Source organism: Chionomys nivalis, chromosome 15, assembly GCF_950005125.1.
Source record: "Chionomys nivalis chromosome 15, mChiNiv1.1, whole genome shotgun sequence".
Taxonomy (NCBI): Eukaryota; Metazoa; Chordata; class Mammalia; order Rodentia; family Cricetidae; genus Chionomys; species Chionomys nivalis.
Window position 1 is genome coordinate 26,369,126 of NC_080100.1, and position 120,014 is coordinate 26,489,139.

Consider the following 120,014-nt stretch of genomic DNA (forward strand, 5'->3'; position numbering starts at 1 on the left):
TCCAGCCCCCAGGATGTGATTTTTTAATTGTTGAAAGTTGCCCTGAAGCCGGGCGGTGGTGGCGCATGCCTTTAATCCCAGCACTCGGGAGGCAGAGGCAGGCAGATCTCTGTGAGTTCGAGACCAGCCTGGTCTACAAGAGCTAGTTCCAGGACAGGCTCCAAAATCACAGAGAAACCCTGTCTCGAAAAACCAAAAAAAAAAAAAAAAAAAGAAAAGAAAGTTGCCCTGAGGGTGCTGAGATGTTACCATGTCCATGCTGAGATGACCTGCAGCATCCAAGTTCAATAACTCACACGACGCACATCTATGGTCTGCTGAGAAAAGTTCCTTCTGAACTACTCAGATTGTTAAAGTGATTCTTTCCTCGGAAACTACAACCAATCCTACCTAGATGTCACTGTCACCAGCTCAGTTTTTGAGAATCGGCCACACATAACACTTGCTGTTCAAGATCTGGGGAGACGCCATGACTGGACTCGGAGATGCTCAGGTGAAGACCTTTCTCAGATTCAGTCTGGAGACCACGTCTTAATACCCCCAAATCAACAGCTTCATTTCTTATGTAATAAAATTTGTCATTGAAATTCTTCTTTGTTTGTTAACTGTGCAACCGCACATTGCAGAGGGGTGGCGGAGTGTATGCCCAAGTACTAAGAATTTTTTTTAACTTGAAATTAATAAAAGGCAAAAGTACTACAGAAGTTCTTGCACTTTTATTATAATTGTGGCAATAGTGATTTTCATATTTTAATAAAAACACCAGGTTAATAATGGGCATGCATCCTTCCGAGCTCTTTCGACAGCTACTCCATTTAATCCTGAAGTCACACTAAAAGCAGGCGTTAGTGCAACCCCAAACAATTCACAGACAAGGACCCAACACACAAACACATTAGGTACCTTGCCGAGAGTTGTCACATCAAATAAATGTAAGACTAGAATTAAATGTCCAACAGCTGCATGTTTGCCGCTATATACCTAACCTATACCTCTCTCTCTCTCTCTCCCTCCCTCCCTCCCTCCCTCCCTCCCTCCCTCCCTCCCTCTCTCTCTCCCTCCTTCTCTCCCTCCTTCCCTCCCTCCCTCTTCTTAATTTCAAGCTTAAGTATTTTGGAGTCTGAGGAAATTCTTTGGGTGACAAATTAAATAAATAAAGACTGAGTCAACCGGCTCACAGTTTTTAGAGTTCAACTAACAGCTTTACAAAATCTGACAAGGCCCAGTTGAGTGTGTGAGAAATTTTCTCTTCCACATGACTTCAAAAGTAATCTAATTCACAAGCTCTTTATCATATGCTGAGCCCTAGAACAATGTCAGGTGTTAGATACGGTCATTCTGCCCTGGTGACAAAAACGAGAGCTAGACATTTTTTAAAAATGTAATGTCTTTTTAAAGGGCAATGTATGGTATATGTCAAATTGACAAGCTGACAGTGAATACATTTTTTAAAAGTTCTTCTATAAGTATTTGAACAGTCAGCATTCCAAGTACTAAGGATATTTTTAAAATTTGAAATTAATAAAAGGCAAAAATCTACAAAAGCTTTTTGTAATTTTATTATAATTATGGCAATATTGATTTTCAGATTTTAATAAAATGAAAGAAGCATTTTACTAGATGTCTACTTTAATTAAATATTTTGATTAAATTTTTAAAAGATTATGAATTAGATACCAGGTAAATATTTCCTTAACAACTTCAATTAGAGCTTCATTTTGTTTAATGTTTACACTTTCTTTCCATGGCTGCTTTTCTTCCAAAAATAATAAAGGAAGTACCATAAATCCCTTTGACTATAAATTGTAGGAAGACTCCAAAACAAACCACGCAAACATGACAGATACAAGCAACTTTGACAAGTCCATTCTCCCGGGCTGCAGACACACAGCTTCTCTCATTCATTGCTCGCCATGCATGCACTGTGCGGCCCAAAGCTGCTTCCACTTCCTTTCAATGTGCTCGTTTTCTCCATTTGCATCATGTGTTCGTAATTACCCATCGATCTTCAATAACTATCTCCAGTTATTTTCTGCCTGAGCGTCTGTAGTCATTTTCATCCTCGGTTCATTTTCAGTGAATTCTGTCAGAATAAAAAGAAGCCCTGCAAGAATTTACTTCTGAATTGTGCTCCCCACTCTCTGAAATTCAAACTGGAGTCCCAGCCTCAGAACTTGACTATATGTAAAGAGAGACAAGGCTTTCCCAGGAGGGATCAAGGTGACATGTGTTAAGGTCAGCTCTAACTCAATGTCACTAAGATTCTCACAACAGGGAAGAGCCTCTGGGGGCACAGAAGCTACAGGCACACAGGAACATGTGGCAAGGAACAAAGAGCCTGGCCCACAAAGAGCACAGCAAGGAAATGTGTCTGAATCTAAACCTGCCAATACTTTGATTTAAGACTTGCAGCTTCTATAACGGTAAGAAAGTACATTTATTTTTATTTAAGCCATACCAGGTGTGGTATTTTGTTACTGCAGGACAAGCCGACCATGGAACCATGGAGAACCTTGCTCTGCTCTCCCACAGAGCTAATTCCATTGAGGCACAGCCTCGAGAATTCAGGTTTGTTTCTGCTGGCTCATTTTATGCCTTACTTTTCATGTCACGTTTCTTCTCTTTTCTAGTCAACCATACCAAAGATAAACACAAGGCTTTATAACAATAGCAAAGTAGATCAGTTGAGAAACACATGATTAATTGGTTTGACAATTGGTTTGCTTTTAACAAGAAGATGGCAGGAAGTGGGCTGGCCAAAACCAAGGATATAGGAAGAAACCTTATGGAAACAGGTTTTTGTGTTGCTCCCAACTTTGGTCCGAGAAGCTTCTTTTTACCCTGGGCAGTGGTTGATTCAGAGATTCATAACTGGTAACAGCATCTAGTCTAAGTACCAATGAGTGCTCAGCTGTGAATGATTGTCTGTGTCAGCCTTGCTCTATGGAGGGATCAGGCCACATGGTGGGAGAGGGGGTGGACAGAAGGGAAGAGCTGACAAATGGGGAAGGGAATTGTGAAGCTCTGATGGCTGGACGCAACGTGGCGATGGATGCAGCACTTGTGGTACCTCAACAAGATCAAACCCGTCCAAATCCCAGCACAGATGGGAGAGTAGCCCTGGAATCCCCACCCTTGGTGGAGTAAATTTTGGCAGCCAATAGTTGACGAGAGAGGGTCACTGTCCTTTAGGACTTGGTCATGGGGAGGTGGCCACGCCCCAGTGAGTAGCCCCACATTCCTTGCACTCACTGGACTCAAGGGGATATTGAGAACAACAACAAAGAGAGAACATGAAGTTAGAAAGAAATGGAATGGGGATGTTACCGGGGCAGCTGTGGATGGATGCGATCAAGATGGATGCGAAAATTTCAAAAAAATGAATGAAATATTTTAAAGGCAAAAAAATAAATAGAGTTAGGAGGAAACTTCTGTAGCTTGTGGGTGTGTTTCAGGCATTAACTGTGGTGGTGATTCCGTGGGTATTTGTCTTCAGAGTCATCATATTGTGGACAGTTCTCTTATATGTCAATCTTTATCTCAGTAAAGTTGCTTTGTTTTGCTTTGCTTTGCTTTGCTGTGGGTACTTTTCCTCGATGCTCACTTTATAATTTCACACATTTATATGATGTATTTAGAGCACATATACTCCCCACAACACCCTCCAGTTCCTCCCAACTCCTTCTCAGCTCCCTCACAACTTACCTCCAACTCCTCCCAGACCCCACCACCACAACTTCCTCCAAACTTCATGGCTTTTTCTTTTTCTCCTTTTTAAACAACCCACTGAGTTCAGTTAGTGCTTCCCATATGTGCATGGGTGTAGGACCACCCATGAAACCACAGGCAACCTACCATAAGCCAGTTTTCTTCAAAAACGGAGTTTAGTTTTTCAAAATTGAGTCTAACTAAGTAGCCCAGGTTAGCCTCAAACTTGAGAGGCTCCTGCCTTGGCCTCCGAGTACTGGCATGACAGGAGTATACCACCACACCCAGCACACAATACAGTCAAAAGGGTCTTTGTAGAAACATTTGTGGAACTCTGTAGGCTGCTTCCTCACCCTCCGCCGATGTCTCCCACCCTGAAACAAAATGGCTCCTTTCTCGCGAGGCCAGCAACTCAGTCATGCCTTCATAGCTGTCATAGTTCGCTTTCTATTGCTGTGATAAGGGCCGTGACCAAAAGCTACTCAAAAGGAAAGGGTTTGTTTATCTTACACTCCCACATCCTAGTCCATTATTGAGAGAATTCTGGGCAGGAACGGAGTTGGTCAGTGTTCAGGAACTGAAGCAGAGACGACGGAGGAATGCTACTTACTGACTTCCTGTTCTTATACAACCCAGGGACTCCTGCACAGAGGTGGCACTATCCGCTGTAGGCTCAGCCCTCCCATATTAATCACTAATGCAGAAGAGGCCCCATAGTTTTGTCTACACAGTCCAGTCTGCTGGGGACATTTCTCAGCTGAGGCTCTTTCTTCCCAGATGACGTGAAAGTCTCAAACTGACAAAAAATAAAATAAAATAAAATAAAACAGCCAGCTCAATAACCCAGACATCTGCCAGCCAGAGAAGGACACCAGCCTTAACTGCTGACACTTTTCTGTGAAATCCTCATAAAAGCTGCGTGGAATTGCTTAAACATTAGATAAGTACGATTCAGATTTATTTGTTCCTGAAACAATGTGCCAATCCCTGCAGTTGAAAATTAAACTATAATATATTTCCCCTTCTGCCTCACAAAGCAATGGTCTGTTTCCCCGGGGGATAATCAGAGGCCAAAGGGTGGGTAATTTGTCATAAGGGAGAAATGGGAGCATTGCCAAGAGTAACAAAGGAGCGATGATATGGTAGGTCTTGCTGCACTGGTTTAATTCAGGTAAAGCCGATAACTTCACTCCTGATTCTCAACGCAGGAGGTCAAGTTCAGTCTTCTCTCTCAGACGGCCAGTCAGATCCCAGAAGACATGCAGGAAGTAACTGGTACCACACCAATCATCTTTTATGACCAAGAACTGTATTCTTAGGAACTCCAAGACTAGTGTGTCACAGTCTGGCAGATTTAAGAATCTGTGATGTTTCATAGAGTCACACTAATTAGTGGAGGCCATACTAAAAGAAGTCAGGACAAGTTTCACACGAAAATAAATAGGCATTAAGGAAACCAAGCCATGTGTTTTCTAGGAGGAAATCATTTGTGGATTATATTTCACAAGCGGTATGTGTGTGTGTGCATGTGTGTGTGTGTATGTGTGTATGTGTGTGTGTGCACATGTGTACCCATGCATGTGTGTATGTACATATGTGCATGTGGGGGGTATAGAACTTTCTGTGCTCACTCTTACAATCATGTAGGACCTGAGTCTGTGTAGTGACTTGTTGGAGAGAGCAAATAGGAAGGAGATAATGGTGCGGATAAACAGGGGCGAGGCTCGTTCTAGTCTCATGTCTGTTGCTGTGATCAGACAAGGAAGAAGAACTTGCTCTGCTTACGACTCCGGGTTATAGACCAGTTGTTTCCAACCTGTGCACGGCGATCCCTTTGAAGGACACATATCAGACACTGTGTAGCAGATATTTATGTTAGAATTAACCCCAACAGCAAAACTACAGTTATGAAGTGGTAACAAAATTTTATGGTTGAGGATCACCATAACACAAGGAACTGTATTAAAGGTATCACAGTGTTAGGAAGGTTGATAACCCCTAGTCCAACATGTCTAGGAATTTAAGACAGGGACTTGAAACAGCTGTTTCAATTCAAGAGAAAAAAAAAAACAGCCAAGAGAAAAAAAACAAACAAAAAACAAAAAGGGTCAATGCCTGCATGTCTGCTTATGTTCCATCCACTCTCTACTCTCAAAACAGTCTCAGACCGAAAGCCCAAGGAATGGTGTCGCCCATAGTGGACTTAACCTTTCCACCTTAACCAATGTAATCAAGACACTCCCCCACAGACACGCCCACAGTCAGACCTAGACAGTCCTGAGCCTCTTCCCAACTGTCTCTAGGTTGTGTCACCTTTTCAATAAAACTATCACCGAGGTCACCCAACTTCTGCAACTGCTAAATTCGTTTTACAGCTTCAAACTTACACACATAGAAAGGGTGACTGGGGCCGTATAAACAAAATGAATCATATGAAAGTTACAGTAACATATGACACTTTGTACCTTCCTTCTTTCTACATTTTTATTCATTTGTTTTGTGTTTCTATTTTGTATGTGTCATATCACACATGTGGCAGTCGGAGGACAATGCTGGGGATCCCAGGGACCAAACTCAGGTTATTAGGTATATCAGTTGCATTCCTAGCTCTGTAATGAAATACCCTGGCAAAAAGCAAATTAGGAAAGAGCGAGTTTATCTTAGCTTCTGGTTCCAAAAGGGATATAGACCCCCACAGAAGAGAAGGCACAGCAGCAGGAGACCTGTGGTGAAACCAGCCTGGCAGATAAGGAACAGAGGATCACATTTCATGGGCACCTAGGAAGTAGGATGGCAGAACAGGAAGTAGGGTGATAGAACAGGAAGTAGGGCCAGGCTATAAAACCACAAAGCCTGTCCTTTGGTGAGAGTAGTTTATCCATCAAGGTTCTACCTGCTGGAAGAGTTCATAACCATCCCAAAGAGCCCCCACCAGCTAGGGACAAAATGCTCAAGCATAGGAGCCTGTGGAGGACAGTTTATATTCAAACCATAGCAGGGTTGGCGGCGGGTACTTCACCCTCCTGCTGGCCCACTTCATGTCTTTCAAGCGGACCACTGAAGTATTAACTGGTATCCTGAGAGACACTGCTTTGTGACAATATAAGCTGAAGCAAAGCATGGACAACACTTGTCCAAAGCTCTGAAAATTGTCCTCCTGGTCTGCTAATTGCATTTCTCAGAATCTATCTCAAGGAGCTAATCTTCTATAGGAGAGAACTCTATCAACCAAAGATGGCATTCCTGTAAAAAGAATCACAGAAGCTCCAATCATAGGGTCCTACCAACAGGACTCAACATGAGCTGAACAGATGTGTCAAAGTGGTCAGGGAAAGCCCACAAGGCCTCAACTCTACATGAAGAACTACAGGACACAAAGGGATGCTGAAAGTGGGAAAAACAGACTTCATCAGGGAAGAGCACATCAGTTGGTTACCCAATAGCAAAGGGTCAGCGCTGAAAACACACATACAGGAAACGTTGTACAGACTAAGCAGGTTATATTAAGAATATGTAACAGTAATCGATGAGAAAAGAGGTCAGAAATTTGAAAGTGAGAAAAGAGGAGTATGTGGGAGGGTTTGGAGGAAGAAAAGGGAAGGAGAGATTATATAATTATAATTTCAAAATTAAAAGAAATATAAAAATAGTAATTATAGTTGGTGAATTACTAGGTAATTTTAGCATTAACCTAAGGAGTCATTTATATAGGCTAAGATAAAACTAGAAAAACAAAAAAAAAGGGACCTAGTGAGGGAAAAGGAAAACACTGGAGGGCAGTGGGGGAGGAGGACAATTAAGAACAAAGTTTGGTGACACATATGAATTAAAATGCCACTCTGAAACCCATTGCTTTATATGCTAACCCAAAAATAAATTTTGAAAAATACAAAAACCAAAAAGCAAGTAAATGACTCACAGAATTCCCAAAGCAACTGGAGAGTAGCACTTTATATAAAAAAGTGTCTGGCAACATTCTATTTAAGCTGGGTGGCACAGATAGAGATATTTCTACCACTACTTTATCAAGCAACATACACATGCTAATGTGTAAATGCTATAGTTTATAGTACTCAATTACTGATACATCCCAGATGAGAAAAGCTTCACAAAACATTATCGAGATGAAGATGCTCATGTCAGAAAGATAATTTTTTTAATCGATAGAGTATACAGGTCATGTAGAAGGACTAACTTGACTAACAGGTATTATTCTCAAGATTCCAACCCAGGGGATTCCAGGCAAAATCCCTCTGAACTGGGAGTCAAGGTCAGTGGGGAAGCACTTGCCAGCATTGAAATCATGCTCAAAACTATATTAATTTCAAAAGGTTAAAAGTTCTCTTATTGAGAGCTTAAATGAGAAAAACAATTATCATTTATAATAATTTGTTATCCTTATAAACATAGTTCCAATATTTGTGAATGAAAGAAGCAGAAAGGAAACTATAGTTTCTTTTTATCATTTTCAAAGAGTCAACTTCCTGCAGTTAGGTAACTACTTTATTCATCAGGAAGTGTCTTACAAACTTAAGCCTTCCAACAAATAAGTAAACTCTATCAATAAATCTGAATAAGCCTTGAAAGGAGCAGTGAGATTATTGATTAGTAATGTCTCCAATGTGCACAGGAGGAATACAAAACTTAGATGATCGATTCCGCCCTCCATATCATCCCTGAGTTGATGCTAATTCGTCATGTCCATTCTTACTCTACCCCTCATAAAATAAGAATTAATGGCGAGGGAGTATAGAGATGAAGAGATGACTGAGTGGTTAAGGTTCTTTATTGCTCTTCTTATACTGTGTCCCAGAGTTTGGTTCCCTGCACGCACAGAGAAGCTGATAATCACCTCATAATCCCAGTTCCAGAGGACCCAGCACCCCTTCCGTCCCTTGCAGGCTCCCACACATATCTGGTGCAAATAAACTCACAAAGGTTCACACGTATACACATAAGTAAAAATTAAATACTTTGCTTTTAATTTTAAAAAAGAGTAAGTGGAAATTTTATTGCTGTATTTACATCTAGATGGAGATACAGGTGGCAAGCCTATTTTCTCTGAGAACCTAAATCTTAGTGGTCTGTGCACAGACTCATGGTATGTGTTAAAGTCATGAATAAGCAAACATGATCAGTTTAGTGATGATGAAAACAGGGAGGAGCTAGGGATACAGCTCCACTGGTCAAGTGTGTGCCTACCATGTACAAAGTCTTGGTTTTCATTCCCAGCATCACAGAGAGTTTATTTTATGTTACTGCTATTGGAGGTGGCTATGGCGATGACATTTGCTGACAGAGCAAGGAACCTAGAAGGTATGCCCCATAGAAACTAACAGCACAAGACTTTCAGGAAGTTAATCTATATAAAATTCACACAGCTAAGGATGGTTGAGGCTTGATGTCCCATTTCTTCCTGTAACAGCAATTAGGAAACCACTTTCTGGCCCCTTTCCTCCCACTGCCATCGGGAAGAATGTTTTCCTAAGGCTCAGTTTATATTCTGTGAAATTAAGGCTATACTGTTACTCACTCCATTTGTATATTCAATTAAGAAAAAGTTGAATGCTAAATGCAGTCCCAGAATATAGCCTGCACATGTGCAGTGAATCTCCATATTAACACTGGCAAAAGCATGAGTCCTTGTCACCAGACATGGGCCCGACTTATGCTGCAAAGTTGATTTTGGCTGTGTGCTTGTGAACAGAATAAACCCAAGAGTCACAAGGAAATCCAACTGTTTAATTGTTACAGAAATCGGTATCAACCCTGCCAGCAGTTTTGGAAGACGTAGCTTTCTGCACGTAAGACAATAAGTTAAAATACAAGGCCATCCCATCAAATTGAGGGCTTCGTGCCTCCTGTTTCCGGCAACAGCTTCTTGGGGACATAGAGATAATGGGTAGATAGCATGACTATGCCATTGCTGTCCACAAAAGTTTCACCTTTATTGGTTTAATGACATGCTGCGCTTTCCGTTTGCTTTGTCGTTGTTGTGTAATTTTTTTATGGATGGGTCCGAGGCGTTTAGGAGCAGGACAGCATCATCCAGTGACCAGTTGCACATACTCCCTGTCATAGCACTACGGAACTCCGTGACCTGAGGACAATTACTTAGGTCTTCTTTGTCACAATAGCCTCACTTGTGAAACAAGGGGAATGATTCAATAAGTACTTCACACATTTCCTGGTGCATGACTAGCGTTCCTTAAAGGTTAGTTGTGAAGACCATTCAGGAAGAGTTCTTGGTTAGCTGACTCGTGGTTCACTCCAGAGATGCTCGACTACTGAAGGATGACAGGAGCATCCCTGATGCAGAACATTTTCACCAGGGGAGAGCAGCATTGCAGGCAAGCTTCCATAGTGTCTGTTTTAATTGATTTTTATTGAGCTCTACATTTTTCTCTGCTCCCCTCCCTGCCTCTTCCCTCCCCTTCAACCCTCTCCCAAGGTCCCCATGCTCCCAGTTTACTCAGGAGATCTTGTCTATTTCTACGTCCCATGTAGATTAAATTTATATATGTCTCTCTTAGAGAGTCCTCATTGTTGTCTAGGTTCTCTGGGGTTATGATAAGTAGGCTAGTTTTCTTTGCTTTATGTTTTAAAACGACTTATGAGTGAGTACATGTGATAATTGTCTTTCTGGGTCTGAGTTACTCACTCAAAATGATGTTTTCTAGCTCCATTTGCCTGCAAAATTCAAGATGTCGTTATTTTTTCTGCTGTGTAGTACTCCATTGTGTAAATGTACCACATTTTCCTTATTCATTCCTCAATCAAGGGGCATTTAGGTTGTTTCCAGGTTCTGGTTCTGACAAACAAGGCTGCTATGAACATAGTTGAGCACATGTCCTTGTGGCACGATTGAGCATCCTTTGGATATATACTCAAAAGTTGTACTACTGGGTCTTGAGGAAGGTTGTTTCCTAATTTTCTGAGAAATCACCACACTTATATCCAAAGGGGTTGTACCAGCTTGCACTCCCACCAGCAGTGCAGAAGTGTTCCCTTTACCCCACAACCTCTCCAGCATAAGTTGTCAGCATTAGTGTTTTTGATCTTGGCCATTCTTTTAGGTGTCAGATGGAATCTCAGAGTTGTTTTGATTTGCATTTCTCTGATGACTAAGGATGTTGAGCATTTCCTTAAGTGTCTTTCAGCCATTTTAGATTCTTCTGTTGAGGGTTCTCTGTTTAGGTCTATACTCCATTTTTTTTGCATTAATTATCATTTTGATGACCAAATTCTTGAGTTCTTTGTATATTTTGGAAATCTGACCTCTGTCTGATGTGGGGTTAGTTACGATCTTTTCCCATTCTGTAGGCTAAGTTTTGAATTGTTGACAGTGTCCTTTGCTTTACAGAAGCTTTTCAGTTTCAGGAGGTCCCATTTATTCATTGTTTCTCTCAGTGTCTGTGCTGCTGGGGTTACATTTAGGAAGTGGTCTGCTATGCCAATGTGTTCAAGTGTACTTCCCACTTTCTCTTATAAGAGGTTCAGTGTGGCTGGCTTTATGTTGAGGTCTTTGATCCATTTGGACTTGAGTCTTATGTATGGTGATAGATATTCCATAGTGTTTTTAACTTGAATAGCTTCGCAAAGGCAATGATTTGCCAAGGATCCTAGAAGCAAACACCCCCACCACAACCTCCTGACAGCTCATTTGGGATTAGCTGCAAAGAACACATGCTTTCTGTTAATAAAAACATTCTTGAAGCCACTGAATCAGAAATCTTTCTCTCAAGGTGAATGTGTGGGTAAATGTACAAAAGAGCAAGCTGTAACTTGTAACTTATAACTCTTTTCATAAAAAACCATGTTAGAAAAGTAAGGTAACAGACTAGAGGAGCTAGCTCTCGGCCTTAGGCAGAGAAGCCCATTTTTGCAGCAAAGGTTAACTAGCGTAAAAACCCAAGGCTAGTCAAGGTTCTGAGAATAAGTATGCATCACCCCTTTCAAGAAAGATCAAGCAAGAGCAGAAAAACGGAAAAGCGAGATGATGCGGAGGAAGGCCTTGAACCATTGTCTCCTGGGTATAACACAGTCTATCTGCTACATCCCCAGTCTCATGGGCTGCACTTGACCGTCAAAGACAATGTGGGTTAACTGGATGTGGGTTAACATCCAGTTGTGTGTGTAAGAGGAAGCTGGAACGGGGCCTGGTTATTCCTGTCAGACACTGTCTCATCCACCTCACATCCTCCAGGAAGTTCTCATAAAGCCATGCAGTAATGCAGATATGAAAGTGGAAAGCCGTGGGCCATGATGAGCTACACATGACACTGGTGGTGGTGACCAGCTGGAGAGTTCCTGTATATCTTCTTTTTCCTTTTCTTTTTTTGAGATTATAATTTAATTCCAATATTTTTCCCTTCCCTTTTCTCCCTCCAAATCCTCCTTATACCTTTCACTGTTCTCCTTCAAATAATTGACTCTTTTGTCACTAATTGATATTGAATGCATATAATATATATGTATGTATATGATATATATACAATATATATATTCCTAAATATAACCTGTTCAGTCCACATAGTGTTACTTGGCACTGGACTACCAATTGGTGTGTCCTTCCCAGAGGAACACCACCTCTCCTGCTCCCAGTGTTTGTCAGTTGCTTATGGCTATGTAGGGTTAAGGCTTCATGGCTTTTCCCCATCCAGTTAGATGTCTATGATGTCATCCTTGTTCAGCTCATGTTTGCGCACATAATTCCATGTATAAATATATAGTTTTATTGAAGCTTTCTCATGTAGGCTGACGGTGCTCCCTCCAAGAGTCAAAAATCCCATAACAACAACTCAAACACCAGACAAGTTCTCTTTTGAGCTGTTAGCCAGGGCTGTCCAAGAGTCTCCCAAACCATAAAACCTTTTGCTGTTTAACTTGGTTACTCCCCCAGAAGTGGAGTAAGGTAAGTCCCCATTACTGTGTATCTTTTACAGGGTTATAAACAGAGATTTTGGAGAGAAATATAAACTGAAACGCAATGCAAAGCCCCTCCATCCTCTAGAAAAGAACCCTGAATTAATAATGTGTTACACTTCGTCCGGACCTTCAAATACAGGCAGCAACCTAAGGTTGCCACCGGCCTAAACCACAACAGAGGTGTGGCAGGAGTATTTGAAGGAAAACCAGAGGGGAATGAAGGAAGAGAAAGCCCGTGCTTTGAGAAGTGCAACTGCCGGAGCAGAAGACGGCCTGAAGCAATCACTCGGTGTGGTTTGTTGACACAGAAAGATAGTGGGGGAGTCAGTCATAGCACTGACATGTGTCATGGCTCCAGGCAATAGACTCAGCAAGGAGTTCACACTTAGAAAATGAAGACAATTGGGGGAGCACGCACTTGCAATGCACCACTAAAGAGGGGCAGCCACCATTAGGGCCACAGCCATACCCAGTGTCCAATCAGTGTCATTTTTGTAACGCACTGAACCCCCTGGAAGTCAACTGTGTCTAAAGAGACTGCATTGCCTGTGAGCCTGTTTTGAGTCACGAAAGGCAGACAAAAACAAACACAGCCAGTGCAGGCGTCCTGTTATTTTTAACTACATTAAAGTTAGCACTTGGGGAGTGCATTGAGAACTTATTAAAGAGTCAGGACCAGAGGCATCAGTGATGGCTCAGCGGGTAAGAACTCTTGCTTCTCCTCCAGTGGAGCAGCGTTTGGTTCCCAGCATCCATGTCAGGTGGCTCACAAAGACCTACTACTCCAGTTCTAGGGGTTAGCTAAAGCTTCTAACCTCCTCCAGTATTAGTGCATGCTCATAGTCGCCACACACACACACACACAGACATGTAGTTAAAAAATAATAAAATAACCATGCTTCTGTGAGTGTATAGATAACACAAATTGGACTTGTTTCTCTGTTGTCTCTTGTTTTATTTTTATTTTTACTCTTTGGGGCAGTCACAGACTGGACATGGAAGGACTAGGAAGTCATTATGATCGATGTGCATGATGTGAAATTCCCAGAGAATCAATAAAAATGTTATGTTGGAATAATAATAATAATATAAATTTAAAAGGAGGTTGGGGCACACCTGATTCCCCTTCCTGCCCAGAAGTCATTCCTTTCCTTTCTCCAATCCTGATGACTGAATTTGGCTTGTCCCACAGTCCCTTTCATCCAGAGACATCCAAACCTGTTCCTTCACAAGTTGGTTGAAGTGCACATGTGTGGCAGTGCACATGTGTGGCAGTCTTTGGGTTTAAATGGCTTTTCACTTTAAGTTATTTATTTGACAGAGTAGTCAGACAATTAACCAGAACAGGACAATCACACAATCAGTTCTTGAACTACTTCAACCCTTCAGGGAGGGTTTAATGACAGTTCCAAAGAACTGAAGCTTCAGTGCAGAGAGGTAGGGACGAGACAGAAACGGCGAGGGAAACAAAGAACAAAGATTAGAATAAAGATCTCGTCATTGAAATATACAAACAATAACAAAAATTACCCACATGATTATAGCAAGTCTTCCCTTTTGCAATGTGAGTTCCTGGCAGAATGTGAGGGAAACTGGACTCCACTGCCCCAGTTTCCCAAACCAAGGAAATAAAATGTTTCCCAAACTTCCAATTTCTCCCTTTCCAAGTACTAACCCGGCCTGTCCCTGCTTAGCTTCCTAAGCATAGATGTGTTGGAGGTCATTATGGCTGAAGACCAAACTTTTAATTTTTAATCTCTGAAGACTAACTTTATGTCCTAAGAATGGCTGGAGAAATGGCTTAGGGGACAAAACCACTTGCTGCTCTTGCAGAAGTCCCAGCATCCACATAGCAGCTCACAGCCTTTTTTCTGTAACACCAGGCTCAAGGGATTCAACAGTCTCTTCTGGTCTCCACAGGCAGCAAGTACACAAGCAAACATGCAAGCAAAACACTCAACACAGTGAAAATAAATAAATCTTAAAGAGGAAGAGCAGGCAACTCCTTAGAGTTACAGTACACCAGAAGTAGCATTGTACTTTTTAAAATAGTGGACCAAAGAAGGTGTAGATAAGCTTCATGGCATTTTGCTTTAGCTTTGAGAACTGGATTCTTATTTTCCATCATCTTAAAGATACTGGGAAGACAATTTAAAGGATTAGTAAGCAAATGCTTCAGTTGATAACAAATCTAGTAAGAGATACTGATTTTCTCAACATCGTACCTCAGGACACTTAATAATTGCTTTTTAGGTTTCTTAAAAAAAAAAAAAAAAAAAACAAGTTCTCATAATAAAGTCCAGATTGGCCTTGAACTCACAATTCTACTTTAGTTTCCCAAATTTTACAAATACAGGTCTGTACTGCAATGCCCAGCTTAATATACTCTCCATTGTGAAAAATTAATACCACCAATCTTTTTAAATCAAATTTTTCTTTGCAATTTCATAATTATATATAATGCATTCTTATTATTCTCTTCCCATACCCTCTTTTAGCTCCTATCTCTGTGTCTGTCCTCTTCCCCTCGTTACCAATCCCTTCCCAACCAATCCCTGTCCAAGATTTGTGAGTTTGGGCTTGCTTGGTGAACCATCTAGTTTAGCCAAAACCATCTGTGTAGACTGAAACTATCTGCCGTAGCCCAAACTACATGAATCTTAACTTTTTCATTTCAGAGACTTCGGGGGGGGGGGGAAGTATATTAACAGACTATGGGAAACGTCCTCTCTTCTCTTCATGTGTTTCCTGACAACCAGCTAACACGAGTAACTATCATGCAATGTGGTGAGGAACAGGGGTGCAGGGTACAGTTTCTGTCTTGTTATTCTTCTGCCGTTGATTTGTGTCCTGTGCTGACATCATTCTAGAGATTGCTATCCGAAGGACGCACAGACAACAGAAATGACTATACAGTGGTAACAGCACATGGAGAAAAAAATGAACCACCACCACTGATTATTCCATCAGCTAAGAATGCCTTCCCTTCTGATGTTCATGATGAAAAGGTTTACACACAGTTAATGCCATAATACTATGCCTACATTTCCTTATGCGAATAAACACAATTCTGGGTACTTTTATAGACTTAAATTAGCTAAAATCGGGTATGCTCTTTGTTTCTCTTATTTTTCATTTGTTACTGAGACTAGCTAAAGTATCAGATAAATTCTTAGCAGATTTTTTTTATTCATGAAGTGATACTTAAGATTCAACCCACCTAATTACTGTATAAGATGCTATGCATGCATGCAGGATAGAGGCTTTTCTAATAATTTGAATTGCTTGGAAAACTATATTGTGTAGTTTTTAGAGAGTAGGGTGAAGCGGTTTTAATTGGCCTTGGTGTTTTCCGATCTTAAATTCTGTTTCCTAGAAGAAAAGTAGATAATTAAGAAATGATTGCTCCTCATCAAATAAGCCGAACAAACTATAAACCAAAGAATAAGGAAAGACAAATAGACATTTTCTGAGTTAACAACGAGGCAAAGCCTGGAAAATCTGCTTATTTACTTATCAAACCTCGTCTCATCCTGCAAGTGAAGGCATCTACCAGAAAGCCAACAGGAAGGCGGAAGCTGCTCAGTCTACCCCTGTTTCAGAGCTCAGAAGTCCTCCTGAGGAAGAATGCTTTCCCAGTTAAACAATCGCTGGACCTCAACTAAAGTCTCAGGTGTACCTGCGGCCACCACTGTCTCTCCAAAGTCCCAAGGGCTCTCCCACCTAAGCCAGGAGAAGTTACAGTTTGGTGTCGCTCGCCTTCCTCCCCGCCCCCGCTTTGGTGCCCTACTGAGGGCAGCTAGGGCACTGCCAACTCCTTTTATGGTGAGAGGATGGATTCTTCGTCGTCTCCCCGCCCAAGCCTGGTACCTACCCACCCGTCCACCCACGCGTCTGCCAAGTCTCACCAGGAGCGTTCGGGCGTACACACCCACATACAGCCACACACCCACATATCCGCTCTGTCGCTCCCGGGTAGAGTCCTACAGCAATTGATAGCCCAAGACCCAGAAGCTCGGTCCGCGGGTGGAAGGTGAGAGAATTAATGCCCTCCATCCCGCAGAGCGACGTAGACCAGACGCTGGTCCCAACAGCATCCCCACTAAACGCTCAGCTTAGGGGTGGCAAAAGCGCGTGCAGGGACTTCCCTGGGGCTCGGCCCGGGTGCTCTCAGTATCTCTGAGAGAGGGAAAGCACTGGAGCCACCTCCGCAGCACGGTGGCACCCCCTCGGGTCCCTGCAGACCTCCCCAGGCTTTCCGCTCCGCCCTCTATCACCAGACTCCCGGGCGGTGCCATAGGAAGACTCGCTCCGCCCTTTCCGTGTCAGCCAATGGGCGCCCGGGCCGCGCGCTGACTGTCTCCGCCCTTCGCCAGAGAAACTTGCGGGGAGGAGAAAAGTTTGTACAGAGTCACGAAAGGCGAGAGCCAAGCTCGAAACCCGGCAGCGGGAGAGGAAGATGAGCAGCCCCAGATCAGAGCCCCAGGCCCAAGGGACCCAGCGCCGCCACCAGAGCACAAGGAGCGGCCTCAACGGCAGCCGCCTTCTCCGGTAGCTGTCCCTTCACGCCGCGGCTGGGGAGGAGGGAACCCGGACCTACGTTCCCTTCCACCTGCGCGCGTGGCGGCACACCTGGACGCTGACCTCCCGCACCACACCTGCGGGCTCTGCAAAGCTGAGACTCGCCCTGGGAGAGGTAAATCAAACAAGAAAGCCAAGACCCGTCTTCAACTGAGCCTCGCTTGCTTTCTAAGCTTTTTGAAAGCCCTGACCTCAGTTCCGGAAAGTTGGTAGACCAGGTTCGGAGGAGGGCAAAGGCTTGACAAGTTCCGCACTGAGCGGGAAGAAACTGATGGCTGAGGTTAGAGGAAGGTCCAGATCGTCTGCGGCCTGAGCCTTGGGAAGCACCAGCTCCTAAACCCACCCTACAGGTAAGTTGGGATGAACGTTTTTGCATGGATGACACAGGAGCCATGCTCTTTTGGGGAACCAAAGAATAGAATGTGCTTCCCAAATCGTCCATAACTTGTTACAATGAGAATTTTATCGACTCCGTCAGCAATAGCACTAGCAAGTCACTTTTCTCTTGAGAAGGGTCTTACTCATCTTGGCGATGGAATGAGTTGGGAGTGGGGGCGGTAGGCGGGAAAGGCAGTTATCAGTTTATAAATATTAATGTCAGCAGAGTGGTGCTCTTGGCAGTACGCATTCAGAGCTTGGGGATTTGAGTAGCCACAGTTAGTAAGTGGCTACAGATCAGAAAGTCGGATCCGGTTGCTCTCCTTTGTCTCATCGACACAGCATTTTTAGCCATGGGTCGAACACCTTGCAAGTGGTAAACGGCTCACCTCTCCCTTTCCTGTCTTTCACCATCTCCAGATCGAACCGTGAGCTCCAAAGCTGTGAACAGTATACTGACCACCAGCATGTCCACTCCTGGGGTCAATGCGTCTTTCTCCTCCGCTTCGGAGAGGCTGAACAGCCCAGTGACCATTCCGGCAGTGATGTTCATCTTCGGGGTCGTGGGCAACCTGGTGGCCATCATAGTGCTGTGCAAGTCGCGCAAGGAGCAGAAGGAGACGACCTTCTACACTCTCGTATGTGGGCTGGCTGTCACTGACCTACTAGGCACGTTGCTGGTAAGCCCAGTGACCATCGCCACATACATGAAGGGCCAATGGCCCGGGGACCAGGCATTGTGTGACTACAGCACCTTCATCCTACTCTTCTTTGGCCTGTCGGGTCTCAGCATCATCTGTGCCATGAGCATTGAGCGCTACCTGGCCATCAACCACGCCTACTTCTACAGCCACTATGTGGACAAGCGGCTGGCCGGCCTCACACTCTTCGCGGTCTATGCATCCAACGTGCTGTTCTGCGCACTGCCTAACATGGGCCTGGGCAGGTCTGAGCGACAGTACCCTGGCACCTGGTGCTTCATCGACTGGACCAGCAACGTGACGGCCTATGCCGCCTTCTCTTACATGTACGCGGGCTTCAGCTCCTTCCTCATCCTAGCCACCGTGCTCTGTAATGTGCTCGTGTGCGGCGCGCTGCTCCGCATGCACCGCCAGTTCATGCGCCGCACCTCGCTGGGCACCGAGCAGCACCACGCGACCGCCGCCGCAGCAGTGGCTTCGGCGGCCGGTCGGGGCCACGCGGGTGCCTCCCCAGCCCTGCAGCGCCTCAGCGACTTTCGCCGCCGCAGGAGCTTCCGGCGCATCGCGGGCGCGGAGATCCAGATGGTCATCTTACTCATCGCCACCTCCCTGGTGGTGCTCATCTGTTCCATTCCGCTGGTGGTGAGTGTCTGGGGCTGGGGTCCACTCGGTCCTTCTCCTGCGTCCACTTCTCTCCCCTCGCTCCCCGCTTTCTTCCTGAGTCCTTGGCGGGGACAAGTTTCCTCCAGGTCTGGACTGGGACCTGCTCATGGCTTCCCTAGTAGACCCAGGCTTTTCTTCTAAGTCCTGAACCTAAGGACTTGGCGGGTGATTTCCCCCGAGGTCCCCTGAGATTCTTTCCCCGAAAGCATGGGTTCTGAGGTCCCCTGGACAGCCCCCTGCGCTCCCCTCACAGCCTGTTGTTTTGCTTTGTGTCTTCCCAGAACACTCACTTGCAGGCTCAGTCAGATGGAGGTGGGTACAACTCACTGTAGGGTTACTTACTCTAGCGCTCCACTCTGTGGCCCCCAGAACATTGCAACCCAGGGGTGATAAGCCCTGTTGAATTCATCCCTTAGGGGAATTGTGGGTTTGGGTGTTTTGATTTCTGTGGGCCTTTTGGTCTTTCCTAGATTATGCAGCATTTTAAAGTCAGAATAGATGAGATGCTTTTTAGTTTAAAAGCCAGACGGAAGAGAAAGAGTGACTTGTTTAGAATAGTCTTGCAGACACGTTCAAGCTGCTCGCTGCTCCCCACTCCCCTCCCTCAGTGCCTCCGCACCCATCCACCCCCGCCCCTACAGACACACACAAAACCATGTCATGCTTGAGAAGACACTGGAACAGGGTAACGTCCAAATTCAAGTTCCTTATTCTTTTTGCAAGCCAGCCAAGAGAACACGGTGCAGTTGGGACGTATGGACAAGTTGATGTGATCGGGCTGGCGTTGTATTTTAATTCTCAATGACCAGGAGAGGTCCGGTTTCTCCTTTCTACAAATGGTTTCCTTTAGGCCACCAGACTCCTGTCCCCACTACTGTCATACTATAGTCACTTCTAATTTGGGCTTTTGTGGAGAAAGTGTCCGTTGGTGCTTTGGTGCATTTCATCTTTGAAGCAACACACTCTTTGAAATTGCCTTCTGTAGCACTTACAATATAAACAGAGAGAGGTAGATGCCTCTTAAGGTCTCTGCTTTTACCTGTCCTTGGTAGAATGCACTAGAAACAGGTCAGTGGTAGAACATGATTCTTCGTCTAGAATTTATCTTGTTTTAAGCTCTGTCTCTCCAAATACTGCATTCCTGGAAATTCTAAACCACCTATTCAAAAAGAAATTACTATCTATGTTTACTGGAACCAAGTGGAAATAAATTTAATGGGCTATTATTCTTTTCTTTCGCTCATTAATACTACTAGGGATCTCTGATATAAAGTATTTTTATCTCTCACCAAAGTGACTGTAAATGGGAGAAACTTTGTGGTGGCTGAGAGCCAGCATACAGTAGCTTCTTGCCAATCTGTATAAACAGAAGTCAATATGACTGGCCAGCAGGCCTGCAAGCCATCCCAGAACCTAATGTAATTTACAGAGTTAAGTCACACTTCAGCCACATAAATATATTTTACTGTCTGCAGTGTCAACCCAAAATAAAGTGAGAGCTGGAAGGGAAGAACCCTGCTTCTGCCTCCAGCCTCTCTGCCTCCTACTTCACGGGACGGTAAATGACCAAGTGAGCGGTTGTAATTCACAGGACGTCCACTTCATGGAACTGAGGAATGGAGCTAGGCCATTAGTAACCACACACATACTTTCTAAAGGTTTTGGTTACAAGTGAGCATGTCACGCTACTGATTCACATGAAGCTACCCATAAAGTGTTCTCTGTCATCCGCAGAGGCATACAGAACTAATTACACGGGCTGACACGGCCCTCAGGTTCAGGGCCATCTATGACAAAGCGTGAGGACCTGGAGCTATATTTATGGCTGGCAGGTTAATTACATTTTAGTGAATGAAAAATACCGTCCAGTCTAAAGGAAGTCAGAACTAGGTATGGATGTTAAGTCATCTCTATTTCAAAGCTGGGACTGACTCAGCTAAGCTCAGCTAAGGGCTGCTGCTGTCGGTCAAGAGCCCGAATGCTTTTGTGAGAAAGAACTAATCAGGAAATAAGAGCAGCTTCCGATTCTAGCCTTGTGTTTGAGCTACAAAAAAAAAAAAAAAAAAAAAATCTTTTTCAGAGGCCAGTTTAAATTAAAATCTGTGGCAAGTGATGGGAAGCCATAGAACCCACATACTCACCCACGATTCAGTAATTATTGGAATAATCAAAAGAAACTTTCAGTTACCATCTTTCTTGGCTTATTGTACAGCTCCGCCCCCAGGTTTCAGAGAAGAAATGAGATTCAAGCTCTGGGAGCTCCCTGCCGGCGAAAGCGGCTGGGCATACTTTCAGCCCGAAACGGAAGATGAAGCACCTGCTTTTAACATTATTGAATAAAATTGAGTGCTAATTCCATTGGAGGAAATGAAGCCCTCTGGGTCATTTTCAGTGCTTTCAAGAGGCTACCTGGCCGAGCAAGCACAGCTTGCTTGGACTTTGAGAGAGCTACAAACAATACAGACGGAAGGCAAAGCAGGCAAGAGTCTGCCTTTTGGACCCGTGGGAAGAGGCCAGATTAGCTCTTACAACATCCATTTAATATGAAAAGCAAATTTTAATTTGTTGTACAATATGGAGCCTTGATGGATGTGCCAAACCTGCGAAGTTCTCCGTAGGTCACAATCAGTGAGCAGAGGAAGCGCGGGCACACTCCTGTGCAGCACAAACAACATTTGGTCGGAATATGGGTTTTGTCATTTTGTCCTTTCTGCTATTTATAACTTGTCGTGGGGTTGGGTTTGTTTTGTTTTTGCAAAGCAGGAGAAGCTAAAGAAACGAAAGTACATGCTTAAGATAAATATCTTGCATTCTGTAGGAACATGCCATCAAAACTAGATCGATTTCTGGTACTTCATTTTGCAGTTCTAATACTAATGTTGAGATAACAGTTCTAATCAGATCCTTTGCCTCGGGGCTAAAGAGCTAGGGTGTCGGGTTTGGAAGGACATTTCCCTCCACACAAAGGCAAGCCACGGGCATATTTATTGCTTATTTGTTCCTTTTCATTCTTCTTCCTCTGAGTTACCAGTACTATGGCAAATTAATCATCTGTCTTGGTCAGGTAAATTTACGTCCTTAGGGAAACAGTTTCCTGTGTTTCTTTCTCTGCTTACTGTAAACAAGTTGTTGCAATAAAGGCATCCACAACAGCTTATAAAAGCAGATAAAACTGTAAGCAGGAACTGGAAGGGGGCCCACTAAATGATCATATGAACAAAAAGCACATGCACAGGTAAAATTGATTAATTTAGATGCCACTATAGTGAAATCAAAGACATTTGATCTCCTTCCTAATAAATGCAGCTAATTTTTTAAAAGAACTTCCTAGAAGCAATTTTTGAGTCACAGCTTGAAATGGCAGGCCTTTTAGAAGTGCTGGGATGACTGCAGAATAGCACATAAAAACAATTTCCCAAATCCCAACAGCTCATTGCAATCTTCTCAGTGAAGCTTCCTCCCACTCAGCACCTCAGGTTCCCCAGGCACCGATGAAGAACAGCAACTAACTGAGTGGCTGGGAGTGCCTCCTTCTTCAGTTCTTCTGATCAGCTTTACTGACATCTCAAGCTTTGGTTTTATTAAACATTTATAACATGACATTTTTCTCCCCTAGAGCTAAAGTGTTGAAGCTGTGAATTAGGAGGAAAAGAAGAACTTTTACAATGTAGATATGAGCCACGAGGGATGAAGTAACTTGCACACAGTGAATGGCCAGTGAGTGAGCTAGAAGGAACACAAAATACAGACTCTTATACCGCCACTCAGTCAAGAACATTTATTTCCCCCCTGTCTTTAAAGGGGGGGGGGAGTAAGAACTTCTAGTAGCTGCTGCGTCAATTCTGAACTCTTCACAAGGCCATGAGATAACAGGGTTCACAGAGACAATTCCATTCATGTGCTTGGAACAGAACAAGTAGCCTGCATGCTCAGATCCAGTTACAGAGCTTGCCATTTACTGGATCGCATCTCAATTCAGACAACTAATTATTGCGCTGGTCTAGTCAAGAGTCCAACATTCTCAGAAACAGACTATTAAGTGGGAAGTACATGTTTTAATAGCAGCCACGGACTATATCCCAAAGCTACCTTTTACCTGAGCTATCAGGTAGCCCAGAGTGGCCATGTTTCCACATCTATAGTCAAAGGAAAGTAGTAAATGACAAAACAAATGTTAAATCCCAGGCCCTATACTAAGCACTTTAAGAATTTACGTACAGCCCGAACCAGTGGTGCTCGCCTTTCATCCCAGCACTAGGTAAGCAGAGGCAGGCAGAGTGGGTTCAAGATCAGCCAGTTTCAGGCCATCCTGGGCTACAAAAAGGGGCCCTAACCTTCATGCACAAATGGTAAAGGCCACAGCCAAAATATGGAGTCGTTCGTTTGGTAGCAAATCATGGGCATTCACCACGCTATCCTATGCCCTCCCATTAGCTTTCCTGCCGTCACCTTCTAGTTTTTAGCGCGGCCTCTCCCAGATCTGTTTTGGTGCTCCTAAGCTGAGTGTCTGGTCCATCTTCAGCAGTTCAGAATCCTGGAGTCACCGCCAATAGCAGGCACAAGTTACAGCCAACCAAGTCTGCAGTCGCTTATCGTCAAAAGGCAAGAAAGTTAGGGGCCTTGTTTGTATCCAGTAAGGTTTCCAGAATTTTCCCTCGCTCTGACTCAGACGTTCTGTTTTATCAGCAACACATGCTGCCATAACTGCAGACTGCCAAAACTTATTTATTTATATAACATCTAGGGCTTGCTGGAGAAGGAGCATAGAAAAGTGCTGCCGTGGGTATTCCTGTCAAGCCTGTCGCTGCTCTTTAGGGACAGGAAAGCAAGAGGTCTTTCTGTGTTTTGCTTTATGTTGGGTTTTTTATTTGGTTTTGTTTTGGGTTTTGTTGGTGGTGGTGGTGGTTGGTGTTTTAACACAGGGTTTCTCTGTGTAGCTCTGTCTGTCCTGGGACTCATTCTGTAGGGCTAGTGGTGGCTTCTAAAGTGAAACCAGAGCTGCTGTGTTTTTTCAAGTGCTTTTAAATGCCTCAGGTTTTGTTTTTGCTCCTTTTTCCTTACTCTACTCAAAACTAAACTGAGACTAGGAGGCAAAGTCAAGCCCATCCATTTGGGTTCTCTGCAAATAATTGGATTGGCTTCTGAGAATTTTTATATGAATTTAGAATTGGGGTGTATGTACTGAATTTATTCTGAAGCTTTGGGAACTAAGCCTGAGGCTTATGCATGCTAGCCAAGTGCTCTCACCCTGCACCTCCCCTAGCCCAGAACATTGTGCTTTATACTTCGCTCTTCTCCATATGCTGCCCCTGAATGGCACTAAGTGATGAGATCCAGGGACCTGTGATAATGTAAGCACCCCGCAGTCCCCATAGAACTCTAAATAGAACTTTAAAAAATTACAGCTTCTTTCATTCCCTTCTGCGGTAGTCAGATTCAATTATGGCTGCAGATAAAATGAAATACAAAGGTGCTTTCTCCCTTGCTCTTTGTTAGTTTTGATAATAAAAACACCATTAATTTTTCACAACATTGACTTTTTTAAATATCACAGAAATCTGGAAACAAAATGTGAATTGCTTTAAGTAACTACAGCTTTTTTGTTTGTTTGTTTGTTTGTTTTAACTGTTCAGAAATTTCCTCTTTTCAGGGGTAACTGTGTTCCCTTTGAGGTTGTGGAGAGCCAACCAACAGAAAATACATGTTAATGTTAATATATAATATATATAATAAATGATAATACATGATATATAATATATTATGCATATATACATGAAATTCAAAGTCCAAACTTGACAAAACTATTCTGAAAGCTTCTTGTAAAGTACCTGTGCAAAATGCATCCGAGAGATGCTAGGTACTAGCCGCTCCAAAGTAGAGCAACACTGCCCTCTAGAGGTTGAAGTGTCAGGTTCCCATAAACCCTGCCACAGACCGGGCTTGCTGTTAACAGGCATCACTCCCTTCATCTTTGAAACATAAAGTACAGTGTGAGTAAAATACAGACCGCAATATTTTCTAGTGATGACATCACTACTAAGAATAAATTTTAAACGTAAATCCAGCCTGGGAGAACGAATAACGGCACGTGAAATCCATCTGGAGACTAGAGCCCAGAACAGACCCGATTATCAATAGGATAGGAGAGAACTTGAAAAGTCCAGTACTTTTCAAGTCTCTAGTTTATGCCTGTTTATCCCAGCACTTGGGAAGTTGAGGCAAGGATAGCCAGAATGGCAAAAATTACCCTGCCTCAACCACACACGCATGCACGCACGCACACACGCACCCGTGCACGCACAACCTTCCAGGACCAGGTAACAAGCATCAGTTGGAAAAGGAGGAACTCGCCCAGCTACCATGGATCACTAAGGACTTTAGTAAAGTGTCTGGAAGAAGGAAACCAAGACACATTTTTTGCGTGCTTGTTTTTGAGGCTTTCGAAGCAGAGGGGTAGGTTCTCAATAGAGTAGTCGAAGAGTCTCTGAATTCAGCTGAATCCTATCTGGGAGATTCACAAAACTATAGCTCATGGGGAGCTATGGGAGGCTTTTTTTAGCAGCCAAACTGCATAAAGGACATATACTTCAGAAATAATCTGGGGCAGTATGGAGGAGGGATTGCAGGGGAAAATGTTATTTGGTTGGTTACTGCAATGTTATCTTCCATGAGAAATGCTGTTGAGGAAATGGATTAGAAAAAAGTCTGGATTCAAAACACAGCAACACCAGATTATTATGGAGAGCAGGGAGTGCCACAGAGGAAAACTACGCTCTGGCCCATTCTGGCTAACAGGAGACACTGATATTGGTTCAAAAATATGAAGTATTTTCTCTTAATGTAAAGGCATGGGCGCGTCGGTAATTTTGTAATGATTACATGGTTAATTGACTTACAAAGTCTCTTTTAAAATATATAGTAACTGACTTGTGTAAACTGCCGTTGGAAAATAGCCATTACCACGTAATAGCAGCTACATCACGTCACTGCAAAGGTAAATGCAGCACTTAAAAGTGTTTTGCCAAATTGCTTAATTATAAAATCTCAACGTGGGCCTCTCGTTTGTGCAGGTGCGAGTGTTTATCAACCAGTTATATCAGCCAAGTGTGGTGAAAGACATCAGCAGAAACCCCGACTTGCAAGCCATCAGAATCGCTTCCGTGAACCCCATTCTGGACCCCTGGATCTACATCCTTCTGCGGAAGACTGTACTCAGTAAAGCCATCGAGAAGATCAAGTGCCTCTTCTGCCGCATAGGTGGGTCCGGCAGAGATGGGTCAACGCAGCACTGCTCAGAGAGTCGGAGGACATCTTCGGCCATGTCCAGCCACTCCCGCTCCTTCCTCTCCCGGGAGCTGAGGGAGATCAGCAGCACATCTCAGACTCTCCTGTACCTACCAGACCTAAGCGAAAGCAACCTAGGAGGCAGGAATTTGCTTCCGGGAGTGCATGGCGTGGGCCTGACCCAAGCAGACACCACCTCGCTGAGAACTTTGCGAATATCAGAGACCTCAGACTCCTCCCAGGGCCAGGACTCAGAGAGCGTCTTGTTGGTGGATGAGGTTGGTGGGAGTGGCAGGGAGGAGCCTGCCTCTAAAGGAAACTCTCTGCAAGTCACGTTCCCCAGTGAAACGCTGAACTTATCTGAAAAATGTATATAGTAGCTACAGGGGTTGGGGGAGCACTGTTTGCGGAACTTTACAAAGTCCTGTGCAATAGACTTACACGTGTTTAGCTGTGCTCGGAAGGGCTGTCTCTGTCCGCGACTCCTAACACAGAACATTCGAGTTTGAGTGCTCTTCGTTCAGTGCGGCCAGCGAGCCCCTTGAGTGCCAAGGCCTGATGCACACTGGCCCTCACTCTGATGTGACTCAAGATCGCAGCGGCTGCAGCTGGCCACCTTTTTCTGCTGGATAGAAAGATGGCAGAAGCTATGCTACTTTCAGAACATCAGAACTTTGGATTTGGCACCTACCGGAGGTCCGGATACTGGAAGGGCTCTACCCCAAACTCAAAGGACTATTTTACAGCCGATTTAAGTGTCTCACTAAAGCATGAAATGTGAATTTTTATTGTTAGAAATATAATTTAAGGTATTTATGTTCTTCTCTGTGAGAAGGTTTATTGTTAATACAAGGTATAAAAAAATTATGATACGCCCTCTCCTGCCAGTATAACCAGCTAATATTGTCAATGTTATTTTTTTTTCCATAAACAAGTCAGGCCAAAGTATTGAAAACAGAATGAAACTATTATCTATAAAATAGATATAAATTTTTAAAAGAGTTTAGCATAATCAAAGGAAAAGATTATTTAAGATGTGAAAATTAAACAACCTAAAATATATTTTCCAAGATATATATAAGAAAAATTAGAAATATAATATTACATTTATTTATCCAGAAAACTGTGATTTCAGGAGTACCTAACATTGCTGGTAAATATTTTCAACCTTTGCCCCACTAATTGGTATTTTTAAAGATGTAACATACTTTTTTAAAGTCTCTGGCTGCCCATAACTGAAGTGTGTAGTATAAAAAGTCTAAGTGGCTTGTTCTGTCCTGAAAGTGTTTGTAGTTTTACTTGCCAACAGAATGTCTGACAGCGTCCTTTCCAATCTAAAGAGGAAGATGGCGCTCTGGCGTGGTTTCCACTCTGTTGTGTGTGTCGACAGAAACTGACAGTTTTGTGTGACACCCAGGAATGCTGTGCCTCTGCTCAGAGGCGCTTTCTCCGAGAAATACTAAGCATGTTTTGTTAATGTGTTCTTGTGAATTGCTTGGTTGTGACCGACTTCTGAGCCTGACACTGAGGAGGGTATAAAGAGCAGCTGAACCGACTGAAATTATTCCGGAGATTACAATAAATAATTGTATTGATCTGCATTCCACAGCCTCAATTTGGGAAACGGTGTATGGGTTTTTTTGCTGCTGTTTTGTTTTGGGGTGTCTTCTATATCCTTTTAAAATGAAAGGGTTCTTGTTGTTTGTTTTTGTTTTGTCTGAAGCTTGAAGACACTTTTATTAGATTTTGAAGAAAAACTCCAAGGCAGCAAGTTGTCAATCTTACCAGCTGCCTAGAGGAGGACAGAAGAGAGAAGGGGCCACAGCATCTCAGCTGAGTGGGCATGGAGGTCAGCCACAAGGCAGGCAGCAGTCACACAGTAGAAAGTAGCGCTTTCGAAAGGGAGCCCAGTGCACCAGAAAATGCACACTCGGGCTCTGGCTAGCCTCTGAAAGAACGAGACAGAGAAGACGAAAAAGGAAAAGTCACGTCTCTCTGCGTGAGGATTTCAACAGGTGGGCAGACCCGGCAGAAGCTCGTGGCAGCCAAGAGTCAATTTCACACAGGGAGGGAATGCACAGAAGTGCGCTGTCTCTAAGTGCAGACTGGAGACGTGCCGTGTCAAACACCTGGCCAAGAGACACACCCTCAGGAGGTAGAGTCCACCTTAAACTTGGCTAAAGAAACAGGAAGATTAATTACCCCCTTAATGAGATGAACATTTTAAAACAGTGCTATTATTAAGATGTCAAGCATAATATAAAGCCTATATCTGCTTAGTGGAGAATGAATGGTACTGAGTGATCCAAGTGACAGACAATTAGTACTAAATGTCACCAGTGTATGTTGCTGGTGGGAGAAGCAATGTTATACTTAACTAGCTGCATGCTCAGTATCCAAATAGTTATCAATAACTATTGACATCAACACTTCCTATTAGCATTTTCTCTGTATCAGCATATGGGCATTCCCGAGACAGCAGCCTGAACAAGTCATCAACAGAACCTACAGAATTTTTTTTTCTTCCTTACCCTGCTTTTTCTTTTTCCTTCCTCCCCTCCCCCTCTCTTTCTTTTTTCTTTCTTGCCTGTCTGTCTGTCCATCTGTCTTTTTTGACAGAATCTTGCTGTATGGCTCAGGCTGGCCTGTCACTCCTATAGCGTTCCGAGATTACAGAAGTGCACCAGCACACCCAGCAGAGGGCTCTGATTCAGTAAGACATATTTCCTCTGCTTTCCTGGGTGACAATGACGCTGCCTGTTTTAGGATTACTTTAGCAACAGTCTCTAGGCCTGAGGTCATGGTTTCCTATTTGCAACTACTAAAGATATTTTAGATAGTGTCAGAAAAGCGAGACACCATCTTTGCAGGCCTGTTGCAGGCCTGGTATTCAGATAAGGATGGCAAGAAAGGAGCATGCAGACTTAACTTCTGAAATGCTTTCTATCGTCATCTGAATGAATGCCCAACAAACAATGGTTTCAGAAAATGTGTTGGGAATAAGAATTTTGTTTCACTTCCATGACCATGATCCACAGAGATCACCCATCCCTAGATTTAAATATAAATTAACGTGTGTGTGTGTGTGTGTGTGTGTGTGTGTGTGTCTGTGTGTGTGTGTAAAACTTCGTGTCCCTGGGGCAAGCACAACCTCACTCATGAATTATTAGCATTAGTAATATGTAAGACACATCCCACCCATGTTTACTTCAGGTTCAGTACCAAGAACACTGACTTGGCTTAATCTTGTTTACTGAAATATTTACATACTACGACATTTATTCTTCAAAATACATATCCTTTAAAATGTTTTAGTAAATTCAACTAAAAAATACATCCATCACTGATTTCCAATTCCCAAACATTTGCATCATCCCAAGAAGAAATCACACACCATATGCAATCGGTCCACACTGTTCTCAGCCCTAGCCCGAGAACCAATATATGCCTATTGATTTCTCTATTGCGAACTTTCTATACAAAGGAAATAATGCAGTAACTGGCATTTTTGTTGGCCATCTTTATGTCAGAAGAACATTTTCATGATTTGTTGATATGGCAACATTAATCAATACTTTATTCCTTTTTATATCTGAATAATACCCCATGAAATGGACATACCACTTTTTAAAATCCACACACTAATTGGCCAGTGTTGCACTGATCTCACATTCTGGCTATTTTAAATAATGCTAAGAACTTTTTGTGTATGTTTTTAAGACTTCTGGGGTCATAACTGAAATTGCTGGGACATACAGTAATTCTAAGTTCAGTATTTTGAGGCAATGTTGAACTCTTTTCCACATGACTAAAACACTTTACATTCCCACCAACAATGTACAAGTCCTTGATTTTTTCAATAACCTTGCAAAACTTATTACTGTATTTTTATTATAGCCATCTAATGGGTGTGAAGTAGTTTAACTGCATGTCCTTAATGAATAATGATATTTTCAAAGTACATACATAGTTACTGACTAGTTTTATATTTTAGAGAAATGTCCATTGGAGATTTTTTTCCATTTTTAGTGGTTTATATAATAATCTGCCAAAGCTGCCACAGACTAGATGGCTTAACCAACAGAAATTTATTTCCTCGGAGTTCTATTGGTTGGAAGTTCAAGATAAAAGGTGCTGGCAGGGCTGGTTTCTCGTGAGACTTCTCTTGTTGGTTTATAGACAACGACTTTCTCTGTGTGTTCTCACATGGCCTTTGTCTGTATTTCCACATTGTGTACACATCTCCACTCACACATACAAGCCCATTATAAAGACACCAGGCACACCAGAGAGGACCTCCTGTAAAAGCTTTATCTCCGAATGGAATTTGAAAGTCAACAAATGAACTTGACAGATGGACAATTTAATTTATTGCTGAATCTAGTATATACTTTAAAGAACAGCCAAAGAAGGCCGCCATTTTCCTGTCATCGGTTCCATGTGGTTTATAAGATTTTACAGTTCAATGGTACTTGTCAGTTCTTCTGGTCCTTGCTGTAGAGCACTTGTAGATTGTCTGACTGCTATAGATCCTATCTCGTCCCAGTACGACACGATAAACAAGCAGGTAAATGTAACCAACTAGGTCAAGTTCAAGGAAGAAATGTAATTGCTAGAGCTGCTGAAAGGCAACCGACCCGGAGTCATGGAATCAGTTATTTTCCCAAATGACAAACACTCCTCTCTAGAGGTTTCCTCTTGGAGACAAAACATGAAGGACCACGGTAAAACCCAGGCACACTGATATTTACTGCTAGCTATACTTTTTAGTCTTGAATATGAAGTTAGAAAAATCCATGCTATACAAGACATTTTCTATAAACTACCTAAACTAGTTTCAGAGCAAAAACAAACGATACTTTCTCCACCCTCCCACTGCCTCAAGCCTCCTGACTCCACATCCACACCGGAGCCTGATTCTGAAGTTAGGATCTCATGATTGCCTTGCAGGTGCATGGAAAAAGGACCTAGATAGCAAAGCTTTAAAACACGAGACACCAATTAATCTCATTGCACATGAAGTTGCCATGGGCCACAGTTGGTGCTTTAGAGCCAAACTAGAACCACATGGGGTAAAGGAAGAGGGGAAGAGAACTGGATCCCCAGTGCTCAGATCGGCGTCAGCATCTCTGCCATCCATCCATTCAATACCTTGCCTTGTCATTCTCCCCAGTCCCCACCATGGATGAAGGGGACAGAAGAGAACACCAAACTTACCAATGCCTTAGACAACACTCACTCACAATCTCAACAGGTAAATCATTACTTCTCTTTCCAGAGAAGAATAAACCAGGACTTATTACAAAGAAAAAATAAACAGAACCCCATGAATGAGGAGAGCACGCCGAAACTGGTCTGCAGCAGGTCAGGAACACAGTGAGCAGCGGGGAAGAACTCTAGGCCATCCCTAAGACCTTTTTATAAGGCGGATTGTTTGATATGTAGCATTACTAAAAGGAAAATTGTAAATCCATCATACAGTTGGGGTATTTTTCTAATATATACATGGGAAAAAAAAACAAAAATCAAGATGCTTACTGGCTCCAGGAAAAACAAAGAGGGGAATGGAAAGATAAATACTATAGTCTAACTCAACTCTATGTAGCAATCATATATACAGTCACTAAATACTGATTTTAGAATGAACCAAATCATAATAAATTACAAGGGAGACAGTAAATATATATACCATAAGCTAGATTTACCTGCAGCAAAAAAAAGTAGACATTAAAATATAAGCCAAAACCCTGCATGAATACAAAAATCCTTACTGTAATATTACCAAATTGAATTGAGCAGTACTTAAAATGGATAAGCCATCATGACTAAGAGAAGTCTAGCCCAGAAATAATTGATTTGGGCTGGAGAGATGGCTTAGCCTTTAAAGGCTAGGATCCCAACCAAAATTTTAAGAAATTTAATTGATTTAACATTTGTACAATAACTGTAACTTATCATAAAAAGAGATAATTTAGTTTTATTTTATTCACTTATTTATTTACATACATACTTGCTTATTTTTTGAGGCAGCTCTTGCTGTGTGGCTCCAGCTGGCCTGGATGTCACAATCTTGCCCCTGCTGCCAAGTGCTGAGATGACAGGCATATGTCAGGTAGGAAAGGACAGTTTCTCAATGAACAGCATTAACAATCAGACATCAAATGAGCCTCAGCTTCTACCATAGATTACATATAAAATGAACTTAGCAGGAACAAACCTAGTACCAAAAGCTAAAACTCAAAATAACTAAAAGAAAATATAGAAATTCTTTGTGACTTAGAAGGGCTGAGAAAAACCCTGTATACACACTGCCCTTCACCCCAGAACTGTGTTTGAAGAGAACCCCAGGAGAGAAAGCACTCACATTACCAACTCATCAAGACTTCTATCCAGTGTTAGTTACAAGACTGAGTAATGGAACCAAAGTTTAAAATGGCGAAATCTGAACAAACACTTCCCCCCAAAAGATAATGTCAAGGAAACCCATGAAAAACAGCATCAGAGACTGGGATGCAGACCAGCTGGGAGTGTTTACCCACCCTGGCTTCAGTCCCAGCACCAGGTAAAGCAGGTGTGGTCGCATGCCTACAATCCCGACATTTGGGAGGAGGCAAGAGGGAGAGCAGTCGTTCAAGTTCATCCTTAACGACACAGCAGTCAACTACAGAGCAAGTGCTAAGCCAGTTTAGTCCAGATACATGAAACACTGTTACAAAAAAAAGAAAGAAAGAAAGAGAGAAGAGAAGAGAAGAGAAGAGAAGAGAAGAGAAGAGAAGAGAAGAGAAGAGAAGAGAAGAGAAGAGAAGAGAAGAGAAGAGAAGAGAAGGAAAGGAGAGAGGGAGGAAGATGGCTGGACAGATGGAAGGAAGAAAGGGAGGGAGGGAGGGAGGGAGGGAGGGAGGGAGGGAGGGAGGGAGGAAGGAAGGAAGGAAGGAAGGAAGGAAGGAAGGAAGGAAGGAAGGAAGGAAGGAAGGAAGGAAGGAAGGAAGGATGGAAGGAAGGAGAGCAGCCCCACATCACCAGGGAAATACATACTTAGAACAAAAACATCCACTAAGCTGGAGAGACTGGTAAAAATGGACAATACCAATATTGACAAATGAGTGGGAAAACATTTCTTCAGCAACTGCTAGAAAATATGAAATAAGGGAAATTTGGGGAAACAGTTTGGGAGATCCTTAAGGGCTTCATACAATATGCTCCACACACAGCAAGAATCAGCCTTTATCCTACGCATTTACCCAAAAGAAAGTAATGTATGTGTCCATAAACGGAATGTGTCACTTGTACAAAGCAGCTTTATTCATAAAGCAAAACTTGAAACAACCTAAATGTTCATCATCACCAGCAGTTAAACAAACTGTGGTATATTCCTACAAGAGAATACAAAAGGAACAGAACAGAACAGAAAATATTGCTGACACATAAAAATCAGGGATCAATCTGAGCATGGAAGAACAAAATACACTGTTCTAATCAAAATATGTCAGACATGAGAGTACATACTGTATGATCTATTCATTTATAATTTCACAAAAGAAAAATCTAATTTATAGTCATAGAGAGCAGATAGGTCACTGAATAGAGCAAGGTAGGGGGGGAGAGGTGAACTAGACACTTCTGATTTGTACAGACCTTTTGGGTGGGCACAAACTACTCACAGTGGCGGGAGAAGGTAGGCAGATATTCACACACTTGTCAAGAACTTTTCAAACTGCAAACTTAAAGCGGCTGCCTTTTCCTCTGTCTGAATGATCGTCATGTAAGAAAACCGACGGAAGTGGGTGAGGATATAACTCACCCCGCGTTCCTTCCTTCAGCTTTGTGGTTTACTACTATTCCCAGGCAGCAGACTTTTAAATAGTACAAGCAAAATTTCCTGGTGCCTTGTAACAGACATTATTCATTTTCAATAAAATCTCCACAACTTAAAAAAATTAGGACTTTGACATTTTGCTTCTGCTAAATTTCATACTTAATTTGAAATAAATTGAAATCTTTATTAGGGCTTAAGGGAGTCCTAAATGATCTGTGCTCCCTCATGGCCTAACTACCCAAGAGACAAGTCGGGGACACGGAGATGACACCAAATGACAGCATATAATGACCAAGTAATACTGAACCCAGACCTAGAGAGGCCTCGCTGAGCTATGGGCAGCTCTGAAGCAAAGGCTTCCCCTTTCCTGCAAGATTCACAATGTAGCTGAAAGGAGGCATGACCAACGCAGAGAAAAGGGAGAAAGGGACCAGCGTGTCCAGCCCTGTTTCCCACGCTCCTTCCTCTCCTTGAAAGGTGGGAGGAGATCAGGATTTCCCAAGAAACTGCCCATTTATCAGCTTTCCACGGCTCTCCAAGTACAACACAGGTAGCTCACACATAACACTCAAGAAGGCATTCGCTGCAGGGTCACCATGGCTCTTGCATTCATAGTGGCCCAACTCAACTGCATGTGGCTAAGATATGTGACTTCAAATATGATCTCCTTCACTTCATTTTAACTTCCATGGGTCGAGAGGCCATTCACAAACTGTCATGCTTTCTTACTGGTTGAAAAGAGAGTTTCTGTATGCTAAAATGGCACCAGAGACTCCTTTGTTGAGTTAGTCATCTCAGAAAATCACATTCTAACACACACACTGAAGACAATGATGATGACGGCTCTTGTGTTCACTCCTAACTCATCCAGACACAGGCTATGTCGTGAAACCACAGCCTAGAGTGTCTATCACCAAGCGGGTTTTGAAGGGTTTCCCACAGAAGGAAATTAAAGAGCTGATTAATAATTCCCTTACTGCTGGGAAAGGGGAATCAGCCTGTGAGTCACTGCGTGAAGCATAGTCTGCAAACTGACAGGGCTGCGCGGTCCTGCTACAATCGTGGAAGTATCGGTTTTCTAAGACAATCCCTTCTAACTCATTAGTTTTAGCCAAACAACAAGAGCAATCTAGAATACTTGCGTGCGTACGCTGTCACCATCCTGTGTTGTTCATGAGCCCCAGCTGTAGTAGATAGGAGTTCTGAAATGCCTCCCGCATAACTTAATTTAAAATACAACACTTTATCATCCAGGCGCCTGCATTCTAGAGATTAACAGGAGTCTCAAGTTTTCAGGTATGGTCTCTATTCTCATTCTCTAACAAGTATCTATACCGTACAATTTTGAAACTAGAACCATACAAATCATATTCGACATAATTTTAACACTAATACTGTTGCTTAAGATAATTAAACACAATTATATCATTATCATGAGTGTTATTTTTCTCCAGGTTCATAAGAATACATTATTCTAATTAACAAGCTCAGTGAACTTTTACATACCATTACTCACATCCCAGCAAAATAACCAATGCAGTTTTCTCTTCCTGCATGGAAGTGTTAGCTAAAGTACCTTTGATGGTCTGGAAAAATGAGCCTTTCTCCATAACTAAGTCTTCCTTTTTCTCCTCATCTTGTCTATTTTGCATCTTAGATCTGAGTAATAAAGAGACTAGCATGACCCACTAACACCAAAACAGTTGAGACAACAGGTTTAGCGGTCTGGAAGCAGCACGCAGGCCATGTAGAGTCTTGCCTATTTTGAAGTTGAGGCACAGACTCCATGCCAAGAGCAATCTATAACTGGCAACTGCCTTCAGTATCACAAGCCGTGACTTCATTCAGATAAAAGGTTATGAAAAAAATCTTTCCTCAACCTAGATGTCCTTCAATGGAAGAATGGATGAAGAAAGTATGGAATATATACATATTAGAGTACTACTCAGCAGTAAAAAACAATGACTTCTTGAATTTTGCATACAAATGGACGGAAATAGAAAACACTATCCTGAGTGAGGTAAGCCAGACCCAAAAAGACGAACATGGGATGTACTCATATTTGGTTTCTAGCCATAAATAAAGGACATTGAGACTATAATTCGTGATTCTAGAGAAGCTAAATAAGAAGGTGAACCCAAAGAAAAACATATAAGCATCCCCCTGAATATTAACCTTCATCAGGCGATGAAAGAAGACAGAGACAGAGACCAACATTGGAGCACTGGACTGAAGTCTCACGATCCAAAGGAGGAGCAGAAGGAGAGTGAGCACGAGCAAGGAACTCAGGACTGTGAGGGGTGCACCCACACACTGAGGCAATGGGGATGTTCTATCGGGAACTCACCAAGGCCAGCTGGCCGGGGTCTGAAAAAGCATGGGACAAAACCAGTCTCGCTGAACATAATGGACAATGAGGACTACTGAGAACTGAAGAACAATGGCAATGGGTTCTTGATCCTATTGCACGTAATGGCTTTGTGGGAGCCCAGGTAGTTTGGATGCTCACCTTAATAGACCTGGATGGAGGTGGGTGGTCCTTGGACCTCCCACAGGGCAGAGGAACCTGCTTGCTCTTTGGGCTGAGGAGGAAGGAAGACCTGATTGGGGGAGGGGGAGGGAATGGGAGGTGGTGGCGGGGAAGAGGCAGAAATCTTTAATAATTAAATAAATTAATTAATTAAAAAATAAATAAATAAAAATAAAACATAAAATAAAAAAAAGAAAAGAAAAAAAAGTCTTTCCTAAAATCAGAAGGAAGTGAGAGGAAGTATTCCCAAACTAAGACAAGTTCTTCCTAGAAATGGCTAGAATTGACTAAGCAGTGCTCGTGGGGAACCATACAAATGTTTCATGCATATTTTTACATAGAGAAAAATAAAATCTACCTAATTCTCAAAATCGAAGAGGAAAATCTCCAAGACACAAGGGAAAGGCTATTTTTTCACAAATTACACAATAAGCAGATATCCAGATGTAACGTAGCGACTGTGACGTACTCGCCTCTCTAGCCATCTGTCCTCTGAGAATATCCCCTGCTATTTAACAAAGTATTTTTCTTCACTCATTCTAAAGCTGACCTCTCCATTCAGGGCTTATTTCTGGATGACAGAGTTTAGGGGGATGTAACACTATTTAAAGCAACTGCTGATTTCTCCAACCGGAAAGAAAAAAAAAATGAACATTTCCCTAAAATACCTTCTAAAACATATCATCCTCACAAAAATGCTGCCCATAATTACATGTTCCAACTTTTTGTTAAGATTTCATAACACAACAGAAATAACTTTCATCTCTAATGGAGAAAAATTACATCATTTATATCTTCGTGAGTATCAGGAAGAACAGCACCTGACAGTGTGTATGTTTTGTTTGTACTACAATATACATAATAGAAACAGTCACCCATGGTAATAATAGTATTGGTTTGTAACTGTGAATGAGGATTTTTAATAAGCTTTTTTCTTTGGTTGATTTATTTTCCACTGTTTTTGCTTTGTTCTGAGGCAAGGTCTTACTACGTGTCTCCCCGGCTGGCCGTGAGTTCATGAGTCCTCTTGCCTTGCCTTCGACAAGACTGGGATGAGAGACATTTGCTTCCTTACCATACCTGCTCCACACATGGGATTACACTACCAATCACATTCCAGTTCCCTGCTTGTCAGTCATATACTGTCACCCTAATAATATCAATGCCTTTTTACTTTAAAGACTGCTATTTTATACCGATGTGAAACTGTAACTATTTTTTCATTTCATTGAATACTTCCACAAAAGCGTCTTTGGAAAGACATTTACAAACTGTCCACTGCAAAGTTACAAGCGAGAAATATCCGTCAGCTGTGGCAGCCCCAGCCTGTATTCCCAGTAGTCCCGGACGCCAAGGCAGGAAGAGTCTTGAGGCTAGCCTGGGTTAAAAAGGAAGACCTGTCTTACTATTTGTTTGCTGGGCTCTGCATACTTGTAAAAATCAGAAAAGAAATAGGAGGATTTTGATCAGCAACAGAATACTAGTCTAGCATGCTAGGGGCCTAGCTACATCCTCCCCTGTAAAAGGAAAAAAAGGAAAGAAACTCTGTTTTGACCAGGATAATGTAATCGTAGAATTTACTGACAATCTCCAAATGCCATTCACCTTTACAAATGAATGACTTGTGACAAAGATGACTTGACCTTGACAATGAAATGAAACGTCACTCTGACATCAGTATTCACAGTTAGCAAGTACTGAAGAAAACAGTTACCACCTTTTAACTTTAAAGTCAAAACATAAGCACAAATTAGAACAAAAATTCAAGGAAATGTTCAGGATACAGACATTTGCATGCATTTTTAGGCAAACTTCCAAATATATCAAATACAACCAAACGATAACTTTGAATCAAGATGAATGTCAGAAATATTCAAGCTTGCACTAGTGCAGCTAGAAAAATGGAAAGGAGACAAATGGCGGATTTCTAGGAGGGAGAGAAGTCACACGCTTCCTTTATCATAAAACCAAAGTCTGCAAGTCTACATTGTAATAACACTGCCTGTAAGTTAATCTCTATTCAAGAACACAATTTCCAAATTGTATCTTCAAATGTCCTCTCCCAACAGTCCAATCAAATGTTCAACAGTCAAAACACATTTCACTTAAGATGCTAACCTTAAGTATAATTTGCTTGTCCAATCACTAAAGAATTCCACTACTTGATTTTTATATGCCTCATCTGAAAAACTCAAGTTTTGCCCTCCCCCTCCAAGGTGGATATCGAATGTCATCTAAGCATTAAGTAGCAACCAAAACCAACCAAACAAAAAAAAAAAACCTAGATTCAAACATCTTTTCACCACGTATACTTCATCGGGCTTTGATAAAGACAGCACCATCTGGGGTGGAGGTGCCCTCTTCCTTCTCATTGACTATTTCCACAGTTCCAGAAGCTGACACGATAACCATGGTTTTATTTGCAGACACCAACTTCTGTTTCTCTGCAACAGCTGCACAAACAGCAACGATCTCGTCGCTTTCAAAGTCATAGTCAGGGATTGACTCTGGGGAGATGTCTGTTCCTTCGGGTGGAATTTCTTTTTTTTCAATCCTCTGAGCTACTTTCTGCTGTTCCTGGAGCTTTCTTGCCCAAGAAAGGTCCTCCTTCCATATTTCTGGGTTCATTGGGTATATGTGGAGGGCTACTTGAAAACTTCGAATTGCCTGGGGGAAAAAGATTTTTTTCATTTGTCTTATTTCTAAAAATCACCATGTTAACTACAATTATATACATACAGGTGAGTACGGGTATATATGCATCCATACATGTCTACTCTAGCATACTACTATAGTTAATTTTAACACAAAAGACAGGCCATCTGCCCAGATGATTATGGTGGAGAAAAATACAGATGTGAGGGGGAAAGACTGAGAAAACACCAATGGGCTAAAATTAGTAGGGGCACTGGTACTAGGGCTTGAGCACCTTAACAGAATCGTTTATCTCTCAGAGGTGGATCACACAGTTCAACATGGACAACTGGTATAACAACACACATGAAAGATAAAAATCACAGGATTTGTCCCAATAGGTGAAGAAAAACAATATGACAAAATTCAGTGTCTTTTTGTGATTAAAAAGTCAACAATCTAGGAATACATGAAAATAAAAGCCATGCAATAGAACACCCAAAACCAACATCACATTCAACAGTGAAAAACCGAGTGATTTCCTGCAAGATCAGAACGAGGCCAGTCTTCCCATTTCTCTTTTTTAAATTTATTTTAGAGATTATAATATAATTACATCATTTCTCCCTTCCCTGTCCTCCCTCCAAATGCTTGCATATACTCTTTCTTACTCTTTAAAATTCAACATTGCTTTTTTTCATTAATTGTTATGTATATATATATATGTGTGTGTGTGTGTATGTATATATATATACATACACATATGTATATATTCCTAAATATAACCTCCTCGGTCTATATAATGTTACTTGCATGTATGTTTTCAGGGCTGATCATTTGGTATTAGACAAGTTGGTATGCCCTTCCCATTTATGCTCAAAACTGAACTTTAAATTAAGCCAGAGAATTAGGAAAATATATATGAATCATCAAAATGGAAAGGAAGAAGTAAAATTAACCCCATTTGCAGATGACATTATCTTACTTATAGAAAGACTCCACAAGATAACTATCAGAACTGCCAGTCACAGGGACAGGTGCCTGAGTCCTAGCTTACTCAGGAAACTAAAACAGGAGGGTGACTTGCACCAAGGAGGTCAAGGCTAGCCTGGACAAAATAGTGAATCTCAATAAAAAAAACTGTAAGACTAATAAGCTCCAAAAAGCTACAATATATGAAATCAACAACAAATATAAGTAAGGCATATTTGTGTGTATATATATGTACATATATATACACATATACATATATGGCTTAAACAATATTATGCCACTAAGACTAATGATGCTCCCCACAAGACCAAGTACAACACCAGTAGACACGGTAACATGGAAGGGGTCATTCTCACAGGGCTCCACCACTAGAAAAAGAACTACTGGCGAATAAGGAATCCTGAAAGAGGGAGGCATGGTCATTCCCAGAAATGAACACCCTAACTGGTTATCTGATACCAACTGGTCAGCCCTGAAATCACATCATGCAATTAACACTAAACGGACTGAGCAGATTATATTTATGTACTTGTGAATTCACATATAATAAGCACACATACACACACAGATACAACAACAAAGAAGAGGTCATGAATTTGAGAAGGAGCAAGTGGAGGGATATAGGAAGGGTTGGAGGAAAGAAAAAAAGAAAATGATGTAATCACAATTTTTAAAATGTCAAATTAGAAAAAGATGAAATACAAATGGCCAATATAAACATGAAAGAACGTTCAGCCTCATTAGCTATCAGAGAACACAAATCAAAACCCAGTGAGAATCTTTCATGAAAAGCATAGAGGGGTTTTAGGGAGAAAAACAAATTAGAAACTGATCTATTATTTGGCCCAATTTTGATCCTACTACAGCACTCCTGGGTATTTACTCAAAGGACATCACAGAGACACTTACACATTGATATTTATGCACAATTTTCACAAGAGCTAAGTAGGAAACAGCCCAGGTATACAACAACGAGAAAGGAAAATGTGGTGGGTAGACATATACAATGCATTTTTTAGCTATAAAGAATGAAGTTATATTGTTTTTAGGAAGATGAATTGACTAGAGACAGTCATATTCAGGACATAAGTCAGTCTCAGAAAGACAAATATATATTTTCTGTCACCCATTGGTCCTAGATTTTATAAAATCACGTAAAACAATCTATGTATATATTAAATGGAAATAAAAGCAAATTTATGTAGAGGAACAATGTAGACTAACAGGGTGGGTTAATTGAGAAAAGGGGATAGAGAAAACACAGGAACACAAGACGAGGCAGGAAAGGGTATACTCAATATACAACATGCATATAGAAGAAATTTATCCTAAAAATCAAAATATAATTAAATTTGAGCATTATAACAATTAAATTTCTTTACCAGGACTATCTCTCCTAATCCAAGCTGAGCACGGCCTAAAGTCTGCCAAGACTCCCATGAGTGTGGGTTACGTTTGACAGCCATTTCGGCTGCATGTACTGCTGGAAACATTTTATGAAGGGACATCAGGACCTATGTGCCAAAAAGAAGAAGAAACAAAACCTGTCATGAGCTTATGCAGTATAAACTAGCAAAATACTGGTAGGTAATTATATGCAAACAATGATTTTCCTTTACAAAATATATTTTAATCCGGCATACAGCATTTCCATGGATTTTTATCCCCTAATTTACATTCAGTATCAGAAATTCTAGACCTTTTTTTACTCCCCAAATAAGTGAAAATATAAAGTGTCTCTATGTCCATCTGATCAAAACCAAGTGGTTGTGCTCCGGCCACAGCAGCTCAAGGCTGTCTGAGGCCAGCTTTCGTTACAGTTACTCTAGAACAATGTCATTTTTAGGAAACACACAAGTCTTGCTGTTAAACCTAGAAAAATGAATTGGTTCAACCAGTCATCCAACAATAACAGTTTACCTGCTGTGAGAATTAAACACCCTGAAGGCCTCAAAACTGGGCTTTTTAGGCCACACATATCAGAAAATTCACAGAACTAGAGATCCGAACACCCATGGGAAACAGTTGTACTTCACTTGTATCCTTTGAGTCCATGGACATTTTGGAACATTCTTGACACGAACACCATTCTTAGGTCCTAAATTAAACTCTTCGTATAGTTCCCATGAATCGTCCCCTGACCCGCACGTATTTTAGCCCTGAATGTGAAAGCTTTCGAATGAAGGGCTTTAAGGAACCTGCTTCAGCGGAACTAATTTATTCGTGTTCTTCCTCAATAAAATAAAACTACTAAAGCATGTGACTTTCATTTCAGAGTATTACATGAAAAATACTTGTTAATATACATCAAGGCTGAACTGCAATCACTTTTTAGAGGCTGTTTTGCTGCTTTAATTTTTGAGAGTTTCTCTATGGAGCTCAAGCTCCTGGAACTCCTGACTCTCCTTGCCTTAGCCTCCCAGAGTGCTGGGACGGCAGCATGTGCCACCACACCCAGCTGTCTGAGACCGTCAGTATTCCTTAGATAACTAGTTCAGGTGCTCAGAGGCTCTCTATACAGAGGGTCGCCACTAAGTACTAGAAATGCATATTTAATACAAATGCTAGTTTCTTAACTGGTAATCACATCTTTCCCAGCCTTTTTGCCCGGATCTATGCAATTTATTTTCTTTTCATCTCATCTGTATTTACCTCTTAAGACAGATGTGACTTGGGAACTCCACTTCCATTCATAAGCCTTACTTAGTTACTGTTGGGTTGGCTTTATGAGACCTAGGGAGGTTTAATGTCTTGTTCCTCAGTACTTCTTTTGGGCAACAAGCCCTGTGGGGAATTCTTCCTATCAAGTTGATTTAGCTTACATACTGAATTATGTAAGATTAGTGCATGCAGAAATAACTAGAGGGGATGGAAACGTTGAAAAGGGGATCCTAGAAGAGAACTCAATGCATTTTAACATTTTTTTTTCTTTTGAACATCAAGATAAATATCTCAGAACACTTCAGTGGCGAGATTCAGTCTAGGAATTCAGCTTGCTATCGACCACGGTTATCCTACTTCCTACAACAAATGTTCCACTAACCTGTTCAAATAAGCCAAGGAGAAACCTTTAATACCTAAGGAGAGGGGCAGTGGTTAAGAGCATTGCCTGCTCTTCCAAAGGTCCTGAGTTCGATTCCCAGCAACAACATGGTGGCTCACAACCATCTGTAATGAGATCTGGTGCCCTCTTCTGGCCTTAGACATACACGCAGACAGAATATTGTATGCATAATAAATAAATAAATATTAAAAAAAAATACCTAAGGAGAAAAAACCCTTATTTTCCCTAGTTATCATGTCACAATGATATTTTAAATATTAACAAAAGTAAACCAAAAACTCCTGTAAAACAGAAGAAAAGAAGGTGAGTACTGAAGATGTAGCTACATGCTTTTCTGACGAAGCTGCCTTCCCCCATCTCCTCCCAGGGTGACATCTCTTCAGTTACAGCAGCGTGATCATCTTAGACCGAGTTTGGTCATCCTCCGAATCCTGTTAGCATGTGTCTGGAGACCTTCCAGACTGAAAGCAGAAGCCAGGACTACAGTTTCATGCAGCAAGATGACCAGACACTTTAGAGATGGGTCATTCTTGTCAGCCTCCACCTTCTGCTTTTCAGAAATGCACACCCACAGGTGTCATTGCCGCCATGTAACTCACTGTTGATTTGTGTGTTGAGGCTGTCCTCTTTCATGTTTGCTGTCCACCCCTATGTGGCTGTGACATACAGCCTGGGAGGTTTCCAGTAGGTTTGATATGACTGCCTTTTCCACCTTTATCTCCAAAATGTCTTTCCATAATTTAGTAGAAATTTTGCCTTTTCCTCCTCTTTTATTTTTTTTTCTTTCTTTCTCTCTTCTTCATCTTCTGGAAGTTCCACTCCCTCCCTCTTTGTGACTGACACTAAACTCCTCTGCTCCAATCCCTTCAGCTGTTAGACACAGCCCTTATCAATGGGCTTTATCAGCTGCCGCAGTTCTAAACCAGTTCTCTAAGCTTTTGGAGATGTTTCACCAAGGCCATACTGTGAATGATCACTCTGCTAAAGATTCCCAAGCATGCTGCTCACTATTACATGCTTGGTGACCACAATCACTTTCTGAGCAATGAAATACACAGTAAAAACCAAAACCAAACTGGCCAATCACAAAACTATCTGCACCAGCCTGCAAAGCACCCATAAAGGCTTTCACAAATGTACTTTTGGCAACCTTACCAAAGTAGCTGATCAAGTCAACACTGGTCATTCTAATTCCAGTATCTGAATTCCAGGATCAGAGTTTGATCCTGTTTGTTAGGAATAAGAATTGACAAGGAACTCCTTCCCATAGTCTTGTTACTGGGATCTGATACGCTCTCACATTTGATTGATACAAAGCATCTGATAAATCTGAAATGAATGCCCCAAAAAAGATCTGTTTAAGTAGAAATTATTGATAATCCAGTGACATTAGATGGGGAATTTGTACATGAAAGGCAGTTTCAACCTCTGCTCCTCCATTGGTCAGGCTTAGGTCTGGGTTTCTCAAACATCTTCACTGAGTGACTAGTACACACTCCACTAGGAGTAGCTCTAGGTATGCTGGAGCAGCAGATCCATACCGTTTAAATTCATATATATATATATATACATATAGGTATACATGTATGCATATATGTGTATATATAGATATACATATTCCAAATACAATGCATCCTCATTTTGAAGAAAAATTAGCTACTGGTAGACAATTAATTTACAACCAAAGTAGAAACTTGTCATCTATTTTAAAAATGTACTAATAATTTTTTCCATGTTACATCTTCTCAAAGCTAGGTTGAAATAACAGTTGACCTCATTGCAAAAGCAAATGCATTTCTAACTTTATATATAATACAACATTTTAAGTAATATTTTTAAAAATAAATTGTATTGAAAGAAATGAGAGCAGACATATTTGTTCAGCACTGCTCACCAAACAAACACAGCCTAATTATATAGAAAAAATCAAATTCCTTTTGGTTGGTACCTGTGATTTCATCTCATAAAGGGTGGCATCATCTGGGGTCAGCTGCAGTGCTTCGTCCCACTTCTGAATTGCCTCCTGGTACCTGTAATTGTTAATGTTGCATTAATATCACTTTGATTTGTTTTGTTTTTCAAGACAGGGTTTCTCTGTAGCTTTGGAGCCTGTCCTGGAACTCACTCTTGAGATCACGCTGGTCTCAAAATCACAGAGATCTGCCTCTGCCTCCAGAGTGCTGGGATTAAAGCTGTGCACCACCACCACCCAAATTTTTTTAATTTCATATTTTAACTAAATCTTTGAGAGTACATGTTAAATTTGAAAACTAGGAACTTGAAAATAATTACTAAAAAAATTTCCTATTTAGAAATTGATAACAATACTGTTAAAAAAAAAACCTTAGGCAAATTAAAGAAATGAAGGGAAAAAGCAACAAGAGAAAAGGACAGAATATAAATAAGAGATCTTACAAATCTCTTTCTAAGATTTTGGAGCTCAGGCTAGCAAAATGGCTCAGGGGGGTAAAGCCTAACCCCCAAGTTCAATCCCTGTATCCCACAGAGAGGTTAAAAAAAAAAAAAAAAACTAACTCTACGAACTTGTCCTCTGACCTACACACACACCATAGCAGGTATAAATACATAATTAATAGTAATAATAAAAATACATTTTAAAAGAGTTTTGTGAGCTGAGAAGTCGCTACCAAAATGACTTCACTGATGGGATCTGTACTCTAACAAATTTGTTTTAAATATTTGCAACCATGCGTAAGTTCTCCTACAGAAATCTACTTGGTAGAGATGTCAGTCTGTCCTGGCTTGTTTTATGACAATTTGACACATCTAAATTCATCTGAGAGGAAGGAACCTCAACTGAGCAAATGCCTCCATATAACTGAATTGTTTGTAGGCAAACCTGTAGGGCATTTTCTCATGAGTTAAAAAAATTATGGTATTTTTTTATCTCTCCTGGTCTTGGGACTCTTCCCCTTCCTTAATCATTGAGACTGTGAATTCATAAATTTTAACTTCTGTTCCCAGTTTGTATCTGTCTCAGCAGGTTCCCACTTGGGGGACAAATACATCCAAGCATCAACTGCTGATAACAACCTGCTCCAAATAACTATGAGTCCTGAACTCTCTGAAACCTGATGTGGATCAATCCAGCCAATTTGATTGCTGTCTGTTTAGTTTGTCGATGAACCAGATGCTTCTAAATTCCCTCACTGCCTTTGACTAACATTGTAATCTTCCAGGACCCTGAGAGCAATGTCCTAAGGTCAGCAGGAAGTAATTACAGAAATAAATACGTTGTCCATGTTCCCTCCCTGGAATGTTAGATAAAAAGAAAATTTCTCTGTCAGTCATCACAGGGATTTTGGTCAATCATGCCTTTAATAAATAACTCTTGTCTGGGTACCATTAAGTTAATGATGCCAAAACCTCAATTTCAGCCTCTGGAACCAACTCATCTCAGAGATTTTAGATGACGCACTATGCAAGGGCAGAAATCTTAAAGGGGCATATGGGAGTCTTAAGACTCAATTAAAAATATAATTAAAAAGGGGGAGTTAGGGCTATACCCACAGTCATCATATGCGTATTTTATTTTAAAATTTTAAATGTTTAAAATGTAAATGTCTGTGAGCAATCTGCCATGAATAGATTTTGGCATGAAAGTGCCACCACATAATTTTTACCCAGGTCTCATGCGTAAATTAATGGTGTAAATCCATCTACTGGTTTATGAAAGGATCCCAACGATGTTTTGGTAGAGGGAAAGAGCATGTTTGTGCTTTTTCACAGGATAAAATAGAAGCTCAATTGATATGGTGTGTGGAACCAAAAAATACTGATCCTGATGTTGCTGATAATAATCCAAAAAAGCCAGAGTGAGACCTACTGAGCCTTTGTTCCTGATCCACCTAGTTTACATCCTGCTGTTTGGAAGGAAAGGAAACTGTGTTGGCAGTCAATGATAACACAACTTTTAGATCGACCTGCCACACAAGAGTTCCAGATTACTTGAAAATTTTATGTTGGGTATGGCAAAGGAATTCCTGTATGTTTTGCAAAGAATGTTGCTTTAGAGAGATGGCCTTGGAGTGCTTCCAAAACTAATAATGGGACATGATAAACAACGTACATATTATACCAAGTTATTACTTCCTCAAGGATATTGGGTAAATGGTACTTCACCCCCTCAACGATCTCCTCCACACACAAAGGAACTGCGAGAGTCTAAGAGACTCTGTTGTGGAGACAATGTACTAGTATTATCCCATTAAAGGACATCTCAGTACACTCTTGACTGGTCTGGAAATTAAGATTGTAGTAACTCTTATCCTTTATCTGCAGCAGAATCTTGGAACCGAGAACTGTCAGGTAGAATCTGGTATTCCAATACAAAATTTCACAGACTTATGTTTGGAAACTTGCTGCTGCCATGGGAACAGTGGCAGGACAATCCAGTTCCACAAAATCTGTTTGCCCCCCCCCACCCGAAAGGAACTGTTCTGGCTTATGTCAAATGCCTTATATTCTTTTAGTGGAAGAGATAAAAATCTCCATAAATGGTATTATGTTTAATGTATCATGCCCTGATTGTATTTTGACTAACTGTATTTCTCAAGTGGAATGGATGACTGTGTATTGGTTTAAAACAACCTTCTTTTGTAATGTTGGCTGTGCATGTAAATGATCCATGGTTTGATGACAATGGGTTACAAGCAAATTGAAGAAATTAAGAAAGCTTTAGGTAGACAGAAACGTGCTGTTGGATTAGTTGTAGCAGGAATTTCTGCTCTTCTTGTTATGCTGACTACAACTGCAGTTGCTTCAGTGGCTTTGTCTCATCTATTCTATTTGTTAATCAATCATCTAAGAACGTTTCTATGACATTGGAGACACAAGAAGACACAGATGTAAAAATGGATATAAGTTGAAAGCCTCCACCACCACTCCCCAGAAAGGGTAAGGTCTCCCTGGGGGAATCAACAAAGTCTGACATACCAAGTTGAGGCAGGAACAAGTCCCTCCCCGCTATACCAAGGTTGAGAAAGGTATCCCATGAACTGGCTTTTTGGAAGGCTTTTAAGACAGGAACTTACTACATACCAGGCTGGCCACAAACTCACACAGGCCTTCCTCTGCCTCCTGAGTACTGAGATTGCAGGCGTGTAGCACCAAGTCCAGCTCCTTCATAGCTTTTAACACATCTACCTGAACACTATGTTTAATTTTAGGTGTAAGGCTACTCAAACTATAGGAGTTACTTTCTAATAATGTGAAAACAGTGCAGCCATCTTACCGCTCATTACTCAAAAGTTCTTCATTATTCACCTCAGTTTTATCTTTTGTAAATATCATATTTACTGTGTTTTCTTTTTTTCTTGATAATTCCTTCCATGTACACAATGAGATATGATCATATCCTCTCCCTTTGCCCTCTTCCGGCACTCCTCACCCCTTAACATCCCCCTCCTGATTTTTTCCTCTATCTCCTCTTCTTCATAACCCATTAAGTCCAATCAGTGCTGCTCATATGAGCATGGTTGTGGGGCTGTACAGAAGGACGAGCAATCTATCAGTTCTACCCCAAGTTTATGAAGTGTCATCACAATTCTGGGTATTTTCTACTAGCTCTACCTTTACCAACAATAAATCACAAATCTGGGTTTTTAATGCATTGTACTTCTCATATACATATGATACATTTCGTGTCTTTAGATCACAAAATGATTTCCTATAGCATACTAGAGTGTATATAAACATATATAGTACTTTTATTGATAGATATAAAAAACTGGATTTAACCACTCCTTTTTTCAAGGCAAGGTGACCACATTTTTCCACCCAGGCCACAGCTGACTGGAACAAAGGAAAATAGGCAATCCAAATAAACCAATCCAATGTCTAGTTGACTATGTATGATTTCTATGGCCAGGGCCAGCTGACATAAACCTATCAGATTCTGAAAATAGGAAACTGACAGTGAAAACTCTGGGAGGAGCAAACTGAAAAAGACAGGAAGATCAAGCAGCAGTAGGGCACAGCAGAGAAACTCAAGGAGTCAAGAATTCTCAGCTTTGCTGAGAATAAATGCCTGCGGCGCTCTGAATAAGAATGGCCCAAAAAGGCTCATATATTTGGATGCTTAGTCACCAGAGAGTGGTACTATTTGAAAAGATTAGAAGGATTAGGAAGACTTGTGCGCTCTCGCTCTCTCTCTCTCTCTCTCTCTCTCTCTCTCTCTCTCTCTCTCTCACACACACACACACACAGAATGTAGCTCTCAGCTACTTCTCTAGCACTCATCTGCATGTCACCATACTCCCTGACATGATGAAAATGAACTAAACCTCTGATGATGCAAGTAAGTCCCCAATTAAATGCTTTCTCTTATTAGAGCTGTGCTGTGGGAAGTCCTTTGGTCTATGTGTTGCTTTTATTGGTTAATGAATAAAGAAACTGTGTTGACCTGTGATAGGATAGAATAGAACTAGGCGGAGAAAATTAAGCTGAATGCTAGGAGAAAGAAGGCGGAGTCAGAAGCCATGTAGCTGCCACTGGGAACAGACGTGCCAGAAGCTTGCTGGTAATACACATGGCAATACACAGATGAACAGAAATGGGTTAAGATATAAGAGTAAACCAAAAATACACGTAAGTTATTGGCCAAACATTATTGCAAATCATATAGTTTCTGTGTGACTATTTCAAGGTCTGGGCAGCTGGGAACGAACAAGAGGCTTCTGCCAACAGAGTTGCATTGGTCATAAGTGTCTCATCAAATCAATAGAACAGTGACTGAGACAATGTCCAAATCCTTAACAAGGCCTACAAAGTCTGGCAACCTTTTCTGTCTCTGACCTGACCCCTTTCCATGATACACTTTAATTACACTTTGGTCATACTCTGCTATTCCTCAGGTACATCAGGCAAACATCTGCTGTTAGGGCATTTTTTAATGTTGTTTCCCCTGCCAGGACTTTTCTTTCCCTAAATAACTATACTATGAATACTCTAGACTTTTTCTTTGATTCCAACATATCACAAGACACCCTTGCCTATATAGCCTAGATATTATTGACTAGCTAGTTCAACAAACTCAAATCTCAGTCGCCTTTCTGCCAAAAACATTACTTCTCTACCTTCTAACCAAATCAATTTTCAGAATTCTTTGTTTCTAATAAAGCATGGTGAATCCTGCTAAGAACATCATCAGAACAGACTGACAGGGCCTCACATTCACAGTGTCAATCAAATGTATATTCAACACACATTAGGAGCTACAGGCGGGGCACACAGCAATGAAAAAGACAAAATGTCTACTTTGATAGCGCTTACACTCCAATACAAAAAACAGACATCAAATGAGTAATTGAATAAATATGACTGCTGTAAAAAAGATATAGACAATTAGAAGACTAAAAGTAACCCACACTGTCCCAGCAGTTTAAAGAGGCCTGCCTGAAATGGTATTATTTGGGTCATTGCTGAAAAACATAAATTAGTTTGCCATATGAAAATCTGAACAAAAAAATATTCTAAAGAGAGAATGCAAGAGCAGACATGAGTATTTGTGAATGTGTCTGATATTATTTGGGAGAGGAGGATGAAATTCAGCCTGGTTTAAGCACAGTGGTAAAGAGATAAAAATGAAAACAAAGAAACATGCAGGGTCCTGAAATTTAAAAATAACACTTAAATTATATTTAGTCTTACTGTTGAATTGATACTGGTATTAATACTTTCATACAATTACAGGCACACTATAAAATTCAGACAATTATGTTAATCCACTAAGAATCCTTTTTAGCATAGTAAGAAATAGAAGTTTCAGATGCTTAGATTTTAAGTTAAGACTAGCATCATTAATTTCTCATTAACAAAGTAATTTCTAGAGCTGGGAGACAGCTTGTTTGGTAACGTGCCATCCTCACAGCCCACAGACCTCCTGGCTGTCTCGAGACACTACTCTGTCTGTCCCCTTGCTTTGAAGCTCTTCTCACCTGCAAACCTTCGCAAGCATTCTTCACTCAGCCCTAACCCTGCTCCTCCATTTAATATCGTGTCTTTATATGATCCAATAAACCTGCTTAAATAATATAGCACTCAAGAACTACATCTTTTGGTGAATGTAAACACACATAAATCATCAAAAAGCATAAAACTCTGGAAAATCGTGCTAAATACCACAAAGAGGATACCAAATACAAGAGTAACAACTGGAGGAATGGTAGACCATAGCCTTGTTTGACCTCAGCTGAGAATATACTTATCAGAAGACTCCCTGTTTTTGTCTCTCTGTGCTTATCCACTAGTAAAGATGGACCATAGTTAAAATTCATTTTAGTGGAAGGGAGTGGGATGCATAGGGGGAGTGGAGGGTAGAAATAACGGATGGAAATGATATATTACATAATATGTAAATTTCAAAAGCAAATTTAAAATACTGTTTAAAAATAATAAAATACATGTTAGTAAGCAGGTAAATTTAAAACACAGATAAGACAGTCACATATAGGAGACAGGAAACTGGACCAGAGACGGTGTATCAGAGGTCTCGGATGGTCCTACTAGGCAAAGGAAAGGTATAAACATGTCTTAAAATAAATCCTAAACTGCTCCAAGTTTCAGTAGAGATATCTCATACTGAAACTATACAGTTAGAGGGGATTAATCATAAGTCCATTCCAGTAATTAGGCTGCTTATTTACACAAATGGGTAAATATGCCCTCAGTAGTTTCTAATTAAGTATGGGTGAGCCAAATCATCTACGACAGATTAACCGTGAGAACAGCAGAAAGAGCTGACATGGCATGAGGGTGGACACAACCCTGCATGAAGGTCATTTCCCAAAGCAATGGCAGTTTCTATCTAGTTCAAGAAACTTGAGTTTTACCACACTAACCATAACCACACAGTTCTATTCGTCTTTACATACCCACGAGAGATGGCTTTTCTGAGACATGTGAGAAGTCAGTTTCAATCTTCCAAGTTTGACTTCTGATAATGGAACAATTAAATATATTTACTGCCCACATTCACTTCCCACATAAATGTCAGGAAAACCAAGTCAGCAGAAATTAGTACCAATATCACAGAATAATTTTGACCAAATAAAAGAAGAAAATAAACTATATGATCATAGCAAGCTGTCTTGTCTTCTTTTAATGATAAGACCACAAAGTATGCAAAGGGAAAAGCGTAAATGGAATTCATTCCCTCCCCAGAGTAAATCCAATCCCTTTCTCCTTAGAAAAGCCCCTTATCAAATTTATTCTAGGAACATGCCAGCAAGGTGGCTGTGCAATAAAGGTACTTTCCCCAAACCTAATGACCTGAGTTTGATTTCCAAAACCTTCATGGGGAAAAGAAAGAACCAAGTCCCACAAGTTGCCCTCTGACCTCCACATGTGAACAATGCCACGTGCCTACTATGCACATGTCATACTAAATAGTTGAATGGTTATCAAAATTATTCTGGTAAATACTGCTTATAGCACTAGGGAAACTTCTCTATAGATTAATTTGAAATCCTGAATTTGTTTCTGTGTTTGTTCTATGCATTGAATATCTCTTGGAAGGGGAAATAGAAGCAATCTCCTGGATAAACTTGGAGTAGGGGCAGGCAGATGAAGGGACGGGAACTTGAGAAAGTGGGTTGCGGGGGTTGGGTTCAGGAGGCAGGTTGGAGACAGGACAGAGAGTAAGGAGACATCTTCATGAGAGGAGTGGCATTTTGGGGTTAGAAAGAAACCTGGCACCAGGAAAACCCCTGGGGAATCCAAAAGGATAACTCCAGCTAAGACTCCTAGCAATAGTGGAGAGGGTGCCTGAACTGGCCCATCTACTGTAATCAGACTGGTGACTGCCCTAATTGTCATCAGAGATACTCTATCTAGTAACTGATGGAAACAGATGCAGAGATCCCCAGATAAGCACTGTGCTGAGCTCTGGAAGTCTTGCTGAAGAAAGAGAGGAGGAGCCAGGGAGCTCATGATGGGGGAACCCAGAGACAGCTGACCTATCCTCGTGGGAACTCATGGATTCTGAACCAACAGGGAGTCTCCATGAAACTGACCTAGGCCCTCTGCATGTGTTCGACAGTTGTGTATCTTGGTCTCTTTGTAAGGCTCCTAGCAATGAGAACAGATTGCTGGATTACATTGCCCAGCCTTGATGCAAGGAGAGGAGCTTGGTCCTGCCTCAACTTGATGCACCATGCTTTGTTCAAGTCCATGAGAGACATGCCCCTTTCTGAACGGAGGAGGAGTAGAGAAAAGAGGGTACATGGGAAGGGGGGAATGACACTGAGAGGCTAGGAGGGATGGGAAACTGTGGTCCATATGTAAAATAAATGAAAACAATGTTATTTAAATTTTTTTAAAAAAATCTATTCAGGCAGTGGCATTGTTACTCAGCTCCCCTAACAGGGATCATCATTCCTGGAGGAGTAAGGTAGATACAGGAGTAGTCTAGTCTTTATGTTATAGCATGGGATGATATAGAACAGGCCAAAAACCTGCTGCCTCTACCTAATCTAAAGTGTTAAATTTCACAATTAAAACTTTAATCTGGGTTAGTGATGGAGCTCAGTGTCCTACCATCACTTCCGCTTATTTGGAGAATTTAAAAATAGATGGAAGGCGCATTTTTGTTATAAGAGCAAATCTGTCCTGAAGATTACTGAAGACTTTCACGTCTATCAAATGAATATGAAAATCCTAAGTAGAAGATTAGTAAATTACATGCAGAAACTTAGAATACAAAATCCATATGTAGCACAATGTACAGTGCGCTTTGGCAGAACATTAGAAATGTGACTGTATGAAATGGAAAACAGGAAAAAACACGAGCCAGTCAAAGGCCAGAAACAGCACCAATTTCTGGTTACCTATACCTGTGTGAGGTCATACACACATATATACATGCATATATATGGTATCAAATGGTATATACAGTATCAAATACTCTGTTGGTACCATTACGCACTAAGTTTTCATGACTTATCCAAAAATCATCACACGAATATTAAGTGCTTGTGCTTCTTTAGGTAGACCGAGTAATCCCAGGCCTTTCCAAACAATGTTAGTGTATAACTCCCGACAACATGAGGAGCTGGAATCTGCAAAGTTCTGTTCCTTCTCTGGAATTCACAACGAGCCTTCCTTTGCCTGCAAATACTACAGCAATAGATGTTCTAAGATACAGTGGTAGCAAATACCATTCCTTTGGCACTTCCATTCTGCCCAATCTTCCGTCTATACGGCCTACCACATCTCTGCTCTGCTCAGCTGGAGTTTTACCCTGAAACCAGCCATATATCATGTCTTTTCACAGAGCTCCTAGTGAACACCACATCAGAACTGTCTTTCCCCTCTTCATCTATCAATATATAAAGAAGTCTCTAGTAAATTAAAATACTCTGCTCTTCCTGGTGGCTCAAATCACCAGCCATGAGTACCACTTGACTGACTCTATAGTAACTCATTTTTAAAGTATATTATTTATAGTTTTTTTGTTTGTTTTTTTACTTTTTAATGTATATTATGTTTTATGACTTTCTGGAAAGGGATTGAGATAATACAATTATTTAACATACAACTGATTTTACTACTCAAAGTCCTATAAAATGGCATGACTCACTCTCCTTTTACAGAGCAAAGGCTGAGAGCGACTACAAGACCAGTCCCAAGCTACACTGATGAAACCTGGCAAAGCCAGTAAGTAAGGTGGCTCTTACAAACCCACAGTGCCTTCTACAGCTACCTCATCAATGTCTCCCAATTTCTCTAGTCCTTCTGTAAACTTTTTTATTAATTTGGAAATCAGAGTAGGTTTGATTTTTGGTTTGTTTTGAGTCAGTACGTCACTGTAACCCTGACTGGCTTGGAACTTGCTTTTGTAGACCAAGCTGGCCTTGAACTCTGAAGTCTGCCTGCCTTTTCCTCCTGACTGTGCCACTACATCTGGCCTGAGTAGGTGTTTTGTTCCTTTTTTTTTTTTTTTTACTATTCTTTTAAGCCACAGAAAATTTCTGTGCACGTAGAAAACACTAATATCACAGTCTCCATCTACATCTGCCCCGTGAGACTTCTAAACGGGGAGAGAAGCATGGAACAAGTGCTAACAAAGCACAGGAAGTGATGAGGGGGCGTTAAAACAAGTTCTTCCCAGAAATAAAATAAGTAATTTTAATTTTTACTTTATCCCATCTCATTATTTCAGTAATAGAAAGTATAAGAGATCCTATGACTAGAGAACTGTGATTAGGGATAAGAAGAGAGAAGACAGAGGGCGAAGAGGAGAAAGAGAAAAAGGAAGGCAGGAGGGCAGGGAGACTAGGTATGACAGAGAGGCCTTAGCTCTTAGATGTCCAAGGTGCCAAGCATCTTTCCAGCCTTTCAGCCCCATGGAGTCCTCTGGTCTCTAGAGCAGGGATGACATGGCGACAGCCCTAGCTAGCAAATATTGTAGACTCTGTGGGCTGTGTAGACTTGTAGACTACAGTTTCTGTCACAACTACTCAGTTCTACCGTTGTGCCATAAAATCAGCCACAGACATGACATGAGCAAATATGACCATGACTCTGTCAGAATAAAACATTTTACTTTCAAAAACAAGCAATGGTTTGCTCACCAATCTCTGCCTGGCTCAGCTACTGATGAAAGTTTGTCATGTTAGCCAAATGTTCTTTTTACTTCAAATTCTACACTCTGCCTGAATAAACTAGAGGCAGTTATTACAACACAACACAATGTCATTTATGGGAATTCAGAGAGGTATTGTCAACTGTCACTATGAGTTTAAGGAATCAGTGGCAGGAGCCACACAGAGCCAAGGATGTCCACAGCCTGTAAGGAAAACAGCAATCCTGTACTACAGAGGGTTGTCCTGCCCAAAAATGTCACTGACCCTACTGCTGAGAAGGAAGATGGTTTATCCTATCATCCAAGAAAGTTGTCCATATACAAAAAGCAAGATAAACTAAGAAATTTAAGAGAACACTAACCACAACTCCTACTTACTCTTTGCATTAGGCAGATATGCACGCATGTGTACACAGAGAACACTAACCACAACTCCTTCTACTGCATTAGGCAGATATGCACGCATGCATATACACAGAGACAGGTGCATGTGCAAACACACCTCCCACAGATCTGTATGGAACACAAATTACAAAACAAAAAGAAAAGCATGTCTTCTCCTCACCCAGCACTTTTATTTTGAAAATACAATCAATACTTCCAGATGAGTCTTTTCTTGCCTAAGTACACAAATATTTAAAGAGCAAATGAGCTGGCTCCCAGTGGTTAAAGTGAAGCAAGCAATGAAAAGTAATTCATTCCTGACAGACCACTGGGCCCCTCCCACTTTCTTCTCCCACTCTGCTTCATTTCCTTGCCCTACAAGTAGACGGTGGTACCCTTAGTTTCTCCACTTGGGAAGCATTAGAAAGTTAGCACCTAATAAGTCAATCGATGGTCTCTCCCAACCCCACAGCCTATCTCCTAATTCAACTTCAGTCTGGAACAAACTGCAAAGACGCAGCCCTGTTGCAGCTGTTGGATAGGAAACATTAAAAGATAAAAACTTGGTTTAAAGTCACTGTGGTTAATAAATGACTGAAGTCTGATTCAGCCAGTTTAAAGGCAGCCTTAAGAGCATGGAACTAATTTAGCACAAGGAAGGAAGCAGAGAGAACAGCTCAGGGATTACACAGGGCAGGGTGAGATAATGCCCCACAACGAAGCAAAGAACAGCTGGTGACCAAGCCAACTCAGTTAGCTAGCATGCTCACTCACCAGATGGAAATGTCACAGTGGTCAGTTCCTTTGCTCCCAATTACATTTCTAATTTACTACTGCTCAAATCTAATGAGCTATTTTGTTAATGGCTTATTTTATAAATATTTATAGGTCATTTTCTCTGGGTGAGGTAGCATTCTAGATACTGAGAATGCTGCATTCTACAAGATATGAAGGTCTCTACTATTCCTCTAGAACATTCTAAATACTATATGGGAAGAAGGGGACATGGAGAAAAAGACAAGGTCCAAATGTATATATGATTTAAAACCAAGAGTCTTCTCACAATGAGACAATGGGGGAAACAGGAGATTCTTCTTAGGAATGCACATGAACTGAGACCAGAAATGACAAGAGAGAACAACAATCTGAAAATCTGGAGAAACTCCATTCCAGACAAAGGCAAGAACCCAAGGCAGGACTAAGCACTCCATGTTAAGGGAACAGAAAAGTCAAACCAGTATGGTTATATTATAAGAAAAGGGAAAGCAATATTAGAGAAATAGGTTAAGCCATGATCACAGAGAAACCTAACAGGCTATGGCTGGAAAGGTTGATTTAATGTAGGTGTGATGGAGATTTCATAGGCTTTATCAACACTGACATAATTTACACTTCTAAAAGATTTCATTTAATCCCAGCACTCAGGAGGCAGAGGCAGGCAGATCTCTGTGAGTTCGAGACCAGCCTGGTCTACAAGAACTAGTTCCAGGACAGGCTCCAAAACCACAGAGAAACCCTGTCTCAAAAAACCAAAATAAATAAATAAATAAATAAATAAATAAATAAATAAAAATAAAAAATAAAAAAATAAAAGATTTCAAGATCAAGAGAGAGGAATAAATTATTAGGATATAAAAATCTTATCCAGATATCAGGAAACCAATGCAGGTTTATTAAGAAATTCAGTGACAAAGTAACTACCAAATGGAGCAGGATAACTGAAGAGAAAACTGAAAGTGAGTAAAAGAGCATATGTGGTGTAGGAAACTCAACTTGGGCTGGGCATGAGGAGTGAAGGAAAGAAAGGAATCTAGAATGAAGTCCGAGGTCAAAGCTTGCTGGCTAACTTAACTGGGATCTCAGGTAAGCAAGATGGGGGAAGGAGCAAAGGAAAGAAGGATAAACACAAGGTCTACAAGAAGATGCCAACAGCTCTACAGATAAACTAGATGACCACTCTTTTGAGAAACTTCTTCAAAGACACCTATGAAATCACTGCGCCTTGGAAGCAGTCCATGTATTGGGGTGAGGGAGGTAATCTACAGGCTCTTTCTCATATCTGTTCTCCCACAAATCAAAGCCTGTTCCATACAGCCTTAACCCACCACTCTTTCTAGAACTTCACCAAGTCAGTCTCATCTGGTCAGTGTCAAGGGGTGGTGGCCTTTCTCTCAACATTATATTATGGACTAGTGAGAGGCTCACTAGTCTATAACGGCGCCAGAAAGGCATGGCTACAGGAACAGAGAGCTGTCAGGCAACAGTGACTTACAGGCCAGTGGGACAGAACAGCTCTACAAGGGGGAGTAAGCGAGCAGAGCTGACTCATAACAGGCAACTGGGGAAAACGCAAGTGCCTTTCACCTACAAGAAAGCAGCAGATGTTTGGGTAAAAACTCAGATGTTCTCTGCTTTGTTAAGTCTGATACATTTTACATATCCAAGTAGGTACAAAGACACTTCAACAGCTGGGGAGGATAACACGGACACATATATTTGATACTGTCAACATTCAAACACTAAATGAAGGAAACTACACAAGTTTAAGGAACGAAAACAATAACCAAGCATCATGGCATATGCCTATAATCCCAGGACTCAAGATGTGACAGCATAAGGATCGAGAGTTCAAGGCCACCCTTACTACATAGAGAATCTGAGGCCACCATGAGCTTAGGAACACTTTTTTTTTTATTCTTGACATTATAACTACATCATTTCTCCCTTCCTTATCTGTCCTCCAAACCCCTCCTTGCTCTCTTCATAGGCCTTCTTGTTCATGCTCTTTTTTCATTATTTGTTACATGCATACATGTATATGTGTGTGTGTGTTTCTAAATATAACCTGCTCAGTCTGTATGACAGTTGTATGTATGTATGACTGTTTCAGTGGATTAATGGGAACAGAATCTGAAGTGTCAAAAAGGATACTACATCAGGAAAATGAGTTTGTAACAAAAGTGATCCAAGAATTGCTAGAACGTGTGGCATCAAATATGCCTTGTTCTAAAGCATGCCAGTAAGTTAGAGAAGGCATAAGAGGGAGGAACAGATGACACAAAGACACTGGGAGATATTCAGGGAAATGTTCTGCAAAGGCAAGAAGGGATGAATCCTGGTGCATAAGTGAAAAGGTGGATCCCTCATGAGAATTTGGTATTCCTTACAACAGAGTAAAGACAAATACTCTACAAATACAATATATTTGAAGGACATGAGAGTAGGAAAATAAGCACACCACACTGACTACATCCACTTTCTTTTCTAGAGATGTGAAGCAACATCACTGACTTTAAATACACTGAGGTTGGAATCCGAGCTTACGCATCACATGGTGAAAACACTCAAAGTCACTTCAGTCATTATACCTTCCTAAATGATGTTCATAGTGAATTCTAATTACTCTTGGCCTTCACACACACATATACACCTGTGCCACAAGAACAAAGAAAAACCAGTAACTTAGCTATGCAAGTATCACCATCTAGTGGTTGAAACTATATACCAATTTTAAAATGTTGGGAGCTTAAGAAGGCAAATCCTAGTCAGAAATAAGTCTACAAGTATCTGGAGAAACAAACTCCTGGAAAGCTTAGTAGTACATGATAGAAACCAGTAACATAAAATCCTAATACAGAGATTCTATCACACATTTACTTAGGGGTGACATAACGTGCTACATTCTCTTTACATGGACTTGCTCTGTAATCTTTCAGTAATCTTTAAGACATGTATCATCAGCCGGGCGATGGTGGCGCACGCCTTTAATCCCAGCACTCGGGAGGCAGAGGCAGGCGGATCTCTGTGAGTTCGAGACCAGCCTGGTCTACAGAGCTAGTTCCAGGACAGGCTCCAAAGCCACAGAGAAACCCTGTCTCGAAAAAACCAAAAAAAAAAAAAAAAAAAAAAAAAAGACATGTATCATCATTTATATATGAGGAAACCAGAAACTGGCAGAGAAGCTAATGACCTGCCCAAAATTTATACAGAAAGAGATGATAATTAGGGTAGGATCTGAATGGAGGTAAAATGACTTCAAATCCATACTCTTAACCACTATATTAAGTAGCCTATCTTAAAAGCAAAAAACTACCTTGGGGATGAACAGAAAGTAACTCAGTCTTCTATTATGAAGAATCATTAGTATTATAGGGAAAATTCAAATTGCAAAATAAATCTAAGAGTAGTCTTGCCAACTGGAATCAGGGACATCTCTGGGGTGAGACAGAAACCTAGTGTAATGGAAACTCCCAGGAATCCATGAGGGCGACCCTAGCTAAGACCCCCTAGCAATGGGGGATACAGAGCCTGAACCAGTCATCTCCTGTAACCAGGCAAGGCTGCCAGTGAAATGACTGGGACCTCGGCACAGCCATGTAACTGCTGACCTACAATTTGCCCTGTCTACAAGATATGCTGAACAAAGGTGGTACAGAAATTATGGAGAGGCCAGCCAATGACTGGTCCAGTTTGAGACCCACTCTTGAAAACGCCTAGGAACTGGAGGCTGGACAGCTCAGAGACCTAGGACAGAACCAAACATGACTGGCAAAAAAGAAAAAAAAAGTTAATGAAATGATTCCTGATCATATTCTGTTATACTCCTGGTCATGCCTGGTCTAACTGTCATCAGAAAGGCTTCGCCCAACAACTGATGGGAACAGATGCAGAGTTCCACAGTCAAACATTCGGGGGGCCTTGAGAAATCGTGTGGGAGAGAGGAATGAAGGATTATGGGAGCCAGAGGCGCCAAGAACACCACAGGAAAACACACAAAGTCAACTGACCTGGGGTCATGGGGACTCACAGAGACTGAGCCATGAACCAGAAAACCTGCATGGGACTGACCTGGGCCCTCTGCACATGTCTTCCAGTTGTGTGGTTTCATCTTCCTGTGGGACTCCTGGCAGCAGGAGCAGAAGTTGTCTCTGCCTCAGTTGCCTGCTCTTAGCACCCTTTCCTCCTGCTGGGTTGCCTGTCCAGCATTAATGAGGTGCCTAGTCTCACTACAACTTGATAAACCGTGGCTGGTTGATATACATGGAAGACCTGCACTTTTCTGAAGGGATGGGGAGAAGGGGTAGATGGGAAGAGGGAGTGAGGTTGCAGGGAGGAACTGGGAGGAGAGGAAGGAAGGAGGTACGGGAAACTAACCTGAGTGGGAAAAATTAAATAATTTTAAAAATGAAATTAATTTAAAAATAAAGCAGAAAAGAGTAGTCTTGTTATGATCAAACAAGCCATAAAAGACAGATACTAAAGAATGAAACCGGGCTGGAGAGATGGCTCAGCAGTTAAGAGCACTGCCTGCTCTTCCAAAGGTCCTGAGTTCAATTCCCGGCAACCACATGGTGGCTCACAACCATCTGGATTGAGGTCTGGTGCCCTCTTCTGGCCTGCAGACATACACACAGACAGAATATTGTATACATAATAAATAAATAAATATTTAAAAAAAAAAAAAGAATGAAACCTTCACTAGAGAAGAGATAATAGTAACCTATTTGAATAAGGCCATATTAATATATTCAGATAACGCTATATGCTCAATAAAACTCAGTGAGAAAACATATAAACAAGTAACTTAGTATTTAAAGTAACTTTAAAACAGTAGAAATACAAAAAGGGAAAAAAATGTTGGGGGAGTGGGTACTCAGAGTGCTACCACAGAACAGACTGCCTACCAAGGAGCCAGGGAAGAGGGAGCCCAGGGTGCTACTGCAGAGCAGAATGCCTACCAGAAAGGAGCTTTGAACAAGACATGGGCAGAAGGAGCAGGAAAACACCAGAAAGGGGAGAAAAGAGCTCCTCACACAGTCACAGAAGAACTATGGTGACGAGAGGCTGGGGAGACAGCTCAGTCAGTAGATGCTTGTCGAACAGGCAGCAGGACCTTAATTTAGTCTGGCTCTACACTCACACAGACAAACATGCATACACAGTCACATATATGAATGTACATGTATGCACACACATGAAATTGTGTCGACAAAGAAACGCAAGGCAAGTGTGGTGTGAGGCAGTGAAAACTGTAAAGCTGCTTTGATAGGAAGATGCTGGGTAGTGATGCTGGGCAGTGTGGTTGTTTTTAGTTTCAATTTCACTGCTGCTCCTACATTGCTTTTAAACAACTTCAGCATGCTTTAGGCATTTTAAACTATTACTTCTATCTTTGCTTGGCTTTGAATAGCCAAATTACTTAATTCCACTAGATCTCCTTAATTCTCCTTATTTTCCAAATATCCTATATAATTCTAAATTATACTATATTATGCTAACAGGGAAAAAACCCCTTCATGATTCTAAAGTGTTCTCCATTCAAAACCAGGCATGCAGCCTAGCTGATTTTAGTGATGTGACTCAATGCTCTGATGTGGGCAGAAAACATGAATTATTTTGCTTACCTTTAAAGCTGAAACCTCAGAAAATCCTACAGGAATGTCCTGACAGTAATCAATGGCTTTTCCCTCTGCACATTATTGTGGTATCGAGAAAAGGCAACACAATGATATTAATGAACTTTACCAGGAGTTTACTAAAATTTCTAAAGATGTTTTAATAGATGTTCTAGAAGCAATTTCATAAATGTGAAAAACTTGAAATTGGTTTTCTTCTAAGACCCAATGGTCAATCTGCAAAGTTCTGCAAGAGAAAACTCTTTATCCCTAAAGCACTACAAACAACAATCACGACCTAGTATTCTGCTGTTAAGATCTTAACTGCAGTCAGCCAGGCACGATGGCTCACACCTGTATTTCCAGCAATCTGCAAACTACAAGAGGAGAACTGACCTGAGTGTGAGACCATCCTGCCTCGTACACAACCTTATCTCAAAAACAAAAGCCGGGTGTGATGGCACACACTTTTAATCCAGCACTCGGGAAGCAGAGGCAGGAGGATCTCTATGAGTTTGAGGCCAGGTCAGTCTACATAGCGTGTTACAGGCCAGCTAAAGCTATATTTATAAAGTGAGGGCGTCTCAAAATAAACAAATAGATGATAGACAGACAGACAGAAATACAAATAAAAACTTGATTTATGTTGATTGCTATTTATTTCTACCTTTTTGTCCCTAGCAATTTGATATGCTCACATAGTTGATGCACGACTTATGCTTTCTGTTAAAATATAGGAAAAGATTCCCCAAGAATCAAAAATAAAAGCAGATCTAAAAACTAGTATATTACTGCCTCAGTTGATTTATTATAAAAATAACTGGCAAAAATACCTCAAATCATTTTTTTTTTTTACCAGTTCAAAGAAAAAAAGAAGGAAGAAAATCAAAGCATTCCTTTAGTTTGCCTGCTGCCAACAAGGCCCGGGATCTCAGCAGAAAGGGAGTAGAAGTGTCTAAGGTATGTAGATGACCACAGGCAACAGTATCTTCTCAACACCGCCGAGTAGCTGCACGTAGCTACTCACGGCAGTTATGACAGCATGCTTAAGACGTGCACAGGCTCAAGTCAGACAGAATCCCAACACAGGAGAGGTGGACACGTGTGTGCAAACATGTACATGAATGTGTGTGGCTGTGCATGCATATTTGTCTGTGAGAGTATGGAGCCAAACTGAATTGGGCTTTTCCTGACTGAACCGTCTCCCCCGTCTCTTGTCACCTCTCTCTACCTCCTAGCTAAGGAGCTATTGAATATTGGCAACTAGTATCTGCTGGAAAAAAGTCGGTTTTGTTAAGGGTGTGGCCCCTGGTAAATTGATCAAACTTTTCACACCACACGGAGATACAGTCAGCAGCACACAGGCCGAACTTTATCACATCCTGAGGTGATATGAGCAGCATTCTATCTCACAGACACCACTCCTAGGGTAGGAGTACAGTTCAGGGGTATAACACAAGCTTAGCATGCAAAAGGCCCTAGCCAAAAACTACATACAGTAAAAACTAGATATTACTCCTTCTGGTCACTTATACATCTTATAAGAATCACAGTAAGTGAAAACATATCAAAAGTTGTCAGAATAATAACACTAAGTTTTCTAAGGTATTTTCTTTACCAAGGACAAATGACTAAGATTTGATCCATAAAACAAAAAAGGAAAACAACTCTTTATCTTTATATGTATGTAGCAGGGTGTTCATGTGACTCATGTGCAGGTGTATACTCATGTGTGTGTGTGCACATGGAGGCCACAGGTTCAAGCACTGATACTGTTCCTCCATCACAATTCTGGGACAGGGTCTCGCACTAGGACTTCACTGATATGGCCAGCTGGCCAGGAAGCTCCAATGACCTTCCTTTCTATCTCTACCTCCTTGATACTAGGATTAAAAGTACAAGCCAGGACATATGACTGTTGAGTGACAGTTTCCTCCAAGATTCAAACCTTTCATGCTGCAGGGAAGGACTGTAAGCAGGAAGGTAAACCACTCGAAATAGCCTCAGGAAGTCCCTGAAACTGACCAGATCCCCTAGGCCCCTTCCTGGCAGAGAAAGCAATTGAAGCTGAGTCCCTCTCAGACGAGTCAGTCTGCAAAGACTCTGACACCAGACCAGCGGCCTGGAAGCAGACACTAGCAGAGCTACCTGCAAGAGGCTTAAACCAACCGGGGCCCTAGAAAAAACATTCTCCAAACTTTTGAGCTGCTTGTGGACTGTGCAGTGTGCTCCAGCTTAGCTTTGTGAGCTGTCAGCCATGCGGGGGTGGGCTTTGGTGACGCAGCTTTCTTTGAGTTATTTTGCCTTTAGTCCTCTAAGTAACCCTCGCCCTATTTCTGCACCCTATAAACTCACGGTTCACCAAGCTAGACTTTGGTGGTGTCTGTCCTTTGGTTTGTCTCGGGTTCCCGATCTGAGGTGAGGTAAGCAGGCTCACGCGTGTGGCGTGTATGTGTGCACGCATGTGTGTGTTTCATCTCTCACAAAACAGCTGCTTATGTAGGTGCTGGGGAATCAAACCCCAGTCTTCAAGTTTGTATGGCGAGCAAGTTACCACCTGAGATACCACCTCAGCTTCAAAATAAAAAGATTTTAATTAAACATATCTCTGAATAGTTCTCAAAGCAAACAGATAGAGGCACAGTGTCATTCTGACAGCTGCTCCAACAGAAGGCCATCTAATGCTACTTATCTCCCCACATGATGAGGTATCCAGCACAAAGTTTACCAAAAACGACTACTCTCCATCAAATCTTTACATCCAACTAACAATTTACAAAAAGTACGTGAGCCAGAGGAATAAATTAAATACAGACACAAGGGAAGAAGCAAATAGAAAAGTTAGCTGGGTGGTGGTGGCACACACCACACCTTTAATGCATCGCTTGGGTGGTAGAGGCAGGCAGATCTCTGCGAGTGTGAGACCAGCCTGAGCTACAAAGGGAGTTCCAGGACAGGCTCCAAAGCTGCAGAGAACGCCTGTCTCAAAAAGTTAAAAAAAAAAGACAGAAAAAAAGAAAAGTTGATAACTACTCTCTAAAACTCTTAGATGGTTAGAAAGGGATCCTTGGGACTAGAGAGACAGCTCAGCAGTTAAAAACACTGGCTACTCTCCCGGAGGACTAGAGCTCTTTTCTCAGGCCCCACATGGAGGCTCACACCCATCTGCAGCTCGAGTTCTAAGGAATCCAGTGCTCTCCTCCAGACTCTGAGGCACAAGGTACACATGTATGCACAAGGCAAAACACCCATACATATTAAATAGGATAATGACTTTTTAATTACTAGGAACACTGAGACTGGAGAGAAGGTCAGAGGTTAAGAGGTGCTCTTAGAGAAGACCCAGGTTTGGGTCTCAGGACCCACATGGTGGCCCACAGCCATCTGTAACAACAGTTACAAGGGATCCAACATGCTCTTCTAACCTCCGAGGGCACTAGGCACAAATGTGGTACAGATACAAACATGTAGGCAAAAAAAAAAAAAAAAAACAACTCATACACAAAAATAAATAAATTAGAAAAAATTTTAAAAATTAATGGAGGAACTGGAGAGCGAGCTCAGTGGTTAAGAGCACTGGACACTCTTGAGGAAGACCCAGGTTCAGTCCCCAGGACCCACACTGCGCTCACGACTGCCTCTTACTCCAGTCCCTGTTTCTTCTAGCTTCCATGAACACTGCGCATGCACCTGGTATACAAATACATACGCAGGCAAAACTCATACACATAAAATAAAAATAAATCTTTAAAAAAGGGGAAGGGGGGCTGAAGAGATGGCTCAGTGGTTAAGAGCATTGCCTGCTCTTGCAAAGGTCCTGAGTTTAATTCCCGGCAACCACATGGTGGCTCACAACCATCTCACAACCATCTGTAATGACGTCTGGTACCCTCTTGTGGCATGCAGGCACACATGCAGACAGAATATTGTATACATAATAAATAAATAAAATTAAAATAAAAAAGGGGAAGGGATCCAAACAGATTTAAAGACACCAATAAAGAAACACAATAACGGGGGGGGGAGGACCTTGGACTGCCCAAAGGGCAGGGAACCCTGACTGCTCTTTGGACTGGAGAGGGAGGGGGAAAAGGAGTAGGGCGTGAGGACTGGGGGGAGGGGGAGGGAAGAGGGAGGCAGGGAGGAGGCGGAAATTTTTAATTAAAAAAAATTTAATAATAACAAAAAAAACGAAGAAAATTCAATGAATAATTTGATTTTGGGGTAACTGTATGTGGAAGCCACTAATCCACCTGTTTCAATGCTCCATTAATTAAATTTAAGAAATAAAATTCTAGCCGGGCGGTGGTGGCGCACGCCTTTAATCCCAGCACTTGGGAGGCAGAGGCAGGCGGATCTCTGAGTTCGAGGCCAGCCTGGTCTACAAGAGCTAGTCCCGGGACAGGCACCAAAGCTACAGAGAAACCCTGCCTCGAAAAACCAAAAAAAAAAAAAAAAAAAAAAAAGAAATAAAATTCTAAAAAGACTCAAAAAAAAGAAGAAACACAATAACCAAATACAATCTATGAACTCTATTTAAGCCATGGTTTTAAATGTATATATAGAAAAAGAAATTCCTAAAGCTGGAAAAATCTAAGTATAAACTAAGATTATAGAATTGTTAATCTTCACATATTTGATAATGGCATGTCAGGCAGGGGAATAGTCTTATTCTTTGGAGAATAGTGCTGAATGAAAGGTGTCTACAACTTACTCTCAAAGATTATTTAAAAAAACCTAAATACATAATTATTTGTAGTGTGTGTATGTGTATGTCCACACATGTACACGTGTGTGTGTACATGTACTAAAGCAAATATCAAGCATTTTTGAGTAGGGGGCTCATGAGGCCCCACTTCCTGAAGATCTGCAAGTCATTAATGGTTGCTAGAGGAGGGAGTTGGTTGCTTGCTTCAGGAGTATAGCCACTAAGGTAACCAAATGCCTATAAATAACCACTTACCCCATGCACCTATAGGCAACCCTAAGGTAACCAATGTCTATAAATAACCACTTACCCCATGCACCTATAGGCAACCCTAATAAAATTCACTGGGTCATCAGGGTGTAAGGACTACCTGGGAAAGGGAAGGAGATCAACAGGAGAGGCTAGCAGGAGGTGATTAGAACCACAATACATTATATACACATAGAATATGGCCATAATGAAACCCATTATTATGTATAGTTAATACATGATAATAAAAAGTTTTGTCTAGGAATACAGAATATAGGGTTGCAATATTCTTTCAATGTTAATATAGAGAGAACATTTTTCACAGTAAAAAGTTGTAATGGCTTGGTAAATGGTAGCACCTGCCTATGACCCCAGCACTCAGGAGGGAGAAACAAGATCACAAGCCCCAACCAGTCTAAGCTATAAGACCTTGTCATCCTGTCTCAAACACGGCTAAAAATATTCTCCCTACTTGAGGCTTCTCCTATTACCTGTAAACTTTATATTTACACTTTACAGGGTTGGAGGTGCAGCTCAGTTTGTAAACTGCTTGACTAGCGTTGCCAGCACCAGAGGAAACTAGATGGAATGGCGCACACATGTAATCACAGTACTTGGGAGGTAGAGACAGGAAGAGGGTCAGAAGTTCAAGGCCAACCTGGGTTATAGGAGCCTAATCTCAAAAATAAAGACAATCTTCCTTCTGATTAGACTTCAGGTTTTCAAGGCCCTGTCTCTTATGTGGCATTATTAATAAAGGTCCACCTTTATCTATCTTCTTGTTTTCCAACATATTCCATGAAACAATTTCTCTTTTCTCCACTGACTTGTGAAGGAATTTTCATTCCCACTGAAATTTCTAAGCAAAGGAAAGAGGATAAAAAGTAAGAAATCAATAGGGGGAAGGGAGAAAAGAAGAGGTACATATGGAAAAACATATGTAATTTAGCTAGGGAAGAACTATAAATAAAAGATGCTATTATCAGGAGCTGGAGAGATGGCTCAGCAGTTAAGAGCACTGTCTGCTCCTCTAGAGGACCCGGGTTCAATTCTCAGGACCCATGAGGCCGCTCACAACCATCTGTAACTCCAGTTCCAGGGATCTGACAACTTCAGAACAATGCACATATAATAAATTATTGTTTTAAAAAAGATACTATTATCAGGTTCCTGAGTACCCACCATGTTTACAAAAGTACACAAGAAGTCGATGGCAAGCAGTATGGCTGCATAGCTCTATGATCCCAGCACTTCAGAAACTGATGCGGGAAGCAGGGAGGTGAGTCTGAGCCTCGCCTTGGCCACACAGTAAGACTTTGTCTCAAAAAGCAAAGAAAAAGTAAAAGGATAATTCAGTCATTTTTTTTCTCTACTGAAGCAACACACTGCACTAAGGCTTCACGAACACTCCCCTAGACAGAACAAAAAAAAAAGGTGGTACATGCATCTTAATGTGACTATTACAAACTCATTTTCCTTGAAAATGGGAATTCTGCAAGTGAGCCTGAAACATCTCTTTTTAAAAAATGAAATCAGATATATAAAACGTGAATCTATAAGATACAGCTGTGCTGACTAGTTTTATATCAGCTTGACACAAGCCACAATCATGTTTCAAGAGGGAATCTCAATTGAGAAAATGCCCCCACCAGATTGGCCTGTGGGCAAGCCTGTGCTACATTTTCTATTTTTTTGTTTGTTTGTTTTTCGAGACAGGGTTTCTGTGTGGGATTCACGCTGGAACTCACACTGTAGACCAGACTGGCCTCAAACTCATAGAAATCCACCTGCCTCTGCCTCCCGAGTGCTGGGATTAAATGCATGCATCACCACCACCCAGCATCTGCGGTACATTTTCTTGATTGATGTTTGATATGAGAAGGCCCAGATCACTATGGGTAGGCCCCCTCCCCCCCCCGAGACTGATGGTTCTGGATCATATAAGAAAGCAGGCTGGGCAAGCCAAGAGGAGAAAGACAGCAAGCTGCTCTCCTCTATGGAGTCTGCTTCAGCTCCTGCCCGTCAGGTTCCTGCCTGGCGTCCCTGCCTGAAGTTCCTGCCCTGACTTTCCTCAATGATAGACTGTTACCTGGAAGAGAAAGAAGAAATAAACCCCTTTCTTCTCAAGTTGCTTTTGGTCAGGTTGTTTCATCACAGCAACAGAAACCCTAAGACAATAGTTCTTTATTCCATTAGAGACCATGAACCAGAAAAAGGAAACTAGCCTCCATCAATCATCATCATCAACATCCAAACGCATACCTTTTCTTTTCAGCCAGATTAGCGCCTTCGTCCTTCAGCTGCTTACTCTTCAGTTTGCAGCCTTCCTGGAGGGTTTCCTTCCTCCGTTTGCTGGCATGAACCCAGCTCCCATCCTCGTTCTCAGCTGCATCCTTCTCATCGGCAGCTTCAGCTTCAAACTGCTGCGATGTGGCCTTGGATACCTTCTCACCAATCTTCCTCTTCCACCCAAAGGAAGCCATTCTGGAAAATTTCAGAAACCGCTTTAAAATGCTGCAAAGGTACTCTAACGACCAGGTGGAAACAGACTGACCCAAGGAGACCACAGCCTTGCTAGCACCTCCTCAGGAATCAAGGGAATAACTAGCAAGAACTCTAAGACTTCACAGCACATTTCCTAATGGATGTGCTGTGCTCTTGCAGACTAACTCTGGATCCCAACAGGCCTCTGCCAATTGAGACAGAACCCAAGACAGATTGAAGCAGGTTAGTAACACATCAGATGTGGCAGTAGCAAGCAAAACCTGAAGAAAGACAGAACTGTTTGTATGAAAGAATAAACCACAACGCTGGCTGGACAACTGACGACAATAAGTCACTCCTATTTTTTAGTTGTTTCAATAGTATGATTGAATTTCAAAAAACCCTTTCCTTTAAGAACTACAAGCAAAGTATTTATTATAAAATTGAATGGGAATCTGAATACAGCTGTTCTAGAACTAAAAATTCTAGCTCAGACTGGATTCGTGATCCTCCTATCTCAGCCTCCCATGTGCTAACACTACAAACGTGTGCCGCTACACCTGGCTATAGAATAGTTTTTAAACATATAAACAGGTAATGACTCAACAAAACTGTTGGATAAGTAAAAAATATATACTAAATGGCTTTGTAAATCTATCATGATATTCGAAAGCTAAGGAAAAGAAAGGGCGGCTGACAGAATAAAGATGAATACTGGAAGTCTTCAACAGTGCTCACTGACAGGATTAACTAATAAATCCAGTAACTCCCTAGCTACATAGGTGGACTTTAAGATACAGAAGAATCCGAGCCTGTAGTGGTGTCCCAGGTCTTTAATCCCAGCTCTGGGGGGCATATGCAGGTGGATCTCTGTGAGTTCAAGGGCCACCTGGTCTACAGAGTGAGTTCCAGGACTGTAGCACAAATTCTAGTTGGTCTTAATTAATAAAAACAAAGAGTCGGATATAGGGGCTAAAGCTGAAGATCAGAGAAGCAGAGCAGTAAAGCCACTAGAGAGACCTTTTATGTCTACCAAAGCTGAGACTGAAAAGGCAATCCTCAGGCTAACCAGGCTGCACTGTGTCTCCCAAACCTCAGACTCCACTGAACTATCACCTCCTCCTTCTATACCTCTCTTTGCCCAGCCGCATCACTCCTGTCTCCACCTCCCTAGTGCTGGGATTAAAGGCATGGGATCCCAAGGGCTAGGATCACCTTTGTGTGAGTTCTATTTCTCTTCTTAGACAGATTCAATCTTGCTTGGCTCAAGGTGGCCTTGAGTCTTGGGATTAAAGGTGTGTGCCACCTCTACCTGGCCTCTAGTGGCTTAGCTCTGCACTCTAATCTTCAAGCAAGCTTTATTTATTAAAACACAAAACATCACTACACAGGACAGCAGGGCTGTTACATAGAAAAATCCTGTCTTGAAAAACCAAGATAAATAAATGTGTACATCTTATACTGCATGTAGCTTATAAGCTGTGTATATTCAGGAGTGTCTACGATTCTATCCGTTCTTAGAGGAATCTGTAACCTTAAAAAGACAAGCAAAAAGCAATAAACTCAGAGGTTTTTTGAAATTATCAAACAATCGACATTAAGAGAGGGAGGAAGGAAGGCAGGCAACGGTAAGTTTCTAGCAGTATAAAGGGATTCGTTACTGATGCACATGACTGAAGTGGAATATAAGTAGACAGGAGGAGGAAAAAGTGAGGGTGGATAAAAGCCATTCCCACACAAAATACCAAGTTACTATCAGCATTGAGAAAATTGTGGGTCACAGGCCTGTTACTACACAATAGAAAATGCATCCGGTCACTGCAACCACCAGGCACATAGGCTAACGCAGGTAAACCACGTGCTTTCCACAGAGCAGTGAATTTTGGGAAATCCTGAGTATGTTGTGGAATATAACCTGCACTAGGGAATTAGGACAATGGGAACTTCCTCCTTGGCTTCATCATGTCATGGGGAAATGTATTTCCACTGTCTGAAAAATCACTTTATAGAGCCCAGAAGACCAGGAAATGGCTAAAAATAGAAGAATGGTTACTATGGATCACAAATCCAGAGGCACAGAGTGAAGACAGCCTGGGGAAATGGATGCTTGGGGTGCCTTCAAAAGATACTAAAATATAAGTAGAGGAGGAGGTGGTGGTGGTGGTTGTTCTCCTGCATTTATGACTATCCCTAAAAGTAATGACAAAGATGATCACGTTGTCTGGTTTGGTTCCCAAATGGACCTTACTTTACCAATTACCAATTTGGGGCACCAGGCAGTGTAATAGCTATATTAACATTACCGAAACCTGGTGTGTTTACTGAAGGTAAATTCATTCTAAATCACTGGTCAAATCTGTTAGCAGAAGCTGAAGATAGGATGAGGAGAAAAAGAATGAGGAGCCTTTGTGTGTGTGTGTGTGTGTGTGTGTGTGTGTGTGTGTGTGTGTGTGTAGCAATAAAGGCTACTGAGTCACGCAATCTATATGAGGGGCATTGTAATAACATGCCAGTTACATCTCAACTAAACTGTTTTCATTTTAAACTACTAGTTTCTTGTACCTCTAAAATCGTGTTTTTAATTAGCTTATCACTAAAAACCCCTAACAGGAGGGGCTTTGGTAGATCTGGACTTGGATGGAAAAGGCTCCAAGATCCTAAACACTTTTTTTCACCAGGATTAAGAAACCAAGTGAGTAGATCACAACTGTACAGGTTTCGCGTTAATGCATGATTCAAGTCTGGTGTTAAAGTCAACATGTTCTACAGAATTAATGAGTGGGGTCAAAATTCTAAACAATGGCACCTGTGTTCTAAATTGATGTACAATGATCCCCACAGCGATCGTTAGACTTGACACTTGACCCAGCCACAAGCTGGCGGGTGCTTGCGACAGAGTAAACGTTTTCTTGCAGCGACTGCGTGAGAGGATACGGCGCCCAGGATGGAAAAACACCGGCTGGGACGTAGAGTATCCCACCGAGCAGAAGAGACACGGCTTATCTCAAAATGCTACCAAAGGACAATTTCCCCTTCTTAGGCCGACAATAACCACGAGCCCGCAGCCGCAGCTCCTCAGGCCGCCGGCCCCTACGCCCCGCGCCCGGGACAGCAGCAAACCTGCGGGCTCCGTGGACCTCACCGGGCCGCGCTCGCCCCCCTCTTCCGCACGCAGCACCCTCTTGCCTCGCTTCCCTCCCCTCTGTCTCCTACCGCCTACTCGCAGTTACCTGAAAGCCACTCCGTGGTCCCGTGTTTACATTCCACGTGCCCTTTGGCACCGGAAGCAGAAATGATCCCGCCGGCCCCCTAACCGACCTTGCCTGCCTGTGCGTTTTCTCAATTAAATACGCATGAAGTCGTCCGGGGACGTTCGAACAACCCAGAAAAGCGGATAGAAGAAAAGAGGACTTTCTTATCCGCCAGCACCTTCTACAAGCCCCCTGGTCCCAGAAGTCACTGCGGCGCCCAAGGTACTATGGGATTTGTAGTAGGGCCACCAGACCAGCGCGCCCTCTAGCAGCAGCCGCGAGTGGCTGACTTGGGGCAGGAGGCTCGGGGCAGTAATCATTTGTAATACAGGCCTAGCAGGTGAGGGCCAGTGAGACGCAGAAAAAAGAGGAAAAAAACTGAGCTGGAAACAAGTTCAAGGGACCTGCGCTGATTTATTTTTGTCAACTTGACACAAACCTAAACATGGCTGGCAAGAGGGAATCTTAATTAGGAAAATGCCTCCATAAGACTGGCCTCTAGGTAAATCTGTGGGGGTGTTGTCTTAATGATTGGTGTGGGAGGGTGTGGGAGGACCCCATCCCCACCCCACCCCCTCCCATGATAAATGGTATCATCCTCCGGGCAGGTGGTTCCTGGTCGGTATTAGGAAGCAAACTGAGCAAGTCAGGAGGAGCAAACCAATAAGCAACCTTCCACCAGGGCATCAATTCCTTCCTACCTCCAAGTTCCTGCCCTTCTTGAGTTCCTGCCCCTGCCTTCCTGCTATGATGAGGAACTATAAACTGAAGTAACCCTTTCCTCCCCAAGTAGACTGGTCGTGGTGTTTTAGCCCAGCAATTGAAAACTGAGACGCAAGCTGATTAGGGAGGGCCAAGGCTAAACTGCAGACTTCCAGTGAGAATCTACAACACAGCATGCACTAGACCATTTCTTACCAGAATATTGCAGGCAAATGTTAACACTGGTGTATACTGAGGAGATTGAAACCCGTTAAGTTTTTATCCACATAGCTGCGGTACGCAAAGGAAGACCCATTTTTGGAAACTATGCTTTTTCAACCTCAGCACTTAGCATTTCTTACCCGTCAGTTATTGTTGGGAGAAACATTTTAGGGTGCTAACCTCAGCACTTAGCATTTCTTACCGGTTAGTTACTTGTTGGGAGAAACATTTTAGGGTGCTGAGATGCCATTAAGTAACACTCCCCATGCCCCAGTCACGAACAGGACCAACAAACTGTTTCTCTCAGAAATATCAAACATACCCTGGAAGAAAAATCCTACCCCCATTACTGGCACCAAAAGCACTGACTCAAGGCTGTAAAGACTTGGTGCTCCTGCAGAGGGCTCAGTTCTCAACACTCAACACCGAACAGCATACCATAACTCCAGCTAAGGGATCTGTCCCCCACCTCTGGCCTCCATGCTAATATGCAGGCAAAACACTCCATAATGAGATCTGGTGCCCTCTTCTGGCCTACAGGCAGAATACTGTATCCATAATTAATAAATTTATATATATATATATATATATATATATATATATATATCAGGCGATGGTGGCACACACCTTTGATCCCAGCACTCTGGGTGGCAGAGACAGGTGGATCTCTGTGAGTTCGAGGCCAGCCCGGTCTACAAAATGAGTATCAGGAAAGCCAAGGCTGTTACAGAGAAACCCTGTCTCAAAAAACACTTTACAAATGCAAGACAGTGTTTCTTAGCCTATACGCATTAAGACCCTTCCATCATCCGCCATCAACACTTACATGCTGCCATTTTTCACCAATGGGAACATTGGGGCTGATTGTTAAAGTGCCATGTGATGGAAATGCTGCATTGGTTTAAGGCAACGACGCCAAGCTGCAATGGCAGTGATCCAGTCCTCTATCACACCCCTGCAGTGTAACTCTGGGGTGCAGTATTCTTTTGAGATGAGGCCTGTGGTACCTGGTGAGACTCCAACTTTCAGGCTCACTTTAATAAGCCAATTATCCCAGCTTCCTCAAGGACCTTTCTGAATGATGGCCTTTATTTTTCTACTGGAACAAGTACTTTGCTGCTACTGAGAGTAGGCTGGACAAGACAGCTCAGCGGTTGAGAACACTGGCTCCTGCTTTGCAGGAGACCCAAGTTCAGTTCCCAACACCACCATGTGATGGCTCACCCTAGGGGATCCCAACACTGTGTTCTGCCCTTTGCAGATGCCTGTGCACAATCACATACACACCACTAAGAATAAAATCAGTTCTTCAAGACCATTATAAGTTGAAGTTCTACTTTCTTGCGGAATACAACTTTTTTTGGAGCCAATGATGAACTGATTATTCACACTTGGGTATTTGACCTTTTCTTGAAATGAGCAAAGCAAGGGGTTGGTGAGATGACTCAGCGGGTGAGGATGCTTGTTGCTGAACATGATGACGAGTTCCATCCCTAGAGTATTGAGTGGAAAGAGTTGTCTAGCCTCCATATCTGTGCTATGGCATGCAAACACACACACACACACACACACACTCCATTTTTCTTAGAAAAGGAACTCTTGTTTCATGAAAAACAGCTAACACTGTCTGTACCAATAATAAAATTTTAACGATCTTGACAGCTTCCCAATACGTCTAGATGTGGAGATAATGGTCTCAGATGCAATTTTTACTTATAATTTTACTACATTCATTAACACTTTTTTGTTCGTTTGTTTGTTTGTTTTTCGAGACAGGGTTTCTCTGTGGTTTTGGAGCCTGTCCTGGAACTAGCTCTTGTAGACCAGGCTGGTCTCGAACTCACAGAGATCCGCCTGCCTCTGCCTCCCGAGTGCTGGGATTAAAGGCGTGCGCCACCACCGCCCGGCTTCATTAACACTTTCAATAGTTGTAAAGTAAGCCAGTATTGTCAAAGTAACCAGACATGGCTGGTAGCCAGCCTCTAAGATGGGCTTTAGTGCTTCCGAGCCTTGGTATTCTTCCCACGATGTGGCAGAATTGGTCTGTATCCTCACTCTCATCACAATAGGCACAGTGGTGGGGACATGTTTCTCCTGGATGGAGGCTACGTGGTCACATTCATTGCAACACCAAATACCCTGAAGCACTAAACACCCACCAAGTCCACACTTACATTTGTTGTACTTTAGTGCATATGTGTATGTCTCCACCCATCCCTAACAAGATGGATGGAGCAGGATTTCTATCTTGGAGTCTTGGTCATGTTTGTCATGAAGGTTTCACAATGGCCATCTGGGTGAACGAATAGTACTTGAGGCTCTGTGCCTTCTAGGTCTCTCAGGGTGGCTTAACCTTGAGGTCCTCTACTCCCGTAACGGCTTGGCAAGGGCCTCCAAGTCATTAAACATCCTCTCACTATTTGTTACTATTTCTTGGCATTTACAGCAGAACTTATTTATTCATAGTAAATAAGACAGCTTAATAGATGTTGTTCCACAGGACAGTTTCTTGTGCAAATCTGCAGAGAAGGCCTAGAGAAATGAGCTCTCCAGAAGTCCTTTGCTGCTCATAAGACTCTTCGATGTGGCTTTGCAGTCTTGAGTATTTAGGAGGTCAGCAATCCAGCAAAAGCCCCAAGCATACAATGGGTTCTAGATCTAATAGCAACCGTATCGAGCAGTGACGGTTGCTGCCCAGGGTTTGTGACTGACAGCTGCTCCAGCTTTTCTGCTTGCATCTAAGTATTTTGTTTAGATGACTGATTTCTAGATGAAATCAAAACAAATTTACGAGAAACAAAAAGCAGTGTTTTGAGTACTAAACTATAACCAAGCACTATTTTATATTTCAGTCCATGAAGGAGCCCAGATACTCAGCTGTGTGCGAACCAGTGAACCTCCACCTATCACACCTAGATTAAACAAGAAAGACATACCAGGTGAAAAATGAATGTTTTTCTTTATTATGCCATCTTTCTAAATCAAGGTACTCTGGGCAATCATACATAAAGCACAAAGATTGACTCCACCCTACAACCAACTTACAGCTAGGCTGTGGGTGGATTTCATTCATCTTGTCGGAGCCCACAATGAACAGGGGGAAGAGGAAGGAGAAAAGGAGAAGAAAGATTTAGACATAGTTTTCCTTCATTCCCAAGACGCCGCTTGGAACACAGATCTTACACACCCGAGCCATGTTAGTTCATTTGTGAATGATATCAAAGATCCAAAGGATGGTGTCAGGAAGGGAGAGAATCAATATAAAATTATCTAAAACTCCAAAATACTAAAAAAGCATCTTGAGAAAAGATATAATCAAATTAAAAACAATGGTGTTTATTTCAGTGAAATTATTTTAAATTAGATATATTAAGCTCCCACATGTCCCAACTTGGTAGAAAAGTTCCTTTCGTGAGAAATCAATTTTAATGGCAAAATTTTTACATACCAGCAAAATCTGTAATATTTAAAACTATGTATACAGTACTTTTCTGGCAAAACCTTATACAGCTTTCAGTTGTCAAGACAAAGTAAAAATATGGTTGCATAAAATCACAAAAATATAAATTGCTGAAAAGATAATAAAAAAAGATTAAAAATCATTTGCATTAACTCCCCTTACATGTTCAATATAAGAATTTGCAAACTACATTTGTGAAAATTCTGTTGCTAGCTTGACATACTTAACTGAAAGTTGTCATTTCAAATATTCTAGCTTAAAAAAAATTGACTGCAATAATCTGCATTTATCATACTATTTATACAAGTGCAATATTTAAATATCTTCAAAATAAAACTCAGTAACTAAAAGGAATCACAGAATAACTTATAAAAGAAGCAAAGTTTACAAAATTAACAATTTTTAGAAGGTCCTATTTCATTGGTTCCTCCTTTTGTGCCCCTCCCCCCCAGCAGTTTATAGAGATATTCCTTAGTCCTATTTACAAATCTGTAACTTCAAAAATGCAGTCTTCCGTCCTTCACATCGGGAACACAATGCTGTATTCGGACAGCATGAGTGATGTCAGTAACCCCAAACAGAGGACACACACACAGGTATAAATACAGTTTGGAACTCATTTAAATGGAGTCTCCATTACTTTATACAGCATTCAAATTGGAGTTGAATAAAACAAGCCCCGAACAAAAAGAATCATATTTTTTGTTCGGAATTCAGTGCATAAACTATAGAGTCATCTTTTATGCAAGCTATCATGACCTCCAAATTCACTATCATCTGGTTACATAAGTGCTCAACAGATTTGGGGAGTGAGGGGACTTTAAATGAATGCAGTGAAAAAAAGTCCATCCTAAAAAAAGGGAAGATGATTAATGTTTAAAGAAAAATATAGTTTTGCATTGCTGGGATCAAACCCACAAACTGGGTGTGCCCCAGGCAAGCACTACCACTGAACTAGAGCCTCGGACTCAATTTAAATTTAAAAGAAGCCAAATATGGACAATACGAAATGAATAATTAGCTCATCAAATATCAGCTTTGTCTTATGAAATTTTAAACCTTCATTTACAACTATTATGCTATGCTATCACTCAACGGGGAGTTATATAAATCAAAGATCTAAGAAAGATTAAACTCCTTTAGCAGCTAATATTTTAAAAATTAAAACCTGAAATAAACTTTACCATTTTGAAGAACTGATTTCTTTTACACTTTTTCAAAATAATATTAACCTGATTAAAGAGCTACTACTGAAATCAGACTATAACTTAAATGGGATTCTGGACAGGTAAGAGATAAATATGGAAGACCATGCACTATCCGGAAATTGCTGATTTTATAATGGATTCAAGAGTTCCTTACAGGACGATAATTATTTTTAGGAGATGCTAAAAGTGCTTAGGGGGTTATCTTGGAGGCTTACAAGCTAAAGAAAAATTTTTAATTGAGCCTGTATCTGATATGATTTGCCACACAAAATGCATTTAAGTGCTTAGGGCTGGTATGTGTATCTTAAACTCTCAATGGTTCAGAACAAAATCATACATACATTCAAAGATATATGCATATCTATGTTTTTGTACATATATGGACCTAAAGAGCAAATGCAGCCAGAGCGGCTGTTGGAACTGAGGCAGATATAAGTGTGAGCACTATACTCTTTTTTTTTTTTTTTTTTTTTTGGTTTTTCGAGACAGGGTTTCTCTGTGGTTTTGGAGCCTGTCCTGGAACTAGCTCTGTAGACCAGGCTGGTCTCGAACTCACAGAGATCCGCCTGCCTCTGCCTCCCGAGTGCTGGGATTAAAGGCGTGTGCCACCATCGCCCGGCGAGCACTATACTCTTTCAACTGTCCTTTGTAAATACGTCCAGAATAAAATCCGGGGTTAAAAATCCAATCCAAGCATTCAAAGCTTATAAAACACTTCCTTTCTATGCACTAAATCAATTTTAAGAATACACAATCAAGTGACATTCAATACTGTCATCATGATAGCCAGAAGAAGCTGTTGACGGTGACAAAAACATGATTCAGTACAGTATGGGCACTCGACTCGTGGATCCAAAGCAGCACTTCATATACAAAACATGAAGGGGAAACTGCAGAAGTGAACTTGGGTTTGGAAGCTTACAAGCTAATGAAAATTTTTAAATTGAGTGTGTATCTGATGTGACTTACCACACAAAATAGCATTTTAAGAAGGGTACGGAAATAGTTCACAATGTTACCAGAAATGGAAATAGTAAATATTTAAGAAGCTAAGGAGCCCAGAAAACAGAATCACCTAAGGTCTATGGGGATTCTAGGCAAATAATTCATATAGCAAATATAAACCACATCAACATATATGAAGGCTTTTATGGTAAATTTATGGCCTACACAGCCCTGCTGTACCAAATTAAAATGGTCAAAAATCAAGTGAGCCTGACCCTACAATCCATTCTGTGTATATTATGATATATGTACCTATTGAACAAGGTACAACAGAATGGTCCCAGTTCATTTCTGCACATAGGCTTCTAATTATCAATCATTTTCCAATCCCTGTGCCAACTGCATTCCAAAAGGCCAATCCTTAGTTATAATTATATATATATAACCTGGTAAGTGGAAGTGTTTGGCTATTATTTATTATGCATGCTTATTGCATCAAAGAAATAAGCAAAGTTTTAGGTTTACTGGGCAAGAATTTTAATTAGATTTGCACACATCTCAAAAAATTCTATTGTGTGACTTCCTGGTCTTGGGGCTAAGTCAACAGGAGAAGAATCAAGCGAGGTCACAGATGAGGTAAGAGAAACTTCTGAGGGTTTTCCTTGAGCCTCAGCATCGGAGTCACTCCTTTGGCAAGATCGGTAGTTGCTGATGGATCCCGATCTCTGTGGAGTAGCTGTCCCTGATTTGGCTTCTGTAATTTCATCTGGTGGAAAAGAATTTGAACATGTTACTCTTTCTCCCTCAAGTATTCCAACAGTATGGATCAGATTCTTTAAGTGAAACTACTGACCAGCTCCGAGCACATTTCTCTTAAATCCATTCTCAAATGGCGGCAGCGTAAGCCACTCAGCATCTCTCCACACAGCACGAAGAATGCCTATGATGGCCAGTCCACACAGGTACATAAACTACCACTCTTGACTTTTACACTGATTAAGAGCCAGGAAACTAATATCCTGGCTTTTAATAAAAATTCCCTAGCACTAATAGTCTTTTCTATTAAAACCACACAATCAATCACTTGAAATATAGAAGGTATCTTGGAAATCATCTCACGCAAGAACCATTTATTATACTGATATAAAACAAAACTAGAACAGTCAAATGATTTGTTCAAAGAAACAAATGAGCAGAAAGCTTCAGTCACTCGGGTGCTCCACCCTCCCGACTTCAGTTCAGTGCTTTGTGCACTGCAGTCTCTTGTATTCACTTAAAAGCACAGCAGGGAAACAATTCCAATAATCAAAGTCAGAAAAGACCAGGCCTAGTGGTACAGGCCTTCAATCCCAGCTACTCAGAAGCTAAAGAGGATGATCCTAAGTTAGGGAGTTCAAGGACAACCTGGGTAGACTTCCCTCAAAATAACAAGTAAAAAGAGGGTTGGAGCTAGAACTCATTGAGAAGTCCTGGTTTCATCTCTAGTACCACAAAAGTATCGCTAAAAATAAAATCACAGAGAAACTAAAGAACAATCACAGAGAACAAAATATAAGTAGAACTAAAGTACTATAACAGAAATATAGAAACAGTAAATTTCATACAGTTGGTCAAGCACAAGAATTGATATAACTAAGACTGCAAAATTATCTAAATACCGAGAAACAAATAACACACGTGCCTGATCTCAAACTGTATTGGTATATGTTAGCTGGCAGGGACATGCTATCCAGACATCTGTGCATGGTGCACACCTGTAACCCAGCATTCAGAGATGGAGCAAAGAGAACCGCCTCTTCAAAGACAGGCTAGCCTACATAGAAGACCCTGCCTCAAAAATCAATCAATCAATAAACAAATAAAAAGTCAATCAATAAATTAACAAGCAGACTATCAGGTTGGTCAGTGTATATCATAGCTCAAGCCTCTGTTTTTCTTATACTCTGTAGGTGCTGTCTTTGAGTCTATAAGTAATAATTCTAAATATCCTCCCATAGATACTGGTATAAGTGATTTGGAAGAATATCCATAATCTAGTATTTAATTTTAAAAGTACTTAATAGTAAACAAAACTACAATAACATCGACATTTACTTTTAAATAAAAAAATTATGTTGAAGCCGGGCGATGGTGGCGCAAGCCTTTAATCCCAGCACTCGGGAGGCAGAGGCAGGCGGATCTCTGTGAGTTCGAGACCAGCCTGGTCTACAAGAGCTAGTTCCAGGACAGGCTCCAAAGCCACAGAGAAACCCTGTCTCGAAAAACCAAAAAAAAAAAAAAAAAAAAAAAAAAATTATGTTGACAAAATGAACCTTACAAAGTGACAAAAATATGAAAGAGAATTATCAGTTTAGGATTAAACTGTATATTTTTTAAAGAGTTTACAGGATAATAATAATTTTCTACTTTGGGAGAAATGGTAATGGTGACTAAAGCCAGTGTTTTGTGTATGCAAGACAAGAACTTCACTACTGAACTACATCCCTAGCCCCAAAATGATAATCTGTTAAAGAACATTGTTCTACACGGAACAAGAATAATAGGACTCACCAGCGTCAGCGTCACGTTTACTATTACTTACCAGGAAAAAGGCAGGAAGCTTCATGAGACAAAGGTTGAGATGGGGAAGGCAGTGGGGGAGGGGATAAAAACAAAGCCTATGGAGGAAAGGGTCACGCTGGGGGCCAGGGAGATCAATGGCTCCGTGGATAAAGAGCCCACTACACTGCATCAGGACCTCAGTTCCCATCCCCACACCCATGGAAAAGTCAGACCAGGAGGTGAACATCTGTAACCCTGGCACTGGAGCCTGGAAATGAGAAGATCCCTGGGCTTGCTGGTCAGTAAGTCTGACCTAAAGGGCCACTTCCCTTTGAGAAAGGGACCTTGTCTCAAAAGTAAGATGGAGAGTGATAGAGGAAGGTAGCCCGCATTGAGCTGTGCTGCTCCCACCCATGCACACATGGGTGAGTACAGGGAAGGAGGGAGAGAGGAAGGGAGGAGAGGGGGGGAGGGAGTGGGGAGGGGAGGGAGGAGAGAAGGAAGGAAGGGAAGGAGGGAGGGGGAGGGAGGGAAGGGGGAAGGGAGGGACGAGGAAAGGGAGGGGGGAGGGTAACCAAATTAGGTAACCAGGTCTATCAGTGGGTCTGTGTGTACATACCATCAATACTACGAAAATCCAATAAGTAAGTCCGACTGTCCACCTGGTATAGCTGTAGACTCATTTTGGAAAATGTGCTTGTCACAGGATTCTTCCTTCGTACACGCAAATAATAAGGGTTTACAACCTAGCATTTGATAAGAACAAAAACAATGATACATCAAATCAAATCTTCCATTAAAGACTTTTGTCTAGAGGTTCACCAAATGTGTTAGGTAGAATGTTTGCCTTCTTACCTTCCATTCATAATCCAATTGCTTGATTGCTCTACAAACTTCTGCCATGATATCATTTGGTCGACTTTGACTTCTAATTCCCAAATGCCACTTTGCTTTCCGTACACCTTGGTGTTTGGATTTCTGTGGGTTTAATTCATCAAGGGTATGCCGTGCCCTTGGTGTTTCAGCAACCAAGAATGGTACTCTTTCAGGATGCGGCCGAGTTAAATGGTGATCATCGAGGAAAGAATCAGGGGGGCTTGTTGCCAAGTAGAAATCTTTGGCTTCGTTCATTATTCTCCTGTTGTCTATTATGAGATGGTAGGCAACCGCCAGTGGGTCCTGGTGATTTCTGTTGTACAGGCAGCTGAGAACTTCCTCTTCTGAGCATTCAAACTTCTCACACACTTCTTTTAAGGCTTCATCATCAATCATGGTCGAACTGTATGATGGATCCTCAGGAAAGAGATATTTTGGAAGGTCCTGTTTAAACCATTCATGTTCCCTAAGAGAAAACAGCAGTATGCGGAGGATTTTGAGTAAAGCCAAGAATAAAAATAATACCTTTCAAGAGCTTAGGGTATGAATTAATTTACACTTATACCCACACTACATTACCACCTTTTAACTCTTCCTCTTCTAGCTCACACTTTATTGAATATACTAAAAAAAAAAAAAGTTCTACCTTGCCACTAATTTTGAAGGATTGATGCAGCCAAGTAAAAAGGTATGTCTAGCCGGGCGGTGGTGGCGCACGCCTTTAATCCCAGCACTCGGGAGGCAGAGGCAGGCGGATCTCTGTGAGTTCGAGGCCAGCCTGGTCTACAAGAGCTAGTTCCAGGACAGGCTCCAAAACCACAGAGAAACCCTGTCTCGAAAAACAAAAAAAAAAAACAAAAAACAAAACAACAACAAAAAAAGGTATGTCTACTCAAATGACAAAATAGTTTTCTTTCTTTTTTTTTTTTTTTTTTGGTTTTTTCGAGACAGGGTTTCTCTGTGGTTTTGGAGCCTGTCCTAGAACTAGCTCTTGTAGACCAGACTGGCCTCGAACTCACAGAGATCCGCCTGCCTCTGCCTCCCGAGTGCTGGGATTAAAGGCGTGCGCCACCACCGCCCGGCTAAAATAGTTTTCTTCAGCTCAGAAAGAAACTATGTTGTCTGGCTTCACTGTTATACTCTTGTTTATACTGTTTCATGTTACATGAAAAGAACTTAGAAATAAAAACACTACGCAGCATCCTGAGTTCTTACTGTGTACTTAGTTTTATGCTAAGCAATTCATACATGTAACATCTATCCTCCTCCTCACAACCCAGTTCCGTATGACTCAAAAGGCCATTCTCTGAATGATTCCCGATTATATTATTTAATTGCACATGTAAAAGTATAGGGAACCATATCAAGAACTACGCTAAAACTCAGAAAACAAAAACAACAACAAAAGAAAACCATAGAGGAAAACGCCAAAAAAATAATGATTATCGTCTAAGTGAAAGACATAAAAGCATTCTTTTATTCTCTTGGGTATTGTTTGTTTGTTTTGTAATTTTAACAGTGTATGTTTGTTTCTTTCCAATTGGAGACTGGTTTTTGAGACAGAATCTCACTATGTAGCCCAGGCTGGAATCGAACTCACTGTCATCCCCGCTTGAGCTTCCCAAGTCCTGGGATTACAGGTGTGCACCACCATTCACAGCGCTTTCTATCATACTTTCATTATGAAAAACTGCGTAAAACATATGCAAACATACTTCTCACGTAGATATTTTACAGCATCAATTTAAGAGAATGAGGTTAAAGCCATGCCCTCTGCCACTTGGGATCTCCTTTTCAGCAGGTTTTGTTTGGTTCGGTTTAGTTTTTTTGTGACAGGGTTACTCTACATAGCCCTGGCTGTCCTGAACTCACTATGTAGATCAGGGTGGCCATGAACTCACAAAGATCTGCCTGCCTCCACCTCCCAAGTGCTGAGATTGAAGGTGTAGGCCACCACCACCTGGCTTCAGCAGAACTTTTAGCATAAGAAGTGAAAAAAAAATAAAGCTTAAATCCACATATAATCCTCTTCCTGGTTATCCTAATGCTTTCTTATTTATTACCCCTATATGCACAAAATTTTTCTTTCTTTCTTCCTCCAGTACCAGAAAAATGTGTAGTCTAGTCATCAGGATATCAACAAATTAAGGAAAAAAAAAAATAAAGGGAGGGGGATGAGATAACATTGATGGCAGAACAAAATCTCTAGTAAGTACGCTGAGTGTTCATGAGAAACAGCTCACCTCAACTTGAGAAGCCAATCTGTCACCACCCTTCTGCCTTATTTAAACTATTAGGATCAACCACACACAATGCAACATTACCAATAAAACTCAGTTTCCTAGGACTCAAAGCATATTGCTAGGGGAAAAAATACATCAATAATAAAATGAAATTTCTCTCATGTCTTGAGATTCAAAACGGCAGGAAAGCCCACTGGCTTGGAATTACCTGATATCTTTTATTGTGGCCCTCTTCATGGCGTCTACCTGTAGCATATGTTTCAAAAGGCTGATTACAGAGGGATTTAAATACTGAGGGGTATAAAATATCCCATCACATATCTTCTTAAACAGAGTTGGCACATGGTCGTCATCAAAGGGGAGGGTTCCACATAACAAGGCGTAGAGGATGACCCCACTGCTCCAGATATCCACCTCAGGTCCTGCGTACAATCTGAATAGGGGGTGCAACTGCATTAATCAATAATCAACCCTCTTCAAACACAAATATTTTATGAAGACTACAAGAAAATCATTTTAAAGAAATCAGTGATCAGAAAGAACATGGTGTTTATAGCTGCACGCCATGCATAAAGACGTAAATATCAGTATTACCTTTTCAAAGTTAAAATATTTTGTAAATTATGAGCCATGGGAAAAACTGCTTTGCTACCTTACTTTGACCCTCAAATGATCCCACCAATAAGCCCAAAACTTGAACCATCATGCTCAATGTTGAATTTGAGCCACAGAGATAAAACACTGTTTTTCAATGACTTTTATTTTGTGCATGTATGTATGTGCATGCACACACGCCTGTGTGTGCCCTGTGTGTATCTGTGCGTGTGCATAGTGAGTGTGGAGGTGAAAGGACAACTTGGTGGAGTCAGTTCGCCTCTTTGACCTTGACATAAGTTTCTGGGATCAAACTCAGGTCATCATTCTTGGCAGCAAGCACCTGACCAGCTGTGCCATCCCGCTGGGCCAAGATTAAATTCTGTGCTGACAGACTCTGGACCCATTTCTCCTAAAACCCTCACATCAAAGCTCAAAGAGCTCGAGGCTGTGGAAGCAAGGCATGGTAAGTGGGATTCACAGAGCTCTCTAAACTTCTCCCTGAGGCACTCTGGAGATGAGTATCTTAACTAGCTAAAAAAAAAAAAAAAAAAAAGTTGACTCATCCATTCAGAGTCTGACTTCAGGTGGAAAACATCTTTAAAATGACCAAATAAATTATTATAAATATCAGTAAAGCCCTTTATTGAAAGTAAATGTTCTTATTCACCCAGACCTCAAAGAAAGACAATCCAAACTCAACAAAGTACACTAACCACCCATTTTATGTATGCTTGATCATAAGGCACCACTTTTTTTGTTTTGGTTTTTGGTTTTTCGAGACAGGATTTCTCTGTAGCTTTGGAGCCTGTCCTGGAACTCACTCTGTAGACCAGGCTGGCCTTGAACTCACAGAGATCTGCCTGCTTCTGCCTCCCGAGTGCTGGGATTAAAGCCGTGCGCTACCCACTGCCCACTCAAGTTCAGCATTCTCATATTTCAGTGTCTAGCAGATCCAGATTAAGACAAATGAATCTGACTTTCCCCCACCTGGCTTTTTCCTGACACAGGGTCTATGTATATAGTCCTGCCTCACAGCCTATGCGCAGTGCTCAGGTTACAGTATGCGCTACATCCAGCCAGTCTGACTCCTGGTTCTGGAGGACCTCTTCTTTAATTCAATCTCCTAAAACACTTTCTTTCCTCATAAAACATGAAGCTGCTACACAGATGGCATTTATTTGAATAATTACGAAACTATACATTACATTATACTTGTAACTCCGTTTTGCTTTCTGTCTGGGTGGTTTTGGTTTTTGTTTGTTTGTATTTGTTTTTGAGATCGTGTCTCAGGTACCACAGAATGATCTCAACCTCTCAAGCTCTTGAATTACAAGCACGGACCCCTTAGAATGCTCATTTTTTGTTTTTTGCCAAGTAAGCCATTTCTCATGAGTAAGTAGTTGGATAGTCAGTAACTTACCTATCTCCCTTTACAACTGATTTGCTTGAAATTCTCTTTCCAGCGGAAAAATTAAAGTATTTCATTCTAACCATTTTAATATGACTTGCAAACCAACATTTTCCTCTTTAAATGGATTTGCTAATTTATCTGCTATGTTTTTTATAAAACTTTTTTTATTCATGTGTGTGTATGTGTGTCTGTAGTGATATACACATGCATGCAACTGTTTGCAGAAAGCAAAAGAGAGTGTTGGGTCTCCTGGAGGTAAGTTAAGGCAATTGTGAGCCACCCAAAATGTGGGTGCTAAGACCTAAACTCTAGTCCTCTAGAAGAGAAGCCAGTGCTCTTAACCACAGAGCCATCTCTCCAGCTCCTTGTGTATTAGCCTTAAAATGCAAAATTTGCAGATAAGAAAACCCTTGTCCCTTCCTTCACTAGTATTAAATACGACAATTCAGACTAACAAAATCTAAAAGAACGAAGCAACTACAAATACATCATAAGTATCATAATATCAAACACACCTTCCTGAAATTACTTCTGGTGCAGCATAATTGGGTGAGCCACAGCTTGTCCTTAAAAATTCACCATCTGACATCATGTTTGAAAGACCTGAAAAGACAAATAACGGCCACTCAAGATTCCCCAAGGACAAAAATGAAAGTCCATTGAACAACACAGCTAAGTAAGTTTGATTAACATGATCGCAGACTTTATCTCCCAAATAGCCTGCCCTTACACACAAATGCACAATGTATTTCAATGACTAGAGGTTAATGAGTACATAGTAAACTACTGATGGCATTGCTTGCTAGGATAAATGGGAAATGTTTAACTTTCAATATAGTGATGGCTAGGCAAAATAATCTCAGATAAACAGAAAGATTTTGACCAGTCCTGCTCTGTTCTATAAAAGCAAAACCTAAGCTCAGAACCCATATTCTCTTTCCTTTTATGTAGCTCACTGTGGCCTTGAATCCACCTGCCTCTATCTCTGGCATTCTGGAATTATAGGCACGTGCAACCACATCTGAAATTCAACTTTCCAGTATTTAGACATTTAAAAGTTTCCTCATATAGTTCTTCTTTCTAGATTTCAACTTTTTCAATAATTCCATTCCACTTACTTTCCCTCTCTCCACACTTGACCAAAAGAATATATTAGAAATAAAGCTGCTACCTTCTTTACAAATAATAACCTCTCTAATGACAACTTGAAATATTTATTATCACAAAACTCAATGTTACTGCTGGCAAGATGGCTGGCTAGGCAGGCAAAGGTGCTTACTACCAAGCCTGACAACCTGAGTTCAAGCTATAAGACCCAATGGTGGAAGAAGGGAAACAACCCCCAAGACTGTCCTTTGACATGTATATATGAGTCTGTGTGTGTGTGTGTGTATGTGTGCGCATGCACATGTGCACACAAGAGTATGTACGTATGCACATGTATGCATGTGCACAAAATAAAAATTTTTATACTCAGTTTTGAAGAAGAGAATAACTTACTGTTTTCCCCTTTTGTATGCTCGTTTACAAGATGGGATTCTCAGCACTCATGCTAACTGAATATTTAAACTGTCCTTACCAAAATCAGCTATCTTTGCATTCATGTGTGCATCAAGCAGGACGTTTTCAGGTTTCAAGTCCCTGTGGACCACCATGTGCCTGTGACAATAATCCACACCAGAAAGGATCTGTTGGAACAGACGGCGACTTTCCTTTTCGTCCAACTAGGAAAAATAGAAAATATTTTAAGCTGTGCATTAGATTAATTATTACAAGGTTCAACGGAAACTTTTCCTACGTATAATTCTCTAGCCAGAACTTTCCAAAGCATGAACCCTTCTAAGTGAACTTCACCCATGAGGTACTTTCGAAATGAGGAAGTAATACAGGTAAGCACCAACCTAAAATGCCAGGCATTTATGGGGATGTTGATAAGCAGCTCAACTTTCTGATCCTATCACCTGCACAGACTGCACACACAAACACACACACAAAAAACAAAAAAAAACCCTGTCTTCTTCTGTAGTTCATGGGTTAGTCCTAATAGTTCCAACTTCTACCTGAAACTAGGCATGCTTTCCACTCGAAGTTAGTGATGTTTAATCCTTCATTCTTTCAATAAATATATATTGAACACATTCAATATGCTATACAGGTTAGACACATTCCTAATACAGAAATGAATGAAAGGAAGGCCCTACTCTAGTTGAAAAAAAAAGACAGTTAAAAAAAATACACCAGTGTAACAGTAGGGAAAAAAAGGTCAGAATAATACAAAACGTGCTACGAAGGACAAATGCAAACCCATAGTCAAATAAATGGTCCTTGTCAAACTCACAAAACATCATGCAAATCATGCAAGTAAGGAAGGGGCCTGTAGGAAGGAGGGGATGACAGGAGTGCGAGAGAAGAGAGCACGGGGAGTGAGAAACAGGGGGCACATAAGACATGGGCGAACCGTCCAAGAACAAATTTAATTGATAAGAAAGGAACGAAAAAGAATATAGAAAGTGCTGTTGGGATAGGCTACTATTTCAGACTATGACGAAGTAACAATCAAGCACCTCAGATGAATTACAAAACAACCATAGTATGTGTTCTGAAAGTTAAGATTTTTTTTTAACTACTATGTGTGTATGAGGGAGAGAGGAAGAGAAGGAGAGAAGAGGAGAGAGAGAGAGAGAGAGAGAGAGAGAGAACACATCTACATACAGAGACCAGAATTCTGAAGATCTCAAGTTAGAGACAGTCATGAGCCACCCTACATGGGTGCTAAGAACCAAACTCCGGACCTCTGTAAGAACAGCACACCCTCATGACTGCTGAGTTGTCTTTTTTTTTTAATTTATTTATTTATTTATCCATTTATTCATTTATTCATTCATTTATTTATTTATTTATTATGTATACAATATTCTATCTGTGTGTATGCCTACAGGTCAGAAGAGGGCACCAGACCTCATTACAGATGGTTGTGAGCCATCATGTGGTTGCTGGGAATTGAACTCAGGACCTTTGGAAGAGCAGGCAATGCTCTTAACCACTGAGCCATCTCTCCAGCCCCATGAGTGGTCTTAAGGCCCGATATATTTTACTTAAACAAAAGAAAACTCTCAGCACTTTTTGCTTTTGCACATTTACCAAAAACGGGGGGGGGGGGGGGGGGGGCTTATACTACAATTAATATTTTTAAATATAATCTTTTAAAAATAATCTTCAAAAATCTCCCCCATATTTTCTGACATCTGCTCAACAAGTGATAACTACCCCTGGTTTATACCTGCTCTAGGACAGCACACTAAGTAAACAAAGCTGTGGGTCCCATAGACAGGGATTTTCCCATGCAATCCTCCGGTAGCTCGTGAGTAAGCATTCTAAATCCAGAATTCTACACCTTCAATGCATGGATAATGTAGGGGAAAAGATAAACCAGTATTTCTTGGAATGCAAAATTAAAACTGCTATAGAAGTATAAGATACCCTTCCTCAAGAAAATGTATTAATATATTTGCAATCTAATGCCTTTATTTGTTCCAGTCAATGATTATTTTAAAAATTTATGAAAGCAGGAGAAAAAAATTAACTAACAGACAATATAAAAAGGAAATAAGTTGCTGGAGAGATGGCTCAGAGGTTAATAGCACTGACTGTTCTTGCAGTTTCAATTTCCAGCACCCACATGGCAGTTTACAACTGTCTGTAAACTCCAGCTCCAGGGGATCTGACACCCGCGTACAGACATACATGCAGGCAGCTCATCAATGTACATAAAATAAAAATAAAACATTTTTAAAAAGAAGTAAAATAAGTAGAAAGGCTACAGAGGTTAAAAATATTATATTTACAAAAATATAGTACAAGGAATGGCTGAGACTAAAGAGATGAACAAAATCAAAGCATCTTTCAGCTCATGAATATCACGCACTAAGTCTTTTGTGCATGATCATAGTACCAGGATTCTATCAGCAATACACAAGGCTCATAAAACAAAAGGATCAAGAAACAAGCAGTCACCGAGAAGAGTGCCTGGACAGCAGAGACAAACAGAGAAACACAAAACCCAAAACCTAGAGGAAGAAATAAGCACATGTGCATAGGAAATCCTAGAGAAACTGGGGAACGAGATGTACCAGGACCTTCCAAGGCAGAGTGAGGGTGGGCTACAAACAAGACAGCTGGGCCCAGTGAGAACCTATAAACTCCCTGCCACTGGGGAGTAAGACCTCTGGTTTCTCAAGCAGAGCCAAGGCAGACCATTCTCAACACTGTGGCAGGAACAAAGCATCGTAAGATGTGTCCTAAGTGACAACCAGCACACTAACAGAAGAGACCCCAACTCCAGCTCAGTTCCGACAGCTGAACTACCACCATCACCAAAACGGGAAACACCAAATACCAAATCAAATGAAGAAGAAAAATACATATGATTGTTGGTAAACAATTTACCCTACCCAAATTAACTGGTCTCCCAACAACTCAGCCTATGGGAAAAGCCACCAGTCAATAAATCTTGCACGTATATGAGCTTGGCATTTGGAACTTCATTCTGAAATTTTGAAATTTAAGAGGACATCCAAGAATCACCAGATCTGAGAAAGAGTCATGGGAGAAAAAAAGACAAATAAAATGAGCACCAAGAATGGAACAGTGCAGGAGCCAAAAGACAATTAAAACCAAAATGTTTCCTCGACCAGGTAAGGGTACATATCTGTGCGGCCAGACAGGAAGGCTGTCTAAAGGCAATTTCAGAAAATGAGGCAGATATCTGAAATACAGAAACACGATAGCCAAAACTTCAACACTCAAAATGTAAAACAACATCCCCCATAACGTAGCACAAAATGACTGAAAATGACAATCAGAACAAAAAGATGAGAAGGCAGGAATTATTTTAGGATTATTTATTCCTCTAGGGATAGGAGTGGGGCCTTGAAGAATGAGAAGGGAATACTTTAAACAGAAATTAAGCGTGCTGAGAAGTAAGTAAAGATTAACTTGGTTAGTGAGTTCTATTCTGATTACAGAGAAACGCTATATAAAATGAATGATGAATAATACACATATAACATTAGACTGAGAGCAGGCGAAGATCTTTGCCCAGTGCCAGGGGTACACATCAGATGACCCGAGGCCGAGTTCGGGCAGGGGACAGTGCTCAGTATTCCCATCTATAACCTAAATGTCTCCAAAGTTCCTCCCAACGCTAATGTCTTCAAGTCTAATCTCCACAAAGCCTGTTCTCACTGTTCCAGGTACATCAGGTTCAGAACCAAAGAATGAATGCAACTTAAATGTAGCTGGGGCTGAACAACAGGCCTACATCTTTGAGTATTTAATAATATACTTTGTAAGGATTACTTATAGCTTTAAGATGCATATTAAAAGGTTTTGTATAGGCTGGGCACACCTTTATTCCCAGTACTCGGGAGGCAGAGGCAGGGAGATCTCTATGCAGTGGAAGCCAGCCTGAACTACAGAGAATTCCAGGCCAGCTAAGGTGGCATAGTGAGACCCAGTCTCAAAAAAAAGCTTTATACCCCAAAACATAAATCTGAGGATTATAAATTTTAGGGATTTAAGTGAACTCTATCACAATTAAATCATGTGACCTTGAAAGACTACTTAACCGGAGGCTCAGTATCCACATCTGTCTGTATGAGTGGCCCAGGGGCTCATCGCTGAGGTCCTTCTTTCTACCTCTGAGTAGCCTACGATTCTAAACAAATATGATTAAGGAGCTGGTTATGAAGCAGACCTCTGAAAATTGCTTTCTGACATTCTGATGCAGATAAGGGGTACAGGGGAGTTACAAAATATGTACAGGATGAAATGAGAACTGCTTACCCTTCCATTTTTACAGATATAATCAAATAGCTCTCCTCCTGAGACATATTCCATCACCATGAAAATATCAGATGGTGTACTGATGACCTGGTACCTGGTGAGAGAAAACATTATCTACTGATATTAAAACATGTGTATTCATCCATTCAATAAAGATTCACTACGTACCTAATATACCAGGTACTATGCTAGAAACTAGAAGACTGTGGGGAACAAAGCCAGCCTCCTGTGTCTGTGATGCTCTTGACCCGGGGGCCAGGAAACAGAGTAAATGAGCATCACCTAGTACAGAGCATGCGATGGAGGAAGGAAAGCAAACTCTTCTAGACAGAGCTCTCCAGGAAGGCCAGAGGACACCCGCGGAGAGCCTGAAGGAAGGAAGGCGCAGACTGCATTACCCTGCATTACCCCGGAGGAAGGTGAACCAGGCAGAGGGGACAGCACGGGCAAGGACCCAGGTGGGAGCCTGCTTGGCATGCTCATGGCAAGGCAAGAGCACAACAAGCTGGGAGAGAGACAGGACGTGGAGTCAGTCACTGGAGGCCAAAGATGCAGCACGTCACAAGCCAGGAAGGTAGAGACTTCGGGCTTTTACGTAAAGGAAGATGAAAAGCTATGGGATGTTCTGAATGCTGGCAGTCACATGATTTGCACAGTCAGAGAGTAAGTGACTGACTGAACGCTAAGAAGCTGAGCTCCTCCAGCAGCCCATGAGAGGGGGTATGGTCCAGACCAAGGTGATGGCGACAAAGCACTGAGAGACAGACCGGATGTCCACTCTGAAGGAAGAGATGGAGGGATGGTGTGAAGAGGATAAACAGGACTGTTCGTGATGCTCTTAAGTTTTCATCCCGGGTCAAGTGGCAATTGGCCACTATGGTGAAAAGGGTGAGGCCAGCAGATCCCAGGAGGTGATAAAGAGATGAGACTTGACCAGGTCCTCTGGAAGCCTTGTGGACATCCCAACGAGGATTATAAAGTAAGCAGTGGGCATAGGGCCCAGAGGGCAAAGCAAGATATGTGCATGTAGGGCCGTCGGCAGATATTTCAAAACACTCTAATAAATGAGAGGTGAAAACCAAACAGTTTTTGAGCAGGCCAGTTCAACAGAAAAGTCCAAGCACTTTAAGTTAGAGCACACATGGTGACACGGAGGTAAGAGATAAGTTCCGTGCCCTCCTGACACCCTAGCTAGGTGCCTCAGTCTGATGTGTGTGTCAGCAAGCAGGGTAGGGCAAACTATTTCTAGCACACAGTCGCTCGTGAGCCTAATTCTAGCCTGTGGAAAGTGGAAACGAGAAACTGGGAGGTCAAAAATGTTCTGCCACCTTTTTAGCCCTTGGGTGGAACTGGAGACCAACAAAGGGCCCGGCTCCTGCTACAGAAACTTTTACTAGAAAAATCAGTAGTTGGCTCTCTACATAAAAACAGAAGCAGAAAGCGTTATCAGACAACAGGAAGAACAAGACTAAACATGCTAGGAACCACGTTAACACACGGGGCGGACTTTGTAATTGGCAGACAACGGGGCTGGATATGAAAGAAACCTCCAGTCTCAGAAACAGGGTGAAGGCCAGGCCTCTCTTTGGTTTGCCAGGTTAGGCAGGTTAACAAAGGGCATGGGCAGATGGCAAGACCAGGTTTGATAAGCTGCACTTACAGTTTTATTATGTGAGGGTGCCGGAAAAGCTTCAGATTCTGGATTTCTCTGCGGATTTTCCCGACCACGTCAAGGCTTCGGATCTTCTGCCGGTTGAGTATCTTCACAGCGACTTTATGTCCAGTCAGTTCATGTTTGCCCACTGCAGGAGGAATAATTTTAATACATTAGCACCAGGTTTGATTGGCAATATACTTTGGAGTTATTATAATAGTAAGCTAAGCAATCTGAGAAAGTACTCGAGCATGTTTGCTTTTTGCCTCCCCCTGATTACACCCTGAAAGTTTAGATGGTTAAGTCAGGAGTACACCAGAGAATGGCTTTGGGAAGAAGGGACGCTAGAACAGTTACGGGAGAACTGGGAGAAACTCTTCCCTCTTCCTGTATGCCTTCAGGTACTCAAATTCTTCTTTCTCTTCATTTTTAAACTACTGGATATATAAAAATCAAACTATCTTTTGTATGGCACTTTCCACAGATTTTCACTCTTGCGACTATCATGTCAGGGTGTGTTACTTTTGTTTATGGTGCCATTTGTTTAATTCTGTGAAGCTGTGGTACTGTGCCTGTCTAGAACACCTGATGGTCAAATAAAGATCTGAACAGTCAACAGTGAGGAAGGAGAAAGGATAGGAGGGGCTGGCAGGCAGAGAGAACACACAGAAGGAGAAATCTGGGAGGTTCAAAGAAGTAGCCAGAGAAGGAAGAGGACATCAGGGGCCAGCCATCCTGCTACACAGCAGTCCACAGAGTAAGAGTGAGATTTACAGGAGCAGGAGAACGGGAAAAGCACAGCAGTAAAAGGCAGCAGGGGTCATCTAAGTTAAGAAAAGCTGGCAAAGCTGGACCGGGACTGAACAAGCATGGGATCAAACCCGACTCTCTGAATGTGGCTGACAATAAAGGCTGACTGAGAAGCCAATGATAATGGCACTGGGATTTGATTCTACTGCATGTACTAGCCTTTTGGGACCCTAGTCTGTTTGGATGCACACCTTCCTAGGCCTGGATGGAGGGGGGAGGGCCTTGGACTTCCCACAGGGCAGGGTATCCTGCCCTTTCTTAGGACTGGAGGGGGTGGGAGGAGGGTGAGTGGGGGAGCGGGAGGGAAATGGGAGGAGGTGGAAATTTTGAATGGTATTATTTATAAAGCAATAAAAAAATCTAAAAAAAAAAAAGGAAAAGAAAAGCTGGCAAGCCGGGCGGTGGTGGCGCATGCCTTTAATCCCAGCACTTGGGAGGCAGAGGTAGGTGGATCTCTGGGAGTTCGAGGCCAGCCTGGTCTACAAGAGCTAGTTCCAGGACAGGCTCCAAAACCACAGAGAAACCCTGTCTCGAAAAACCAAAAAAAATAAAAGTAAAAAACAAAAACAAAAAAGAAAAGCCGGCAAGAGACAAGCCAAGCGAAGGCTGGATGTTTGTTTTTTTTTTTTTAAATATTTATTTATTTATTATGTATACAATATTCTGTCTGTGTGTATGCCTAAAGGCCAGAAGAGGGCGCCAGACCTCTTTACAGATGGTTGTGAGCCACCATGTGGTTGCTGGGAATTGAACTCAGGACCTTTGGAAGAGCAGGCAATGCTTTTAACCACTGAGCCATCTCTCCAGCCCAAGGCTGGATGTTTATAACTAAGAATAAGCCTCCATGTGTGATTTATTTGGGAGTTGGACGGTGCCCCCCCCCCCAAAACAACAAAAAGAGTAAAAAAAAAATAAAATCATACTACCACAACTATTCACACATGGAGAAACTGGAAAAGCCACCATTAACATCATACGATAAGGATCCAGACATGGTAGCTTAGGCCTGGAATGCCAACAGACAGACAGCAGAGGCAGCAGGACTGAGCGCTTAGAAGAGGCCTGGGCTACGCGGGGACACTGTTTCAAAACAACATAAACCAACAAAAATCATGATACAGAATAGCTCCCCTCAGAAAAGTGCCCTGCAGGCCCAGTCAGTGAGAGCTGCATGAGTATGAAGCCTAAGTTCAAATTTCCATAGTCTGTGCTTTAAAGGAGAGGAGGCAGTGCTGGAGAGATGGCCCAGCACTTAACAGGATTGCCCTCCAGAGGACTCAAGTTCAACTCCCAGCACCCACGTGGCAGCTCGCCAGTGTCTGTAACTCCATTCCAAGGAGCCCAATGCTCTTACACAGACATGTATGCAGACAAGACACCAGTGCACATAAAATAAAAAAAATTTAAAAATGAATCATAGCTGAATGATGGTGCATGCCTTAAATTCCAAAAGCAGAGGCAGGTGGATATCTGAGTTTGAGCCTGGTATATAGGATGAGTTTCAGGACAGTCAGGGCTACACAGACAAACGCTGTCTCGAAAAACCAAGGGAAGGGCTGGAGAGATGGCTCAGACGTTAAGAACACTAACTGTTCTTCCAGAGGTCCTGAGTTCAATTCCCAGCAACCACATGGTGGTTCACAACCATCTGTAATGAGGTCTTGTGCCCTCTTTTGGCCTGCAGGCAGAAATACAGGCAGAACAATGTATACATAATAATAATATAAAAGAATATGACAAATATAGTGTATGAAAAAAAACCTAACATCAGTCAGGAAAATTTAAAAAAAAGAAAAAAGAAAAACCGGGAGCGGGGGGCACAACAATGTAGCATGATACATGCCTATAACTGGGGAAAGAACAGTTGGGCAGAGACGAGAACCTCTGGGGCTTACTAGCTAACTACCTAGTTCCAGCTTCAAAAGTCAGAGAATGAGCCGGGCGGTGGCACACGCCTTTAATCCCAGCACTTGGAAGGCAGAGGCAGGCGGATCTCTGTGAGTTCGAGACCAGCCTGGTCTACAAGAGCTAGTTCCAGGACAGGCTCCAAAACCACAGAGAAACCCTGTCTCGAAAAACCAAAAAAAAAAAAAAAAAAAAAAAAAGTCAGAGAATGATAAAGCAGGCCACACCCTCGGGCCTGGCATGTATACATATAACACACACATGCACAACTACAAAACGAAATAAATTCCCCTGTGGCATTGATATGCTTCCCCTATTATTAACAGCCCATGTACTTTTTTTCAGTTTTAGCTCTATGGCATGTAGTTCCCATTTTCAAATATGAAATTTAAAAATAAGTGAGTTTAGTTTGGAGAGATGATTAAGTGGTTCCACCTTCGCTTCTAGAGGACCCAGGTTCGATTCCCAGCACCCACATAGTGGCTCATAACCATTCATAACTCCAGTTCCAAGGGATCCAATAACCTCTTCTGGCCCCCATGGGCACCACACACACACATAGTGCACAGATATATATGCTGTCGAAACACTCAAGCACATAAAAAACAATAAATAGTTTTTAAAGGGATTTCATCTTGCCCAATGCCATGCCCACCCCGGCAGTCAATAGGCAAAGAAGAATTCAGAATCTGCTACTGAGGCAAAGTCTCCAAAAGTTTAATATCTGTGTGTGCCCCTTCTCAGGAACCTAGGGGAGAATATAGATCCTATCAAAATCAGAGTGGAAACAAACAAAAATGACCTCATATCTAGTTAAGAAGAGATCTGAGCCAGGTGGTTGGTTGTGCACACCTCTAATCCCAGCACATGGGAGGCAGAGAAAGGCAGATCTCTGTTAAGTTTGAAGCCAAAGCAATTTCCAGGACTTTCTCTCAAAAACAAACAAACAAACAAAAACCATAGAGAGAAAAGAAGAAGATTTAAGAGTGTGCTGGCTTTCCTAGTCTTGGGAGCATTACTCCTGGGTCCAGACCGACAAGGGCTACAGAATGGAACACTGTCTCAAAAACAAAGTCAAGCGTGGTCATGCACACCTGTAATGCCAGCTTATGAGAAGGAGAGAGGAGCTTAAGGTTATTTTTGCTACAAAAACAGCTCAGGAGCAGTTTAAATGGCACTATCCCCAAAAGAGCCCACCCACAAAAACAGGACTGCAACTCAGGAGGAAAACTACGAAAACTCCCAGACGGTGGTGAAAGAAAAGCTACGGGAGCAGATGTCAGACAGCAGCGAATTCAGAAACAGCTGGGGCCCAAGACAGTCATTTTGAGGGAAGAGAGATGATAATCCTATGCCTTTGAGAATGTGGTATTATTAAAGCCAGGTGTGGTGCTCACACTTTTAATCCCAGCACTCAGGAGGCAGAGGCAGCTGTAGCACTGAGTTCAAGGCCAGCCTGGTCTACAAAGATTTATTATAAAGGTACTAGAAGACATGGGAAATAGCCTTAATTTCAAAGAAAATCAGAAAAAAAACAAAGTAATTCATTAACTCAAGTCAGAAAAAAATTAAAAGTTCTATAAGAAATGAACTATGAACTATGAGGCCAGGTACAGTGGCACATACCTTTAATCCTAGAACTCAAGAGGCAGACAAAAGTGGATCTCTGTTATTCGAGGCCAATTTGGTCTACATAGTGAATTCCAGGCCATCCAGAGCTACATAGTGAGAGGCTGTCTTAAAACACCAAGAAGAGAAAAGAAAAAGAAACAAGCTAGGGTGTTGGTTTAGCAATTACTATTTACGTGTCACTGTGGAGGCAGGCTTTGAGGCTCCCTATGCTCAAGATACCACCCAGTGCCTCATTGACTTCCTGTTGCCTGCAAGATGTAGGATTCTCAACTACTCCTCCAGCACCATATCTGCCTGCACCCCATCATGCTCCCCACCATGATAATGGACTGAACCTCTGATTATAAGAGTTGTGTGGTCATGGGTGTCTCTTGACAGCAATAAAAACCCTAAGATATCATTTATGCAGTCATAATGCTGAAAAATAAAGCAATTTTTAAAAATAGGATTTTAAATATATTAGGAAAATGGGAATACAAAGGAAAAAGTACAGGAAGAAGAAAATGCTAAAATTAGTGCAAAATCAAGAACATTCTAATCTCTAACATGGCTTTTGCCAATCTTGAATCCTAATTAGATGTGATTAAGTGCAGCAACTGTTATAGCCCGATTTGGGAAGTACTTTCTGTCTGAGAACTAGTTTATTGACACCTAATCTCATTGGTTCCAACTGTCCCCCAAATTCACAAGCTCTGGCCCAGTGGGAACCTCTTCTCCATCAGCTATCCAACTGAGCCACGACTGGAAAACAGGTCAAAGCAGGGTAATGGCAGGCTCAAACCTGAAAAGAATACTGAAAACAGCCGGCGGTGGTGGCGCACGCCTTTAATCCCAGCACTCGGGAGGCAGAGGCAGGCTATCTCTGTGAGTTCGCAGCCAGTTCCAGGACAGGCACCAAAGCTACAGAGAAACCCTGTCTCAAAAAATAAATAAATAATTAAAAATTAAAAAACCAGCCGGGCGGTGGTGGCGCACGCCTTTAATCCCAGCACTTGGGAGGCAGAGGCAGGCGGATCTCTGTGAGTTCGAGACCAGCCTGGTCTACAAGAGCTAGTTCCAGGACAGGCTCCAAAACCACAGAGAAACCCTGTCTCGAAAAACCAAAAAAAAAAAAAAAAAAATTAAAAAACCAAACAAACAAAAACAAGGCGGACACTGCCAGAGGAACCACAGACTAGAGGTAGATCCCTAGTCTGCACACACACATACACATCCCTAAATATACATGTATACCTGCAACTAAAAACAGGTGTATGTGTATTGTGGTAGTTTGAATGTAACTCGCCCCCACAGCTCATAGGGAGTGCACCCATTAGGAGGTGTGACTTTGTTGAAGTAGGCATGGCCTTGTTGGAGGAAGTGTGTCACTGTAGGGGTGGGTCTTGAGATCACCCATGCTCCAGCTATGCCCTGTGACACAACTCACTTCCTGTTGCCTATTGATCAAGATGGAAAACTGTCAGCTCCTTCTCCAGCACCATGCCTTCCTGCACACTGCCATGTCGCATCATGATGAGAATGGACTAAACCTCTGAAACTATAAGCCAGTCCAATCAAATGTTTTCCTTTACAAACGCTGCTGTGGTCATGGTGTCTCTTCACAACAATTGAAACCCTAAGACATGGATGTGTGTGTGTATACACAAAAAGCAACCTGAGTTGTGGCACACACCTGTAATCCTAGCACTAGGGGAGCTAAGGCAAGAGGCCTGCCGAGAATTCGAGGCTAGTCTGGGATACACAGCAAGACCTGTGTCTAAACAACAAAGCAGGGCTACAGATGTCAACTCAGTGCTTACACAGCGCAGTCAGGGTTTGAGCTCCAGCACTGTGTAACTGAGGGTGATGGTGCACCCTTGAATTCTAGCCCAAGGAAGGGGGAATCAGAAGTTCTGGGTTATCAATAGATAGACAGTCAAGGTCAGCCTGTGATATAGAAGACTGACATTCTAAAGAAAAGTCAGCTATGGTGGCTCATGCCTACAATATCAGAGCTTAGAAGGCTGAGACAGGAGGACTGCCATGAGTTCAAGGCCAACTAAGGCTAATGTGTAAGACCCTATCTCAAAAAAAGGAGAAAGAAAAAGAAGGAGGGAGGGAAGGAGGCAGGCAGGCAGAAAGAAACTTAGCATGGCTCAGTAGGTAAGGTTGCTTACTACCAAGTCTGATAACCTGAGTTCAATTCCTAGTAGAAGGAAAGAACCAACTCCTTGAAGTTGTCTTCTGACCTCTACTAACACAACATGGTGCATACACCCATACACACTCATAAACACATGCACACACACACATTTACACACACATTTACACACACATATATATATACGCATACTCATATGAGCACAGACTCACACACACACATGCTTTTTTAAAGCACAGAGGGACACATACAGCACAACGAGAATTCTACAACAGAAGGATTCAAGTCATTTGAAGGCATTATGATGCCAGGCGGTGGTGGCACACACCTTTAATTCCAGCACTGAGGAGGCAGAGACAGGAGGATCTTTGTGAGTTCGAGACTAGCCTGCTCTACAGACTACAGACTAGTTCTAAGACAATTAGGGCTGTTACAGAGAAACCCTGTCACGAAAAACCAAAAGAAAAAAGAAAAAAAAAAGGAAGGCAGTAAGACACAGTGACACATATTACAGCCAGATACTAAAACAGAGAATTAGAGAAGTTAGCAGGAATAAAGGTAGCATGCTAGCCAAGGGATGGGAATCAAGTGTATAATTTTAGTAATAAGGACAGTATTTCACCCGCAAACACTAGCGGTCCCCTCCTGAAAATAGCAAACCGAATGAAGCCCATATCCAGCTAAGCACACCACACTCTTCCTCGGGCTTGAGCATGTCGTCACACTGTAAGCAATCAGAAGTGTGGGAATCCAAGCTCTTCACTTCCAAACCAACTCAGGAGGGTTTTCAGTGAGCAGAGCTTCCCTCCAGGTCTGAGGACCTGAGTTCAGTCCCCAGACCTCTCACACAAGGTGGGAAGGGAGAATAAGACTCCTTCGGGTGTGCACAAAGCAGTTTCTAACTTCCACGTATGCTCTGTGACACATATCACACCCCCCCACACACACACACACAGACACGTATGCACATGCACACACATAAATTAAAATGAGGGTTGAGCTACTTAAATATTAAAAAAGAAGCAAAAAAAAAAGGCCACATAAATTCAACTGTATTCAAAGAAAAACTGAGAAGGGCTGACTGGGGGAAGGAAGGGGTGAGCATGAAGTGAAAGGTCATTCAGCCCTCCCAGCACACACACATCAGTGAACTAAACAGGAAGGAAGAAAAGGAGAAGATAATATGATTGCTTTTTCTATTTAACAAAACACTAACACAATAGTTCCTTTTCCGTGTGAGGGGTATTATGATCTTGCTGGCCTGCCCTATCACCTGGGTATCCTGTCCCTTTAAGAGGCAAGCTCCACCCTGGTCTACAGAGCTAGTTCCAGGACAGGCTCCAAAGCCACAGAGAAACCCTGTCTCGAAAAACCAAAAAAAAAAAAAAAAGAGGCAAGCTCCATCCACTCCCAGTCTCTCTGCCCACCAAGGCAGCTCCCAGGGCTCCTTTCTTTCGCCCAAAAGGCAGCTCGCTGTCCGTCCCCCCACTCCCCCGCCACTTTCTCTCTGTCCCTCCCCCCTCCCCCACCACTTTCTCTCTGTCCCTCTCTTTCTCCTCCCCACCCCACCCCCGCCCCGGCCATATACACTTACACTTTCCAATATCCACTAAATAAACTCTCCATACCCAAGCTCTCTCTGCATGGCCTGTCTGTCCCTTACCGGTCAAGGGATTCGCTAGGGTTACTCGCGCCATAAATCATAACAAGGGGGATGTTGGGATGAGCCAATAGGGCACTCAGGAAAACCAAAGTATCCTGAGAGTTAGAGACGACACTGTATTTACAAAGAAAAAATGTCATACTCCAAATTGAACTACAAAGTAAGCTAAAAACATGCATAAATGTTTCTCAGTTTATTACAGCTTATTACACAAAAACAAAAGCCTGCAAACCTCCTAATGGTTAATTCAGAAACAGTTAAATCCGTGGTTGTTCCAATACACTGGACTCCTGTAGAAAGACTGAAAAATGTTCCTATTAATGAAGAGTAAGCAAAGTTACAGACTTCTACATCTGCCAGCTACCGAAAAAATAAAAGATATTCTATAGCCACTGTTCTTCATTGTACTGTTTTATATTCTTTTCAGTTTAAAATAAAATCCAAGAAGAAAGCAACAACTCTAGATGTGAGCAGATCCAAACTTCCTCAGGGGCAGATTGCACACCCAGGTCCCGTCCCCCCCCCCCCCCCCCCCCCCCCCCCGCCCAGAAGACAGTGTGTGTATAGAGCGCACATTCTGTAGCCCTGGGTGTTGCTCCTGTTGGAAGGTATTTAGCAGACACCAACTGCAGGCAAGTTAAAACGCTGTAAATGCAGCCCCCTGCTCTCTAAGGGTGGCCACAGTGGCACAGAAAGCATTGTAAAGTACCTATCACACTGCCTAGCGCACAGTAATGGACCAGGGGCAATTGTAGTATTTAGAGATACATTTCCATTATTCCCAAAACAGTCCCCATCCCTATTCAGTCAGCCCTGAACTACCCATTTTAAACCCTGAATAGCCATTTTGGTTCTTAGCTCTTTGATTGGTGCTCTCTGTTCACTTGTGTTCAACAGCCTACCCTTAACAAGGTAACCAAGAGCCTCTCCCACCATCCCTCTCACCGGCTTAAATCCCACCGTCCCTCCCACCTTGCTCCAAGCCTGAGATTTCTGGATTCCAAAGTTCAGCCCATTTCCTCACCGGTTAATATTCAACAGGTCACTGTTACACACTTACAACCATGTCACCTTCTACCTAAAACTTTCAGAAACAGTTCTATGGCCACAGATGGGAACAGTCCAGAGGGGAGAAAGCAGGCTCATTTGACTATAGTTTAAACAAGTACAGTTTTCTAAAACAAATACCATTTTCTGTAATATAAGCCTCGCTCGTTTGTATTGTGCAATACAACGAAGTCATACACCTTTTTAGTCAGTCACACATCCACTTTGTACACAACAAACTGGTTCTCACCAACTTTGGAAGGCTGGTGTTACATCACTCTGCAGGGAACGGAGGCACATGAGGAATAACCTATCCACAGGTACGCAGCTGGTGAGAGGCACAGCCAAAAGCTAAACTCAGACTGGGTTTAAAAACTTCTTGCGGAGCCGGGCGTGGTGGCGCACGCCTTTAATCCCAGCACTCGGGAGGCAGAGGCAGGCGGATCTCTGTGAGTTCGAGACCAGCTTGGTCTACAGAGCTAGTTCCAGGACAGGCTCCAAAGCCACAGAGAAACCCTGGCTTGAAAAACCAAAAAAAAAAAACAACAAAAAAAAAAACTTCTTGCGGGGCTGGAGGGATGGCTCAGTGGTTAAGAGCACTGCCTGCTCTTCCAGAGGTCCTGAGTTCAATTCCCAGCAACCACATGGTGGCTCACAACCATCTGTAATGAGATCTGGTGCCCTCTTCTGGCCTGTAGACAGAATACCAAGAATACTGTATACATAATAAATAAATAAATCTTAAAAAAAAAGAACTTTATAAAAAAAATTAAATAAATAAATAAATAAAAACTTCTTGCATCTTCTAAGCAAGGAAATGTGATAACATTCTTCAGGCATGTTTTAAAGACTTATTTATGTATTACTACTGTATGTGTGGTATGTATGTATGAGTGTGGGAACCCTGGTGCCGCACTCGTGAAGAGGTCAGAGGTTAACCTTCAGGAGTCAGTTCTCTCCTTCACCCAGCGTCCAGGGATAGAACTCAGGTCCGCCAAGCATGCACAGAAGGGTCTGTACCTACAAAGCCATCTTTTTAAAAAAATATTTATTTATTATTTTCACAATATTCTGTCAGTGTGTGTGTCTGCAGACCAGAAGAGGGTACCAAACCTCATTACAGATGGTTGTGAGCCACCATGTGGTTGCTGGGAATTGAACTCATGACCTTCGGAAGAGCAGGCAATGCTCTTAACCACTGAGCCATCTCTCTAGCCCCTACAGAGCCATCTTGACAGCTCATAATAATATATTTCTTAGAAAAAGATAAATCTGGGAGTTGGAGAGATAGCTCAGCAGCTAGAAGCTCACAATGAATGGTCTTTCAGAGAATCAGAGTTCAGTTCCCAGGACCCACATCAGTTTCTACCAGCAGCTACACGGGGTTGCTCACAACTAGCAATAACTCCAGCTCCAGCGATCCAAGACTTCTGCCAGCACCAGCACCAATAAGTGCAAACCCACACATAGATCCACATACACACACACATACATACACACACACACACACAATTAAAAATAATAAAAGAGCTGGGGCTGGAGAGATGGTTCAGTGGTTAAGAGCACAGACTGCGTTTCCAGAGGATCCAGGTTCAATTCCCAATTCCCAGCAAACACATGGAATAATAATGATAATAATAAAAATAGTCAGGTGTATGGCACAATCAATCCCACCTCTAAGGAGGCAGGGATAGGTGGATCTCTGAGTTCAGGATCTCCTGCTCTACAGAGTGAAAACATATCCCAAATAATGGTAATGATGATAAAATTTACCTTTAAAAACAGATAAATTGAGAGAAGCGGGGAGAGGAGGGAGTGCACCTAAAACCAGAGGGCTTTTGGAGAGTTGTATGCTTTAAGTTAGATAAACCAACTTAAAAGGATTTTGTAAGAGGCATCCCAGGGGCGATGGTAGATCTGGCTTTGAATATCAAGCACCCATTTTAAAAGTCTATGACCAATTGTGTGGCTCAAGCCTATTACAGCGCATCTGCTGAACTAGCTCTTGGGCCAAAATGGGGCTGTGAAAATTGTATGTTAGGCCTTCCTAAACAAACAAAGTTTACCTCAGTGAAGGTCTCAACTTTCACTCCATGGATCAGGCAAAAAAACAAAAAACAAACAAACAAAAAAAAAAACAGATAAATCTTCCAGAACAAACTGCACAGTACAATGCATATATATATATATCATATAAAAGTTGAATAATCAGAAAGAATCATCTTCAGTTTATAGTGAAGTTTTGAAAATAAAAGACTGAATTTTTCAATACTAAAAAAAACTCATTTTAAAATTTCACTTTCGGCCGGGCGATGGTGGCGCACGCCTTTAATCCCAGCACTCGGGAGGCAGAGGCAGGCGGATCTCTGTGAGTTTGAGACCAGCCTGGTCTACAGAGCTAGTTCCAGGACAGGCTCCAAAGCCACAGAGAAACCCTGTCTCGAAAAACCAAAAAAAATAAAAATAAAAAAAATAAAATAAAATTTCACTTTCATTTATCTTTTTCCTATCTTAGTACACAAGCCTTGTCTGCTAAAAACCTGCCTCCTATCAACTTTGACATCTTTCTATTCTAGTTTTTTAAATTTAAAAATCTTAAGATACACCGTAAAGACATTTTGTTAAAACAGTCTCCCAAATCACCTTAAAAATTAAGGCAGAATTTAAGAGTCAAGAAAAAAGAGGAAGCTGTGGCAAGCAGTTTGCAATCCCAGATTCGGGATTAATGGCATTTGATCTCTATGAGTTCAAGGCCAAAGTGGTCTGAAAGTTCCAAGACAGCCAGAGCTAGTAAAGACCTGTCTCTGATTAATAAACAAACAAACAAACAAGCTAATTAAATCCTTTAAAAGAAAAGAGAAAAAGCATAGAGCTTAAACTGTGAGAGACCTTTCGAAAAAGGCAAGCAGACTTGAGTTGAAATTCTCAGCTCCCACATAAACCGAGGATGGCAATGCATGCCCGTAACCTCAGAGTCTGGGACTCCGAGACAGGCAGATTCCAGGAGCTACCAGCTGCCTAGCTGAAAGAATGAGTCAGCTTTGGGTTAAGGAGGGACCTTGGCCACAGAACAAGAGAGGACAGCACCTGACATCCTCCTCTGGCCTCCACACACGACTGTGTGCACTCACACACATGAATAATAAAACACGAAACAGTACAGAGAACACAGTGAGCTGAAATACGCCTCAACCTGGAACCTCGGAAAGCTATCTTATTTGGGAATAGTTCTTCACAAATGGAATTAGTATAGGGTCTCAAAATGGTATGATGCTAGACTCAGGGTGAGCACAATTATCTACGGACTTCTTTTCATAAACGGAGGACACACACAAGACTAACCATGTGGCAGCAGGCTGGAATTGCGCTAACATGAGCCAAGCAAAACCAGGAGCCAGCCGGCAGAAGCTAGAGGAAAGGAACATTCTCCACTGACCTTCAAAGGGAGCACAGCCCTGGGGACCCCCAGGCTTTACACTTTTGACCTCCAGACTAAAAGAGAACAATTTTCTCTTAAGCCACCGATCTTTAGCAAGGCTACTGCAGCCCCAGCAAGGTGATAAGCTTACTAATTTAAAAAGCAGTCAGCATTCTGGAGGGGAGGGAGAAGGACTGGGAGTTTAAGGCCAAACCAAGCTATTTGAGACTAGGGGGACAGAAGGATGGCTCAGCAGTTTAGAGCACAGAGGACCACCTACATCAGGAGGCGTACAACGACCTGTCACTCCAACTTCAGGGGGATCCCACACCTCTGGTCTCCTCAGGTACTGCAGTCACATACATATAGACAAACATAATTTGAAAAATAATAAAATTTAAAAATAGCATTAATAACAAGAGACCTATTTTAAAAAGGTTTTCTACACTGGACTATACATGCTCAAGGTTTCAAAAGCGGAATATAGTATTCATGAGGACAGGGACACAAATGTTCAGCTTAGGTAAACACATACAATGTGCCTTCACACAATGCTGTGCTAGGAACCAGTTAGCTCAGAGGACTTCCGATGACTAGATAATTTTGTCGACGGTCCTGTGGCTTTCTCCTTTTGAAGCTAAGCTGCTTCACAGTCTATCAGGAATCACCTCCCATGGCCCCTTTTCTGGTGTTTTAATTATTTCCTATTGGCTGAAAAATTCATACAGCTCAAAGCACTAAAACTGATTTTCTCAAGTCATGTTCTTTAAGCAAAAAATAGACTGCACTTTATGTATAATATATGTACATAATATGTAGAGGACTGAAGCCTCCACAGAGAAAGTTTTCCCAAACCTAGGAAAGGGTGTATATTTTTTCCTTCTATAGACTCTCTATGCTTATTAACAAGGCCCTGAGAAACCCTACAGTAAAAAGCAAAACAAAACAAACCTGTTAAACATGGACTCTCTTTGTGGCGGTTTGAGTGTTTGGTTTATGGTGTGCTGTTTGAAAAGGATTAGGAGACGCTGTTGGTAAATGTGTGTCACTAAGGGTGGGCTTGTAGGTTTCAAAAACACACACAAGGCCCAATGTGTGTCTGTGTTTATCTCTGTCTCTCTGTCTGTCTGCCTGCCTGCTTGTCTTCTGCCACCCCCTTCCCTGTCTCTTGCTTATGAATCAGATGTAAGGGCTCAGCTACTGCTCCAGGGCCATGCCTGCCTATCTGCCACCACCATGCTCCCTACCATGGTTATGGACGCACCCTCTAAAACTCAATAAAAATGCTTTCTCTTGTAAGTTGCCTTGGTCATGGTGTCTCTGCACAGCAACAGAACAGTAACGGAGACGCTCCTAATTCCCCATCCCTGCTGTTAAGGCACTTACTTGATTTGGATGTGAGTATTGTGACCCTCGTAAAAAAGAATCACAGAATTTTCCCTCCTCTTTGTTTTCATTTCGCGTCTTCGTGGTCTATCATTGGCAGCTGTCAGTACAACAAAATCAGACGAATGGGATGGCAGAAGGTTACTCTGCCATTTGCTAGATCTTAACTTGTACATCAGTTAGTGGTGTGTGGAGTAGGTCCTTTTACTCTCGCTTCATCTCCCTTTGATCCCCCAGAGCTGGCTACTTAGCTACACTAATTAAATGAATGAATGAGTTTTGACTTAAGGTGAGAGACCCTGCAAGAAAAATAAAAAGAGCCATATCACACATACACAGACAGACACACACACAGACATACACAAATTAAAAATAATAAGACAAACCTCTCTCTAAGGTTCTTAAGCAATGTCTCAACCCTGATGATCATAAAGTATTTTCTCTTTTAGGACAGGCATTATCTCAGCTGGGCGTAGTAGTGCACACCTTTCACTCTAGCGCTCAGAGGAGGTTGGAACTGCAGAGTTCAAGGGTAGCCTTGTCTACAGCGAATTTCAGGATAGCCAGGGCTACACCACAGAGAAATGCTGTCTCAAAAAACAAACAAAAGACTGTAGACATCTCCTTCAATTTATTCATCCTTCCCCTCTTCCCAGTTAAGTCTGTCATTTAAAGTTATGGCAACACAAAGTTGCTAGTAGGCATGCCGGGAACATAGAAATGTTTGCCTTGGATAGGACTGGCAACATTAACATTTCATCAGCCTAAAACTTTTTAAACATAGTAACTTAGGCCTCACCATAGGTCTGAAAAGCTAAGGATGAACAACTGGGCCTCTTTCGGTCTGGAATTTGTCAGGGTACAGCTATTTTGATCAAATCCACCTGCTCTCCTGAACCCAAGTCTTTCAACCTAGACACTCTCTCCTACCCTTGCAATGAGAAGGCGCCTACCAGCCATTACTGAGAGGGGGAGGGGGAAATGGCATAAAGTCAGAATCAGAACTGTTTTCTCAAAACTGGGCTAAAGATTCCCTATTGAGTAAACTCAGGCGGAGTCAAAGTAATTGCTGTTCTTGTCAACGAACATAATAAAAGGACTTTGTCAAGAGTATATATTCCCTAAGGGCCCCACCTGTCCCTTATCAACACTTAATCTGCATGTTTCAGACTGTTACTATGTTTCCAACATGGCTATAAACGTTACTTTGAAGCAAACCGCAACACTGGTGTAGACACATCCATAGGGTCTACCTCCCAAGTACAGCAAGTTACTCAACTAAAGACCAGCTAACTACGTTACTGCCCTTCACCAGGAACTCTTAACTATGTAAAACACTGCCAACAAATGATCTAACCAGATCCGGAATGCTGAAGTGTAACAAGATCTTATTTTTTTTTAATTTGTTGTTTTGTTTGTTTTTGAGACAGGGTTCTATTTTTAAAGAAAAGATTTTAGCAGGAGAGAGATGTCATGAAGATAGAAATATCCCCGGAAGTATTCTAGTCACCTAACCATTTCCATTTCCTTTCTAAAATGAGAAAAAATTCCACTGAAAGTGTTCAGAAACAGCTTCATCCTATCGAGGGGGGAATTGAAAAGATTTCTTTCAGGCATATCAAAACTTGCAAGTGCCTGGGAGACCTGAAGCCTGATGACCAGAGTTCCAGCCCCAAGTCCCACAGGCTGGAACAACAGAACAACTCCAAAATGTTCTCCTCTAACATCTACACACACACACACACACACACACACACATACACACACTAAATAAAAAAGTAAAGTTATTTTTTCAGAGTCATACCAAATACTCAGGTACCAGCCACTTAAGCAATACATTACAGACACATTTGGAGTCCCAGAGAATTCTGCCCAGAGCTTTTCATCTCTCCCCGAGGTGACGGCCACTCTAAATTCGGTGTCCATCTCCCACACACTCACATATTTTTATTGTGTAAATATAAATCCATAAAAATACAGTAGCATCGCATTCTTTTCATAAATTTTATTTAGTTAGAAATGACTGTGGAGCACGCACGAAAGAACAGAGGATGTGCAACAGTACAGCACCCTTGGCTACCTTGTCTCTGGAGCAAGGACCACAGCGGTTTCCTGCACATCTGCACAGAGACAAACTACACACAGAAGCAACAATGCGCAGCAGCATATTTGCCTCTGCTTTCTATACAGAAACATTACTTTCTGCTCTGAAAACGTATCTGGTAAACTCATCTCTAAATTACACAGGACTCCTTACTTCTCCCTTAAATATATGGAGAAAATAATTTAATTATTTACTATTAGAAAAGTTAGTTCCAGCTGAGCCGTGGTGGCCTTTAATCCCAGCACCCTGAAGGCAGAGGCAGGGGGGAATCTCTGTGAGTTCAAGGCCATCCTGTTCTACAAAGTGAGTTCCAGGACAACCAGGACTATTACACAGAGAAACCCTGTCTTGAAAAAAATGAGGGAGGGAGGGAGGAAAATTTGAGTGTCAGGGAGATAGCTTAGTGTCCAAGGGTTCTTAATGCTCTGAGTCTGATCCCTGGGACTAACATGGTAGAAAGAAACTCTAGAAAGAAAAGATTAGCTCCCAAGTTTTTCTCTTACCTCCACATATGCCCCATGGCACGAGTGTTCCACATACACCGATATGTGTATGTCTGTGTGTATGTAAAAAGTTATTTCTAAACTTTTGAAAGATGCATTTATTTATCATGTATACAGTGTTCTGCCTGCTTGTGTGCCTTCAGGCCAGAAAAGAAAGCCAAATCTCATTACAGAGAGATGGTTGTTAGCAACCATGTGGGTGCTGGGAATTGAACTCAGGGCCTCTGGAAGAACAGCCAGGGTTCTTAACTGCTGAGCCCCATTTCTAAACTTTTTGTTGTAACTGTTGTTCATTTTTTTGAGGCAAGATCTCTTGCAGCCCAGACTGATCTTTAACTTGTTATGTAGCAGAGGCTAGCCTTCAACTCCTAGTCCTCCTTCCTCTATCTCTCAAGCACTGGGTTTAACGGTGTGTGCTACACCCAGCTAATTCTACTCTTCTGTATTACACATTCTGTAACAAATAACACAATGCTCCAAGCACATGCACACACATACAGAATAAATTCCCACAAGTTAAATTGCTCTGCTAACCTGAGTACATACTGTCAGCCACTATGGGTAATATTACTTTGTAGCATTAGACAAGTGTTTTGTATATTTCTTAACATACATAAATATCAAACTATACATATTCTTCTACAACATGAACTTGTGTTTTTGTTTTTTAGAAACAGGATCTCCTTAACCCCTGCATGACTCAAACTCCGTATCTTGTCAAGATAACAACCTTCCTGTCTTGGCCTCCCACGTACTTTGATTACAAGCATGTCCCACCACATCTGTCTCCTTTGGGAGAAACCTTAGTTTCTTCTTCTTTTGTTTTTTTAGATGTATTTGTTTATTATGTATAGTGCTCTGCCTGCATGTGACCCTGCAGGCCAAAAGAGGGCATCAGATCTCATTACAGATGATTATGAGCCATCTGTAATGTGCTGCTGGGAATTGAACTCTGAGTCATCTTCAGCCCTAACCTTATAGTGTAAAGATTCAGTCATGCCACACATACATGGTGTTTATGTACACATACTATATATATATACATATGTATATATGCACACACAATATATATATATATATTGTGTGTGCATATATAGATAATTTTTAACTTGAGGACATTTTCATGACTCAAAGAGAAGAGTATCTATGACCTGAAATAAGGGTTTAATGGAGGACTCACCAAACTAACAGATCATATGCAGAAATAACTGGCTTGCTGAAGACACGTCCCACCCATAAAACCTCTCACGGGAGGGGGGGGGGAGATACCTTGAAAATGATAATTCAAGCCCAATTCCAACCCCTATTTTCTGCTTAACCTTTCCCCTCCAAATGTCATCATTAAGTAACCCAATTATTTTAATTAGTGTTTCTTTGATACAAGATAACCACTAACAATTTAGTCACAAAATTACATTGCTAGGGCTGAGAAGTGGCTCAGTTGGTAGGGCACTTGGCTAGCATGCACGAAGCCTGAAGCCCGGCGTTCAGTCCTTAGGACTCCATAAAAGCAGGCAGGGTAACGTGCACCCTGTAGTCCTCACACTGAGGAAGAGGGTGCAGGAAGATCAAAAGTCCAAGGTTGCCCTCAGCTACCTAGTGAGTCTGAGGCCAACCTGGGCTAAATTGAGACCCTTATCTCAAAAACGAGACAAACAAACCATTTAAATTCCCTAGAGGCACTGAATATCATACTGGAGATGTGTCTATCAATATTACACTTTCTGTTAAATTATCTTATTTTAAATTTACCAACATACATAAGCGTTGAAATTACAATATATGGCCAATGTTATTATATCTGAGAATTCTTGGCAAACTATGATTGAGGTTAATTACCAACGTGACCACTACGGTGGTTAATTTTGCTGGCTCACTGAGCATTCCTGCCTCCCATTTTCCCTCCAACCCAAAAAGGCTCATTCTTTGTCGGTGTCCATCCAGCAAGAGCAAGAACACATATAACCACATACTGTATCCAAGTACTCAACTAACTAAATAAATAAATAAATAAAGATGCTCCCAACACACATGCATCCAAACCTGGGTCTCATGCCTCTCATGGTCATGCTATTCCCCTGGATGCATAAATCAAATGACGCATGGCCATTCCTTGCTATGGTGCAGACCATAGTAAAAATCATGGTTTCTATTATTACTATCAAAAAAAAATCCCAACTGTTTAACAGTTTTAAAATGAACTGGTTGAATAATTAGACCAACATCAACTAGCAGGTTTAAGGACAAGTTTAATTATAACCATGATGCTATGATCCTCTGACTCATACTGGCCCTCTCCCTTTGGGGAGGCTTATGACTGACAATATAGCATTTCAAGAGAAGACTGTGTGGGTGGAGAAGTGAAGGTTAAGGAAAAGCCGAGTCACTCCAGGGAAAATCTGTGTCACTTCACAGGTCAATGCCCCAAACTGAAAACAAACTCTTCCTTTCCTATCTGCCTTGACCCTCTCTGGTCTCTGTCAAGAGACCTGCGGACACCACCTTCTGAGCAGAACCCCCAGAAGAAACGCTGTGAGTCCAAGATGGGCTTATCGCCGCCATCAGAGCACTGACGGGTATTTCTTACCAACACTTGTAAACAAAAAAGCACCTTATAATGGCTAACAAGGACCATGCCTGGCTAGAAGTAAACAGAACCCTGCAAGGGCTGCCTCTAATGCCAACTACTTAGGAGGCTGACGTATAGAGGATGAGAAGTTCAAAGCCAGCCTGGGCAGCACTGTAACACTCTCAAAAAATAGATTAGATAGATAGATAGATAGATAGATAGATAGATAGATAGATAGATAGATAGATAGATAGATAGATGATAGACAGATAGACAGACAAACAACAACCAACCAAATAAATAAATCGAAACAAAGCAGACACCTGGAAAACACACAGCACCTTACTGGCCTAGTATGAACCCATCATGATTCCTGCTGCTGCCCTACACTTTAGCCTGCTCCTCTCCCACATTGGTGCAACTGATTTTCCTAAGGTTCATGCATTTGCTCCCCTGGGCGTTACACAGCAACGTCCACGTTTTAGGACTAGGAAAGGGCAAGAGAAGGAAGGGTTCTTCTGTTCCTCCTGGGAGAACAGAGCTCAGTTGGCTCGCTGTGTAAGTTTCCATGAACTTTTTATTTCAATCACTATCTACTAAAGTCTACTATATGCAGGTCATAGAGTATTATTTCTCCAAAACCAATGCATGAATTATTTCTTATCAGTTCCAAACTTCCTTCCTCTAAATACTTAATAGCGAGCTTAAATATTTTAAAGGGGGAAAAAAGTCCACCTCACAAAGGTTCATCAGAATTCCCCTTGTCTAGCTAGGGGCTAGAGAGCAAGCTTGTTGTTGACAAGAATGCTTGTACTTTTGCTAACACAGTAACGGGATTCTACCAAAACAAACACAGGGCCCAAAGGATGTGCACTAAATGACTAATATACATATACTGTGAGGATAAACGGAAACTATATCTATAGGCTAATAAATAACACCTGGAGGTAACGTATGCCCTACCTACCAGGTATGGCTCTCAGAAATCGCAAAACTTCTGAAAATGAAAACACTTTAAAGCACAGGGTCTGAATTCAGCTGTAAACCATGCACAGAAAACACAGCGCCAGTTCACACGCGTATCCATTAAGTGTTCTAATGGAGATCTGTAGTCCTTACAAGGTCATCATCATCATGATTGTTATCACTATTATTATTATTATTTCTGAAAGATCTCGCCACAGCTACCTTACTTTGGGGAGAACACATTTCGACTCAAGAAACTGGACAAGCACTTAAGTCGACAACCTCCTTAAAAGCGAGGCAGCGACAACTCCGAGGACCGGCAAGGCGCGATGGGCTAACTATGCACCAAGGGTGCACAAGGGAGCAGGAAACAAGATGAGACCCCCTCGTCCCCGCCAGGCGCCCCCGCGCGCCCCTATTGACCAACTCCCTAGCCTGGGAAAGTTGAACCCAGAGACATCCCCGCCCCTCGGGCGCCGCGCCGTCGCCAAGGCGACCGCCCCCACCCCACCGCAGCGGACCCTACCGCTCTGCAGCCCGCGGCGGCCTCGGGCTCGGCTCCCAGCGCCGCCGGGACCGGGGATACGGAGCCCAGAGACCCGGAAGGCGGGCGCGGGGGAGGATGCGGAGTGCGAAAAGGCACGGTCACCCTCCGCCCGCGGGGTCCGCGCCGGCCCGGGCGTCCTCACCCTTCACTTTGCCGAAGGTGCCGACGCCCAGCGTGTCCCCCAGGATGTAGTGGCCGATCTTCACCCGCCCGTCGTGCTTCTGCTTCTCGGCCGTCGCCATCTTTCTCCAGGAACTGAGTCTGCGCATGGCGCCGCGGGAGGGGGTGGAGGGGGCGGGTAGGGCCGCGCCGGGGGCGGGCGGGTGCCGAGGGGGTGGGGACGCGGGTGCGCCGCGGCGGGGCGCAGTCGCCGGCCGCCGCCCGCGCAGGCCCCGCAGTCCCCGCAGCCGGTCTCCGAGCGCACTCGCTCCCCCTGGCGGGCTGGACGGCGGGGTGGCGGGAGCGGCGCCGGTACTCGCCTCGGCTCCCCGCATCCTTCTGCGCGCGCCCGCCCGCCCACCTGCGCGCGGGGGGTGGAGGGGTCTCCCTAGCGTCCCCTCCAGTGACCACTCCAGGGTCTGCGGGTGAGGGTTCAGTCCCCCCTGTAATCCCCACGAGGGCAATGCAGAAACGTTGCCCCGGGACAGAGCAGTGTGCTTTGAAACAAGGCAGGGGACACCGCCCTGCCACTGACTTCTAACCTTGGTGTTCATCTCATTGGCATCTGGAAGCCCGGGGTGTTTTCACTTGCACTTTTAATACTTCCCACTGCTTAAAAAAGAAAAGAAAAAAACAAAACAAAACAAAAAGACTCTGAGCCGGTTACTATTGGGCACCGCACAGCTCAAGCTGCCCTCAGATTTCCCCTGTGGCGAGCAGCAGGCTGGAAATGTGTGCCTGTGTATGTGTTTACGGAAAAGAGGGATGTTATCCCGAACGTATGGTGTAGAGAAATTAGTATTTTTACATTATCACTGAAATGTACACTTTCACTGCACTAAAAAAAATGATTGTGTTGTTGGTATAAACAGAGCCATAACATTACAAAGAAAATGTTTGTAATAGAAATTTCACGTGAGTCTGTTACACAATAGGCAAAATCAACCGCATTATCATTTTTTAAAAAATGTGTATGCCTCCTTCAGTTTCGCAGTTTCAATTTCTGTCGATGTCAATGGACAAAATGGTTAGTCTTCATGAAGGGATTTTTTGGTTTTTTGTGTGTGTGTGTGTTTGGTTTTTCGAGACAGGGTTTCTCTGTGGTTTTGGAGCCTGTCCTGGAACTAGCTCTTGTAGACCAGGCTGGTCTCAAACTCACAGAGATCCGCCTGCCTCTGCCTCCCAAGTGCTGGGATTAAAGGCGTGCGCCACCACCGCCCGACTGTTTTGTTTTGTTTTAAGGACCTAGAAAAGCCATTTTTCTTCGGGATGAAAATTTCCAGGTCTCCTAGTTTCCTCATCTTCTAGCTTCAGACATCAAAGTGGTGTTAAGTGCTGGTTTGTTCCAAGGAAAGCACTTCAGGGGAAAGAAATCCAATTTGAGCTTAGGGCGCTGGTTCTCAACCTTCCTAATGCCGAGACCCTTTAATACTCATGTTGTGGAGACCCCCCAGCCATACAATTATTTTTGTTGCTACTTCATGACTGTAATTTTGTTACTGTTACCGTTCGTATTGTAAATATCCGTGTTTTTCGGACAGGCAACCCCTGTAAAAGGGTCGTATGACCCACAAAAGGGTCCTGACCTGCAGTTTGAGAACCTCTTGTTTACAGAATTTCATAAGCAGAGACCAGTTGTGGATAGTCAACTCCCTACCTTGCACTTAGGTTGAAAAGTAAAATAAGACTTTGTTTGTTTTGTTTTTTGAGACAGGGTTTCTCTGTGTGTAGCTCTGACTGTCCTGGAACTCACTCTGTAGACCAGGCTGGTCTCGAACTCACAGGAAAATAAGACATTTTTGATAGCTGGTGTATTTGAGCGACTGACTTTAACTTTTCCTCTTTGCCTTGTGAGGCTTTTTGGATTCCTATAAGGCAGAAATAGCTCTGAATTCTATTAAGGAGGGTGAAACAGCATCTTAATTCACTTCATGGCTAGGATTTGGCCCAAAGGGGTTCTGCTATTTATTTCAATCTAAAAGAAATAGCTGGACTAAGGCTGTAACTCAATTGATAGAGCGCTTGCCTAGCTTGGATGAAGCTGTAGGTTTGAGGTTTGATCCCCAGCAGCTCACAAAAGTGAGCATGACAGCTTGTGCCTGAAAATCTCAGCACTTGACATTCCGGCGAGGGGGGGGGGGGTCAGAAATTCTGCTACCTAGGGACTTTGAGGCCACCCCGAACCACATGAGACCTCTCAAAACTAACACAAACAAAGGTAGGAGAGATGGCTCAACAGTTAAAGGCACACACTACCAAGCCTGAAGACCTGAATTTGAACCCCAGAACCTACATGGCAGAAGGAGAGAACAGACTCCCAAAAGTTATCCTCTGACCTCCACCTGCATGCCTACACATAAACACATTAAGTAACATTTAAAATAAAGAAAAGAAAAGAATAGCAGAATACTCTGTGTGCCAGTTACATCACTAGGATGTTGCAAAAGAGTAAACAGGAACTGAGTTTTGTAAAAACCATTTGCAATTTCTCCTGAAACTATTAAAGACTTGAGAATCTAATACACAATCAAGCATGAAGGTGCATCCTTGATCCCAGCTCTTCTAGAGAAGCAGATGTGGCTATGAGTTCCAGGGCTACATAACGAGTTCCAGGCTACAGGACTGAACTGTCTCCAAAGGAAAAGTAAAAACAATCTTCAAAAGCTAAAAATCAACCAGGCAGTAATGGTGCACACCCTTTGGTCCCAGCACTTGGAAGGCAGAGACAAGTGGATTTCTGTGAGTTCGAGGTCAGCCTGGTCTACAGAGTGAGTTCCAAAATAGCCAGACCTGTTTCACAAAGAAAAACAAACAAAAAAAGTTGAAAATCATACAAAGGCACCTGGAAGGCTTTATTTTTTTATTTTGTTTTGTTTTTGTAAAGTGTTATTATCAGATACAATTAGAGTTAACACACAGAGTTTAAAGTCTCAAAAATCCTAGAATCAAAATAAAATACTCTGAGAAAGTGTAAAGACAAATGTCTATCACACATTTGTTCTTGGTTTTCTTTTTTAATTTTCCTTGGAAACACATTTTTAAGTCAGTTTAACACTTTGATTTGCCTTCCCATAGTCTCAGTTAGAAATTGACTCTAATAAACCACACACTTTAAATTTTGTAATTTGGTAAAATTTTATTGTTAAACCTGTTTAAACAAAAGATAATTAATTTAAAATTTTTTAAAATGAAGAAATGCACTCCGGTATTATTTTCACTCTCAGCCTATTCATTGTTTTTTAATAAATAAAGCTGCCTGAGAAGACCAGAATGCAAAACAGCCACACTAGTCAGCCATACAGGCCAGGCAGTGGTAGCTTTTATTGTTGAAAAGAATTATGTTCTTCAGGGCTGGAGAGATGGCTCAGAGGTTAAGAGAACTGACTGCTATTCCGGAGGTCCTGAGTTCAATTCCCAGCAACCACATGATGGCTCACATCCATCTATAATGAGATCTGGTGCCCAAAACCCTATATACATAATAAATAAATTAAAAAAAAAAGAATTATGTTCTTCAATATTGACTAGTTTTATGTTCATTCTTAGTTTTGGGTTTAAGGTTTATTTGTTTTTACTTTATGTGCACCAGTGTTTTGTCTGTATGTATGTCTGTGAAGGTGTCAGATCCCCTGAAACTGGAGTTACAGACAGTTGTGAACTGCCATGTGGTTGTTGGGAATTGAACCCAGGACCTCTGGAAGAGCAGCCAGTGCTCTTAATCCCTGAGCCATCTCGCCAACCCCTACTTTTTTTTTTTTTTTTTTTTTTTTTTTTTTGGTTTTTCGAGACAGGGTTTCTCTGTAGCTTTGGAGCCTTTCCTGGAACTCCCTTTGTAGACCAGGCTGGCCTCGAACTTACAGAGATCCGCCTGCCTCTGCCTCCAGAGTGTTTTTTTTTTTTTAATGTCTTCAATAAAGCCTACATTTTTTGGTTGTGTGGAAAGCCTGAAATAGCAAGTCAAACCGTTGGACAGGAACTTAGAGATTGTCTTATCTATTGACCACAGCTGGGGCTTAAGTAGCTTTACATGCTCAGCATTTTGAGGGTTTTTGTTTGGAGGGATTGTGTTGTCGTTAGTTTGGGGGTGGGGAGCTTGTTTTGTTTTTC

At 41.9% G+C, this 120,014-nt stretch overlaps 3 protein-coding genes across 4 annotated transcripts; 1 reads left to right on the forward strand and 2 right to left on the reverse strand.

Moving 5' to 3' along the window:
• The first annotated feature begins 17,058 nt into the window (after positions 1 to 17,058).
• Ptger4 (prostaglandin E receptor 4) lies at positions 17,059 to 27,809 on the forward strand. Its single transcript, XM_057789715.1, has 3 exons — positions 17,059 to 17,567; positions 18,016 to 18,938; positions 26,030 to 27,809. The coding sequence occupies exons 2-3, from the start codon at positions 18,063 to 18,065 to the stop codon at positions 26,618 to 26,620; spliced, it is 1,467 nt and encodes a 488-aa protein (XP_057645698.1). The 5' UTR covers positions 17,059 to 17,567; positions 18,016 to 18,062; the 3' UTR covers positions 26,621 to 27,809.
• An 8,964-nt stretch (positions 27,810 to 36,773) lies between these two features.
• Ttc33 (tetratricopeptide repeat domain 33) lies at positions 36,774 to 73,554 on the reverse strand. The gene is made up of 5 exons (XM_057789405.1): positions 73,335 to 73,554; positions 69,883 to 70,104; positions 45,229 to 45,310; positions 41,599 to 41,730; positions 36,774 to 39,256 (listed from the first exon to the last, which is right to left on the reverse strand). Exons 2-5 carry the CDS (start codon positions 70,101 to 70,103, stop codon positions 38,903 to 38,905), a joined length of 789 nt encoding a protein of 262 aa, XP_057645388.1. The 5' UTR covers position 70,104; positions 73,335 to 73,554; the 3' UTR covers positions 36,774 to 38,902.
• Positions 73,555 to 77,250: 3,696 nt separating this feature from the next.
• On the reverse strand, positions 77,251 to 116,017 carry Prkaa1 (protein kinase AMP-activated catalytic subunit alpha 1). 2 transcript variants are annotated; one of them, XM_057789866.1, is made up of 9 exons: positions 115,891 to 116,017; positions 95,065 to 95,206; positions 93,405 to 93,498; positions 89,140 to 89,284; positions 88,076 to 88,163; positions 85,761 to 85,985; positions 83,289 to 83,775; positions 83,053 to 83,179; positions 77,251 to 80,658 (listed from the first exon to the last, which is right to left on the reverse strand). In XM_057789866.1, the coding sequence occupies exons 1-9, from the start codon at positions 116,015 to 116,017 to the stop codon at positions 80,414 to 80,416; spliced, it is 1,680 nt and encodes a 559-aa protein (XP_057645849.1). In that variant the 3' UTR covers positions 77,251 to 80,413. The 2 variants fall into 2 exon arrangements, with proteins under 2 accessions (XP_057645849.1, XP_057645850.1); XM_057789867.1 differs by lacking the exons at positions 93,405 to 93,498; positions 115,891 to 116,017 and having other exon boundaries at positions 95,065 to 95,202.
• Between the last annotated feature and the right edge of the window lie 3,997 nt (positions 116,018 to 120,014).

What these genes read in the sequence shown, in the direction of transcription:
- Ptger4 (XM_057789715.1), top strand. Translation starts at nt 18,063, where the DNA reads ATGTCCACTCCTGGGGTCAATGCGTCTTTCTCCTCCGCTTCGGAGAGG. An exon ending in TCTGTTCCATTCCGCTGGTG is followed by an intron (nt 18,939 to 26,029) that starts GTGAGTGTCTGG and finishes TCGTTTGTGCAG; the next exon opens with GTGCGAGTGTTTATCAACCA.
- Ttc33 (XM_057789405.1), bottom strand. Translation starts at nt 70,103, where the DNA reads ATGGCTTCCTTTGGGTGGAAGAGGAAGATTGGTGAGAAGGTATCCAAG. An exon ending in TTTATGAGATGAAATCACAG is followed by an intron (nt 41,731 to 45,228) that starts GTACCAACCAAA and finishes TTTGGCACATAG; the next exon opens with GTCCTGATGTCCCTTCATAA. An exon ending in GATTAGGAGAGATAGTCCTG is followed by an intron (nt 39,257 to 41,598) that starts GTAAAGAAATTT and finishes TTTTTCCCCCAG; the next exon opens with GCAATTCGAAGTTTTCAAGT.
- Prkaa1 (XM_057789866.1), bottom strand. Translation starts at nt 116,017, where the DNA reads ATGCGCAGACTCAGTTCCTGGAGAAAGATGGCGACGGCCGAGAAGCAG. An exon ending in CACCTTCGGCAAAGTGAAGG is followed by an intron (nt 95,207 to 115,890) that starts GTGAGGACGCCC and finishes TTCCTCCTGCAG; the next exon opens with TGGGCAAACATGAACTGACT. An exon ending in GCCACAATAAAAGATATCAG is followed by an intron (nt 83,776 to 85,760) that starts GTAATTCCAAGC and finishes GTTTTCTCTTAG; the next exon opens with GGAACATGAATGGTTTAAAC.